Genomic DNA, 144,179 nt, shown 5'->3' with positions numbered 1-144,179 from the left:
ATTGGCCATTCTATAACATACTAAAGTTTAACTTAAAGGTGAACCACCCCTTTACACATATTGTGGCCAACGTCAACTTTCACTCTGGGCTAAAAATAATCATCAATGAACCGTCAATAAAAATGGCCCCTTTATTAGGGCTCCCTGCCCGTGTTTCAAATGAGGGGTGGGTGTGTCCTAATTAGGGATGCACCAAATCCTGGATTCAGTTTGGGATTCCGCCAGGATTTGGACTTTTTCAGCAAGATTCGGATTTGGCCAAATCCTTCTGCCTGGTTGGACCGAATCCTAATCTGCATATGCAAATTAGGGGCGGAAGGGAAATTGTGTGACTTTTTGTCACAAAACAAGGAAGTAAAAAGTGTTTTTCCCTTCCCACCCTTAATTTGCATATGCAAATTAGGAGTTGGATCGGTAATCAGCCGAATCTTTCACAAAGGAATCGGGGGTTCGGCCGAATCCAAAATAGTGGATTTGGTGCATCCCTAGTCCTGATGCCAGAAGCACAGTAGGAGGGGGACAGCCAATCACAGACCTGGTCAAATTGGAACCGCTGCTGTGAGGTAACGTGAGCCCACACGGGAGATCCGCCATGTCGGTGTGTCCGAAGAAACCACTCTGGCCGCGGCAAGCAAACAATCCCAGACAAATACGGACTCCACCAGAAAGATGTAACTCCACGTAGGAACCAATATGATAAAACTTCAAACGCTTTATTAAATGTTACATTAAAAATTGCAACAATAGCGCGCAGGGGGATGTGCGCTCGACGCGTTTCATGACCCCTGGTCACTTCATCAAACCTTGGTCAAATTGGTCACTTGGCCGCTCCTGATTGGCCACATGTTACATGGGACTATTCTCTCTCTCTGATGGGCCCTCGCTGTACTGTTGGAGGAAGGCTTAACCACACTGTATCTCACCACAAAACAGATTTTATAAATAAAAGGGGCTCTTTAAAAACAAATGACAGTCTTTATTGATACTGATTGACATGGTTCAAAATCACAGATCGTTAAATGTTCAATTACTGGATCACGTCAGTCTCTATTCACACAAATACAAATACAACACCCAGAGGTAGTACTCACTGCCTTGGTGAAACATTCCCCAGCACTAGACAAAACTCATAGTCGGATATTACTGCAGGAATCTATTCATTCATAGTGACTTGAATCCCTATACGAGTGGCATTAACCTAACTGGCCCCCTTGTTGGAGCCTCTGGCTGCTCTGATAACTACCATGATTCTCTCTCACTCCTACACTGACTATTACGTTACTGCCACTTCATCTATTCCTACGTCCACCCCAAGCCCTTCAGCACATCAACCCCTCCAGCAAATGTGCTCCAAAAGACACTCAGTTTATATTTGTTTCCCTTTTTATAAATAAGGGAATCCTGACACTCTCTGGCCACTTACTGTACTGCCAGGAAAACACTAACCCAGGCACTGGAAACATCCCCCCCCAATTTGGCGTAGTTGTCCAAAACCCTTGCAAAGACTAATGGTTGGCAAAACCTTTACCCTTCTTCAGGGGTGCTGTTCCAATGAGGTGAATTGAGAAACCGCCTCATGCACCAAAAGTGGCAAAAAAGCCTCTCCTTATAACTTTAAAAGAGACATATAGGATAAATGAAACCCACCTAAATTTGTAGGCAATTATGTCTACTCTATGGTGCTGGTTTTACTTTTGGCCAAAAATTTATTTTGCCTTCAAAATTACCCCCTTTATTTGAGATCCCCATAGAGGGGATCTCTGCTCCCTGTCCCTGTTTAAAATGAGGGGTGGGCGTATCCTAGTGGTCACTGTCAGAAGCACAGTAGGGGGGGGGGACAGCCAATCACAGCCCTGCAGTCACACAAGCACAGACAGGCTTCAGTTCCCTATCAGGTCCTGCTAGCTGCTGATTGGTTCCTGTCCTACAGTGCAGTGAGCTGAGGGTTTGAGATAAAGACCATGAATCATTTATTTAGAAACACACATACACAATATAATGCTTGCAGATAATTCTCTAGCTAGCCAGTTGCAAAATGAAATAAATACATATTAATGAAATGAATAAATGAGTTCCATCATTAATTAGGAGTTAATAAACAGCGGCTCCCTTTGTATAAATAGACACGAAGCTGAGGTTTCAGTTTCAGTTTCCTGTAAAGAACAAACAAGTGTGATATATACAACATATAATTACATATCAGTGGGAGGGACAGAACCACAGAAAAACAGGTAGGGTGAGTATAGAGGAAAGAAGTGAACACTGAGCTGATATACAACTGTGTGTAACTGACACCAGCAGAAAACCCCTGACACTCAGAGAAGACTGAGGACCCTGCGAAAGCTTTGGGAAGTAAGTGACGCTCATCCAGTGTCTGACTAATGTTACACACAGTGGTTTTATCCCTAGAGCTTTGTTTATGGGGTGCAAATTGGGGTAACCATGCCAGGGACTATTCTTTGCAGGGACACACAGAACAACAATTTCATGAACAGGAAAAGTCACCTCCACTATATTTACAGTTTTATTTCTTTTTCATTGAAACGTCTGAGAGGCAGAGTGTATAGTAAGGCAATAAATGCCAATAGAAGGGGTGTAACTTTTGGATATTGTGTCTATAGTAAGGCAATATTGTGTAAAAAGAAGGGGTGTCACTGTTGGATATTGTATCTATAGTAAGGCAATATTGTGTAAAAAGAAGGGGTGTAAATGTTGGATATTGTGTCTATAGTAAGGCAATATTGTGTAAAAAGAAGGGGTGTAAATGTTGGATATTGTGTCTATAGTAAGGCAATATTGTGTAAAAAGAAGGGGTGTAAATGTTGGATATTGTGTCTAAAGTAAGGCAATATTGTGTAAAAAGAAGGGGTGTAAATGTTGGATATTGTGTCTATAGTAAGGCAATATTGTGTAAAAAGAAGGGGTGTAACTGTTGGATATTGTGTCTATAGAAAGTCAAGATAATGGGGAGCAGGCAGCAGCCAACGGCTGAGATTTGGGAGTAATAGTTCAAATATTAATAGGTGAACTACGTTATAGTTAGCAGTGTATATTTTCTAGAATACTATTATAATAAGTATCTAATAGTGTAAGTTTACATTAGGGATGCACCGAATCCAGGATTCGGTTCGGGATTCGGCCAAGATTCGGCCGTTTTCAGCAGGATTCGGATTCGGCCGAATCCTTCTGCCCGGCCGAACCGAATCCGAATCCTAATTTGCATATGCAAATTAGGGATGGGGAGGGAAATCACGTGACTTTTCCGCACAAAACAAGGAAGTCAATTTTTTTCCCCCTTCCGACCCCTAATTTGCATATGCATATGCAAATTAGGGTTCGGATTCGGTATTCGGCCGAATCTTTCACAAAGGATTCGGGGGTTCGGCCGAATCCAAAATAGTGGATTGGGTGCATCCCTAGTTTACATGTACCATGATACATAAAACACCAAGTTCACTATTCCCAGTGATAGTAGTAATTTGTTTAGTGTCATTTATGAGCCTTCCTCCAGGACACATTTTTTTATGTATCCTAAAAATTCATTATACAGTAAATACAACATAATCTACCAATAAGAATTCTGATTCCCAGACCTGTTATCCATCTTGCTGTTATGTTACATATAGAGATAATTATGTTATTTTATTCTTCATTATATGACACTGGAATCAGACATGGGGATAAAGGACAGACTTGTTCAGTGCTGGGAAACTGGGCTTAAAGCTTCCAACTCCAGTTGCAGGAACAGAGAACATGGAGCCACATTGATACAGATCAGCTGGGATTCTCATTGGAGGATTATTTGCATCTTAAAGCAATTGCTGACTGTGGAGACTTGGGGAATATTTTATTGAATAGTAAGTGTAACATATAATGAAGGTTGAAGCATGCTGGGAGCTGTAGTCCAGCAACATCAGGGTTATATTCTTTAAGCAAAATTGCACAATAAAACTTTTCCTAAACTTTTCCCCAAATCTCCAGCAACTGCTTTAAAATGCAAAAAAACAACCTCCAATGAGAATCGCAGCTGATCTGCATGTTGTATGTCTGACCTTTATCCTCATGTCTGATTCCAGTGTCTCTGTATGTAAGATAACAAGATGCCTGACATAGTGCTGGGGATCAGCATTCTCATTGGTCACTTCTTTTGCATTTATAATGATGTTTTTGATCAGTAGAATTCACATTGTGAATGTTCTTGTATCTATCCCCTATCAGCCATGCTGCATTAGCGTCTATAGCAGATGTTACATACATTTCTTAGGGGACCCCAGCAGTGTTGGACTGGGGGCCCACTGGGACCACTACTACAGGGGTCCCCACACCCCTCAGCCACAGACCCCATGGGCCCTTGCCATAACTCCCACAGCTGGGACAGTCCCGCTTTTGACAGCTCAACCCGCTGTCACAGATTTATACTGATAAGTCCCGGGTTTCTCTTTGATCTACTGCACTGAACAGCCAGAAACAGATACAAAGTATCTTACTTAGGGTAAGGCCACACTGGGTCGTTTTGGGGAGATTTGGTCACCTGGCAAACGCCTTCCCTCACTCTGCGGCCTCCTTGTGAGGCAACTTCGGGCGACTTCGGAAAACGAACATGGTAATTAGGGGGTGTGGCCACAAAATGGGTGTGGCCAAAAATTTGGGTGCGCCAAATCTCTTTGTCCCTCATTCTGTTTCCTAAATGTTGGGAGATATGCCTTGCCTGAAGCACAAGCACCACCCCCAGCCCCCCACTACAACTTCCCTCCACCCCCTGGGGTGTACCTTTCTAATCAGGCCTGTACCACACAAATCTTCAGGCAAGGAGCAGATCTGGGCCGGCAGGGCCCACAAGGGTACGGGATCCACTATTTTTTTCCCAGTGTCCCATCACCCCAGTCCAACCCTCGACCCCAGTTAATTCTAAAATTCCACTTTAAGAATTGGACAAGGCTTAGTCATGGACAGCATAGTTTTTTACTATTGTTTACTACTAGTGTGGAAAGATATTTTAATGTATAAAAGGGAATCATGGGAGCCCCACAGAAAACATCATGTTGGTTTCTATTAATAATTAATTAATGATAATTTCTCCTTCCCTCCCAGAGATGGCCTTTGTTGATCAGCACCGTGTAGCTCTGATTACCAGGGTGTCCAACATTGATCCAGTTCTGGATGATCTCCTGGATAATGGGATCCTGACCCAGGAACAGTACGACAAAGTGAGAAGCAACAGAACCTCCCAGGAGAAGATGAGACAACTCTATGATTATGTCAGGTCCTGGGGGAGGGATGAGAAGGAGAGTTTCTACCAGTACTTGTTGGAGCACAATGAGCCTCTCATAAGGGACCTTAACTATAACTAAAAGTTCCTCCCAGAATGCTCTGTATTGTTCAACGTTGAAAAAATGTCTGCCAGCTGTTCCAGTTTCCCAGTGCCCTAAATTTCTCAAGTTCTACACTCCATATAGTGATGCCTTTGATCCAATATGTGAGACAATGGCATCATATTACACTGTCTATGTTACTTCGATAGGATCAAACTTTTTGTTGTATCCCAATAAAATAAAACTGCATTTCAATGATATTATTTTTTCTTTTTTTTGTCATAAATAAAAGTTCTCCCATTTCCCAGCAGCCATAAAATATAAATATGGTCAGTACAAAACTGTCTGTACAAATCTAAGGATAATGGCATTCGGGTCAAATTTTTCACTTATAAACATCAATAGAGAAAAGGAGATCTGGTCTCTGCCTCTCCCTGATTGGGTGTGAGATGACATGTATGGGATCAGCCCAACAGCACCCTACTCACAGTGAATTTTGTCATGGGATTAGGAACCCTAACGTTGCAGCAGATTATGTTCCAGCAGAGAAAGGCAACCCATGTGCCATGAGTAAAATGTTCATGTTCTTCAGTGGATCAGCCCTTTCTCTGTTCATGTTTCTATCCAGATAGAGGAAATTCCTAATGTGCACAATGAAGTCAAGGTTGCTGGAAATAACTGTAAATCTAATTAAGAAGAATAATATGATGGGTAAGGTATGTTGGGTCTTTTACCAACCCCAAGTATAGAACTTGCCAGTATGTGCCAGTGGCTACTGTTTTCCCATAAGGTTCATTTCTGTCCAAATTTCACCTGAACAAGGTGCTACCCCTCAAACTAAACTTGGCCAATCAAGCCATCAATTTAGATGTTATTTTTTTTAACTGGTCGCTCCCAGCTTTCAAAAAGCAGAGTTTACAGAATGTTCAGTGACAGGCCAAGTTCTATTGGTGCCAAAAACCTGGAGTCGGCCATGTCCACAACCTCACATCCCCCCCACCACCACTAACACCTCCCCTGCCGCCAATCACTTACTCAGTCACAGCCCCTGTGCTACTGTCATTCCTTTTAAACACTTTCATTTTTTGGTGCTATTGTTTATTTAAGGGGCAGTACAACCCTTTGAATGGTGCAGAAAGAGGCTCAATCACACTATATCCAGATTTCCCAAATCTATTAGTTACATTACTTACATAGTTACATAGTTACATAGTTAAGTTGGGTTGAAAAAAGACAAAGTCCATCAAGTTCAACCCCTCCAAATGAAAACCCAACATCAATACACACACCCCTCCCTACTGTCACATAAATGATATATACCCATATCTATACTAACTATAGAGTTTAGTATCACAATAGCCTTTGATATTATGTCTGTCCAAGAAATCATCCAAGTCCCTCTTATAGTCATTAACTGAATCATCACCCGGCAGTGCATTCCCCAACCTCACTGTCCTCACTGTGATGAACCCCCTACTCTGTTCCTTTAAATGAAACTTCTTTTCTTCTAGTCTGAAGGGGAGGCCTCCAGACATATTACTCTGGAATAGAAGGACTGTAGTATATACTGCAATGATGGAACCTCTTAATCTGAAACTGGTACAGACATTTCAAGAGACCTTTGAGAAGGATTTGGTTATTGGAGGGGCCCAGAGCAGTTTTGGCAGAGGAGGGAACCTCATTGACTCAGGGTGTGAGATAATGGTTAATAATTAATAGGACACAAACTACCCAGTTGTTATGTTATGGATACATTGAAGACTTCTCTTGGTGATTATTTCAGTTAACAATTAATATGGCATCATGTTCATAAATCTCTATGGCATTTACACCAAAGAAATTGTGGTGTGAGTTACTGAAAGATGTCTATGACCAGGCCCTACAGCTTCTATCCATGAGTGTCAGTTAACTCTTGTACTGTCTAGAGCAGGAGTCCCCAACCTTATGAACTCGTGAGCAACATTCAGAAGAAAAAGGATTTGGGGAGCAACACAGTCTTCACAAATGTTCTTGGGGTGCCAAATAAGTGCTGTGATTGGCCATATTGTAGCCCCTATGTGGATTGTCAATCTACATCCAGGTTCTGTTTGGCAGTACACCTGGTTTTTATACAACTAAAATTTGCCTTCAAGCCTGGAATTCAAAAATAATCACCTGCTTTGAGGCCACTGAGAGCAACATCCAAGGGGTTGGGGAGCAACATGTTCCTCACGAGCCACTGGTTGGGGATCACTGGTCTAGAGAAAAGGAAACGGCAGTTTCCTGTAAAGCAAAAACCAGTCTGAACCACCATGAAGTGAGATGTATAAGTGGGAGGGGGACAGAATCATAGAGAAACGGTCCGGGGTGGGTATTGAGCTGGTAAATAACCGTGTGTAACTGACCTGAACACTGGCAGACACTCAATGGAACAGACCAACTGGGATAAACTGGTTTTTGCCCTGGAGAACCTGCCCCAAGAAAAGTTAAAGAGGTTTAAGGAAAAACGGAATAAATGGGAAATTGATGGTGTAAATAATGCCCCCACAGACATATTGTTCAATATCCTCACAGGGTTGAGTGGGAGAGCTCAGGGGCTGGAGATTTGCCAGGGAATGAGAAACTTCTGTAGCATCACCTCTAGGGCTGCACCAAATACACTATTATAGATTCGGCCGAATACCGAACTGAATCCGAATCCTAATTTGCATATACAAATAAGGGGTGGGAAAGGGAAAAGATTTTTTTACTTGTTTTGTGACAAAAAGTCACAAGATTTCCCTCTCCGCCCCTAATTTGCATATGCCGGATTCGGTGCATCCCTAATCACCTCTGCCGGGGATTGGATCACTAAGGTGGGCCGTACTACCTCTGGATAGGATGAGACGCTATAGGTATTCAACTGTATGTGCAACGACCCAATGGAAAGGTATTTGAATTGTTACTGGTTTTGAATTTGTAGTTTATGACCCAAGAACCATTGTATCCAGGCAGCTCATGCGTCTGTTCAATAAAGAAGTTTATCTGTTTAGAAGAAATACCTGGGCTGCAGTTATTTCCAAGGTCTGTCAGTTGCTGGTGGCCGATAAAAGGTGGCAGTTTATTGGCCCGTGTGTGGGACCCTACGACGGGCTTCCCTGATGGATATCTGGCCAAGAGTCTTCCAGATGCCGATTGGGCAAGGGGTACAAATCCTGTCAGATCACAGACTGTAGCTGTTCATTGGCCGCCCATATACCTTTCATTATGATTGGCTCGTTGGGCTCTAGAACAGATGATTGGATCAGCCTGATATCAAATACCTCAAGCTGAGCCTATCGGGGAGACTTCCGCTCATTGGGCAACATCGCCAAACAAGCAGGTTTCTCTGTGTATGGCCACCTTAAGTTGGTCCTTTATTTAATGAGAATCCACCTGCGGGAGATAAGCCTCCAGTAATATTACATCTTGCTGGGAGTTGCAGGGAGTTGTCCACAGCTCGAGGGAACCCCTTGTTACATTGCCGACAGATCACACTACGACACACCCACAGGTGCATTACACACATTCTACACTGAACTTTACAATGATTATTACATTTATTGTTATTGTGGTGGTGGACTTTCATGAACTCCACTACAAGGTGTAAAGTAACAGTAGGATGTTTGAAACATTCAGGTTTCTGCCTCTGTTCAGCTTCCAATTTATTACGCCATCCAGTTGTTGGGTCACCGAGCTCCACTGAAATTCCACACTGGTGAACAAAAAGATAAATAACGGCAAAATAATTCCAGATTGTCTGAGACTATTACTGTCTACATGAAACTGAAGGATAAAATTGGGGATTAATAATGTGTATATAATGGATTACAGTAATTGGAACGGTATCTTAACGTTACTGCCAGACGAGGATGTTTCTCCGCCTGCATAGAAACAGCAAAAGATGTGCGTTGAGAGCAAACAACTTGGAGTTGGAGTTGGGGATTAAGAAGAACAAACAATAAATGAAGTTTCAAGGAGAAGGAAAGGTTAATATTAAGTCAGCTTTATCAGAAAGGTCTATATAAATACACCAGTAAACCCTCAAAGTAATGTTGCTCTGAGTCCTCTGTCAAAAGAAACAGCACATTTCTTTCCTTCTATTGTGTACTCATGGGCTTCTGTATCAGACAAACTGTTTTCAGCTTTAACCTCCAGGGCTAGGGCTTGAGCATGCTCAGTTTGCTCCTCTCTCCCTCCCTCCTCCCATCCCTGCTGTAATCTGAGCCCAGAGCTATGAGTGAGCAGGGAGAGACTCAGGCAGGAAGTGATGTCACACCAAGCTAATATGGCAGCTGCTATCCTAAACAAACAGAGACAGAGTCTAGAGCTGTATATTCAGGTATAGTAAAGCATTCTGCAGAATAAATATAGCGTTCTATCTTGAACTAGTGTGGCTAATCTGTTGGCAATAAACTGTCTTGGAGCTTTCCTTCTGATTCAAAAGCTGAAGGGTGATGGAACAGGGAAGATGAACGAGGAAGCAAGTTTAACAGCTTAAGGGAGAGACTGCAGGGAGGATGAATGAGACATTAGAGGCTGGTAAAAGGAGAACTAAACCCCCCAATAAAAAAAGCCCCTACATACTACCCTAGATAGTACCCTCTCCCCCCCGACATAGTTGATTACCCCTGAAAGTGCCCCCTAACACAATACTCACGTATCAGTGCAGAGCGATCTTCCAGCTCTTCGATATTCTTCAGGTCCTCTTCCCTTTGGAAATTTGCAGCACTTTTGGCGCATGTTTGAAAGCAGGAAAGGACTTGATTCCGCACACTTTTGGTGCATGCACAGTTGCTACGAGCTGGAAGATGGCTCCAACTGTGCATGCACCAATACAGCGTTCACTTCCCAAGAATTTCGAAGAGCCGGAAGATGTCGCCCATGAGCTCCGTTGCGCTTACTCTGCACCAATACCAGAGTACTGTGTTATGGGAACTTTCAGGGGCAATCAACTATGTGGGGGGGAGGGGGACTATCTAGGGTAGTAGGTAGGGGCTTTTTCTTATTGGGGGGTTTAGTTCTTGTTTAAGTCTGCACTTGCGGTTCACCAAATTTCCCCACAGTCAGTTGCACATAATACCCCATTACTTAAAGGAACATCCATGAAAATGTGCTTTTTGCACTTCTGTATAGTTGCGCTCAGTGCTGCTCCTGCCCTGAATCAAATGCTGCTCCCCCTATAGACGCAGAGCAACCCCGGAACTACCTCCACCTCCAGACAAAGCAGTAGCTCCAGGGTTCAGGAGTCAATAGGCGCAGTGCACTGGTGTCTATAGAATCGGGCGCAAGTGTCGCTTTGAAAACTTGCAATGATGCCCCCGGATTTGAACTCTTTCTGCACCATTGCATTAGATTTATGGCACGGCAGATTTGCATCTGACACAATTGCAGCTGACGAGTTAATATGAATATATTGGACATAATTATATCAGGCACAAAGCTCCCTTGCAACAATACTGGAATTCTGGGAAAATGCTGCACAATGGAAGAAACCCATGGCGATTCCACTTGAAATTGCACTTTGCTCAATTCACTCAAAGGTAAATGAACCCTATAAAGTCAGACAACTGAAGGTGGATTGAACCTGTCAGCAAAGCCAGGCGCCAATTTCAAAGTCAAAATGAAAGTGAAACGGGTCACTTGTTTTTTTAGATCACTTTGCTGAATGAGATACATATATATATATATATGTGTGTGTATTTGTCTGAGAGGCAGTAGACAGACAGGTTGCCATACTGATTCCCCATAAAGAAACTTGCTGAGACCTTTCCACCTGCCCAGCACAGACCCCAGGAGCCAACTGCTGAGATCAGGTAAATAGAAATACTCTACTGTAGAAATACAGAGGATTAGAGGAATGCTGAGAAGTAACTATGTAACTATGTAACTGGACTTGCTGCGTTTTCCCTTGAAGACGTTTCACCAGTCATCCGACTGACTTTCTCTATTCACAATCTAGTTGGATGACTGGTGAAACATCTTCAAGGGAAAACGAAGCAAGTCCAGTTGACTTATTTCTACAGATAAACCATCACCTGGATTAATGGGAAACAAACAAATTGTTTTCGTAGTTCCCAGGCTGCTCAGGATCCCCAGACTTCATATCAAGACATTATGTTTTAATTCAATCTTGAATCTATAATGTTACAAGATTACGCTCTGCTTAAACCTCCAGGGCTAGGGCTTGAGCATGCTCAGTTTGCTCCTCTCTCCCTCCTCCCCTCCCTGCTGTAATCTGAGCCCAGAGCTATGAATGAGCAGGGAGAGACTCAGGCAGGAAGTGATGTCACACCAAGCTAATATGGCAGCTGCTATCCTAAACAAACAGAGAGAGTTTTACAGCTGTATGGTAAAGCATTCTGCAGAATAAATATAGTCTTATAGCTTGCACTATTGGCAATAAACTGACTCGTTAGCTTTCCTTCTCCATTAAAGGCACCCTTTCTGTTGATCTAAGAATTGTCTACATGTTAGATTAGGGCCCATGTATTTTTTCCACACAATTGAGACCAATTTGAAATGAAATGCACATGTGTTAACTTTGTTTAGCAGTGCAGCACAATTGCATCGGGCGCATCACCCCCTTGCAACCTCAATGAAACCGGAATTCTGCAGAAAACAGCATTGTGGGGGGGGGGGAAACATGGTGATTGCTATTGAAATTGCACTTTGCTCACTTCACTTGCAGACATATCTGAGTGCTATTATGTATAACACAAGAATGTGCCAGTCTATCACATACCTCCCACCTGTCTGGTTTTTCGAGGGACAGTCTCGTTTTTCAGGGCCGGATTTACATAACGGGCGCCCCTAGGCCCACTGCCATTCGTCACCCCTGTCCCCACCCCTTCATTTGTGCAATGGGATTTGTGCTTGGGAAATTAAAACAATTATTGTATCTCCTGCGCATCCCCAGTGTTTCTGAACTAATGTGGGTGTGGCTGGGCAGCATGCCGCCCCCTAACCTAACCCTAAAACGCCCACAAATATGTTCAAAATTCCCTTAACCTGCCAAATTTTGTAAAATGGATGTGGTATTTAGGGGGTGTGGCCATACAATAGGTCAAAAAAATTTCCCTGCTCTCCTCCCGGCAAATATTTTTGTCACTCTTTCTATTTTCCAAATGTTGGGAGGTGTTCATTATATTCCACTAGGTATGGAAGAAATGTGCTGAAAAAAGTTGAAATTCCTGCAAAATCCCTACTAGTCCCGCCCATCTGTTCCACTTACTGCTGCCTCCTTTCCCAGGCTGTGCAGGGGAGCTGGCAGCTTTCAGCTCACTGCACTGTAGGAACCAATCAGCAACTAACAGGGCTGTAAGATGAGCCTGACGGAGAAGGAAAAGAAAACTGAAAGCAGAATATGGAACAACATGGTGGAAACATTCGAGAACCTGGACAGCAGGAGCTTTACAAAATTAAAGCACAAACTCATATACAAGTCGCCTGCAGGAATGAAACCCATCACATGGAGACAAGTAGAAGAAGCCAGAGAACACGAGTTGGTCAATATCATCATCAGACACTACACAATAAAACATGGTCCACAAATGACTGTAGAGATACTGGAAGAGATCAATGAGAGACAGGCCAGTGAGGAACTACAAGCTGCACTAATGACAAGTGAGTAAATATCATATGAGAAGATACTCAATGCACTTTTCCTTGAGATTATGTTCTTAGCCTCAGCTTTTTGTGTAGTTTGCCTGTCTCATACCCCCCCCCAACTGACCCTGTTTTCATGGGACATTCTCACAGCCCAGCCATTGTCCTGGATGTGTATTGTATTGTCCCACATTGCAAGCTGAACCTCCAGAAAAAGTGATCAGTTAATATTGCTTCTCCAGCAGAATTCTGCACTGAAATCCATTTTTAAATTTAATTTTTAAATTTGGCATGGAGCTAGACATATTGTCAGTTTCCCAGGTGCCCTCAGGTCATGTGACTTGTGCTCTGATAAACTTCAGTCACTCTTTACTGCTGCACTGCAAGTTGGACTGATATCACCCCCTCCCTTTTTTTTGCTTGGGTGCTATTCTCGTGTTTACCACTAGGTGGGATTAGGGAGCAAGACCTAGGTTGTGGTAAAATACAATGGGGAGTAAGGGGAGGAACAATAGCTGTCTCAAAGCAATTCCATCCTAAAGTGTTGGCTCCTTCTCAAAGCTCATAATCAGGCACAATGCACTGAGATGTCACCTCCACATCAATATTACAGCCAAAAAAATAAATTTGTTGATTTACGAATACATTATTTATTTGCTGTATCAACAGCATAATTCAGAAATAGAAAGTAAACCATAAAAATCCTGACACAATCCCTTTAACCAATAAGATCAGCAGGTCTCTTGGGGAAATGAGTCTCGTAGCTTAAAGGGGAATTATAAAACGCTGAAGGGAGTCTCACTAAACACTGAGTCACTGTTGAATGTCAAAGAATGTTGATGGGAATTTTTTCTTTCTTTCAATAGTTGGTAATTTTAACCAGGATAGTTGTGGAACTATGGAGAGGGTTCCTGTCCTACAGTGCAGTGAGCTGAGTGCACAGCCTGGGAATTCAGGGAGCAGCAAGTGGAAGAGAAGGGAGGGATTATTAGGGGTTTTTGCAGAAATATTCAATAAATCAGCCTGAAACACTACTTTTTTAAGCACAATTCTTATATATCTACATGAGTATAATGTACTGGTACATTCTTATTTTTTACACAAAATGTCTCCATTAAAAAGAAAAGTATTGTGTTTATCTGAATGGAACAATTTCAAATTCAATCTTGACCGATAACACTACCTTTTCGGAGCTCAAATTCTTTACCCATAAAGTTGTAAATAAATTGCTTTTTTGTCCCTTCCAATGTTTCTAAATAGATAGACCATTTCATTTTAAATAGTTTCCTTATCAGATAATCTCCTACTTTATATCCAACTGCTTCCTGTAAACAAAGATTAGAAATGAAGAATAATTTCCAAGGAACAACCAGTGTTGAACTTAATCTCAGGTGCCTGGACCATCACTAATACAAGTAGAACAAAATGGCTGCACAATGGTTCTGGGACAATAAGGGCAGAGACACACGTGGAGATTGGGGGAGATTAGTTGCCCGAAGAAGAGGCAACAAATTGCCTCTTCTTCGGGCGATTAATCTCCACGAACTGCCTTCTCAAAGTTTTCCACCGCTGATTTCGTCTCTAGCCAGCGGGAAGGCAGTTCGAGGAGATTAGTCACCCGAACAAGAGGCGATTTTCCATGAATCTCCACGTGAGTCTCTGCCCTAAGGATTGTGAACTTTTACTGAACTGTAGCCTCAACTTTGTTGGTTGTTCATCATGAACATTAGATTTATCGAACATCCAAATAAAGGGGACTAGGCACACAATGATGTGACACATAGATGTAAGGTAGTCATACAGTTGGGGTAGAGGATAGAGAGGGAAGATATTTGGGGTCCCCCGAATTGTGCATCCCTTATCTAACAAGCACTTGGGGCTTATCACAAGCATTTGGGGAATGGTGCACTCTGTTCCTAAATCCAACACAAGGAATGCAGCGCAGGGTCTCCCCACCACCACCAAAAGTATCAGGACCATCTTTTATACTTCAGGACAATGGCACATGAGTAGACTGTATTGTGGGAATCATCTTCTTCCTCCAAGATTAAGCTGGATCACTACGTGCAACGTCTTTTACATGATCTGAGTGTTAGTGAAGGGAAAATATTGAGAGATTCTAGATGATCGCTGGTTATACAAGTGATACCCCATAAGGGACCTTGTTTGGCAAATTGGAGAGGCAGAGAGAAGGGAATCAGCTCTTGTGCTCAGGTAATATCTAATGAGCAGAGTACTGTCTCTACTACTCACAGCAATCCCTCACAGTCAAGTGTACCCAAACATTGATCTAATTGTGACATATTTACCCTGTCGAGAGAACATCACCCTGTCACCATGGGAACAGTGTTCCTCTGATAGACCCAACCAGCAGTCACATGGGAGCAGAGAAGTCAAGCACAGGAAGGCTATGGAGGCTTTTGGATTCTACATTTGTCTTTATGTATCCGTGTCATATTTAAAAAACTTTTCCTCATTCAATGATTGATCCGAAGAACCCAGGAGGTGGGATCAAGTTCAAACTTAAAGTGAATTTCAATGTCCTTGGAAAACAGCCCAGACTGATATGGGAGGGACTGGGGAGAGAGATAAAGTCTTGGCTTGTAGGTGGGGGCCTCTGTATGGGACATGGCAGTTGAGCGGAGCATCTAATACAAGTACAATTGTGGATTAACACTGAGAGGAGCACAGTCCCAAGGGCTTCAGGCACAATGGGGATCCATAAAACCAAAATGTTGTCAAACAGAACTGCAGACGATGTTGTCAACAACCTGCCGAGACCCGTATTGAAGGAAACTATGGTGAAGAGCCTGGAGATGTTGGGTGGGGGGAAGTTTAAGGAATTTAAGGAAAGACTGAGTGGCTGGGATGTCTCTGCTGGGTATCAAAGGATCCCTATGGGGTCTCTGCAGGGAGCAAATGCGGGGCAAGTTGCCGACCTTATCATCGACTATTACAAACAGTCCTATGGGGTGAAAGTGACTCTTGGAGTGTTGGGTGCAATTGGCGCTGGGGCTGCTGCCAACAACCTTGAGAAAATAAAGGTGAGTGACTGTCTAGTGAGGGTTACATTAATCCAGAGATCACAGTAGGTGGTTCATGGCGTGGGTCATTTATCAGTAGGGATGGGCGAATTTTACCCGTTTCGCTTCAGCAAAAATTTGCCGCCGGCGAAATGTCGCAGACGCCCATTAAAGTCTATGGGCGTCAAAAAATTTTTGTCGTGCGGCGAAATTTTTTTGACGTGCGTCTTTTTATTTTGCCACACAAAGCCATACAAGTCTATGGGCGTAATTTTTTCGGCGAAACAAGGCGAAAAAATTCGCCCATCCCTGTTTATCAGCCTATTATAGGAGAACAACTATAGTTACACTGTAACAGGGGATTACTCTATAATTTCCCTTTATCGCATCACATGAATTTTAGGACAATGAGTCTTAGTTGCCCTTTGCATTAGGAAAGCTATCAGTTTTCTTCAGTTGGGGGAAAGCGTTAAACCTAGAAACAGAGTTCTCCAAAGAACTTGCCCCCTGTGAGGCCACATTTTATTGTTATTATATTTTATATTGTTCAGAATTCTGTCGAGGCCAATGACTCATGTTTACGCGGAGCAAAGAGTAAACATGGGGATGAGAGACATAAAACACAGATGGTCATATCTGATATCATATACTGTGCGCTCCCATAACAGATAAGCACTAATGCTGCATGGCTTTGATAATGGGGGGGGGGGTTACATGTAAATAATATGATCACATGTCACAGTAGCCTCATCCACTCACTGATACTCCTGCTGGCTGTGCCCACCACTATCACTTTACTAAGTCTCACCCTCATCAACGCTGGCCTCCCAGAACCTCTAGTAGACCAATTTGCCATTCTCTCTTAATGTAAATGGAACTACATAAAGGGGAGGAATTACTACTGTTACTTACTCTGTTTCTATGGTGCTTTATTCACTTTACACATTGAGGGGTCTCCTACATTTTCTATTTGTATAGAACAATTTAAGAATTAGATCCTAGTGGGCCTCTAGTTGGCCAAACCTTAGTGGTCCTACCAGGACAAGAGAACAATAGAAATGTGCTTCTTGGAAGGTGTAAATATGAGAATTAAATGGGTGCAGGAACATCTCTTTGGGTCCCAGTCCTGATGGACTCACCTGCCACTCACTTGGTTTTCTTGGTGTTGGTAGGGGCAATGGCCAGGGTAGTGCAGGACTATGGGTGTTGGAGGTATTGGGGGAGGGAGGACTTGCCAGTCAAGGTGGTTGGCTTTGGCAAATCATTTCCTCGGATGCATAGAAACTTGACAAGCTCCCAAAATATACCTGGACCTTCAGGTCTATAAAAGCCCTTTATTTGAGCTTTTCTAGGGCTGAAGGTCCAGGCCTATAAGATAACTATTTAAAAAAAGCTTTTAAGTGGTACCCAAGATTTGTCTTTCTTTCTTTCTGCTATAGGAGTTGTGATTTTAAGAGAATCCCATTCTGTCCTTTATCCGCTTCCTGCTGCCAATGCGCCAAGACCCCAACATGGACCCCCATGAACTCAGAAGAACAAGAAGACATTTGTGCATCACTAACTGGCAACCTCCTATCATTAAACTGCTTGAACCCTGAAAACTCAGCTCCCCGTGGCTTGAATACAGATCATGACTTGAACACAATGTTTAGATCAAATGTTAAAGTTGTGTTATTATTTCACAGTGTGTGGCATTTGCACCATTCCCCAAATCTACACGCCGGCTCCTGCCCGTCCACTGCTGTTTATTGCCCCCCAGTAACTCATTTACCCTTTGTTTTCCTTCAACAAACAGGCTGAACCCCGATCCACTGGAGTATTTCCTTCAATGGATTTGATCATTATTCATGGATTTTGAGCTTATTACTGCTAGACGCCAGATTGGAAGAGACAAAAAATATTTTCCCCTTCTTATCTCTATAAGACTTTTTATACTCATTAGGTTTTTTTCTGTTCAGGGTGAATCACAATAATTTGGTTACTATTTTATAATATTTCTGAGATTTTGGTAAAAATGTTATCTACCTATATAGACATCTTATTATCAGCAAAATACATTCTTAAAGGGGTACTAACAAATAAATGCCAGAGCTGCTTTAATAAACCGCAGTCAATGAAATCTCACTACGTTGATTTACTAAAGAGACCTCTGACTATAATGTAGAAGGAGATAAACACCTCAGTGGTGGAGACTGAAGAGACTGTTCATACAAAGGTGCTTTTTGGGAGAGGGACACTGATAAATAAAACTTACATGAAGATATCATCTACAGTTTGCCGGGAGGAACATGGAGACTTTGTAGGCATCTGGGAGAAGCTTCGATGGTCCATTGAGAGTAAAATTCAGCTTGTGTACATGGAAGGTTTGAGTGAATACAGTAACAAACAGGGAAATCCTGGAGAAAGATCTGCAGCAGTCTATCAGAGCCCCAATCGGCCACAGGGGGGATTGTTGTCAGGGTCCCGGTCAAATTTGAATGCTGAGTTTGTTCCACAGTAGCTGTGACATCCATTAACTTTAACCGTTTGCCCTTCCAAAAACTTACCTACCCGCTAGTTGACCGTTTGTCTAGCACACACAAGGGGCGTGGCCAAAAATCTTGGTACCACCCCAAAATTGTTGGGAGGGGCAAGATTTCTAATGGCGGCCTTGTGTACTCGTATATTAAACTTGAACGTTCCACTAATAATAAATTCGCTCCACCAAAGTGGGTACTAATATAACCACACAAAACCCATATGATTATACAGTAGCTAATGAGCTGTTTCTTTATCTAGAGCTGGATCTACCAGTAGCGGCATAGACAGGCCCGGACTGGCAATCTGTAGACAGTATTTAGTGGGTTGGTTTGGGCCTCTGTGTGAGCTGATTGGGCCTCTTTGTACCTGAAATGCCAGGGCCAGGCCCGGATTTGCGGCAAGGCTGCATAGGCCCGGGCCTAGGGCGGCAAAAAGTAGGGGCAGCCGCATTATGGGGACGTGTGCGCCCCCATTCAATTACACCAGCTGCGCCGGCGTTTTTTCGCCGGTGCGCTGGGAAGGGGAAGTGTAGGTGGGCGCTAGGACCGCGCGGCCTAGGGGCGGCCGGCAATGAAATCCGGCGCTGGCCAGGGCCTGTTTTTATTCTCAGTCCGGACCTGGGCATAGGACTGTTAAGGGGGCAGAAAAATCTTAATTCATGAGCCAATTTAATAAACTGGTCAACTTACCAATGTTTTGGAGTCTTTGAGTTAACTGAATTTGCTGTGGGGCTCTGTAAAATCCCATAGAACAGATTTGTCTCCCACCCTGCCGGCGACATCACCCGCATGTCCCCTGCCCAAAGGCGACAACTCTAAATACAATCTCTATTTATAACAGCGAATTATTCCACTGTCTACAATGCACTCCAGGTTGCACCCACAGACTCCCCTCCCTACTTGGTCTCTTCCACTGTAAGGATGCTGACGGGGCTGCCCAAAATTGAATGCAGTGCCCCCTGTACTAATTACTTATAAAAACCTCCCATTGCCAATCCCTACCAATTCTTAGCCCTCCCCTAACTACAGCCAGTGTTGCCCCCTTTTCTAGAAAAAACATCAGCCTTCCTGTACTTTTATCTGTCTGAGTCTCGACCTGCAGAAAACTCTAGGGGCAATAGATTTAGTGGAATGGCCCTCGGGTGTCTATACATTTAGTCTTGTGCCTGTGCCGCTCTGTGTCACATATAATGACAATGTTCTGTTCCATGAATTAAAGGTCAGGCTTCATTTGCAACAGCTCTTTCCCCCTGGCCGGTGGCTCCGTATACAACACCAGCTTGAGGCCGGTGAATAAAGCAGCGCCGTGCCACCATATTACTTGCCTTTCTGAGGCGGCTCAGTGCCAACAGACTCGTATTTATACAAAATAGAGAAGCAAAACGGGAAAATGAAAGTGTCAGAGAGACGGAAGAGTAAAACACAAGAGTGGTAGGTCAAAAAAAAACTTGAATATGAGATAAAAATGTTAAAATAAACAACAAGTTTCTATTCAGTTATAAAAACAGAGCAGTAATTATGTGAATATATGAAAAATAATAAAATAAAAATAAATGATACAACAAAAGATAATAAAACAAAATATAATCCAGTGGATGAAAAATAAAAAACTTCCCAAATTGGCATATGTACTAAGAAACTTGAATAAAAGGGGGGGCTCCTTGTACTATTTCCCTTATTACTCACAAACACAATCAACCCCCCATGTGTCTCTTCTTTACTGTTACAGAGAGAGCAATAGCCACAGAGAGCTGCTGAAAGAGCGACATGTACAGGTGCAGCGCTGCATTGTAGGAAGAGCCGGGCCCCCCTTACGAGCGCCTGAGACGTGCGGCCATTTCGCAGGTTGCCGAATTCGGAGGTGCCGAAAAGCCGAACAGCCGAAAAGCCCCAAAGCGGCGAAAAGACCCGAAGTCTCGAAAGAAGGCGAAGTTGAAGTCCTGAAGCCACGAGTTCAATTCTACTGAACACCAATTTGTGGGTTTTTTTTAATCCCCTGGCCACCAATGTATTATTTTAATTTATTATTTATTATTATTTTAAATTTTTTTTTAATTTAAATTTTTTTTAAAATTTTTTGTTTAGGGCCCCAATTTTTTTTAACTTATAAGGGGGCCCTGACCATCAATAGCTTTTTATAACTTGTGTGTGGGGGGTAACTTTTTTAGCGCTGATGTCTGTGTGGTCTTTTAACTGTGATGTGGAGTGGGCGGGATATGGGGTGGGGCTTGGGTATGAGTGCGGGCGGGGCCCAGGGGGCCCCAAAAATGTTGTTGTACAGGGCCCTGTGATTTCTAATGGCGACCCTGCAGGGACATGCCCACCTAACATGGTGCAACCCCTTAATAAAGTCCCCCTTGCTGGCTTACAGACTTTTGGAAATGGCTATGGCTGGCAGAGCATGATGGGAGTTGTAGTTCAAGTAAGAGTCAGAGAACATTAAGGATAAGGAGTGGGGCAGAAGCAGGACAATAGACAGGAGGTTGGGGCAGGGGGATAGGGCTAAGTGCAAAAGAGCTGAGCTGTGGAGGCAGAATGTGGGAGAGACTATTTGGATGAGGGGGGTGCTGGATGACAGTGTAGGGAGGGGGTTTAGGGATGAAATGGACCATTCCTTGATCATTGAGTTTCTGTAGTTTTCTATAGACTGAGTTGCTCAGACCTCCAAACTGAGTCAGTGAGGAAGATTCAGTCATTGGAGGAAAGATAGAGGCCTGGGATTGTGTCCTATCCTGGGGAAAGACTTAGGAGCTTGCACTCTACCAGCAACACACTGGCCCATTCCCCCAATAACCAACAAAACGTCTTTATTTCCATAGAACTTTCCATTCTCACCCCCCTCTCCAGTGCATCTGATTGTTAGCTCTTCAGGCGAGTTTCCTGCATCTGATGCCCCTGTTCCTCACGGGAGGGACCCGCTCCTGTTGCACCCATTGTTTCATATTGACTGTTTTGTAAGAAAAAAAAATCTATTTCTGTAACAAATAAAAAAATAAAGACAGAAATGAACCTGGTGTGTTTTATTTGCTCCCAGTTTAACCTTGCGCTGCCCAGAGCTGCTCTGGACTATTGGGTCTGGTTTTGTCTCCAAGTCGCAGTGATTGGACAATGTGGGTTGCACTGCAGCTGCACAGACCAATCACATGACAGCTTCATGAGCCAATCCTGTGCAGAGCTGCAGCTCCTATTGATCTTGTCTCCATATATGTAGGGAAATAGGAATAAATGTAGTCGGCACAGAGACCATTAATAATCAGTTTAAATGCAGGAGTCATGGCTGTTTGGAAATCATTATCATCTGCAATGTGCTCAGCACTGGGGCAGCTGTCTCTATAGGTCTATTGGGTATTTTACATATTATGAGAATTGATATTAAAAAAACTCTACATTATGAAAATGCAGCAAAAATGCAAATAATACAGTTAAAAGAAAGTCTTTCTTCTGTAATTCCACTTTCATCCAGAAGATGGCACTGCCATACACAAGTTGCTCTGCAGCGACATCTCCTGGTTGGATTGGGAAGTGCAAGAGAACGGATTCCCTTTATAAAACATACAAAATAAGTCTGTATATAAGGACAATATTCAATATATTCAGAGAATAAGAAGACTGGTAGCAGAAGAATTAAATGTATTGGTGTCAGTATATATTTCAGCAGATCCTGTCAGCGCGACATAGAATAATATAATATATAATACTGATTATACTTATTACAGAAAGGCAGATGTGAGGATTATCTTCCCATCATGACTTGGTCTGTACAGAATCTCTTTAGCGCCGGCGCATCCAAACTCTCCTCCTCAGACAGACGTGGGCAGATGGCGGCACCGCTGGGCACCTGGGAAGATGGGAGATTTTAGATTTATGGCTCCTCCATTTAATCCCTGCGTGGCTCCAAGTGGGTCACTAACTGTCACATAACAATGAACCCTACCCCGATGGCCCATTATGAACCTGACCAAGTGTTATTAGCACCCAGGCCCAGCCCCCTGCCTGAATGTCCCCTCCACTCTCCCCTCTAATCCCCACCCAGTCCTCACACCACAAACCAACCCCTCTGCTCGCCTCTCTACTGCTCCAAGTGGACCCCAACTGCCCCCAGGCACCTGCCTCTGCTGCCCAAAAGTAACTATCCCATTGCAGCATCAGTATCAGCTCCAGTCCTGGTTCTCTTCTTACATCACCAATGTTCCTTCAGTGTCTCCTACAATGGAGTATCATCTTCTCCCCTACCTCTTTCTGTTGGGGTTCCTCAAGGATCTGTCCTGGGACCATTACTATTCTCCCTCTGTACTTCCTCCCTCAGTAATCGAATCAACTCGTATGGTTTCCACTACCACCTCTATACTGACGATACTCAGATCTATCTCTCATCTTCTGATCTCAACCCAGAACTCCTAACTCGCGTCTCCTCCTGCCTGTCCGCTATCTCTTCCTGGATGTCGCAACGCTACCTTAAATTAAACCTCTCTAAAACTGAAATGGTTCTCTTTCCTCCAACTAACATCAGTAACATCCCGGAAGTATCCATCATAGTTAACAATTCCACTATCACCCCCTCTCCCCAGGCCCGGTGCCTTAGGGTTATCCTAGATTCTGCCCTGTCATTCACTCCTCATATCCAGTCACTTATTAAATCATGTCACTTCCACCTAAGGAACATATCCAAAATACCATCATTTATCACCCAAGATGCTGCCAAAATTCTTATTCACTCTCTCATCATATCACGTCTAGACTACTGTAACTCTCTTTTAATTGGCCTTCCCCTCCAGAGACTGTCACCTCTCCAGTCCATAATGAACACTGCTGCGAGGCTCATACACCTCAGCAACCGCTCCTCCTCTGCCTCGCCATTCTGTCAATCCCTGCACTGGCTTCCACTACCTTTCAGAATCAAATTCAAATTAATGACCCTGACATTCAAAGCACTTCATAACTCTGCCCCACCCTACATCTCTGAACTCATCTCTATATACTCACCCAACCGCTTACTACGCTCCTAAATCTCTTAAAACGCACTTCTTTCGAGAAGCCTCCCCTCACTCTGCTTAACTACCAAACACAACACCACATACAGTACCACATTTCTCACCCACTTAATTCGATCTTGCCCACTCCCACACCTTGTGTATTACTCCCTTCCCTTTAGAGTGTAAGCTCTTTTGCATAGGGCCTTCCTCACCTTTTGTACCGGTATTGATTGTGATGTATGTAACTCCATATGTTCTATGTATGTAATTCATGTGATGTAGTTGTATAATCACATTTACTTTACAGTGCTACGCAATATGTTGGCGCTATATAAATACATGTTAATAATAATAATAATAACAGTCTGAGAATGGAGAATAAAAATGGCTCCCTCTACTGTCCACAGACATAAAGTACATGATCCCACTATTATGTAACAACATGGCAGCTCCATGAATGTAAGTGCAGCCAGTTTGATATAAAAACATTTTACAGATAAATAAGTATCACAGCAAGGACTCAGGTCTTTCCCTTATTCCTACAGAAGTGTGAGGGCTGCAGTCCTGCCCATGGATGAGCCAGTCTGGGTAACAACAATATTCAGTGTTAACATACGTTATAATGAAAGGCTTTGGCCCTTATTTAGAAAAGGAAGTAGGTACCACAGCCAAACTACAACAATCTGCCCAATAACCATTGTCTTTTCCTGCACTGTATTCTGGCTGGGGGATTAAATGCTTAGTATACCCCCTCCAGCCCCTCTACTGATAATACAGGATGAATCTCCTGTACTATATACCAACTGGGGGATAACACATACTGCTCAGACAATATCTCCTGTACTATATACCAACTGGGGGATAACACATACTGCTCAGACGATATCTCCTGTACTATATACCAACTGGGGGATAACACATACTGCTCAGACAATATCTCCTGTACTATATACCAGTCGGGGGATAACACATATTGCTCAGACAATATCTCCTGTACTATATACCAGTCAAGGGATAACACATATTGCTCAGACAATATCTCCTGTACTATATACCAGTCGGGGGATAACACATACTGCTCAGACAATATCTCCTGTACTATATACCAACTGGGGGGATAACACATACTGCTCAGACAATATCTCCTGTACTATATACCAACTGGGGGATAACACATACTGCTCAGACAATATCTCCTGTACTATATACCAACCGGGGAATAACACATACTGCTCAGACAATATCTCCTGTACTATATACCAACTGGGGGATAACACATACTGCTCAGACAATATCTCCTGTACTATATACCAGTCGGGGGATAACACATACTGCTCAGACAATATCTCCTGTACTCTATACCAACTGGGGGATAACACATACTGCTCAGACAATATCTCCTGTACTATATACCAACTGGGGGATAACACATACTGCTCAGACAATATCTCCTGTACTATATACCAGTCGGGGGGATAACACATACTGCTCAGACAATGTCTCCTGTACTATATACCAGTCGGGGGATAACACATACTGCTCAGACAATATCTCCTGTACTATATACCAACTGGGGGATAACACATACTGCTCAGACAATATCTCCTGTACTATATACCAACTGGGGGATAACACATACTGCTCAGACAATGTCTCCTGTACTATATACCAACTGGAAGACCCCAAATAACATAACTCCTAGAGCAACTTCCGTACTTTATATCAGACAGGGGTAACAAATACAGCTCAGGGAATATCTCCAGTATCAGTTTTTCCTGTAGATCCTGTTCTATAATTTTTTTTTAATTTGTGGAATTCCCAGAAATTGCCCTAAAATGCACTTGCTGATTTTGGTGACCTTGGGAGGCACATTGTCCCTGTGTTGAATTTCAGGATCTTCCCGGCATCTCACTTACCTGGGCTCCAGGTGTTTCAGCCACTGGCTCCTCTTTAGTTAACATTGGGGGTTCATCTGCTCTGATGGGGGGCAGGAGGGCTCCATCTGAACATACAAATCCACCAGTCAGTCCCAATTCTGCCCTCCGTCCCACACAGAAATCCCCTGTACACTGTCTACACTTCTTACCCCCTTCATGGCCCAATTCTGGGGGCTGGAAATCTTCAGTCTTTGGTCTGGTTGAGGGGCAGGGGCTGACATTCCGGCTGAGTTCTGGGGTCTGACTTGGGCTGTCGCTCCCCTCGCCCCTCGCTCCAGAGGCATCAGACAGGGAACTGTTATTGCTGTCATCTGTATGGGGCAAATATAATGCACATTTATATACTTGTATATAATAATAATAATAAACGACATCCTTATAAATTGTCCTTAGTGATGTCATTGCTTATAACTGCTGATTGATGATGTCACATGTTTTCCTGAATTACTAACAGAAATGTAAGACTGCAGTAATCCATGATCACTAATTAGCAACTAGTTATTCAACATGGCGGAGGAGATGATATTGGAGCCCACATGGTGGAGGCATAAAACACACATAACATTAGAAATAAGTATAAATTGTGGATGAAGCCTCTGGCTCAGATGACATTTAGCCATTTTGCTGAGGGGGTTCAGTTACTTGATATTTCCAGTCTATTTGAACTGCCCAGTCCCACCAGTTGTCTCACCATTGATCTCCATCATTAGCAGAGCATGGCTCTTCCTGCGCTGCTGTGCTCTGCGCTTCTCTCTTGCCTTCTGTTGCTCTGTGGGAGTCTGCGCCCCTGACTTCTCCTGCATCATAAATTGGGTGAGGCAGAGAAATCAGCTGAAGGGTTATAGTAGCGACAAAGGTGCGGTGTGTGTTTATAGCAGGGAATACGGGGTTCTCTAAGTTTATTGCAAGTAATGCAGGTTTATAGTGGGGATTGGGGAATGAGGTGTTCTGCAGGTTAATAGTGGAAACTGAGATGTTCCACAGGTTAATAGTGGGGACTGGAGGTTTAGAGCATGGACCAAGATGTTCTGGATGTAGAAGGGACTGAGATGTTCTGGGTGTAAATAGAAGGAACTGGGCTGTTCTGGAGGTGTATAGGAGGGACTGGGATGTTCTGGATGTAAATAGAAAGAACTGGGAGGTTCTGGAGGTTTAGAGAAGGAACCAGGAGGTTCTGGAGGTATATATATATTCTGGGCAATGTCATTCTGTGGCTACTAAAGCAAATAAAGTTCTGTCTTGTATAAAAAAGGGAATTAACTCAAGGGATGAAACATAATTCTGCCTCTTTATAGGTCCCTGGTGAGGCCTCATCTGGAGTATGGGGGCAGTTTTGGACTCCAGTCCTTAAGAGGGATATAAATGAGCTGGAGAGAGTGCAGAGACTAAGTGCAACTAAACTGGTTAGAGGGAGGGAAGAGTTAAATTATGAGGGGAGACTGTCAAGGTTGGGGTTGTTTTCTCTGGAAAAAAGGCGCTTGCGAGGGGACATGATTAGACTTTACAAGTACATTAGAGGACATTATAGACAAATAGCAGGGGACCTTTTTACCCATAAAGAGAATCACGTACCAGAGGCCTCCCCTTCAGACTAGAAGAAAAGAAGTTTCATTTAAAGGAACAGAGTAGGGGGTTCATCACAGTGAGGACAGTGAGGTTGGGGAATGCACTGCCGGGTGATGATTCAGTTAATGACTATAAGAGGGACTTGGAGGATTTCTTGGACAGACATAATACAAAGGCTATTGTGATACTAAACTCTATAGTTAGTATAGATATGGGTATATATCATTTATGTGAAAGTAGGGAGGGGTGTGTGTATGGGGCTGGGTTTTCATTTGGAGGGGTTGGACTTGATGGACTTTGTCTTTTTTCAACCCAATTTAACTATGTAACTATGTAACTATGTAAGAAGGGACTGATAAGTTTTGGATGTAAATAGAAGGAACTGAGATGTTCTGTAGGTGTATAGAAGGGACTGATAAGTTCTGGGGGTGTAGAGATATACAGAAGGTTTATAACAGGTGGTTTATATGATGGACACCTGAAGGTTTATAGCAGATGGTTTATATGATGGACACCTGAAGGTTGAAAAAGGGAAATGAGATGTTTGGCAGGTTGGAAGTGGACAGGAAGATGCTCTGCAGATTCAAATCAGTAAGTCTTGGTTTGAAGGCTGATAGGGAGTGAGATGTTGTGCAGGTTGGAAATGAAAGTAAGATGTGCAGTAGCTGCCTGGCATGGCATAGTAGAGTGGCACAGGTGATAAGTTGAACCCAATGTGAAGGTGGAAGTGATTCCCTCACCCAATACTCAAAGCAATGCAAACGTAATGACTCACCTCGTCTCTGGGATCCACAATAGGCACCCACTTAAATATCCGGAGTGAGGTGTCTCCCACTGTCACCCAACGCTTCTCCCTGTGGGACAGGCACCTGTCATTCTAAGCACTTACATTATCAAGCTTACCTGTCACTGGCTCCACCTACAAGACCCTCATATCTACACAGTGATGCTCCTCCACCTTCAGACGGCTCCACCCTAATCAAGACCACTCTTTGCACCTGTGATATTAGCCCTCCAACCAAATTGCTCCATCCAATCTAACGCACGTAGCTACAATATGATGGGCACCTGCCCCATCTCCACTCCCTGTGTCTCCACAATTACTCCACTGCTCTCCTGCACTCAGCGCACGGCTGTATACGGAAGTGCATTCATCTCCTATTTGCACACTAACTCCTCTCCTCACTGACCGACCCCACATGCACGTGACCCAGGGCACAGCTGTATCACTAACAAACAGGACCTGTGGTTGCCTAGAGATTAGTAGTCCCACCCACCCTACACCTCACATAGAACTGGGTGCTGCCATACCACCGTCTCACGTGCTCTATGACTGCCATGACTCTCTTGATGTCATCTCTTGCCCGGCTCCTGGTCTCTGCTCGGCCTGTCCTGTTAGCCATGTCTGAGGCCCAGGTGTCTGTCTCTCTCTGGGCTGTAATATCCTCAGCTCTCTTTCATTTCTTCTTTGTCTCCTTTCTCTCAGGGGGTCCACTCCTCAGCTTGCTGTGCAGTCTCTGACTCTCCTGTGTCTGTCTCTGTCTCCCTCTCACTGTTGTGCCTGTCACTTCTCTGAGAGTTCCTGTCTCCGGATGTGCAACTGTCACGCAGCTCATGTCTCTTGGAGCTCTCTGCTGCCCCCTGGTGTGCCAGAAAAACTTGTGTATCTCACACCCCCTCCAGGAAATTCTCCCCCCCTCCTTTATAACCGAATTGTAAACACACCCTCCCACCCCTGCTCCAGCACCCACATGGCGTGTTCCACAGGGAGAAACCACACGATTTCCTACAGGAGACAAACCATGTGCCCTGCTCTTGTTTCTCTCAGTCTGCCGTACACACCACTTATATACCACATATGCTCAAAGGGCCTCCGGGAGTTACTGAACTACAACTCCCAGAACCCCTGATAGAAACTCTTGGAGTTGTAGTTCGGAAACAGCTGTAGAAATGCCCAGGTCGGTCTTGCCATCCAGTTTAAAGGGGAAGTTCACAACATGATACATTTAATAATTAAGGGGAAAGTAAACCCTGCTGCACTGCACTGCTCAACCAAACTTCACTATTGCTGGCCTACAAATCCCAGAATAATATAACATAGAATAAAGGTTGAGGCATGCTGGGAGGTGTAGTCCAGCAACATCAGGGTTGTATTCTTAAAGCAATATTGCACAATAAAACTTTTCCCCAAATCTCCACAGCCAGTGACTGCTTTAAAATGCAAAAAAAAATCCTTCAATGTGAATCCCAGCTGATCTGTATCAATCTGACTCCATGTTCCTTATTCCTGCAACTGGAGTTGGAAGCTTTTTTCAAAATGAATCAGTTAATAGTGCTGATCCAGCAGAATTCTGCACTGAAATCCATTTCTCAAAAGAGCAAACAGATTTTTTTATATTCAATTTTGAAATCTGACATGGGGCTAGACATATTGTCAATTTCCCAGCTGCCCCCAGTCATGTGACTTGTGCCTGCTCTTTAGGAGAGAAATGCTTTCTGGCAGGCTGCTGTTTTTCCTTCTCAATGTAACTGAATGTGTCTCAGTGGGACCTGGATTTTACTATTGAGTGTTGTTCTTAGATCTACCAGGCAGCTGTTATCTTGTGTTAGGGAGCTGTTATCTGGTTACCTTCCCATTGTTCTTTTGTTTGGCTGCTGGGGGGGAAAGGGAGGGGGTGATATCACTCCAACTTGCAGTACAGCAGTAAAGAGTGATTGAAGTTTATCAGAGCACAAGTCACATGACTTGGGGCAGCTGGGAAATTGACAATATGTCTAGCCCCATGTCAGATTTCAAAATTGAATATAAAAAAATCAGTTTGCAGTGGCATCGCTAGTAGTAATTATTATTGTTATTATTATTATTATTATTATTAATAATAATAATAATAAAAAAAACACTTTCTGTACAATGCAGGCAGTGGCATCACTAGTAGTTATTATTATTATTATTAATAATAATAATAAAAATAATAATAATAATAAAAACACTTTCTGTACAATGCAGGCAGTGGCATCACTAGTAGTTATTATTATTATTATTATTATTAATAATAATAAACATAATAATAATAATAAAAACACTTTCTGCACAATGCAGGCAGTGGCATCAATAGTAGTTATTATTATTGATATTATTATTATTAATAATAATAATAATAATCATATTTATAGAGGGCCAACATTACACATGAACATATATATAAATTATATAAAGTGTTTATCAGTCAGTGTCCCACTGGGTCCCTGTTACCCCCAAGCACAGGCCCAGTCATTTGGACTTTATAGGGGGGTGATATACAATAGGTAATGTTACACTGGGCCCAAATACACCCAAACTCCTCAGTGTCACATTATCAGCCATTACTCACAGGGGATACAAAGAGGCTCCCAGAGGGAGTAGAAGGGCCCATTGGTGCAGAATCAGAAGTGACACCCGTGGGGAGAGTTCCAGGCTACACCCCTTACTGTTCTGCCTTTGGGCAACAACATGGGAACTGACCAAACAGCCACTAAACTGGTCATTGAGCCAAAGCTTTGAGGGTCCTTGTTGGCACAACCTACAAGCCTTAAAGGAGACATTTTATGTAAAAAACAAGAATGTGCCAATCAGCAGCTAGCAGGACCTGATAGGGAACTGAAGCCTGTCTGTGCTTGTGTGACTGCAGGGCTGTGATTGGCTGTCCCCCTCCTACTGTGCTTCTGGCAGGGACCGTTTGGACACGCCCACCCCTCATTTGAAACACAGACAGGGACCAGAGAACATCTATAGGGAGCTCCAATAAAGGGACGTTTTTTACAGACAATAAACATTTTTGGCCAAAAGTAAAAAAAGCACCACATATTATACATTATTTCCTACAAAATGAGGTGCTGCCCAGTATAAACTGTAGGACAATGCCCCAATGCCAGTTCATGTCTGATTTTACACTGGAAATCTCCCTCCCCTCCAATAAAGGGATGTGGTTGGGCTGCAGGCAAGTTGCAGGGAGTTGCAGGGAGTTGCATGATCCGTTGCATCAGATTCCAGTGTCTGTTTCACTTGGTCACCAGGCGGGATTCTTCTTCTTATTATTATTCTTCTTATTATTATTCTTATGTGACACAGGGAATAAAGTCTATTGTGAGGGAGCTGTAGGGCAGATATGTGATAGCCCAGGTGACTCGGGATCCGATGAAAAGCGGCAACCCAATACTGATCTGCAGTTTCTGTAACAAAGAACTGGCCCAGCCGTCTTAATCCCCTTCTGCAACAAATAGTCCGGTGTGTTGTGTTTCCAGCAGAGCTGATTCTCAGAGGTGCAAGAAGGGGCCACAGTATTGGCTTGGGGCTCACACAGCAGCAGAATGTGCAGCAGATAAATAAAGAAACCTCAGGCTTATGGGGCTGTGACTATTGGCTAGTGTGTGTGGAGTAAGGCAAGTGATGCAGCCTCTTGTGACTGTTATAATTCCCAGATAAAGGCTTTCAGAGCATGCTGGGAATTGTAGTTCCCTCCTGAGTAAGAAGTCAAGATATGTCTGCAGTTTAAATGACAAATGGGCAGTGAAAGGGTTAAAGAAGAGCAGAACCAGTTGAGAGAGTGATAAGGGCCAAAGCCAGATGTATCCGCACATTTGTGGTTAGTAGCCAACCCTCCCAATCATCTGCCCACTCTGATATTCACCTCACCCCTTGCACAGTCTCATCTTGCAGAGCTAATTAGAAGCTCATTTGAATGCAGGCTGCACTGGATTCTCTTTTGCCATGCACTTTACTTTAATGACAAATAGAATCCATTTGCCTTTCAGTGGCTGGTTGTTATTTGGGTGAGGGTTCAAGGTGATGATCCAGGTGAGCAACTCCATACAGCTGACTTGATGATTTCATGTATGCAAATGTGATCATTGCATTGGAAACTGTGTGCAGCAGAACTACAACTCACTGACTATAATAAACTGTATTTGATCTATTTCTCTTGTATTGGCTGCAAATAACCTTCGCAAACTGGGGATGCACTGACATGGGCTAGAGTGCCAGCTCTTGGGGTCAGCAGAGCTACAGGTGCTGGGAGTGAGAGGCCGCCTTGTGTGGAGCTTGGCAGGGGGCAGTGAGGGGGGAGGGGATGGGAAGGTATTTAGCTCTGACGTCAGAGAGAAGGAACTTCCAGGGAATTTGTGTGTGTGGGCCAAGCTCCTGGGGGAGGAGAGCGAGGGGAGGAGAGCAGCACAAGGAGAGAGCGGAGTTTGTTACAAGTGCTCGGAGACCATGGAAGTGCTCAGAGGTAAGAGGAGCCCAAACACTTGCTGGGATAGGGGACTGCCAAGCCTGGGGCCACACTTTGCTTCTCTCTGTAGCTGCAGCCACTGGTTCCAGGCCAATAGGGAGCTGACTCTACAGGTGCTTGTTAAACTGTTACATGACTCCTTGCGCTGGGAGCCTAGTGCTAGAGATTCCCAGGCTCAGCGCAGGGAGACGTGGGCAACAGCAAGTGTGGGGATCAGCGGTGGGCAAGGTTACCCCAGACTGGCATTTAATCAAATGATACTCAATGCCAATGTTATTTATTCTTATTTACAGTAAGTTCTCTGGGCAGTGCCAGTGGCTGAGCCAGGGATACAGGGTCCTTGTTTGGTTATAAATACACCCACCACCTGTCCCTCATTTCCACATGTTGCCTCCACGCCTGAGAATCCTGATCAAAAGGAATAAAGTAGCTTTGTAAAGTTGGCCAACTGCATAGCTGCCTCTCAGCACCACGTGAAGTGAAAGCAGGTGCCGGTGTCCACTGTGGTGCTTTTATAGCTCTGTAATCATCACTTCTAATCTTATTAACGGGCACCATGCCACCAGCACGACTGGGAGGGGAGGTGGGATGTTTGGGGAAATAGAGAGAGGAGACCGGAAACTTGATGTAACACAAGTGCATGACTCCTATACACACTAGTGTCCTATCATAACAAGAATTTGGGGCGAGGATCATTATTGGGACATTAGGAGATATTTAGGATTGTTACTGGAGAAGGTGGGTGTGATGGAAGGGTCAGGGAGAGAGATAGAGAGATGTGCGTGCAGTGATCATTTCTGGTATTCAGCAAGGGAATGCACCATCATCATGTTGATAAGAGAGAACTGGGTTGGGATTGTGATGGAACAAGTAGGAAGGGATGCTCTTTACTGGAAGATGAGGCAGTGGGTGAGGAACAAGAGAGACTTTTTTTGGATCAGACGCCACAAACCCACAGAACTGTCTGAGACCAACCCTTGAGATAAAGGAACAGTCGTGGGAAGTCACAAGGGACATTATAAGGGATGTTTGGTTTCCGTGTGTTGTCTTCATGCCTTCAACTTCCAAGCAACAAGCTCAAACATTGTGCTCATTCCTAAGCAAGAGGCAAGGTTCCAGAACTGTAGTCATTCCCAGGCAGAGGGTAAGGAACCATGACTGTCTGAGTTCCAAATCAATGGGTCGGGTTTCACGATTGTAAGAGTTCCAGTTAAGCTATGAGTTGGTACCATAACTATTTGGGGTTCCAAAGCAATGGGTTGGGTATCATGATTGTAAGAGTTCCAGTTAAGCTATGAGTTGGTACCATAACTATTTGGGGTTCCATAGCAATGGGTTGGGTATCATGATTGTAAAAGTTCCAGTTAAACTGAGTTGGTACCATGACTGATTTCCAAAGCAATGGGTTGGATTACAACAGTTTCACAGAAGACACCTGTTACTATGGGGCATATTTATTAAAAACGGAGAAAAACATCACCGGTGATGTTGTCCGTAGCATAACTTTTTTGTTTTCTAACTTGTAAGTTGACTGTTCAAATCTAATTGCTGATCGGCTGCTATGGGGTCTCCATTGTTAATTAAAACACCCCTAAGAGTACAAATGCCCTTCAGCTATCCATGCAATACTAGGCATTGTTGTTCAGATTGGCCACCCCTGACTTGGATCATACCATTGTGTGCATTACATAGTTTATGGGCATTCCCCTAAGTCCTTTCTCTCTCTCTCTCACACAGCCATTGTGGAGGCATCACCAGACATTCTGTCCATGCAGCAGGAGCAAGAAACCTTGGCGGCCAAAGAGCAAAAAGAGCAAGTCCTGAACCTGGTCACCAGTATCCAAAAACAGTCGGATGCCCTAGTGAAAGAATATGTACGTGAGACAAAACCCTCACCCCCCCCCCCAGTTTGGTTATTACAGGGCAAGCGAAAGGGGCAATTCCAAGGAAGAACTGTCACACATCTCTTCACATGAACTGAACTGGGGTGAAATATTCTTGATGAGTTATGTGATCTTTACTTCCCCTTTTATTCATTCTTATAAATAGAAGTTGGAATTAAGCGGTTTGCTGTGGGCCTTTATTTTCCATTTGTGATGGCTTTTGAGTAATATCATCTTTTATGCTCCTGTGGTTCTTCAGTTGCCCCCAGGAACCAGGCAGTGGTTTAAATGAGTCTGGAGCAAAAATTGGGGAGGTTCTAAAATCAAAGACAAAAGACATAGATAATTAGACTGAGATCGAATCTGCTTTTAGCCCCACCAAAACCCTGACTGCAGCTACTGGTAGATGTTCCATGTTCAGAATGTCCCATCTCCTGGGCTTGTCTCTGCACAGAACTAGTAAATAAAGCAGGAGGCTGTGCAAGAAAAGCCGTTAGTACTATGTAGATATGTAGAGCCCACTTGCTGCCCATATACAGAATGATCCACTCGTCTGATGACACCAAATGGGCAGATCTTTGCCAGAAATGACTGCCAAGGTAGCGCCCTAAATAAAGGTTGAAGTACTAATTTGGCAGAACTATTGGATGTAGACCTGCTTGATCAATATCTGCATTAAATGATTGTTTTATCTCAATCTTCTTTGTTCTCTTCTCCTACAGCTCAGTCACCAAGGTGCCCCCTTCAGTAGCAATGGCTTCTCCTACCCGTTACATCAGCTTAAAGATCTGCCGTGGTTGGACATCAACCTGCTCCCTTCATCCCCATGGAAAAGCTTGGTGTTCAGCCTCTCGGCCTACTCCACTCTGATTGGATGGTTCGAATCCACCCTCAAGTGGCAAAGAAAACTAAATTCAAGAGCTCAGAAGCTCATTGATCATCTAGAGGCTTCCTACCAACACGTGAGGGCCTTGAGCTCCAGCTTGTCCTCACTCCTACAGGAGCCTATACCAACCTCCCAAGCCATGCCGGAGATCAAGGAGGTCTTCACACAAAAGGTCACTGGTTATGGTGTGTGCCAGTGTTTCTGTGATTGGATGGCACAAACCAAACGAGATATGGAGAACCTGGTGGCGGAGACGTCGGTGTAGATATGGCAAATTGAGTCTGACTCCTTCTTCGTGCTCTTTTAATATTTCCCAACATCCAGCGACAACTAACCTACCTCAAAGAGGACTTTGTTTTTACCAATGACTTTTAGCTGCATCAACACTGGACACCATTGGATAGAAGGGGCAAGCAAGCCTGGAAGGAACCCCATGATATTGCCAACTACAAAGTTCTTTAAACCACCTTCTCAAATATATCCATGTTGGCTTCATATTCTAATTATCCAACAGACACAGGCATGTTTGCAGCTCCCCCGAACTTTTCACATATATCTGCTTCCATAAACGGGAATGTTCACTTAAAGGAGAAGTAAATGCTATTTTACACAAAAGGAACCAATTACACTGATCCCTTTCCACCACTGCTCCACCGTGAAGATGTCAGCCGAATGATGAAATCTCCTTTTAGCAACTTTTAGACTAATACAGTGACTTTCTAACATCATTTGCAACTCCAGTCTGGGGGTGCTCGGGGTGCTCGTCTGAGCATTTTTTGGCAATTTTCATTCATTTTTTGTTTTTATGATATAAGCAGTTTTATATAATAAATGCTGATGGGACTGACCCCTGCTGTTCTGTCCAGGTAGAGGCAGGACAGGAACAGCTTAATGTTTTGATGTAGGAAGCATCTCCGGATGCTCCTCTGCTCCGTTCCATCAGTTTGGTGTAGAAACTGCTAATATCAGAATTTTTTTTTTTAAAAAAAGTGGCCAGTATATTGCAAAAGTGCTCAGAAAAGCACATTGAGCAATTTTATCTATCTATCTATATATATCTATCTATCTATCTATCTATATATATATATATATATATCTATCCTTTAAAATGAAGGCTATAGGAAACTCATCTATACAAATGAAGCTCAGATGCAAATAAGGATTATAGTATCACCGCCAGTGGCTGTGAGGGGATTTTGGGAATTGTAGTCCAGATTACCTATAACACTAAAGGAGAGGTATTCGGCAGACCTGCTGTTTCTTAGACTACATCTCCCAGCATCCCCTACCAGAAACGGGTCGTTCATACAAATTTCTTTACACTCCTTTATCCATGTACTTAATATTATTTTTAGATTTTTTTTTCCTGAAATAAAAAATATTTTCTATTAAAGTGGGATTTAAGTTTGTTCTCTGTCATCATAAACCCGATATGCAAATAGCGAGACATCCGGGCAAAACAATCTGTGCCAGCGAGTGCGGCTGAACATTTACAGATAAAGTCCACCTAAAAATTGGCTCTAAATTAGTTATTCATTTTCCTTTGATCGGTTCCAGTTTGAACAAATGCAATAAAATGCCCCGCGTCTTTCCACCGCCCCCATTGTGCCACCTGCAAAGAGTATCCAGGAAACCGTTTATCATCTCCGCTCCCTACTGCCCTCTGGAGGATGCTGGGAATTGTAGTGACTAGTAATCGTTACATAGGAATTATTTCTGAACTTGATGGAAGTTTTCTTTTTTTTTTTTTTCAACCTCATCTACTATTTACCATTCTGGGACTGCCTGAAACGGTGTAATTTAGCCCACCATCTGCAGTCAGGGTTGGACGCCTCCTGCCTCTATCCTATGCATAATAGATTGCCCACCCTGGGAGGCAGCTCCATGTACGTACTACTTCTTTGATAGAACAGAATTGCTTGGATGCTGCAATGGGCTTAGTTACGGAGTGGCTGTACAGGGTGATACACAAACACACAGCAATATATAATTAAGGAGAGAGAGAAGTATTTACTAAGGAATGTGGCTAAGTACAAAGGCAGCGGCTGTGTTGGAACAAGCACAAGTGGGGATCTCCCTTCCTTTATGGATGAAAGTGAATTACAAAGCAGATTCCAGGTTCATGGTGTTCCCAGCACAGACACATCAGAGAACACAGGATTCCACATAGTTTGTTCTTTGGTTGCTGAGAGGGATGCACAGAATTCGGCCTTTTTCAGCAGGATTTGGCATCCTTGAGCCTGGCCAATCCGAATCCTAATATGCATATGCAAATTAGTCAGAAAAGGAGAAGATGGAAGAAATTCTTCTTTTGTGACGAAAAGTTACATGATTTCCCTACCCACCCCTAATGTACATATGCAAATTAGGATTTGGATTCGGTTCGGCACAAGGATCCGGCCGAATACGTATCCTGCTGAAAAAGGCCGAATCCTGAATTCGGTGCATCCCTAATAAATATATATATATACACTCTAATGCTGTGAATATCTTGTAATTTATATCCTTATAAACTGACTAGTGATGTCATTAGTTATAACCGGTGAGTAGTGATGTCATTTTTGTCACATGACAAACGTGTGTATTATAATAAATAAAGTGCCCCTTTTTGGAAAATACGTGGATATTAGAAGTCACCTCTGAGTTCCATGACCTGTATAAAAACATTCATCCTTCGTCCTCATGCTTTTATATTGCCATGGAACTCCGAGGTAACTTATAATATCCTTATATTTTACAACGGAGTTACTTTATTCACTATATACAGTAGAACCCTTATTTAAGTTTTCAGGGGATCAAAAATAAATGGTGTAAAGTCCAGGAGAATGTAAAATCAGGGAAATGATATATTATGCATGTGGGACCACAAAACAACAATGTAAAACGAGATGGTGTCGTTTCTGAAGAAACCACAAGATGTTGGCTTTGAAACGCAAGAGGTGTTGGGGCCAGTCGCCCCTGGTGCATAGAGAGTACACAAAGTTGGTAGAATCTGGTTTAAAACGGTGAAAATTGAAGCAGATCAAATTGTACCATTAACAATCAAAAAACCTGATTGGCTGTTTTTGGCTCCACCCACTTTTAAAATTTGAACCCCAGTCCCCCTGTGACCGACTGTGCCAAGTTTGATGTCCCTGCCATTAACTGTGAAAGAATGGCAGCAACTTATATATTGACATTGATTAGCAATAGGTAACATTTGATTGGCTGTTTTAAGCTCCACCCAGTTTTCCGAATTTTAACCCCAGTCACCCAGTCATGGTCTGTACCAAGTTTGGGGCCTCTGGCTTTAAAACTGTGAGAATGGTAGTATTTGAAACTTTTACATTGAAGTCAATAGGTAAAATCTGATTGGCTGTTATTGGCTCCGCCCACTTTTCCTAAATTTTGACCACAGTCACCCAGTGAGTAATTGTGCAGATTTTGGGACACTTGGCATGGACGCCATAATAATAGCAGCAATTTGGCGTTTTTCATTAAGGTCAATGGCTGAAATCTGATTGGCTGTTGTTGCCCCGCCCCCTTTTTCCCCTAATTCTGAACCAGAGTCACCAAGTGACTAACACTTTAAGGTTTCGGAATCATGACATTTAACATGTAAAAATGGCAGCAATTTTATGTTTTTCTATTGAAAATCAATGAATGACATTTGATTGGTTGTTGGTGGCTCCACCCACTTTTCCTAACTTTGAAGTGCAAACACCCAGTGACCACATTTGTGATATTCGAGGTCCATGACATCAATAACGTGCAAATGGCAGCAATTTTAATTTTTCCCATTGAAATCATCAAAGAAATCTGATTGGTTGTTTTTGGCTCCACCCACTTTAACTGATTTTGATCCCGGTCCTCCAGTGACCAACTGTGCCAAGTTTGAGGACCCTCCCATGAACAATCTAAGAGCGGCGACAGTTTTAACTTTTCCCATTGAAACAAATGGCTAATATTTGATTGGCTGTGGTAGACTCTGCCCACTTTCAAAATTTTAACCCCAGTGACCCATGGTGCCAAGTTTTGGGTCTCTGGCTTTAACACTGTGGGAATGACAGTGTTTGACATTTTCTCATTGAAGTCAATAGGGAAAATCTGATTGGCTGTTTGTTGCTCCGCCCACTTTTTGGAGTCCCCAAAATGTGACAGAACTTTTCAGGTTGACCCCATGACTAAGTGACCCAAGTTTGGTGAGTGTAACTTTATTGCTGTACGAGTGGCAAAAGTTTCACATTTTCCAATGAAAGTCTATGGGAAAAAATGGGGTCTTTGGGGGGCCGCCACAGGGCCACGGAGGGTGGGATTTCTTAACAGAGCACAAGCAACCTATTCGGGTATGAGCCAAACAAGTGTGCAAAGTTTCATAATTGTACTCCTAAACCTCTGGGAGGAGTAGCGTTTAGAAAATTGCTAACATTCCATTGGCTGTTGGTAGCTCCGCCCACTTTGGGGTGCCCCCCCAAAATACATATTTTTATTCGGGGTGGCACCAACAATATGTGGTCCGAGTTTGGGGAGTGTAGCTTCAAAACTGTACGAGCGGCAGCGATTTGAAAATTTTCCCCGTCAAAGTCAATACGAAAAAAGGCGTCTTCAGTGGTCCGCCGCACGGGCGCAGTGGGTGGGATCGCTTATTAAGCACAAGCAACGTACTTTGCTATAAGGCGAATAGGTGTGGAAAGTTTGGCGCTTGTACCCCTAAAACTGTAGGAGGAATAGCATTTAGATAATGGGGGGGCGCTAATAATAATAAGAACGAGCTGAACTAGTAGATCAAGATGTTGGTTCTTCAAAGCCAACATAATAATAATAATAAGAATGAGCTGAACTAGTAGATCAAGATGTTGGTTCTTCAAAGCCAACATAATAATAATAAGAAGAAGGATAAGAACGAGCTGAACTAGTAGATCACTGATCAAAGCCAACATAATGGGGTAAAACATAAAATCAGGGGATGTAAAATTGAGGTTCCATTGCATATAGTGATTAAAATACCCCCTCTTGTAACATATAATGAGATTATAAATTACAGAGGAGTTCCATAATTGTATAAAAATAAGGTTTTTATACAGGTCACGGGACTCCTCATATTTTGCAACAGGGGTAGTTTATTATAATGCACAAGTTTCAGTGAGTCGTGTGAAATGACATCATTAAGCTCCGATTATAACCAATGACATCACTGCTTATATGGATATAATTTACAGGATATTCATGTCTCTTATGATATATATAATAGACAAAAGCCATGAATATATTGTAAATTAAATCCTTAAACGATGAGTAGTGATGTCATCAGTTATAAATGGTGAGTATTGATGTTATTTCTGTCACATGACTCACTGAAACTTGTGTATTATAATAAATAAAGTGCAAAATATGAGGATATTAGAAGTTACCTCGGAGTTCCATGACCTGTATAAAAACACTGGGCCTTCTGCCTCGTACTTTTATATGGTCATGAAACTCCTTTGTGACTTATAATATCCTTATAATTTACAAGAGGGGGTACTTTATTCACTATATTATATACTGCACAGCTAATCACATCTATTCAGTCATCACAAGTCCATATTGACAGATAGGAACGGGCAGATTGTGTTCTAGTGGAACCACATGTTCACCATTAAAGGGATACTGTCATGGGAAAAAAAATTTTTTTCAAAATGAATCAGTTAATAGTGCTGCTCCAGCAGAATTCTGCACTGAAATCCATTTCTCAAAAGAGCAAACCGATTTTTTTATATTCAATTTTGAAATCTGACATGGGGCTAGACATTTTGTCAATTTCCCAGCTGCCCCTGGTCATGTGACTTGTGCCTGCACTTTAGGAGAGAAATGCTTTCTGGCAGGCTGCTGTTTTTCCTTCTCAATGTAACTGAATGTGTCTCAGTGGGACATGGGTTTTTACTATTGAGTGTTGTTCTTAGATCTACCAGGCAGCCGTTATCTTGTGTTAGGGAGCTGCTATCTGGTTACCTTCCCATTGTTCTTTTGTTTGGCTGCTGGGGGGAAAGGGAGGGGGGGTGATATCACTCTAACTTGCAGTACAGCAGTAAAGAGTGATTGAAGTTTATCAGAGCACAAGTCACATGACATGGGGCAGCTGGGAAATTGACAATATGTTTAGCCCCATGTCAGATTTCAAAATTGAATATAAAAAAATCTGTTTGTTCTTTTGAGAAATGGATTTCAGTGCAGAATTCTGCTGGAGCAGCACTATTAACTGATTCATTTTGAAAATTTTTTTTTTTCCCATGACAGTATCCCTTTAACCTCTATAGAATAGGCTGAGGGCTATAGGAACAGAGCTGTAGGAAAGAACCATACATGATATATGTACCCCAACTGTCTGCTCTCTGTCATTACCCCATTACCCCCTGCCAACCTTTCTATAATCCCTTTGAGTTAATAGGGCACCAGCATCCCATGCCTAAACCAAAAAGCTCAGCTTCCTGCATTGGGTTTAACTAGAAGGAACCATCACCCAGGAGACACACAAGACACAGTCTCTCATTCCTCAGGGTATGAATTCCTGTGGGCAGAGATAAGGAATAAGATTATCAATACAGAGTGAGGGCCTCTCCTATGAGCATTACTGGCAGTGACAGAGCACGGCCTGAGTATTTCGTGGCAGTTGCGGATTTTCGTCAAAGGCACCAAAAAAAACATTCTTTTTCATTCCAGCCAATTCTAAGAAGGGTCCCTTCTGTAGGATGTCGGCTCCAAGTATCGACTACCCACTCCCAACATGACTTGAGATGGCCATACATGCAGAGATCCACTCCTTTGGTGACCTTGCCCTACAAGCGGACCTCTCTCTGACATGCCAACCTTGAAGTGGGTGATATTGTGCTGAACCGAACATAGACCCTAGAGCCCAACAATTGGATCAAAGAGGTCGGACAAGGGACAGCATCAATGAAGTGATCCGATGGGATTTTTAAACCTGGCCAGATATTGACTGGAGAAAGCAAGTTGGAGGGCCCCAAACACCGCCCAATAAGCTGCCATCTTAGTCTATAGGCAACTTATATAGGCCAATACATGGCCACCTTTATGGACGAAACATTTCAGCACCACCATTACTCTCGTCTTAGTGTCCAGGAATGTCATGGATACTGAAACAAGGAGCATTTTGGTTCCTCTCGCTGCTCTCAGCTCTCATTCCTCAGGACTAAATATTTCCAACAGTGGAAAGCCATTTGGGCTGTAGAAACAGAACCATTCTTAATTGTCTTAAAGGAGAACTAAAGCTTAACTGAAGAAGTAGTGAGGAATGTTGTACATGATGTTTTGTGCTTCTGTACCAGCCCAAGGCAACCACAGCCCTTTAGCAGTAAAGATCTGTGTCTCCAAAGATGCCCCAGTAGCTCCACATCTTCTTTTCTGCTGATTCACTGCACATGCTCTGTGCTGCTGTCACTTACTGAGCTTAGGGAGCCACTCACAATATACAGTACACATAGAATAGAAATGTCACAATATAAGGCTGATTAGTAATTAATACACATAATTACTACATGGCAGCACAGAAACCAGTGCAATTAGCATCAGAATTGAATAATCAGCAAACCTGTAGCATCAGCTTATATTACAGCCAGGGAAGCTCATTTTCTGCTGGATAATTAGTGACGAGCCCTAAGCTTAGCTTCTCAACAGCCAATCAGAGCCCACTGAGCATGTGAGTGTCACAGACACTTTCCAAGATGGTGACCCCCTGTGACAAGTTTGAAGTCCTGGATCATTGCTGCTATTGACAAGCTCAAACTTTAGCCTCGTGCAATAAGTTCACTATAGAAAATAGGACATTTTTAGCCACATTCATTTTTATGCTTTAGTTCTCCTTTAAGCTTCTTACAAAGCCGTGATCAATTTTCCCATTTCTGTATAAAACGGATAAATTTGTATTTAGAGAACACTTTCACTACTAGCACAACGTATGGTCTGGTTGTGCTACACATAGGCCCAGTTGCAGCACATAAAGCAAATTACGGCCTATAGGGCTTTCCACACGGTCAGTCACCCCACTTTGCCCGATTTATTAATAACCCAACAAACCTAAGGCAAACCTGACATATTTATATATATTTATATATCTCAACTGGGTTTATTGTAGTAACTGCCCACTGCTCATTGGAAGAGCATAATAATGACATATTAAAACAAATCGAGGATAATAATCCCCCTTTCACATTCCGTGGCAGACTTTGTTCCACGTGGCGTGAGAATAAGGAGCTGAAACCTAAGATACAGCTGGAATGTACCATAATGGAAGGGAACAACTCATATTTACTCTCCCTTCCAGGACAAGGAGGGATGAACACTGAATGAATCCAAGAACCCTATTCTTCTTCTTCTGCTACTTTGATCCAAACCCCGCATTGCCCATGAAAAGGGAGGAGACAAATTTAGCAATAGCCCCGCCCATGAGTTCCCAGGGGAGAGCAGAGATTGAGAAGGTTGTTGGCCATGCAATCCCATATCCCAGAGCTTGTTCACTCCTTTAAACGAGAAAGAAGAAGACCGTGCACACAGGTAGACTTTCCATATTAATTTATGTGTATCATCCCCATCCCTCACTGTGAGTATACAGGTTCCCAGAACTCTGTACAATATAAATTAACCCCATGGCTGCACAGTGCTTCGGGCTGAGACCGCCCCCTAGAATGAGTTCCAACAACAGCCTTATAGGTGGGCAGTGTAACCCTTTTCGAGCTAATGTGCTGCCCCTAACGTATACTCCCCGCCCACCTGAATGTTTATAATACTAATAACAGGGGCAGTGATCCTCTAACTAGGGATAGGGCTGATGTGTTACATCTTATCTCTATAAGAGACACTCAGAACAGTGTCCAAAATCCAGTTAAAGCACCATTATATTTCACAGAAGTGCATCTGCTAAAAGGGTTATTTTCTTTGGGGGGGGGTTTTTTTCCCCCCCTCTTTTTTGCAGTTTTTATAAAAAACAGAAATGTAAAAGAAAAGCAGTAAAGTTAAGGAATAAAGAAAACCTGTACCACTTTTTGTTTAAAATTTAGAAAGTGTTGGGGTCTGTTCATTGCTAAGCTTTCTTATTTACAGGCGGACTTTAAAGTATTTATGGCACACAGATAAACGTGAAAAAAAAAAAAAAAAAGCATTAAAAGCAACCTCAGTCTTTAATTCAGGAGGTGGTGCACTCATATGAGTGACTGGGTAGTGCCCTGACCAACTTCAGTCGCCTTCATGTGACTTCCACCATCAAGTTGCCGAGGGGTTGAGGCTCTAGCAGGTCAGTTTCTTGGGTGCTGTGTTGGCAGGTGAAAGGTCCTCCTTGCTCATGGATCTTACGATGAGTAGCTAAGTGGCTGGCAATACGAAAAGCTTTACCACAGTCCGGACATGGGTATCGGTGGATACGTAGGTGGTTCTTCAGGGCAAGGAGGTTGAAGAACTCTTTGTGGCAGTCTGGGCATTGGTAGACCCCAGTGCTGTGAGTTTTACGATGGTTGAGCAAACTACCTGCGTGCCGGTAAGATCGATCACATTGGTTGCACTTGAACCTACGTTCCTCTTGGGCATTTGAAGAATCGTGGTGAGATGCACCTTCAGCAGAAGCTGAGGGATCCTCCGCGCAGTCCTTCGTACCTTCAACTGGTACATCTTGCGAGGAAGAAACAGTCTGAGTAGTAAGTGAAGGTAATTGCGTGTGGCTCCGTTGGTGATGCCGAAGAGTTAGCTTGCTGCTAAATCCACGATTGCAGGTCAGGCAATGGAAAGGCCTTTCACCAGTGTGGACTCTCTGATGACAAATCAGCTCTCGGGAAGAGCGAAATGCTTTGCCACACTCAAGGCACTGGAAGCGTTTCTCTGCCGTGTGAGTACGGAAATGGTTCTTCATCGCCATGGGATTAAAGAACTGCTTAAGGCAGACCGAGCATTTGTACAGCCCAGTCTTATGAGTGTTCTTGTGGTTGAGCAGACTTCCGGCGTGACGATACGTACGGCCACACAAGTTGCACCGGTAAGGCCGTTCCTCTGCCTGATACCCCTGTGATGGATCTAGAGTTCTGTCCGCTTCATTTTGCCAGTTTTCCACTTTGACTGGGCCTTCAGTAACACGGCTTTCTTTGCACATGTGACTTTCCAGGTCATCGTAACTGAGGAATAATATTCCACAATGGGTACATTTAGGCTGTAATGTGGCTTTCTTTAGAGCTTTGGATGGACTGCCATCAAGTTCCTGGGTAAATGATGCTATGGCTCCTGGAAGATCTGTGCTCACAGCAGAAGGCTCTAATGCTGAAGTGTCATTTTCTTGTTTAATCTGCTTTTTGACGTGGACGCGCTGATGTCTAATCAGCTGCCGCTTCCACTTAAAAGTCTTACCACACTCTCCACAAGTGTGCCTCTTTGCTTCATAGTGAGTTCGCTGATGGTTTTTCATGGCCATGAGGTTTGGGTAGGTTTTGCTACATATGGAGCAGCAGTAGTGTCCCATGGTATGGCTTTTCTTGTGGTTAAAAAGACTCCCTGCATGCCGATAAGAACGTCCACATTCCTTACACTGGTAAGGCCGGGAGTCAGGATCGCTCTTCACTGAAGCACCAAGACTGATTTGGCCTCTTCCTTCCTTGTCTTTAACAGAAGAATCTTTACTCACATTGGAAGCGGGGACATCATCACACAGTGACTTTCGCTTTTGTAAAGCAGAGCCTCTACGAGATCGGGCAACTCGACGTTTACGTCGGCCAGGCCTTTTAGCCGACACTTTTTCCCGGTGTATTCTTTGGTGTGTTTCCAGCTGTTTGCGTAGGCGAAAAGCTTTGCTGCAGTCCAGACACTTGTGTCTCTTCAGCTCAAAGTGGATGCGGTTGTGATTCTTCATAGCCATAAGGTTAAAGAAGGGCTTCTGACAAATTGCACAACGGAAAATGCCAGTTTTGTGGGTCTGTTTGTGGTTAATTAGACTCCCAGCATGCCTATAGCTCCTACCACACACTTCACAGCGGAACGGACGTTGCAGAGATGCTTCTTCTGTCTCCCTATTCTGACCAACTCTGGAGAGAGACAGGGGAGGTCTTTCTCGAATGTCCACTTGGTTTACAGTATTTGTAGACCCGTTTTCTTTATTGCACTTGGAGCTATCACAGCTCTCAGAAAGATGTTTCAAGAGCTCATCAACAAAAAGGAACACTTTACCACAGAACTGACATATTTGAAAAGGTCTGTCTGAAGTCTCTGATGCATTTGGAGAATCCCTTTTTGAGGCGTTCTGAGCTGATTCATCTAAGCTGCGAGCTGCAACTAGTCTCCTCCTTCTGCCAGATATTCTTGCAGATCTGACTCCACCATGCCTACTTAAAGACTTGTAACGGGTTTTGTGGGTTTGGGAAGGAAGGTGGACTGAGCTTCGGTTTTGTAAACTTGTATTAATATTATTATAAAGTGGGTTTGAGTATTCATTAGTGTTTTCCTGGGAAGCATAAGGATCTGGTAGAGGGACACTAGAAGCAGAGGAACTGATCAGAAGCTCTCCAGTATCCCCAGAAGGTACGCCATTATGTGGGCTTTGAGCTTGCAGCTCCTGAATATTGCTGTATGATGTCTCCTTTTTACACTTGGGATGGTGGCGCAGGTGGTTTCTAAAAGCCGCCAGGTTGGGGTACTGTCTGGAACATACAAAGCACTTAAAGTTGCCTACTAAGTGAGTCTTTTTATGATTTACTAAGCTCCCTCCATGGCGATAAGACTTTCCACACTTGTCACAGGTAAAAGGACGTTCTTGAGGTTCATCATTTTTGGAAGGCTCAGCAGGATTGATTTCTTCTTCTTCTTCTTGCTTTGTATCTATGTCTGCTTGCACATTTGTATCCTCTAAATCCTCTTTGGCACAAACAGTGCTTTTATCTGCGGGAGGTTCTTCATCCGCATGACTTAAACTGTGCGCCTCTAAACTTCCCAAATCATCATAGGTTTTGCCACAGAAGCCACATATATGGGATAGGTGAGGGCCTCCATCAGACTCTTCACTGGACTCACCACCTTCCATCTCATTATTTATGCTGCTTAAGAGCTCTTGCTCTGATGTGTGCATAGGTAATGAAAACTCTCGCAACTGATCATCTTCAATAGAATTACCATGGATAACCTGCTTTTCGTGTGCAACCTGGTGCTGATGGAAATCTGCTTCATTTGAGAAATCCATTCCACAGTGACCACAGTCATAACGATTATCAAATGATGGAAGGCCGTCTACAAGTTCCTGATCCTCTGACCCATCCGAGGCTTCTCGATTACCATTCCTGAGAACCTGGAACTTTGTGTGGGACACAAAGTGATTCCTTAAGGATAACAAGTCAGGATACTCTTTGGGGCAGAATGAGCACTGGTATATACTTGTCTGATGAGTATGTTTGTGACTTGTTAATTGTACAGCACTTGTAAACTGCTCTCCACACTCTTCGCAGGAGTAACTGTTTTCCTTTATCTTTTCTGTAGAATCGATGTCTTCATTTTCAGGATCATGATCTTTCCCCTTAAGTTCTGAGACCTTTAAACCTTCGCAGTCATTATAGTCCTCAATAACCATAAAACTGGATTCTTTTTCTTCTGTACTCGTCACATTCAATTCCATCATGCCTGAATCCTGCCTCTGATCCAAACTATCCCCCAGCAGAAGGTGCACCTCCTGATGAGACACAAGGTCTTGTTCACTTTGGAACATTTCATCACAATTCCCACAGCTGAAAATGTCCTGGTTTCCCTGGGAGTAATACATATCAGGAAAGAGAAACCCAGAATGGTCACTTCTTTCTCCTGGTCTTCTTTTAATTTTGTGGTGAATTCGGAGGTGATTTTTTAAGGCAGCCAAGTTATGTACATGCTTGGAGCAAACAGAACACACATAGTCTCCTGTCTGATGTGTCCGCTTATGGTTAATTAAGCTACCTGAATGTCTATAGGACTTTTCACAAAGGTTGCATTCATACAGCCTTTTTCCTGTTTGTTGTTCTTGTGCTTCTGGAATGTTTCCATGAGCCTCTGTTGCCTCTTTTGTGTCACAAACAACGCCTTCAGAATGCAAAAATGTTTCACTTTTTAATACTGTTGAGATCGCTGTAGGGTCAGCTACTGCTTTCACACACAACTGACTGTGAGTCTGAAAGCTTTTCGCACAATTAAAGAACTTCCCACAGGAACAAAGCAGCTCATCTGGTGTTTGCTCAGTGCTGGCAACATCAGCTTCATTCATTGGAGTTGTGTAGGTCTCCTCTTCATTTAAACTAAATTGTAAAGCTGGCACATGGGTAGGACTTCCCATATTCTGAGGTTCGTCTAACTGGTTATGAGGAAACTGATGACTTTGTAGGGAAGTGCTACTTTGTCTTCCAGAAGGACGTCTAGAATGGAAGCGGAGGTGGTTTCTCAGTGCCATTAGATTGGAGTATTGCTTGGGGCAAACGGAGCACTGATAAACTCCCGTCTGGTGAGTTAATTTATGATTCAATAAACTACTTTTGTGTCTATAAGACTTTCCACAGGCTTCACATTTATAAGGCCGATCATCCGATGTTGGGTCATGTACTTCCACCCCAGAAAAGTCTGTTTCTTTTAAAATAATCTGATCTTCTGAAGAGCATGCTAAAGTATCCTGGATCGCTTCACCTATGCTGTCTTTCCTACAGTCCTCACCACGCTTTTCTGTTGTGCCCTGATGGGAACTCTGCTCTAGCGGTTGCTGAGAAGATAGATTTTCGACCTCCCTCTTGATCGCATCTAGAATGACAGGGCCACTTGAGTAAGCAGAGTCCTCACTGCTGCCTTGAGAACCCTGGAGATTTTCACCCCAACTGTCCTCCATGGTAGTGTCAACTTCTGCCTTAGGGGCATCATTATAGGCCTCTTTTACATAATCTTGTTGATGAAACACTTGATGCTGCAAAAAGTCTTTCTCGCTCAGTAATAGTTCATTGCAAACTTCACATTTGTAAGATTCCTCTGCACTGTTAAAAAGTTCATCAGAAAAGCTAGCGGGTTCAAAATAGTGGTCTCCCAACCGCCTTCCTGCTCTGGACTTGAAGTGAGCTCGGAGATGGTTTTTTAAGGCCGCCATGTTAAAAAGCTGCTTAGAGCACACATTGCAACTATACACTCCGGTTTCATGAGTTTTTTTGTGGTTAATAAGGCTTCCTGCGTGCCTATAAGTCTTTTCACACAATTGGCACTTAAAAGGTCGGTGTTCCAAGTTCTCCCCTGGCTTAGCTTCTTCATCATCTGTACCTTCTAGTCCAAGTTGCTCTGACTGGCTTTGGCCAGCTTTATCCTCTGGTCTAAAAGAATGTAAAAGAGCTGCTGCACTTATATTGAAAACTGTGCTATCTTTGCATGAATCCTGAAGGCCAATGTCTATACTTGTGTCTATACCAGTCTGTTGCCCAATGGACTTTCCAGAAGGACTTGAGAACTTTGGAGGACTATCTTGCAAACTGCAACGTTTGTCAAGAGGTGCGTTTAGTGTCTCTTCTTCTGACATGCTGAGTTCTGAACCATCTAACATTGCCAGCTGTTCGTCACACTTTTCTTGCACATCTCTAGAATTAAATATGGCTGGTTGTGGCTTTATAAGTGCTGTATCGTTTACTGTAGTGTGGTCGAGTAGAATCGCAGTGGAATAGGGGGATTTAAAAAGCCATGAATTTCTGGAGTCAGAGTGCAGACGGCAATGATTTTTCATTGCCATAAGGTTTGGGAACTCCTTGAAGCAGATGCCACACTGATAGACTCCAACTTTATGGGTCTGCTTGTGATTGGCCAGGCTACCTGCATGTTTATAGGCCTTCCCACACTGTTTGCATTTGTACCGGCGTTCCTCGGAGCCGTTGTCAGTGACATTCTCATCCATTAGCTCTGTGGCCGTTTCCAGTTTTTCATTGCGGCTTTCTTCATGCTCTGCTTCCCCATTGACATCTGGGTAATACTTTGAAATAAGTTGTGAGAAATCTCCCGGCACCATGGACTCCACAATGTAATTCTCTATGTTACTAATCAAGCTGTTGTTTTCGGCCAGTACAGGTGCAGTGGAGTCCATGCATTCTTGGCTGCCTGGAGCATTTTCTCCATTGGACGCACAGTAAAAGGCATGGGCTTCTTTGCTATGACTGGAAAGTTCCCGTGCCATACGAAAACACTCTCCGCATTCAGCACATCTGAAGCGTTTTTCCTCTGAATGAATACGCAGGTGATTTTTCAATCCCATCGGGTTGGAGTATTCTTTCTGACAGATGAGGCACGAGTAGAGTCCTATCTGATGGGTCTTTTTATGATTTACCAAACTTCCTGCATGGCGGTAAGTCTTGTCACACTGGTTGCATTTGTAAGGTCTCTCTTCCTTGGGAGATTGCAGGGGGCTCCCTAGCTTCGGCATGCCGGAGAAGTTCATTGGATTGTCAGATGCCTCATCCAATTGGTCCGACCCAAAATGTCCTTCATCCATACTGAGGATGGAATAGATTAGATGTTTAACATGAACTCTCCCCAGTCACCAAAGGTGGTCGCTCAGCCCTGAGGACATAGAAGTCATCAACTTCAGCTACGACGAGATTGAGGTAGAAAAAGAGCATTTTCAACAGGTTTTCAAGAGGATACTTGCAACTCTCTTGGATTTGCATCTCTGGTGACCTGAAAAAAAAAAAAAAATAAGAGTGACATGTTAGGGACATTTAAAAAAAAAGAATAAACAAACAGTATTTTTTTTTTTTTCATTTTAATAGTACTACTTTTAATAATTATTTTAAGGATGGGCGAGAATGCTAAAATGATAAAGTTCTTGCATACCTCGCTATGCATTCTAGTCAAATTTCACTTTTAAAATAAACAGTGAAGCAATTTGCTGCTGGTTTGTCAATGCCGATGCAACAATAGCGTAAAGCAAGCACATAGATGAGTTTTAGGGTATGCGGTGTAAATATCCTGCAAACTGCCAGTCTGTAAATATACTGCAACTGTCAGAGGGGCTGCTGTAAAATGCCGTAGGCTTGTGGGGAGGCTAATTGTGCCTCTGTGTATGTGGAATTGCAGTGCTTGACTACCCTGGGGATGAGCACTAGTTCTGTGAGTAGGTAAGGCAGTCTCAGTCATATGACTGCTATGAGGCCAGTTAGATCAATTGAAGGCAGCTAACATTGGTTCCAATAAAGTGTGTTTATTAAAGGAGACATATAGGATAAATGAAAAACCCTAATTGTGTAGGCAATTATAAGTAATATATGGTGGTGCTTTTACGTGGTGCTAAACATTAATATTATCTTTAAAAATAGCCCCTTTATTGGAGCTCCCTATAGATGTTCTCTGGTCCCTGTCTGTGTTTCAAATGAGGGGTGGGCGTGTCCTAACGGTCCCTGCCAGAAGCACAGTAGGAGGGGGACAGCCAATCACAGCCCTGCAGTCACACAAGCATAGACAGGCTTCAGTTCCCTATCAGGTCCTGCTAGCTGCTGATTGGTTCATGTCCTACAGTGCAGTGAGCTGAGTGCACAGCCTGGGAATTCAGGGAGCAGCAAGTGGAAGAGAAGGGAGGGATTATTAGGGGTTTTGCAGAAATATTCAATAAATCATCCCGAAACACTACTTTTTTAAGCACAATTCTTCAATATCTAAATGAGTATAATGCACTGGTATATTCTTATTTTGGATACGCTGGCATGCAATATTACCTGAGCACCAAAGCAGCATGTCTGATTCCTCTTGTACTAGATACATTTGTTATGAAGTCAGTCTCACAGTGCTTTCCCTAAATATAGAGAAAAAAAAAGCACATTTTTACTGATCATCACAAAGAAACTATAATTAGGGTTAGTAATGCATATACAGATACAGAAACTTATTCATCCATGGTTCAATTTAGGGCAATGGGATATTCCTGGGAATAGAGTTTCTTACAGCTCAGAAGCTGGGCTGAAATGCCCAAAAATTGTCTTATTAAAAGGGCTGTTCCCCTTTAAATTAGGGATGCACCGAATCCACCATTTTGGATTTGGGCCGAACCCTTTGCAAAAGATTCGGCCTAATATCAAACCAATTAGCATTTGCATATGCAAATTAGGGGTGGGAAGGGGAAAACATTTTTTACTTCCTTGTTTTGTGACAAAAAGTCACTTCATTTCCCTACCGACCCTAAATTGCATATGCTAATTAGGATTTGGTTCGGCCTGGGCAGAATGATTAGGCCAAATCTAAATCCTGCTCAAAAAGGCCAAATCCTGGTTGAATCCCAAACCGAATCCTGGATTCGGAGCATCCTTACTTTAAATTAACTTTTAGTATGATGTAGAGAGGGATATTATGAGTCAATTTGCAATTGGTTTTCATTTATTTCATTGAGTTATTTGGCAGCTCTCCAGTTTGCAGTTTCAGCAGTCTGGTTGCTAGGGTCCAAATTAGCCTAGCAACCACACACAGATATGAATAAGAGACTGGAATATGAATAGGGGAGGCCTGAATAGAAAGATCAGTAATAAAAAGTAGCAATAACAATACATTTGTAGCCTTACAGAGCATTTGTTTTTTAGATGGGGGTCAGTGACCCCCATTTAAACGCTGGAAAGACTCAGAAGAAGGCAAATAATTTAAAAAAAACGAAGGCCTTTTGAAAATTAGCCATCTATAACATACTAAAAGTAAACTTAAAGGTGAATCCCTAAATGCCATTTTTCTAGGCAAAAATCGAAACTATATGGTACTAGTTTTACTTTTGGCTGTAAATCAATATTATCTTTAAAAATAGCCCCTTTATTGGAGCTCCCTATAGATGTTCTCTGGTCCCTGTCTGTGTTTCACATGAGGGGTGGGCGTGTCCTAACGGTCCCTGCCAGAAGCACAGTAGGAGGGGGACAGCCAATCACAGCCCTGCAGTCACACAAGCACAGACAGGCTTCAGTTCCCTATCAGGTCCTGCTAGCTGCTGATTGGTTCCTGTCCTATAGTGCAGTGAGCTGAGTGCACAGCCTGGGAAAGGAGGCAGCAGCAAGTGGAAGAGATGGGAGGGACTAGTAGGGATTTTGATTATCAATAAATCAACCTGAAACACAAATTTAAAACACACATTCCTTCTATATCTAATACAGTTTAATGCACTGGCACATTTGTTTTTTTACACAAAATGTCTCCTTTAAAAACCACACAGCAGTCAAGGCACCCAAAATAGACCTCTGTGAACCAGCTCTAGTGCGGTGGGCCCTCCTCCATATCCACAGACAATACAGTAAATACAACCACTTGAATGTAAATTCCCAATCAGATTCAAGGCCACATACAGCCAATACGTGTAGCAATTAGCAAACACACACACAAACACACAACATGGGGCCTGAAGAGTAATCAGAAGACAAACAGACCAAGTGTGAGTGTCACACAGCCCCACTCATGAGCTTGGCACAGAAGGGGGCAGGTCGAGCAAACTTCAGTTAATGGAGGAAAAGCTACAAAGCGTGAGGGTGATATGTGTGAGGAGCCTGGAAGTTTCCTGGCTGACACTTTGCAGAGCACAATGGCACCGGCGTATAGTTGTATAGGCAGTTAGTAGGGACCACTGGCAGGAGCAGAGGGGGTAAAATAAATAGCATATACTACAGATAATAGGCCTTAAAGGAGAAGGAAAGCTACCAAAGTAGTTTATTGCCAATAGATTAGCTGCAAAGCAAGCTAGAATGCTATATTTATTCTGTAGAATGTTTTACCTTAGTAAAAAGCTCTAGAAGCTCTGTTTGTTTAGGATAGCAGCTGCCATATTAGCTTGGTGTGACATCACTTCCTGCCTGAGTCTCTCCCTGCTCATTCATAGCTCAGGGCTCAGATTACAGCAGGGAGGAACAAACTGAGCATGCTCAAGCCCAAGCCCTGGAGGTTTAAGCTGAAAACAGTTAGTCTGATACAGAAGCCCATGAGTACACAATAGAAGGAAAGAAATGTGATGTTTCTTTTGACAGAGGACTCAGAGCAACATTACTTTGAGGGTTTACTGGTGTATTTATATAGACCTCTCTGATAAAGCTTACTTTGTTTTAACCTTTACTTCTCCGTTAAAGGAGAAGGAAAGCTCCAAGAGATTAGCCACAATTGTGCAAGCTAGAACGCTATATTTATTCTGCAGAATGCTTTACCATACCTGAGTAACAGCTCTAGACACTATCTCTGTTTGTTTAGGATAGAAGCTGCCATATTAGCTTGGCGTGACATCACTTCCTGCCTGAGTCTCTCCCTGCTCACTTACAGCTCTGAGCTCAGATTACAGCAGGGATGGGAGGAGAGAGGAGCAAACTGAGCATGCTCAAGCCCAAGCCCTGGAGGTTTAAGCTGAAAACAGGAAGTCTGATACAGAAGCCCATGAGTACACAATAGAAGGAAAGAAATGTTGTGTTTCTTTTGACAGGGGACTCAGAGCAACATTACTTTGAGGGTTTACTGGTATATTTATATAGACCTCTCCGATAAAGCCTACTTAGTTTTAACCTTTCCTTCTCCTTTAAGTGTATGAGTGCAGAAGACACAGTGTAAAGTGATGGCAGCTCAAGAGCAGCTGGCGGCCAATCTGTGTCAGCTAAGGGTCAGCAAGGTGTCTCATGACAACTCAACCAAGCCTGGGGGTCTTTATAGGAAATGAAGGTGCCAATTGGTTAAATGAAGGAGCTGAATTCATACGTAGGAACATCATTGCATTCTACACCTCTTATCTGCCAGGTAATTATATCAGCTTGAGTGGCAGCTAATTCTAAAAACGACAGTTTAGTTATATTTCCATTCCTACCAATCCTTTCAGTTTGTAGCTGAAGTTCACACGGGCCGGGAATATTCTGCACTACTGATCCACATCTGCTCTGTCTGTGAAATACCACACGCTCCGTCCGTCTGTCCCACACAGCAGTGTTACATATACAGGCTGACCGTAAATATCATTTAGAATAGATTTAACCTTTTTATAAAACAGCTCATTCTTCGTTATTACTACAAAATACCCTCTCTTTAAAGGGGTAGTTCATCTTTAAGTTAACTTTTAGTGTGTTTAAAGCAACTTTTTACTTTTTTATAGTTTGAATGATTTGTCTTCTTCTTCTGACACTTTCCAGCTTTCAAATGGGGGTCACTGACCCCATCTAAACAACAAATGCTCTGTAAGGCTACAAATGTATTGTTATTGCTACTTTTTATTCCTCATCTTTCTATTCAGGCCTCTCCTATTCATATTCCAGTCTCTTATTTAAATCATTGTATCGTTGTTAGGGTAATTTGGACCCTAGCAACCAGATGACTGAAACTGCCAACTGGAGAGCTGCTGAATAAAAAGCTAAATAACTCAAAAAACACAAATAATAAAAAAATAAAACCAATTGCAAATTGTCTTAATCCCTCATCAAAATATCCCTCTTATTAAGATTAAAATGGAAAATTCAAATTTTTCTTTTGTATAAAAACTCACAAATTCTAGTTTACAATCACCAACTCGAATGTAAATTCAAACGTGAGATTTATCACACCTCGTCCATAGAAACAATTCAAATTTGAATATTCTTCACATAAAACCTGATGAGTTCATGTACAAGTCAATGGCAGAGGTCAGTTGACCCATTTGGAGATGTTAATTTCCTTCCTGACATTTCATTCGAATCCGGGTCACTAACAATCATTTAAATTTGACGAGTTTTTTCTTAAAGGGATACTGTCATGGGAAAAAAAATTTTTTTCAAAATGAATCAGTTAATAGTGCTGCTCCAGCAGAATTCTGCACTGAAATCCATTTCTCAAAAGAGCAAACAGATTTTTTTATATTCAGTTTTGAAATCTGACATGGGGCTAGACATATTGTCAATTTCCCAGCTGCCCCAAGTCATGTGACTTGTGCTCTGATAAACTTCAATCACTCTTTACTGCAAGTTGGAGTGATATCACCCCCCTCCCTAACACAAGATAACAGCTGCCACAACACTCAATAGTAAAATCCAGGTCCCACTGAGACACAGTTACATTGAGAAGGAAAAACAGCAGCCTGCCAGAAAGCATTTCTCTCCTAAAGTGCAGGCACAAGTCACATGACCAGGGGCAGCTGGGAAATTGACAAAATGTCTAGCCCCATGTCAGATTTCAATATTGAATATAAAAAAATCTGTTTGCTCTTTTGAGAAATGGATTTCAGTGCAGAATTCTGCTGGAGCAGCACTATTAACCGATTCATTTGTAAAAAAAAAATTTTCCCATGACAGTATCCCTTTAAATAAGATAACATTTGAGTTGTGAGTACATTCGAATTTATTAGAGTAAGAAAGAAAAATTAGCAAATTAGAAATTCGACCTTTGATAAATCTGCCCCTAAAAGTTAACTCAAAGGTAAACAACCCCTTTTATGGAATCTACTGAAAGAAGGCAATGCTGCATGAGTATAGAAGGTAAATGCAAGGCGTGCAAATAAAACAGCTACACTTTCCCTTTACATAAACATACAACACAGGGGACTGTGCCTAAAGGAGAGGTGTTTGTTTCACAGATCCGTTTGTTGGTCAGAAAACAAAATCATGTGGTTACAGTTCCCCTTTAACCTTGCTTAGTACTACTGCACGTGGGGAGCACCGGCCACTACGGTTTTTCAGCTGATGTAAAAGTGCCCCAAATAAAGTACCCGAAGAGACCATTGTTGCTTCCCATTCAATTAAAGGAGACATTCTGTGTAAAAAATAAGAATGTACCAGTGTGTTATACTCATTTAGATATAGAAGAATTGTGCTTAAAGTGGAGCTTACAATCTAAGGTCCCTATCACATTCCCATCAGTCCCTGCCCCAGTGAGCTTACACTCTAAGGTCCCTAGCACATTCCCATCAGTCCCTGCCCCAGTGATGTTACAATCTAACGTCCCCATCCCATTCCCATCAGTCCCTGCCCCAGTGAGCTTACACTCTAAGGTCCCTATCACATTCCCATCAGTCCCTGCCCCAGTGATGTTACAATCTAACGTCCCCATCCCATTCCCATCAGTCCCTGACCAGTGAGCTTACAATCTAAGGTCCCTATCACATTCCCATCAGTCCCTGCCCCAGTGAGCTTACAATCTAAGGTCCCTATCACATTCCCATCAGTCCCTGACCAGTGAGCTTACAATCTAAGGACCCTATAACATTCCCATCAGTCCCTGCCCCAGTGATGTTACAATCTAACGTCCCCATCACATTCCCATCAGTCCCTGTCCCAGTGAGCTTACAATCTAAGGTCCCATCACATTCCCATCAGTCCCTGCCCCAGTGAGCTTACAATCTAAGGTCCCATCACATTCCCATAAGTGCTTTCCCCAGTGATCTTACAATCTAAGGTTCTTATAACATTCCCATCAGTCCCTGCCCCAGTGAGCTTACAATCTAAGGTCCCTATCACATTCCCATCAGTCCTTTCCCCAGAAATCTTACAATCTAAGGTCCCTATCACATTCCCATCAGCCCCTGCCCCTATGAGCTTACAATCTAAGGCCCCTATCACATTCCCATCAGTCCCTGCCCCAGTGATCTTACAATCTAAGGTCCCTATCACATTCCCATCAGTCCCTGCCCCAGTGAGCTTACAATCTAAGGTCCTCATCACATTCCCATCAGCCCCTGTCCCAGTGAGCTTACAATCTAAGGTCCTCATCACATTCCCATCAGTCCCTACACAAGTAGAGTTTACAATCTAGGTTTTACACACACACAGGGGCAGTTTTATCAGGAGTCAATGAACCTGTGTGTGTGGGTTTATAGTGTGGAAGGAAACTCACACAAGCTCTGGGGGAACATACAATCTCCTTTTAGATGCAAAGACTCCAATGCAGCAATGCTATCCACTAGGCTACCCGCTGCATTAGAGCATATGCGTTATTAGCCTAATAACTATTTATTAAAGGAGACATACAGGATAAATGAAAAAACACTAACTTTGTTGGCAGTTATGAGTAAACATTTATATTATCTTTAAAAATAGCCCCTTTATTGGAGCTCCCTATAGATGTTCTCTGGTCCCTGTCTGTGTTTCAAATGAGGGGTGGGCGTGTCCTAACGGTCCCTGCCAGAAGCACAGTAGGAGGGGGACAGCCAATCACAGCCCTGCAGTCACACAAGCACAGACAGGCTTCAGTTCCCTATCAGGTCCTGCTAGCTGCTGATTGGTTCCTGTCCTACAGTGCAGTGAGCTGAGTGCACAGCCTGGGAATTCAGGGAGCAGCAAGTGGAAGAGAAGGGAGGGATTATTAGGGGTTTTGCAGAAATATTCAATAAATCAGCCTGAAACACTACTTTTTTAAGCACAATTCTTCTATATCTAAATGAGTATAACACACTGGTACATTCTTATTTTTTACACAATATGTTTCCTTTAAACTACTGATGTCTTTGGAGCTGGGGCCGTTTTTTTCTGGCTGCACCGGGAATCACAACATTTATCTGTTTTATTCACAGACACTTATAAATAAATTGCTATCCTGGTAATGTCTGTAAAGCGACACACACCCCGGCGCTACTATATAAACCAATAGATAGAATAATAAATAGCCAGCGCTGCATATAAATAGTATCAGTGCTAACCAGCAGGTACACAAGTGGTTATTTAAAATACAATCCTGAGCTCATTTTCATTTTAATTAGTCCTTCACCCAAAGTCAGGCTTGTTTGCATAATGGAAGAAAATAAACAACTTCCCAATGTTCATTCATCACAATGTGATGTGTGTAAATGATGATCCGTGTGTCCCTTTCTGTTCTCTGCTTCTGGAACTCCTGCAACAATGTAGCAGAGCTCAGTTCTCCGACTTTCTGTTTCAGGAGTCATGACCAGCAGTGCAGAGAAAAGAAACAGCCAGACAGACAGTGCCTTTAATTATAAAGCAAGTGAGAATGAAGGGTGGATGTATATTTCTTTCTTTATTGGATGAGATCCCTGTTGATTTATCCCAGAAGAGTCAAACCTGTCAGATTATAAAGTCATTACAGAGAGAAATAAAAGAAGACAACAGTGAAATAAAGAGGGGACACCTGGGGACTTTGTGGATGTTGCTGAACTACAAGTGCAGGTGGGATTGTGGGTATTGTAGTTCAGGGGAGGTGCCCATAGCTGTAGTATTATTATTATTATTATAATACTCACCCATTCCTATGGCAGGAGACAGTGAGGGCAGGAGAATCGTGTCAGTGGAATAACCCAGGTGTGGCCAGGGCTCCAGTCAGTCCCAGGGAAGAGCTTGAGGGGATGGAGGGAAAGAAATGAAGGCAAATGTAGTTGTTGAAGTTGCTATGGGCGCCTGGCAGTGCAGAGAGAGGAGCCCAATCCTCAGGCCCGGGCGGCTATGAATGGTTTATTGAGGGGCAGAGGGAGGCACAGGCCTGGGAGGGAGGAGGGACCCACTGGCGGTCAGAACAGCCCCCACAGCAGGGATCCTCCGCCCCGCAGGGGAACTTCATCCTCACACACAGACTCCCAGACCCACTCACAGGGCCGAAAGGTCAGAAACTGAATCTTAAAGCATCTCTCTCAGCATAACAAAACACTTCCTTTTGTTGCTAGGAAGCAGGAAATGTGCACCGCATAATCCCTTCCTCCCCTGCTGCAACCTGCCGTACACGTTCCAGGCTCGGTATACTCCCCAATGACTAAGGTTGCCCGCTTCCAATATGGCGCCCGCGCTTCGGAGAAAGACAGACTCGCCAGCTTGCAAGATGGCGGAAGAAAGTTTGATTTCCCTTGCTGAGAAACTGCCAGTCTCAAGATGGCCGACAGGAAGATGGCTGCCACTCACAACATGGTGAGAAGGAGGATAGCAAAGGAGCGGTGTTAACATTTCGCGGCAACTCTGGTCTGCGCTCCTTTCCGTGGTCGGGTTCCTTTGTCCTGGGCACAGCGGGAAGCGCGAGTCACAGGTATCTGCACGCACGTTATGTAGCAGGAGAGCGCTTTATCCGGTGGCACCGCTCACTTCCTGTGTCGGCCACTCCTCCCACCCCCAGGGTCCTAGGTCCGGCCATGTTAGTATTGTCTCCTTCCTACACACAGGACTGGTCAGTGGCAGGAGCCAGGTATGTAGCAGGGATGTCTCAGACTCATCTACTACAGGGCTGGGAAATGTCTCCCTAAATTGTGCAGCTTGTGGTACAGTCTGGCCTATCCTAATGGAGAGGGACAGGGATGTGTGTGTGTGTGTTCCAGTGCTTTCCCATCACCTACAGCTGCACTTGCTCCCTAAAGTGTAAGCTCCTGGGGTAAACTGTGTTACTGTTATTGTGTTTATCTCATGGGTACAGCTGGGGCAGATCCAACTGGCTATCCCTATAGGCTGGGGAGAACTAATATCTCCTTAAACTGTAAGCTCCTGGGGTATCCCGCCGTGTTACATACTGTGCCACCTTCATGGGATGGACAGCGATGTACCAAGGGTTTCCCAGTCTAGGCCGGGGCAGATCCAGCTGCCTATCCCTGTACTCTAGGGAGACTAATATCTCCTTAAACTGTAAGCTCTTGGGGCAGCCTGTGTTACATCCTATTATAATATTCTATTGGGAAACCTTACTCTAGGTTTCTGGGTCACGGTAGGAAATGTTACTCTAGGTTTCTGGGTCGCTGGAGGTAAATGTTACTCTAGGTTTTTGGGTCGCTGGAGGGAAATGTTACTATAGGTTTCTGGGTCACTGGAGGGATATGTTACTCTAGATTTCTGGGTCGCTGGAGGGAAATGTTACTCTAGGTTTTTGGGTCGCTGGAGGGAAATGTTACTCTAGGTTTTTGGGTGTTACTATAGGTTTTCTGGGTCGCTGGGAGGGAAATGTTACTCTAGGTTTCTGGGTCGCTGGAGGAAATGTTACTCTAGGTTTCTGGAGGGAAATGGTTTCTCTAGGTTTTACTGGGTCGCTCTAGGAGGGAATTTGTTACTCTAGGTTCTGGGTCAGGCTGGAGCGGAAAATGTTACTCTAGGTTTTTGGGTCCGCTGGAGGGAAATGGTTACTCTAGGTTTTGGGTTCGCCTGGAGGGAAATGTTACTCTAGGTTTCTGGGTCTGAGGGAAATGTAGTTACTCTTAGGTTTTGGTTCGCTGGAGGGAGATGTTACTCTAGGTTTCTGGGTCGCTGGAGGGAAATGTTACTCTAGGTTTCTGGGTCGCTGGAGGGAGATGTTACTCTAGGTTCTGGGTCGCTGGAGGAAAATGTTACTCTAGGTTTCTGGGTCGCTGGAGGAAATGTTACTCTAGGTTTTGGGTCGCTGGAGGGAGATGTTACTTTAGGTTTCGGGTCGAGGTAGGGAGATGTTACCTCTAGGTTTTTGGGGTCACTGGAGCGGAGATGTTACTCTAGGTTTCTGGGTGCTGGAGGAAATGTTACTCTGAGTTTTCTGGGTCGCTGGAGGGATAATGTTACTCTAGGTTTCTGGAGTCGCTGGAGGGGAGATTGTTACTTTAGGTTTCTGGGTCGAGGGGTAGGGAGATGTTACTCTAGGTTTTTTGGGTCACTGGAGGGAGATCGTGACTCTAGGTTTCTGGGTCCGCTGGAGGGAAATGGTTACTCTAGGCTATTTGGGTCGGCTGGAGGGGAAGATGCCTTATCTACAATAGGTTTTCTGGGCGCTGGAGGGAAATGTTACTCTAGGTTTTGGGGTCGCTGGGGAGGAAAGTTAATTCACTCTAGGTTTCTGGGGTCGACGGTAGGGAGATGTTACTCTAGGTTTTTGGGTCACTGGAGGGAAATGTTACTCTAGGTTTTTGGGTCGCTGGAGGAATGTTACTCTAGGTTTTGGGTCGCTGGTGGGGAAATGTTACTCTAGGTTTTTGGGTCAATGGAGGGAGATATTACCACTAGGTTTCTGGGTCGCTGGAGGGAAATGTTACTCTAGGTTTCTGGGTCGCTGGAGGGAAATGTTACTCTAGGTTTCTGGGTCGCTGGAGGGAGATGTTACTTTAGGTTTCTGGGTCGAGGTAGGGAGATGTTACTCTAGGTTTTTGGGTCACTGGAGGGAGATGTTACTCTAGGCTTTTGGGTCGCTGGAGGGAAATGTTACTCTAGGCTTTTGGGTCGCTGGAGGGAAATGTTACTCTAGGTTTCTGGGTCGCTGGAGGGAAATGTTACTCTAGGTTTCTGGGTCGAGGTAGGGAGATGTTACTCTAGGTTTTTGGGTCACTGGAGGGGAAATGTTTACTCTAGGTTTTTGGGTCGCTGGAGGGAAATGTTACTCTAGGTTTTGGGTCGCTGGTGGGAAATGTTTACTCTAGGTTTTTGGGTCAATGGAGGGAGATGTTACACTAGGTTTCTGGGTCGCTGGAGGGAAATGTTACTCTAGGTTCTGGGTCGCTGGAGGGAATGTTACTCTAGGTTTCTGGGTCGCTGGAGGGAGATGTTACTTTAGGTTTCTGGGTCGAGGTAGGAGATGTTACTCTAGGTTTTTGGGTCACTGGAGGGAGATGTTACTCTAGGTTTCTGGGTCGCTGGAGGAAATGTTACTCTAGGCTTTTGGGTCGCTGGAGGGAATGTTACTCTAGGTTTCTGGGTCGCTGGAGGAAATGTTACTCTAGGGTTTTTGGGTCGCTGGAGGGAAATGTTACTCTAGGTTTCTGGGTCGAGGTAGGGAGATGTTACTCTAGGTTTTTGGGTCACTGGAGGGAAATGTTACTCTAGGTTTTTGGGTCGTTGGAGGGAAATGTTACTCTAGGTTTTTGGGTCGCTGGTGGGAAATGTTACTCTAGGTTTTTGGGTCAATGGAGGGAGATGTTACTCTAGGTTTCTGGGTCGCTGGAGGGAGATGTTACTCTAGGTTTCTGGTTCGCTGGAGAGAGATGTTATTTTAGGTTTCTGGTTCGCTGGAGGGAGATGTTACTTTAGGTTTCTGGTTCGCTGGAGGGAGATGTTACTCTAGGTTTCTGGGTCGCTGGAGGGAAATGTTACTCTAGGTTTCTGGGTCGCTGGAGGGAAATGTTACTCTAGGTTTTTGGGTCGCTGGAGGTAAATGTTACTCTAGGTTTTTGGGTCGCTGGAGGGAAATGTTACTCTAGGTTTCTGGGTCGCTGGAGGGAAATGTTACTATAGGTTTCTGGGTCGCTGGAGGAAATGTTACTCTAGGTTTCTGGGTCGCTGGACGGAAATGTTACTCTAGGTTTCTGGGTCGCTGGAGGGATATGTTACTCTAGGTTTCTGGGTCACTGGAGGGATATGTTACTCTAGATTTCTGGGTCGCTGGAGGGAAATGTTACTCTAGGTTTTTGGGTCGCTGGAGGGAAATGTTACTCTAGGTTTCTGGTTCGCTGGAGAGAGATGTTATTTTAGGTTTCTGGTTCGCTGGAGGGAGATGTTACTTTAGGTTTCTGGTTTGCTGGAGGGAGATGTTACTCTAGGTTTCTGGGTCGCTGGAGGGAAATGTTACTCTAGGTTTCTGGGTCGCTGGAGGGAGATGTTACACTAGGTTTCTGGGTCGCTGGAGGGAAATGTTACTCTAGGTTTCTGGGTCGCTGGAGGGAAATGTTACTCTAGGTCTCTGGGTCGCTGGAGGGAGATGTTACTTTAGGTTTCTGGGTCGAGGTAGGGAGATGTTACTCTAGGTTTTTGGGTCACTGGAGGGAGATGTTACTCTAGGTTTCTGGGTCGCTGGAGGGAAATGTTACTCTAGGTTTCTGGGTCGCTGGAGGGAAATGTTACTCTAGGTTTCTGGGTCGCTGGAGGGAGATGTTACTTTAGGTTTCTGGGTCGAGGTAGGGAGATGTTACTCTAGGTTTTTGGGTCACTGGAGGGAGATGTTACTCTAGGTTTCTGGGTCGCTGGAGGGAAATGTTACTCTAGGCTTTTGGGTCGCTGGAGGGAAATGTTACTCTAGGTTTCTGGGTCGCTGGAGGGAAATGTTACTGTAGGTTTTTGGGTCGCTGGAGGGAAATGTTACTCTAGGTTTCTGGGTCGAGGTAGGGAGATGTTACTCTAGGTTTTTGGGTCACTGGAGGGAAATGTTACTCTAGGTTTTTGGGTCGCTGGAGGGAAATGTTACTCTAGGTTTTTGGGTCGCTGGTGGGAAATGTTACTCTAGGTTTTTGGGTCAATGGAGGGAGATGTTACTCTAGGTTTCTGGGTCGCTGGAGGGAGATGTTACTCTAGGTTTCTGGTTCGCTGGAGAGAGATGTTATTTTAGGTTTCTGGTTCGCTGGAGGGAGATGTTACTTTAGGTTTCTGGTTCGCTGGAGGGAGATGTTACTCTAGGTTTCTGGGTCGCTGGAGGGAAATGTTACTCTAGGTTTTTGGGTCGCTGGAGGGAAATGTTACTCTAGGTTTTTTGGTCAATGGAGGGAGATGTTACTCTAGGTTTCTGGGTCGCTGGAGGGAGATGTTACTCTAGGTTTCTGGGTCGCTGGAGGGAGATGTTATTTTAGGTTTCTGGTTCGCTGGAGGGAGATGTTACTTTAGGTTTCTGGTTCGCTGGAGGGAGATGTTACTCTAGGTTTCTGGGTCGCTGGAGGGAAATGTTACTCTAGGTTTCTGGGTCGCTGGAGGGAAATGTTACTCTAGGTTTCTGGGTCGCTGGAGGGAAATGTTACTCTAGGTTTTTGGGTCGCTGGAGGGAAATGTTACTCTAGGTTTCTGGGTCGCTGGAGGGAAATGTTACTCTAGGTTTCTGGGTCGAGGTAGGGAGATGTTACTCTAGGTTTCTGGGTCGAGGTAGGGAGATGTTACTCTAGGTTTTTGGGTCACTGGAGGGAAATGTTACTCTAGGTTTCTGGGTCGCTGGAGGGAAATGTTACTCTAGGTTTCTGGGTCCCTGGAGGGAAATGTTACTCTAGGTTTCTGGGTCGAGGTAGGGAGATGTTACTCTAGGTTTTTGGGTCGCTGGAGGGAAATGTTACTCTAGGTTTCTGGGTCGCTGGAGGGAGATGTTACTCTAGGTTTTTGGGTCGCTGGAGGGAAATGTTACTCTAGGTTTTTTGGTCAATGGAGGGAGATGTTACTCTAGGTTTCTGGGTCGCTGGAGGGAGATGTTACACTAGGTTTCTGGGTCGCTGGAGGGAAATGTTACTCTAGGTTTCTGGGTCGCTGGAGGTAAATGTTACTCTAGGTTTTTGGGTCGCTGGAGGGAAATGTTACTATAGGTTTCTGGGTCGCTGGAGGAAATGTTACTCTAGGTTTCTGGGTCGCTGGACGGAAATGTTACTCTAGGTTTCTGGGTCGCTGGAGGGATATGTTACTCTAGGTTTCTGGGTCACTGGAGGGATATGTTACTCTAGATTTCTGGGTCGCTGGAGGGAAATGTTACTCTAGGTTTTTGGGTCGCTGGAGGGAAATGTTACTCTAGGTTTCTGGGTCGCTGGAGGGAAATGTTACTCTAGGTTTCTGGGTCGCTGGAGGGAGATGTTACACTAGGTTTCTGGGTCGCTGGAGGGAAATGTTACTCTAGGTTTCTGGGTCGCTGGAGGGAAATGTTACTCTAGGTTTCTGGGTCGCTGGAGGGAGATGTTACTTTAGGTTTCTGGGTCGAGGTAGGGAGATGTTACTCTAGGTTTTTGGGTCACTGGAGGGAGATGTTACTCTAGGTTTCTGGGTCGCTGGAGGGAAATGTTACTCTAGGCTTTTGGGTCGCTGGAGGGAAATGTTACTCTAGGTTTCTGGGTCGCTGGAGGGAAATGTTACTCTAGGTTTTTGGGTCGCTGGAGGGAAATGTTACTCTAGGTTTCTGGGTCGAGGTAGGGAGATGTTACTCTAGGTTTTTGGGTCACTGGAGGGAAATGTTACTCTAGGTTTTTGGGTCGCTGGAGGGAAATGTTACTCTAGGTTTTTGGGTCGCTGGTGGGAAATGTTACTCTAGGTTTTTGGGTCAATGGAGGGAGATGTTACACTAGGTTTCTGGGTCGCTGGAGGGAAATGTTACTCTAGGTTTCTGGGTCGCTGGAGGGAAATGTTACTCTAGGTTTCTGGGTCGCTGGAGGGAGATGTTACTTTAGGTTTCTGGGTCGAGGTAGGGAGATGTTACTCTAGGTTTTTGGGTCACTGGAGGGAGATGTTACTCTAGGTTTCTGGGTCGCTGGAGGGAAATGTTACTCTAGGTTTCTGGGTCGCTGGAGGGAAATGTTACTCTAGGTTTCTGGGTCGCTGGAGGGAGATGTTACTTTAGGTTTCTGGGTCGAGGTAGGGAGATGTTACTCTAGGTTTTTGGGTCACTGGAGGGAGATGTTACTCTAGGTTTCTGGGTCGCTGGAGGGAAATGTTACTCTAGGTTTCTGGGTCGCTGGAGGGAGATGTTACTTTAGGTTTCTGGGTCGAGGTAGGGAGATGTTACTCTAGGTTTTTGGGTCACTGGAGGGAAATGTTACTCTAGGTTTTTGGGTCGCTGGAGGGAAATGTTACTCTAGGTTTTTGGGTCGCTGGTGGGAAATGTTACTCTAGGTTTTTGGGTCAATGGAGGGAGATGTTACTCTAGGTTTCTGGGTCGCTGGAGGGAGATGTTACTCTAGGTTTCTGGTTCGCTGGAGAGAGATGTTATTTTAGGTTTCTGGTTCGCTGGAGAGAGATGTTACTTTAGGTTTCTGGTTCGCTGGAGGGAGATGTTACTCTAGGTTTCTGGGTCGCTGGAGGGAAATGTTACTCTAGGTTTTTGGGTCGCTGGAGGGAAATGTTACTCTAGGTTTTTTGGTCAATGGAGGGAGATGTTACTCTAGGTTTCTGGGTCGCTGGAGGGAGATGTTACTCTAGGTTTCTGGGTCGCTGGAGGGAGATGTTATTTTAGGTTTCTGGTTCGCTGGAGGGAGATGTTACTTTAGGTTTCTGGTTCGCTGGAGGGAGATGTTACTCTAGGTTTCTGGGTCGCTGGAGGGAAATGTTACTCTAGGTTTCTGGGTCGCTGGAGGGAAATGTTACTCTAGGTTTCTGGGTCGCTGGAGGGAAATGTTACTCTAGGTTTTTGGGTCGCTGGAGGGAAATGTTACTCTAGGTTTCTGGGTCGCTGGAGGGAAATGTTACTCTAGGTTTCTGGGTCGAGGTAGGGGAGATGTTACTCTAGGTTTCTGGGTCGAGGTAGGGAGATGTTACTCTAGGTTTTTGGGTCACTGGAGGGAAATGTTACTCTAGGTTTCTGGGTCGCTGGAGGGAAATGTTACTCTAGGTTTCTGGGTCCCTGGAGGGAAATGTTACTCTAGGTTTCTGGGTCGAGGTAGGGAGATGTTACTCTAGGTTTTTGGGTCGCTGGAGGGAAATGTTACTCTAGGTTTCTGGGTCGCTGGAGGGAGATGTTACTCTAGGTTTCTGGGTCGCTGGAGGGAAATGTTACTCTAGGTTTTTGGGTCGCTGGAGGGAAATGTTACTCTAGGTTTCTGGGTCGCTGGAGGGAGATGTTACTCTAGGTTTCTGGTTCGCTGGAGGGAGATGTTACTTTAGGTTTCTGGGTCGCTGGAGGGAAATGTTACTCTAGGTTTCTGGGTCGCTGGAGGGAAATGTTACTCTAGGTTTCTGGGTCGCTGGAGGGAAATGTTACTCTAGGTTTTTTGGTCAATGGAGGGAGATGTTACTCTAGGTTTCTGGGTCGCTGGAGGGAGATGTTATTTTAGGTTTCTGGTTCGCTGGAGGGAGATGTTACTTTAGGTTTCTGGGTCGCTGGAGGGAGATGTTACTCTAGGTTTCTGGGTCGCTGGAGGGAAATGTTACTCTAGGTTTCTGGGTCGCTGGAGGGAAATGTTACTCTAGGTTTCTGGGTCGCTGGAGGGAAATGTTACTCTAGGTTTTTGGGTCGCTGGAGGGAAATGTTACTCTAGGTTTCTGGGTCGCTGGAGGGAAATGTTACTCTAGGTTTCTGGGTCGAGGTAGGGAGATGTTACTCTAGGTTTCTGGGTCGAGGTAGGGAGATGTTACTCTAGGTTTTTGGGTCACTGGAGGGAAATGTTACTCTAGGTTTTTGGGTCACTGGAGGGAAATGTTACTCTAGGTTTCTGGGTCGCTGGAGGGAAATGTTACTCTAGGCTTTTGGGTCGCTGGAGGGAAATGTTACTCTAGGTTTTTGGGTCGCTGGAGGGAGATGTTACTCTAGGTTTCTGGGTCGCTGGAGGGAAATGTTACTCTAGGTTTCTGGGTCGCTGGAGGGAGATGTTACTCTAGGTTTCTGGGTCGCTGGAGGGAAATGTTACTCTAGGTTTTTGGGTCACTGGAGGGAAATGTTACTCTAGGTTTCTGGGTCGCTGGAGGGAAATGTTACTCTAGGTTTTTGGGTCGCTGGAGGGAAATGTTACTCTAGGTTTTTGGGTCGCGGTAGGAAATGTTACTCAAGGTTTCTGGGTCACTGGAGGAAATGTTACTCTAGGTTTTTGGGTCGCAGTAGGGAAATGTTACTCTAGATTTCCTTTAGGGCTGCAATGGAGAATTTTCATGCAGTTGGTGGTAAGAAACAATGACTTGATGTTCTTTTGTCCTGCAGAGCTTTACACAATGATGTCCAATAAGAACACGGCCTTCCTTGAGGTGAAGGATGAGCCTGAAGCCCCCCAGTTTGTGTTGGCCGGTCGGCGTTACTGCTGCTTAAACTGCCACAAGACTTTCCCTAACCAGCCCCGTGCCCAGCGCCACTGTGAGGCCAACCATGCCGACGGAGACCCCAGCTCTCCCAATACAAAGAAACGGGCAACGAGGGGCGAGCAGAGGCACCAGTGTGTGCACTGCAACAAGTCCTACAAGTCGGCATCATTGTTGCGCAACCACGCCCGCAGCCACACGGGGGAGAAACCATTTGCTTGCAAGGAGTGTGGACATTCCTTTATGCAGCCAATCTGCCTGAAGGTGCACATGGCGACCCACAGTGGGCAACTCCCCTTCCCCTGTGAGCATTGTGAGAAAGCCTACGCTACGCCTTCCAAATTGCGCATTCACCAGAGACTCCATACAGGAGAGCGGCCCTTTTCTTGCCCAGACTGTGGTAAGGGCTTTGCTGACCCCTCGGTTTTACGCAAGCACATGCGCAGCCATGCCGGCTTGCGCCCATTTCAGTGCCAGCTGTGTGACAAGTCCTACAGTGAGCTGAAAGATCTGAAAAACCACGAGCGTAGCCACACTGGAGAGAAACCATTCTTGTGCTCGGACTGCGGCAAGGCCTTCTCACGGGCATGCTCGCTCACGTGCCACCTGCGCATCCACGCCGCAGAGAAACCTTACAAGTGTACCACATGTGGCAAAGACTTTACCCAGTTGTCTTCATACCAGAGCCACCAGCGCATACACTCCGGGGAGAAGCCCTACTTGTGTCCCCAGTGCGGCAGAATGTTCTCTGACCCCTCCAGTTTCCGCCGGCACCAACGAGCGCACCAGGGAGTCAAACCGTACCAGTGTGACAAATGCGGAAAACCCTTCCGGCAGCCGGCAGACTTGGCAATGCACCAGCGCATCCACACGGGCGAGAGGCCCTTCCGCTGCCCAGACTGTGATAAGAGCTTTGTGGCATCATGGGATCTGAAACGCCACCGGTTGTCGCACAGCAGCGAGAGACCTTTCCAGTGCCAAGAATGCGGCAAAGGCTTTGCAGAGCGATCCGGGCTTAGTAAACACCAACGATCTCATAGCGGAGAGCGACCTTATAAATGCACAGAGTGCGGGAAAAGCTTTGTGGTGTCCTCCAGCCTAAGGAAGCATGAGAGAACCCACCAGAAACCTGAGCAAGATGCCACCATGAAGAGAGAAGAGACCACCACTTGTGAGAAATGCTCCCTCAGCTTCCCCAGCATGATGGACCTGCGCAACCACCAGAAAACGCACCCGGAGCTGCGGCCCTTCCGCTGTGATCAGTGTGAGAAGGGATTCGTAGACAAGGCAGGACTCAAAAAACATCAGCGGATTCATAGTGATGTGCGCCCTTATGTTTGCTCCACTTGTAGGAAGGCCTTTCTGGTTCCCTCCGACCTGCGAAAGCACCAGCGGACGCACAGCAAAGAGGTGAAAGAAAAAGAGGAGGAAGGAATAACCACCCTGACTCTCCATCCAGCTGTGGAACCTCCTCCTCTCTATGATCCCTTGGTGTCCTTCCTGGAGAAGGTCGCAGAGGGAAATATGGAGGTCATCGACCCTTCTCCTTCCAACTGAATTCTGTGACTGGATGGGGGATGTTCTGGAAAACTGGCACCTGCTGTTCTCGTCTCACTTGACTGTAATATATTTAGCCAGTCTCAGATAAACTGGCCAACGGGCACAGACAGCAAATGAGAGATTAGGGGCAACCTCTCCACCACCTGAATTGGCTCCTCCTTGCCACATGCCGTGTGTCCTGTAGAATCACAATGTTACTTTTTTGCATCAACACCATGTAAATAAATGCAACCGTTCTGCTGCAAAACCCACGTCCAACTGCAACTTCTTTGTTCACGAGCCTCACATTGGCCCACGGCACAGCTGGGACTAAGGGCAATAGTTTCTACCACAATTCTGCCCTGGGCTAGTACATAGGAGGCTATTTCAGTTACTTTGCAAATGTCTCCCATTACGTGACCCAGTCAGGACATAAGGATATTAGAAGTCACTGAGGGGTTGTTCTGTGACCATATAAAGGCACAAGGCTGCAGGCTGAGTTATACAGGGAACTCTGAGTATCACTCATGTATTATAAGGGATAATGTACCCCCTACTGTAAATGATAAGGATATTAGAAGTCACTGAGGGGTTGTTCTGTGACCATATAAAGGCACAAGGCTGCAGGCTGAGTTATACAGGGAACTCTGAGTATCACTCATGTATTATAAGGGATAATGTACCCCTACTGCAAATGATAAGGATATTAGAAGTCACTGAGGGGTTGTTCTGTGACCATATAAAGGCACAAGGCTGCAGGCTGAGTTATACAGGGAACTCTGAGTATCACTCATGTATTATAAGGGATAATGTACCCCCTACTGTAAATGATAAGGATATTAGAAGTCACTGAGGGGTTGTTCTGTGACCATATAAAGGCACAAGGCTGCAGGCTGAGTTATACAGGGAACTCTGAGTATCACTCATGTATTATAAGGGATAATGTACCCCCTACTGCAAATGATAAGGATATTAGAAGTCACTGAGGGGTTGTTCTGTGACCATATAAAGGCACAAGGCTGCAGGCTGAGTTATACAGGGAACTCTGAGTATCACTCATGTATTATAAGGGATAATGTACCCCCTACTGTAAATGATAAGGATATTAGAAGTCACTGAGGGGTTGTTCTGTGTCCATATAAAGGCACAAGGCTGCAGGCTGAGTTATACAGGGAACTCTGAGTATCACTCATGTATTATAAGGGATAATGTACCCCTACTGTAAATGATAAGGATATTAGAAGTCACTGAGGGGTTGTTCTGTGACCATATAAAGGCACAAGATTGCAGGCTGAGTTATACAGGGAACTCTGAGTATCACTCATGTATTATAAGGGAGAATGTACCCCCTTCTGTAAATGATAAGGATATTAGAAGTTGACATTTTGGAGAACATGGAAATATTTAAAGGTAGCCTGAAGTTCATTTGGAGTCTCTTTGCTTCTATATACAGTATATAATTATTAATTTTAGAGACAAACATTGCCTCTGATTTTGTCCATAGCAACAAATCAGATCTGTGCTTTTGTTTTCTAACTTGTAGGAGACTGTTGAAGTCTATTTGCTGATTGGTTGCTAACCGCAACATCACTGATGTTTGATGTGTTAATAAATAAGCCCTGACGGGTATGTAGTGGCCCACCATTCCATATGAAAACAAAAAAGTTCCCAGACGAAACCCACTTAATTTAAGGGTGTGTGTCTCATTGGGTGTGTAATAAAGAACATTTCTGCTGAGCTGGGGGCACTGGCAGGGTAGAGGCTTAATGCACAGAAATCACTTTCCTTTCTCTTCAGGCTGGAGGGGGAAAATTTAAAGGAGACATTTTGTGTAAAAAATAAGAATGTACCAGTGCATTATACTCATTTAGATATAGAAGAATTGTGCTTAAAAAAGTAGTGTTTCAGGCTGATTTATTGAATATTTCTGCAAAAACCCTAATAATCCCTCCCTTCTCTTCCACTTGCTGCTCCCTGAATTCCCAGGCTGTGCACTCAGCTCACTGCACTGTAGGACAGGAACCAATCAGCAGCTAGCAGGACCTGATAGGGAACTGAAGCCTGTCTGTGCTTGTGTGACTGCAGGGCTGTGATTGGCTGTCCCCCTCCTACTGTGCTTCTGGCAGGGACCGTTAGGACACGCCCACCCCTCATTTGAAACACAGACAGGGACCAGAGAACATCTATAGGGAGCTCCAATAAAGGGGCTATTTTTAAAGATAATATTAATGTTTAGCCCCATGTAAAAGCAACACCATATATTACTTATAATTGCCTACACAATTAGGGTTTTTTCATTTATCCTATATGTCTCCTTTAATGAAGAAAGACAGAGTTTGTGCCTGTGGTAACTTGTCTTCTAACTGTCAGCTAGTGTTGGCAGTTGCGGCTGTAGGTAGCAGGACTTATTTAAGCCAAGCTGAGGGCAGGATCTGCTGTGCCAACAAAACTAACTGTCATCCCTCAAGTCTGTCTGGTCACACGGGAGCAGAGTAATAAGAACTCAACCAGATGTGTAAATTATTTTATTAGTTGAATATTTTGTCAAAATAAAAAATATGTATTGGACAGGATGAGATGCTCTACCCATGGAACAATTTGATTTATACCCTATAGAGTGCAACCAGGGGAACCCACCCAAATGCACCTTAATCTGTGCTCAGTGCCAGTTACTTGCACTCACTCACGGGCAGCACCAAAGCCTCACCCAATGCACTCGCATATAATAGAGGCGCAGAACCGTCCAATTAAAATACATTGTGACTCATGTACACAGTATAGACCCACGGGCAGCCTTCCCCTCACTCACCTTGTGTCCCATACAAACAGCACTGACACAGCCAACCCTCACCCTTGCACCCTATTATTTAAAGGGGAACTATCGCAATAATGACAATTTTATATAATCTTCATCATACTGAAACATACTCATTATAATCAATTAAATATTCTGCATGGTTTCTGAAATAATCACGTTTATGTAAACTATTCCTCTCTCCGTATCGGTTACTCCTCTTTCAGCGGTTGGGTGTCAGATGTTCATTGACAGTTAGATCCAATAGATCTTATAGGGGGGCTCCTTTTGCCTAGAAGATGTATTAGAGCTCACTCTATTAAACTCACCAGACATCATGTCTCTCTACATGCAGGATTTGTGCAAAAGGCAGTTATTTTGTTAGATTTTGTTTGTACTCGAATCAGTTGTTTAAGTGAGCTCTAATACATCTGCTAGGAGGTTGGGTGTTAGATATTAATTGACAGTTAAATCCAATATATCTTATATGGGGGCTCCTTTTGCCTAGAAGATGTATTAGAGCTTACTCTATTAAACTCACCAGACATCAGGTCTCTCTACATGCAGGATTTGTGCAAAAGGCAGTTATTTTGTTTGTACGGGAATCGGTTATTAAAATACATCTTCTAGGCCAAAGGAGCCCCCCTAGAAGATATATTGGCTCCAACTGTCAATGAATATCTGCTGAAAGAGGAGAAACAGATGCTGAGAGAGGGATAATGAAGATAAACTTGATTATTTCAGAAACAATGCAGAATATTTAATTGATTGTAATTAGAACGTTTCCTATTTCAGTATGAGGAAGCTTATATTCAATTTTAATTTTTGCAATATTTCTTCTAAAAGCCCATGATGAAATGTACAGACCAAGCGGCACTCGCTCTCACACACACACACACAATACTATAGGATTACCTATTTATATTACTTGTTATTATCCTCCATGATCATGGCACTTGGAAGACCGATACATCCATTCCCTTCATACATACACAATCATTCCAACAACCAGAACAGGCAGTACATGTGGCAAGCACTTGCCCACGAGCATGGCCAGTGTCCCCCAGCATAACAGTAGCCGTAAACATCCAGGGTCCGTTGATAACAGAGCAATAGACGGGCGTTGTATGGATTCCTATGAGCATTGTGGGAATGAGACCGTTAGTATTTATATTGCAGCTCCTGGAGAGAAGTGAGTGACAATGTACAGTCCATGTGGCTACACACAACTATGGAAGACTCACACACAAACCCCTCCCCTAGAAATATATTCATTTATAAAGCACTTTATGAACAGCAGGAATAAGGCATAACGTGCAAAAAAAAACAAACACAGAATAAAAGAAGTGAATTAAAGGCACCACAGCATTTCAGTCTGACCCCTGAGTGGATTGTGAGCTTCCAGGAGACACCGACCCTCTCTGGCAGGAGGAGAACAAGCTGGAAAGCGATTGGTGGTAGCAGAGGGTCCAAGAACCTCCCACATGAGTTAAGTCAGTATATATTGGTCTGAAGGGTGGGGAGGAACTCCCAGACACCCAATTCCCTTTAACTCATCACAGCCACAGTAATGATGATGATGAGGACGATGACAAGGATAAGGACGCAAATGGCAATGTACAATTTCTTCTGCAATAAGAAAAAGGAGGGGGTTTTACACACTGAGCTTTCCCCTTTGGTGCATGTCAGAGCCTCTATTTAAAGGAGAACTAAAGCCTAACTAAAGAACTAGATAGAAATATTGTACATTATGTATTGGGCTTCTGTACCAGCCCAAGGCAACCACAGCCCTTTAGCAGTAAAGATCTGTGTCTCCAAAGATGCCCCAGTAGCTCCCCATCTTCTTTTCTGCTGATTCACTGATTCACATGCTCTGTGCTGCTGTCACTTACTGAGCTTAGGGAGCCACTCACAATATACAGTACACATAGAATAGAAATGTCACAATATAAGGCTGATTAGTAATTAATACACATAATTACTACATGGCAGCACAGAAACCAGTGCAATTAGCATCAGAATTGAATAATCAGCAAACCAGTAGCATCAGCTTATATTACAGCCAGGGAAGCTCATTTTCTGCTGGATAATTAGTGACGAGCCCTAAGCTTAGCTTCTCAACAGCCAATCAGAGCCCACTGAGCATGTGAGTGTCACAGACACCCCCTGTGACAAGTTTGAAGTCCTGGATCATTGCTGCTATTGACAAGCTCAAACGTTAGCCTCATGCAATAAGTTCACTATATAAAATATGACATTTTTAGCCATATTCATTTTTAGGGCTTAGTTCTCCTTTAATACCCCCTTGTGTCATTTCTAATCCCTACTTATGTGATATATCAAGGCTCCCCATAACCCGACAGTGAGGCACTTACCTTTCTGGCCTTTTGTTTGTTCTCCACGGCTTGGCTTAGCTGCTCTCGGGCTTTCTCCACATAATCGTTAGACCGCATAATATTCTTCTCTATATTGTCTATTGTTTCACCCTAACACGTACACACAACCAAAACAACATGGTGAAATGCAGAGAATGGACTCGATTTTGGGATGGGAGAGTGGTTTTCAAGAGGAATCAGTAGACAGAGTGATGGAGGGAAATGGTAAAGGGGCTGTAAAGAGATCACTGATGGAGACAAGGGATGAAGAGGAAAAAGATGGCAGCCATAACCGTTTCTAGCAATGTTTCCCAACCTATAGCCGTTCACCTGCTGCCGAAGTTCAGCTAAACTGGGTGTGGTGGGGTCGGAGTTGGCCAATAGCTGAAGGATCACAGGTGGGTCAAACGCTATATAATTTAGGGGGAAAGCTTTGACTAGACATGGACCTGATCAAAGGATTGGGGAGACAATTAGAGTGAAGGACTCACCTGGGCTTCTACCTCCATGGCCAAATACATGAACATGTCGTGCAGCTCCACAATGCTCTTCTCCAGTTTCATAATCTCCTCATGGCGGGCTTCTATCTCATTCAGAGCCTGCTTAGTGAGCTGCGTGTCCTTAAGGATCTGGAAAGGAGGGTCACACACATTACCCAGAATTCTCAGCTATTCAATGAGGCAACGCCCTCACCCAGCATTCTCTGCTTATTGGCTATCATGCCCTACAATTTAGTGAGACGCTACATCTAGCATCTTCTGCTGATCAGACATGCCACCTCTCCGAACCAAAGAGATGCCTACCCTTGATCTTTTGGGAATGGACCATATTGTCCTCTAATGAACCTCAGTCTCTCCCAGGTAGTAAGATATTCCCCTTATCATTCACTCACCAAGCTAATCAATACAACCCCCCGTCCAGAACTCCATACTGTAATTATTCCCATAAGTCCATAAGCTTTACTAAGGCCCATGCACATGCGTGTGATCCTCCTTACATTGCACGTGAACACGTCAGTCTGCCCAGTCTCCAGCATCTCATCAAACTGCTCATCGGTGACATTGTGTCCGGCTGTGAGACAGGGAGATGAAGTTTAGCAGTTTCCATTCAAGGTTTCTTTCAATCGCCAACCCCAAGACTTCTCCATCAACCCCACACTGTCCCACATGAAATTCTGCTGCTCATGTTCTAGGAAAACTCACAATAGGTGAAGAGGCCCACCAATAGTAAATGCAGTAGCAAAAGTAGCCTATGAGTAATTGCCCATTTGGCATGAAACAAGTTTCATTTCTAATAAACATTTTTAAATTTTACAAACTCGTTTCATGCCAAATGGGCAATTACTCATAGGCTAATGGTCCCACCCCTGTACTGGCTTTTTATAAGGGTGATGACCAATCAGATAAGGATACATCATATAGAGCCTTGACCAATAAGAATAAGATACATCATACAAAACCTTATCCAGTAAGGCTTAAACATAAAAGAATGTTTGTATTGTTTCTACACAACAGGTTTCCATTGGTTGTTTTTTGCTCACATGACTCTTACTGGATAAGGCTTTGTACGATGTATTTTATTCTTATTGGACAAGGCTCTTCATGATGTATCCTTTTCTGATTGGTTATCACCCCTATAAAAAGCCAGTACAGGGGTGGGACCATTTGCTTATGAGTAAGTGCACATTTGGCACAAAATGCGTGAGTTTTCCAACTTTCAGCAACCCTTGGACTGGGTTGTTTTTTTTTTGGTGATGAGACTGCATGGTGAGATTTTTTTGCAACTTTATATGTATATTTACTCCTTAGGGGCAGACACACACGCCATTCTTTTTTTTTTTTTTTAAATTGAAACAGTCTTGCTCATGTCCTAGCTCTAATAATGTCCTATGGGAAGGTCTACCTGTAATGATCCCTACCTTATCCCATAGGGATCTCTGCACCTCCCACAGGAAACTCTGTTCTTCACTTACCAACACCATAGACATCCCACTGGAAAGTCTTAAACTATAGCATCTAGAGCTAAGATCTGTGCGAGGAACCCCAAAAAAACGGAAACTCTACTACTCACTTACCTTCTATTTGTGTCCTTTGCCTTTAAAAGAGGCATTTGACACTGTTCTTGTATAAAGCAGTATTACTGGCTTCCTTGTTGTACTCCCAATTCCCAACAGTACAATGAAATCTTTATATATTCTTACCCTGTTCCAGAGCTTGTGTTTTGCAATGAAGTGCCCTCTAAGTTGAAGGTAGAGGTGTTTTTCAGGGCATGGTCATGACCAGGCCTGGACTGAGAGTCAATATAGGCCCTGTCCAAGTACACAGAGGCCCAAACAGCCTCCTACCAGCCCACTATATGGTAACTTTCTATGGAGCCGTACAGCAGCCCCTCTGGCATTTGCCAGAACCCATAGATTGCCAGTCCGGGCCTGGTCATGACTCCATACAAAAGCCAATGTATACAAATGGAGCAGGCTTTATCAAACATATGTTACACACAACCACACCCTTTTTGATACTGTAAATCTTATCAGTTGTCTGAAGTCTCACCACAGCCCATCACACTTACTGATCTGCAGCTGCCGCTTGATCCTCTTCACATTGTTATCCCTGTACTGGGTCTGCAGACTGTTGCAGTGATTAATCAGCTCAATGAATTGCTGAGAGAGGACCCCGTGCTGTAGGACAGAGGCAGAGACTGTTACTCACAAACACAATGCCACACACAAGAGGCCAAGAAAATAAACAATGTGGTAATAAAGGAGAATGGGAATCATTACTATTCTGACTCCTGAAACAATGTAGCAAATGCCAGCTGATTGCAGAAATATTTAATAAATCAGCCTGAAACACTACTTTTTTTAAGCACAATTCTTCTATATCTAAAGGAGTATAATGCACTGGTACATTCTTATTTTTCACACAAAATATCTCCTTTAAAAAAGAAACGTTTTAGGCCGATTTATTTAATATTTCTGCAAAAACCCTAATAATCCCTCCCTTCTCTTCCACTTGCTGCTCCCTGAATTCCCAGGCTGTGCACTCAGCTCACTGCACTGTAGGACAGGAACCAATCAGCAGCTAGCAGGACCTGATAGGGAACTGAAGCCTGTCTGTGCTTGTGTGACTGCAGGGCTGTGATTGGCTGTCCCCCTCCTACTGTGCTTCTGGTAGGGACCTTTAGGACACGCCCACCCCTCAGGGACCAGAGAACAAAAAAAACAGCAGAGGCTGAAGTGTATCTAAACAGCTGAATACCCGTGGGCCAGATGTGACCGGTCAAGGTATTTCTACATGACATCATCAGCAACATGTCATCCTGCCACACAGGCGTGTATTATATCATGGGAAGAGTTGTAACTGAAGCGTGAGCTGTCAGACAGCCTTTCCCACTGTACAGGGACAGATAGTGCTCACTGGATACACTGAATAGAATGAGAGGAAATGGTCAGGGTATAAATAGCACAGGAGGGGTGAGGTGACAATGTTAGGAAGAACAAGTGGGTGAGTGTGCAGCTGAACTTACAGTTCACAGTACCATAAAGTGCATCATGTGAGCGCTCAATCTCCCACTCTATGGTATTGTGTTGAGTCACTTTAAGCATTTTAGGGCCACTTTCAGGGAAAAAAGTCTTCCAGGTTCTTTAGATGCGTGAAATATGTTTGTTGATCTCAATTTTCTAATATGGCCACAGATTTTCAGTTGGATTTAGATCATTGGCTTTGAGAACCCCTCAGTGACTTTTAATATCCTTATCATTTACAGTAGGGGGTACATTATACCTTATAATACATGAGTGATACTCAGAGTTTCCTGTATAACTCAGCCTGCAGCCTTGTGTCTTTATATGGTCACAGAACAAACCCTCAGTGACTTCTAATATCCTTATCATTTACAGTAGGGGGTACATTATCCCTTATAATACATGAGTGATACTCAGAGTTCCCTGTATAACTCAGCCTGCAGCCTTGTGCCTTTATATGGTCACAGAACAACCCCTCAGTGTATTCTAATATCCTTATCATTTACAGTAGGGGGTACATTATCCTTTATAATACATGAGTGATACTCAGAGTTCCCTGTATAACTCAGCCTGCAGCCTTGTGCCTTTATATGGTCACAGAACAACCCCTCAGTGACTTCTAATATCCTTATCATTTACAGTAGGGGGTACATTATCCCTATAATACATGAGTGATACTCAGAGTTCCCTGTATAACTCAGCCTGTAGCCTTGTGCCTTTATATGGTCACAGAACAACCCCTCAGTGACTTCTAATATCCTTATCATTTACAGTAGGGGGTACATTATCCCTTATAATACATGAGTGATACTCAGAGTTCCCTGTATAACTCAGCCTGCAGCCTTGTGCCTTTATATGGTCACAGAACAACCCCTCAGTGACTTCTAATATCCTTATCATTTACAGTAGGGGGTACATTAACCTTTATGTGATACAGACAATTCTCTGACCTGTATACTGTAGATTAGCCTGGTGAGTTTATATGCTCACAGAACTGCACAGACCTACCTGTGTTTTTCTCATGCGTGCATGCACAGAACTTCGGATATGCTCTTCATCCTCCTTCACTTCAATACCTGAGGCAAAGAATGGCACAAACAGGATAAAGCACTGAAGAGCAGGGCAGCCGGATAGACAGACACAAGTCTGGAGAGACGAGTCCCACACACACACACACAGGGATATATATAGGAGACACACACAGGGATATATAGGAGACACACACAGGGATATATAGGAGATACACTCAGGGATATATAGGAGACACACTCAGGGATATATAGGAGACACACACAGGGATATATAGGAGATACACACAGGGATATATAGGAGATACACTCAGGGATATATAGGAGATAGACTCAGGGATATATAGGAGATACACACAGGGATATATAGGAGATAGACTCAGGGATATATAGGAGATACACACAGGGATATATAGGAGATACACACAGGGATATATAGGAGATACACACAGGGATATATAGGAGATACACTCAGGGATATATAGGAGATACACACAGGGATATATAGGAGATAGACTCAGGGATATATAGGAGATACACACAGGGATATATAGGAGATAGACTCAGGGATATATAGGAGATACACACAGGGATATATAGGAGATAGACTCACTCTGGAGTTTGGCGCGGATATCTTTGGCCATGCGTTTAATGTCTTCCCGAATCTCCTGTAAATCCTTCTTCATATCTGGCAAATACAAAATAAATGATATTTTAATAGGTGACAAGTAGCATGTGTGTGGAATACGTGTGGAAGGCAGGATTATTGATCAGTCAATGGCTTTTTCCCATTCACTAGAACAGATAGCGGCTGCTGGGCCTCCTCAATACAATACCAATCAGATTATAAATACAGTCTCATTACATTCCTTATCTTTAATCACAGATCATTCATCACAGAGGCGCTGGTTGGCATCAGACTATGAATCATTGTGCCCCCTGCTTTATAAGCTTTAATATTATGCCTATGTCTGTAAATGAAATGCTGGCGCATTAATAAGCACCCGACCCTATGGTGCCCAATCAGGGATGTACCATCTGTCATTCTGTTTAATTCCTTCCTCCCCCTCGAACAGGAGCAGGTTCTCTATTCCATCTTCTGCACACAGGTACAGGGGGAATAAAGCTGTGTATTGCATGAGACGTTCCAGCTGTAACTACTATATCTGCTTATAGTGAGGTGCCCATTACCTCTCACTGCTCCCCAGCTTATATATCCACCATATAACCCCATGCACATCCTTAGCATACCTCCCAACATTTTGGAAACAAAAAGATGGAGAAAAAAGTTGGCGCGCGTAGCATGCGTATAACAATTTTGCTAATGAAGGTGACTTGCCCTTTAAGCTGTCAGTCTAACTTTTCCCAAGGGACCTGTTGTCTTATATTGTTACAATTACTTGTTTGCGTATCTCAAAATTGTTACAAAAGTATCTTATCTTCTGCTGTGGCTGTTCTGGGCTGTCTGCCAAAAGCCAATTAAGTTAGAAACTTTGTTTATTTTTCTGGCTGTTCAGTGCACAGAAAAACTGGACTTTCCAGTACAAATGAGGGACTGCGGGTTGAGCTGTCAAAAGTGGGACTGTCCATTTAAAAACGAGACAGTTGGGAGGTATGCCTTAGAAACAGAGAGTGCGGTTCCCTTATCTACCTTCAGGCAGTTGAATGTGTATAAATGGCCAAAGCAATGTGCTACAGAGAAATGAATGGCTAGTAGGAGGTGCACTAGTTAAAGAGGAGCTTCATCTTTAAGTTAAACACATCAGTTAATAGTGCTGCTCCAGCAGAATTCTGCACTGAAATCCATTTCTCAAAAGAGCAAACAGATATTTTTATTTAATTTTAAAATCTGACATGGGGCTAGACATATTGTCAGTTTCCCAGCTGCACCAAGTCATGTGACTTGTGCTCTGATAAACTTCAGTCACTCTTTACTGCTGTACTGCAAGTTGAAGTGATATCACCCCCTCCCTTTAGCACCAGCAGCCAAACAAAAGAACAATGGGAAGGTAACCAGATAGCAGCTCCCTAACACAAGATAACAGCTGCCTGGTAGATCTAAGGACAGCTCTCAATAGTAAAATCCAGGTCCCACTGAGACACATTCAGTTAGATTGAGTAGAAGAAACAACAGGCTGCCAGAAAGCAGTTCCATCCTAAAGTGCTGGCTCTTTCTGAAAGCACATGACCAGGCGAAATGACCTGAGATGCACCTACACACCAATATTACAACTAAATGCACTTGTTGGTTCAGGAATGACATTTTATATTGTAGAGCGAATTATTTGCAGTGTAAACAGTGTCATTTAGAAATAAGAAATACATCATAAAAATCATGACAGAATCCCTTTAACTTTTAGTATGTTATAGAATGGCCAACTTTTCTATAGTTTTTTAAATTATTTGCCTTCTTCTTCTTCTTCCTCTCTCCAGTGTTCAAATGGGGGTCACTGACCCCATCTAAAAACAAATTAAATACAAATACACGGGCAGATTGAAGCTGCCGATACCTGTCCTTTAGACCATTTCGGCAGCTGATCTGCCCGTGTTTGGCGGCTCTCGACGGGTCCTCCTGATTGATATCAGGCCAAAAATCGGCCAGATATCAAGTCTGATTTTTTTCCTGCGATCCAGAACCACATTGGCTAGTTGATTCGGTTCTACGACCCATCAGCACCCATTCACAGCATTTTAATCCGATAGTTCGGCCCCAGGGTCTGGATTCACCCGATATCACCCAGCCGTTAGTGGGCATATCGGGTTCAGGAGTGGATCTAATAGTGTATGGCCACCTTTAGGCTACACATGTATTGTTATTTCTACTTTTTATTACTTATTCAGGCCTCTCCTATTCATATTCCAGTCTCTTATTCAAATCAATGCATGGTTGCCAGGGTAATTTGGACCCTAGCAACTAGATTCCTGAAACTGCGAACTGGAGAGCTGCTGAATAAAAAACGAAATAACTCAAAAACCAAAAATAATAAAAAATGAAAACCAATTGCGAATTGTCTCAAGATATTACACTCTACATCCTACTAAAAGTTAATGTAAAGGTGAGCAACCCCTTTAAGGAGCTGACCAATGCTAGACAGAGGTTCATGAATAAATGAAATAGGCCTCTCTCTATGCTAGTGATCAACACTTGGCCATTTTCATGTTGATTACCTTATCAGCGTGTGCTACAGAGCGAGCAAAGTGCACCCATACCTGGCAGGAATAATGCATGGGACAGAATGAAATAAATATGGGAGACTGATGCTGCTTGCAGGCACCTCTCAGCCTGGATGGTGTTTCTGTCCAGTGAATACAGAAGCAACTGGGCACACACTTACTCTCCTCGGGGATGGGTGTAGTGAGGACTTTCATCTGACTTGCATCCAGCTCTTTGACTTTCTCCCGGAGAAGTTGCAGCGAGTCCCGTATCTGGCGGGTCTGTGGGGGCAAGAGAAAGGGTCACTTGTTAGGCCTTCCCTGAACACATCTCACATCCCCAGTCTGATTGGATACTGAATACAAATACATAGAGGGTACACCCTTCTGAGGAATCTTATTGGCCTTCCCATTTCCTATTAAAGGGGACAATGGGTCCTATAAATCACTGGAGGAGAGAAGAGAGAAAACATGAAACTTTTGCCTGATGTTCTCCAGGATCCTGGGATTATTATTTAAATTAAATAATAATAATAATGAAACTTTTGCCTGATGTTCTCCATGATGCTGGGATGAATAGAGGGTGGGCCCTGCTCTATGCGGGCAGCCCTATAGTTAAAGCAGTGTACAACCAATAGTAAGGATGCACCACATTCAGGATTCAGTTTGGGATTCAGACAGGATTCGGCCTTTTTGAGCAGGATTCGGCATATGCAAATTAGGGGCGGGGAGGAAAATCGTGTGACTGTCACAAAACAATTAAAGGGATCCTGTCATCAGAAAACATGTTTTTTTCAAAACACATCAGTTAATAGTGCTACTCCAGCAGAATTCTGCACTGAAATCCATTTCTCAAAAGAGCAAACAGATTTTTTTTTTTCAATTTTGAAATCTGACATGGGGCTAGACATTTTGTCAATTTCCCAGTTGCCCCCAGTCATGTGACTTGTGCCTGCACTTTAGGAGAGAAATGCTTTCTGGCTGGCTGCTGTTTTTCCTTCTCAATGTAACTGAATGTGTCTCAGTGGGACATGGGATTTTACTATTGAGTGTTGTTCTTAGATCTACCAGGCAGTTGTTATCTTGTGTTAGGGAGCTGCTATCTGGCTACCTTCCCATTGTTCTTTTGTTTGGCTGCTGGGGGGGAGGGAGGGGGTGATATCACTCCAACTTGCAGTACAGCAGTAAAGAGTGATTGAAGTTTATCAGAGCACAAGTCACATGACTGGGGGCAGCTGGGAAATTGACAATATGTCTAGCCCCATGTCAGATTTCAAAATTTAATATAAAAAAATCTGTTTGCTCTTTTGAGAAATGGATTTCAGTGCAGAGTTCTGCTGAAGCAGCACCATTAACTGATTCACTTTAAGTAAAAAAAATTTTTTCCCTTCCCACCCCTAATTTGAATATGCAAATTAGGATTTGGTTCGGTATTTGGTCGAATCTTTAGCAAGGATTCAGGGGTTCGGCCGAATCGCATCCCTAGTCCCAAGACTTGCTGGCAACAATACTGAAGATATTCATTTTATTGGAGCTCCCTATAGATCTGCTATGGATACTTTTCATATTTCCAATGAGAAGTGGGCGTGTTTTAATGGTCCCTGTCAGAAGCACAGCAGGAGGGGGACAGCCAATCACAGCCCTGCAGTCACACAAGCATAGACAGGCTTTTAGGTCCTGCTAGCTGCTGATTGGTTCCTGTCCTACAGTACAGTGTGCTGAGTGCCGCCGGCTCCCCTGCACAGCCTGGGAAAGGAGGCAGCAGGAAGTGGGATAGGAGGCAGCAGGAAGTGGAACAGATGGGAGGGACTAGTAGGGATTTTTTTTAGTCATTATCAATAAATAAAACCCAAAACAAAACGTAAAAAGATAGCTGGGTACAGTTGGGGCACAATGACAGGAGCTGCAAAGATGAAATGCTCCATTTGTTGTCATAGCATGTGGAATGGTGGCCAAGGGCAAGATGGAACTCAAGTGTGAAGCACCAAATAGAAGAACTACATCGAAACCTCCAGCTGCTTTACAGTATCTAGACATCTGTAGCCCTGTAGGTGTTGGCTATTTTATGGTTTTGTTTATAAGGCGGCCAGGTATTGGGTCTGGGTTTGACACCTGGTAGATGGGATTGTGATTTATGCATTAAACCAAGTAGCATTTATAACACAATGACAGTTGTATTGTCACATGGGCATTATCCATAGGTGTAAGAGGGGGAGGACAAATGGCGTCGCTGCCTATGTATTATGCCAGATTCCAGGTCTAGTAGGATAAAGGTTTGAAGCTCGTACCGTCTGTAAAAACTGCTCATTAATTTCCGTCTCATCTTTGCTCCCATTGGATACAGTCACAATGAAAACCTTGTGCTCATCAGCCTCCGAGTCGCTGTCATCCTGAGGAAGGGAAAAAGGAGAGAATAAGGTGGGTCACTCCATGGCAACGGATCTGACGAACACAAACAACAATATTAGCCTTACTTCAGCTGAGCTGCCTCTGCACGGGCCCATGTGCTAAATCATGATTGGTCAATTACCCTGAAATCAGCCAAACTGCCTCCACTAATTGCCTCCCCTATAGAAGAAGTGCATCTTTAAAGGAGACATATTGTGTAAAAAACAAGAATTTGCCAGTTCATTATACAGATATAGAAGGAATGTGCTGAGAAAAGTAGTGTTTTGGTCGGATTGTTGAAAATTTCTGCAAAATCCCTACTTGTTCCGCCCTTCTCTTCCACTTGCTGCTCCCTGAATTCCCAGGCTGTGCACTCAGCTCACTGCACTGTAGGACAGGAACCAATCAGCAGCTAGCAGGACCTGATAGGGAACTGAAGCCTGTCTGTGCTTGTGTGACTGCAGGGCTGTGATTGGCTGTCCCCCTCCTACTGTGCTTCTGGCAGGGACCGTTAGGACACGCCCACCCCTCATGTGAAACACAGACAGGGACCAGAGAACATCTATAGGGAGCTCCAATAAAGGGGCTATTTTTAAAGATAATATTAATTTACAGCCAAAAGTAAAAGCAGCACCATATAGTATACATCATTGCCTACAAAATTAGTTTTTATTTTATTCATACTATATGTCTCCTTTAAATGTACATTATGTTATGAATGGACTTATTTTTAAAATAATCCTTTAATTATTTCTGAACGAGACTCCTTCTCATCCTGCAGCCGTCCCTCTTGTGTTATCTGGCCCCAGCAAACCATACTCTCTGTGGATTCTATTGACAATATTTCAGGCTTTCCATCTAACAATGATAAATATGTATTGACAGTCACTCATGAGAAGTGTAAAAGGGACAGTAACACCTTTTCAACATGAGCAATATAAATAGAATGCATTCCTGTGTCTCTCCTGTAATTAGCTGAATTAGAGTAACTAGGGATACTGAGCTCTCTAGTAACACCCTCCTCTATTAACCCCTTTGCTCACAGACAAGCAGGAGTCCATTATACAGGAGGTATATCTGTGTATGGGTTAACCTGTCCAGCTACCTTGCAACAACTAGGAAGTGAGGAACTCGTTACAATTTCCCTGTTTTGCTCTAGAAATAACCCACCCAAACCAGAATGTACTCCCAACCCATTGATCAAGAAACGCTCCTATATTACCAACATGTTAAACGTCAATTTTACAGCAGAGCTTGCAATCTGATTGCCCTGATTGCTCACCCACACACTGAACAATTCCATCTGAAGCCAATTAACCCAACCACAATGTTTTTACTCTGTAGGAGGAAGCCTGAGCAAAAAGAGAAAATATCCATTAAAGGGGAACTATTGCGAAAATTAAAATTGAACACAAGCTTCCTCATACTGAAATAAGAAACTTTCTAAATACAATCAATTAAATATTCTGCATTGTTTCTGAAATAATCAAGGTTATCTTTACTATTCCTCTCTCGGCATCTGTTTCTCTTCATTCTCTCTTCATGCAGCAGTTGGGTGTCAGATATTCATTGACAGTTAGATCCAATATATCTTATAGGGGGGCTCCTTTTCTAGCAGATGTATTAGAGGTCACTCAAATAACTGATTCCAGTACAAACAAAATGTAACAAAATAACTGCCTTTTGCACAAATTCTGCATGTAGAGAGACATGATGTCTGGTGAGTTTAATAGAGTGAGCTCTAATACATCTTCTAGGCAAAAGGAGCCCCCCTATAAGATATATTGGATCTAACTGTCAATGAATATCTGACACCCAACTGCTGCATGAAGAGAGAATGAAGAGAAACAGATGCTGAGAGAGGAATAGTGAAGATAAACTTGATTATTTTAGAAACAATGCAGAATATTTATTTTTGATTGCATTTAGAAAGTTTATTTCAGTATGATGAAGCTTATTTTAAAGGGATACTGTCATGGGAAAAAAAATTTTTTTTTCAAAACACATCAGTTAATAGTGCTGCTCCAGCAGAATTCTGCACTGAAATCCATTTCTCAAAAGAGCAAACAGATTTTTTTATATTCAATTTTGAAATCTGACATGGGGCTAGACATTTTGTCAATTTCCCAGCTGCCCGTGGTCATGTGACAAATAGGATAAATGAAAAACCCTAATTTTGTAGGTAATTATAAGTTATTGTAAATATTATAAAAATATAGTGTTGCTTTTACATGGTGCTAAAAATTAATATTATCTTTAAAAATAGCCCCTTTATTGGAGCTCCCTATAGATGTTCTCTGGTCCCTGTCTGTGTTTCACATGAGGGGTGGGCGTGTCCCTGCCAGAAGCACAGTAGGAGGGGGACAGCCAATCACAGCCCTGCAGTCACACAAGCACAGACAGGCTTCAGTTCCCTATCAGGTCCTGCTAGCTGCTGATTGGTTCCTGTCCTACAGTGCAGTGAGCTGAGTGCACAGCCTGGGAATTCAGGGAACAGCAAGTGGAAGAGAAGGGAGGGATTATTAGGGGTTTTGCAGAAATATTCAACAAATCAGCCTGAAACACTACTTTTTTAAGCACAATTCTTCTATATCTACATGAGTATAATGCACTGGTACATTCTTATTTTTTACACAATATGTCTCCTTTAAAATTTCCCAATCACTAATCTTAAGTGTTTTGGACCTGAAGAAGGAAATTCATGCAACTGCCCGTGTCAAGAGAAGGAGGATGGTGGGGGAGACGAGCAGGGATGGGCCTAGGGGCGCCCAATGAGGATACAATGAGAGGGAGAGATGAAAACATGTCCAGTGTCAGACTTCTAGGGCCCTCCAGGGAAACTGGCACCCAGGGGCCACTCAATTTCATATGGGTCCCATGGCTCAGTGCTGGAAATAAGGGAGTTGATGGGAAATGTCCTACTCTGGGGCTAGGGCTGCCAACTGACTGGTATTTTACAGGCCTGGCTGGTAAAAATTATGGTTGATCCCAATGTTATTAATAGGGAATAAAGATAAATATATAGGAAGGTCAGTGATCCCAATGTTATTAATAGGGAATAAAGATAAATATATAGGAAGGCCAGTGATCCCAATGTTATTAATAGGGAATAAAGATAAATATATAGGAAGGTCAGTGATCCCAATGTTATTAATAGGGAATAAAGATAAATATATAGGAAGGCCAGTGATCCCAATGTTATTAATAGGGAATAAAGAGAAATATATAGGAAGGCCAGTGATCCCAATGTTATTAATAGGGAATAAAGATAAATATATAGGAAGGTCAGTGATATGATCCCAATGTTATTAATAGGGAATAAAGATAAATATATAGGAAGGTCAGTGATCCCAATGTTATTAATAGGGAATAAAGATAAATATATAGGAAGGTCAGTGATCCCAATGTTATTAATAGGGAATAAGATAAATATATAGGAAGGTCAGTGATATGATCCCAATGTTATTAATAGGGAATAAAGATAAATATATAGGAAGGTCAGTGATCCCAATGTTATTAATAGGGAATAAAGATAAATATATAGGAAGGTCAGTGATCCCAATGTTATTAATATGGAATAAAGATAAATATATAGGAAGGTCAGTGATCCCAATGTTATTAATAGGAATAAAGATAAATATATAGGAAGGCCAGTGATCCCAATGTTATTAATAGAGAATAAAGATAAAATATAGGAAGGCCAGTGATCCCAATGTTATTAATAGAGAAATAAAGATAAATATATAGGGAAGGCCAGTGATCCAATGTTTATTAATGAAAAAAGATAAATATATAGGAAGGCCAGTGATCCCAATGTTATTAATAGGAATAAAGATAAATATATAGGAAGGTCAGTGATCCCAGTGTTATTAATAGGGAATAAAGATAAATATATAGGAAGGTCAGTGATATGATCCAATGTTATTAATAGGGAATAAAGATAAATATATAGGAAGGTCAGTGATCCCAATGTTATTAATAGGGAATAAAGATAAATACATAGGAAGGTCAGTGATCACAATGTTATTAATAGGGAATAAAGATAAATATATAGGAAGGTCAGTGATCCCAATGTTATTAATAGGGAATAAAGATAAATATATAGGAAGGTCAGTGATCCCAATGTTATTAATAGGGAATAAGATAAATACATAGGAAGGTCAGTGATCACAATGTTATTAATAGGGAATAAAGATAAATATATAGGAAGGTCAGTGATCCCAATGTTATTAATAGGGAATAAAGATAAATATATAGGAAGGTCAGTGATCCCAATGTTATTAATAGGGAATAAAGATAAATATATAGGAAGGTCAGTGATCCCAATGTTATTAATAGGGAATAAAGATAAATATATAGGAAGGTCAGTGATCCCAATGTTATTAATAGGGAATAAAGATAAATATATAGGAAGGTTAGTGATATAATCCCAATGTTATTAATAGGGAATAAAGATAAATATATAGGAAGGCCAGTGATCCCAATGTTATTAATAGGGAATAAAGATAAATATATAGGAAGGTCAGTGATCCCAATGTTATTAATAGGGAATAAAGATAAATATATAGGAAGGCCAGTGATCCCAATGTTATTAATAGGGAATAAAGATAAATATATAGGAAGGTCAATGATCCCAATGTTATTAATAGGGAATAAAGATAAATATATAGGAAGTATTTTGGCAGAACAGGGGCAACTCTATGTGGGGCCCATAGGGACATTCCCAGGACACTCAGAGTTAGGATTACAGACATTTGAGAATAAATAATAATAAATCTCTCAGATGAGTTGGGGCTCAGGGACACAAGTAGAACAACAATACTAATAATAATACTAATAATAATAATAAAGACTGATGTTGAGACAAAACAGTGACTTACCTGCCTGAGCTCCTTGGTCCGGTCCCTCATCCTGTGCCAATACAAGTTCTCACTGGCAGCAGCAGATACAATGGGGATCTCTATGCTGTACCCACTGCACTATTTCCCCACACTCCCTAGATAGTGACTGAGACTTTCCCACACTCCCTAAATAGTGACAGGAGGTTACAGGAGCTACAATGTATCCCTCCCGCTCCCACAGTCAATAACACAGACAATAGCAGATGCCCAGTGCGGCAGTACAATGTATCACTCCGCAGCGCGCACACCCACTCCTCACAGGAATCCAGGAGATATTTCCCCACGCTCCCTCAGCCACTTCCCTGCACTTCAAACACTTCCCTGCAACTTCTTCTGCTTCACACCGCCGCGCATGCGCACTCCTCTAGCCTTAAGAGGAAGCATAGAGGGGAATAGGTGCGGGGCATGCTGGGATACTGGAGGAATGACGTGCTGGCTGATAGACACTAGGGAGGCTCAGGCTAGATATGTATAATGTTGCTATTTATACACAGGCCAGGGGCTGATAGAAATCGCTGCTGCACTGAGTTATGCGCACATACATGTATATATACGTTACATGTGAGCTGCAACTGTGCCGTATGTACTGGAATATGAGCGCTGTATCAGTCTGTGGGCACAATCAGTGCCGGAACTGCATGTTGTCACTTCCCAGATGTGCGATTTTACTGCTTATAGTTTCCTCTGCTTCATCCTCTTTATCATCTGGAGAAATAAACATCTTTCCTTTTTCTTCTATTCTACCCCTCTTATTTCCTTCTGACCTTTTCTCCTCTCTGCCCATATCATGGTTCTTCTGACCTCTCCTCCCTTCTCCTCCTTTCATGGTTCTTCAATATCTGCTACTTTCTCCTCTTCTCATGGTGCATCTGCCCTCCCTTCCTTCTATTCCTCTCATGGTTCTTCTGATCTCTCCTCCCTTCCTTCTATTCCTCTCATGGTTCTTCTGATCTCTCCTCCCTTCCTTCTATTCCTCTCTTGGTTCTTCTGATCTCTCCTCCCTTTCTTCTACCTCTCTCATGGTTCTTCCGATCTCTCCTCCCTTCCTTCTCCTCCTCTCATGGTTCTTCTGATCTCTCCTCCCTTCCTTCTCCTCCTCTCATGGTTCTTCCGATCTCTCCTCCCTTCCTTCTCCTCCTCTCATGGTTCTTCTGATCTCTCCTCCCTTCCTTCTATTCCTCTCATGGTTCTTCTGATCTCTCCTCCCTTCCTTCTATTCCTCTCATGGTTCTTCTGATCTCTCCTCCCTTCCTTCTATTCCTCTCATGGTTCTTCTGATCTCTCCTCCCTTCCTTCTATTCCTCTCATGGTTCTTCTGATCTCTCCTCCCTTTCTTCTATTCCTCATGGTTCTTCTGATTCTCTCCCTCCTTTCTTCTACCTCTCTCCTCTCTTCTCTTCATGGTTCTTCTGATCTCTCCTCCCTTTTTCTTTCTCCCTGTTCTTTGATCTTCTCCTTTCTTCTATTCTCATGGATCTTCCTCCTCCTCTCTACTCTCTCTGGCTTCTTTCTGATCTTCCTCCTTCCTTCTCTCTCTCATGGTTCTTCTGATCTCTCCTCCCTTTACCTCTCTCATGGTTTCTTCTGATCTCTCCTCCCTTCCTTCTATCTCTCATGGTTCTTCTGATCTCTCTCCCTTCCTTCTATTCCTCTCTGGTTTATTTCGATCTCTCTCCCTTCCTTCTTCCTTTCATGGTTCTTCTGATCTCTCCCTTCTTCTATTTCCTCTCATTCTATCCTCTCTCTTCATGGTTCTTCTGATCTCTCCTCCCTTCTTCTCCTCCTCTCATGGTTCTTCTGATCTCTCTCCTCCTTCTATCCTCTCATGGTTTTTGATTCTCCTCCTTCCTTCTATTCCTCTCATGGTTTTCTATCTCTCCTCCCTTCCTTCTATTCCTCTCATGGTTCTTCTGATCTCTCCTCCCTTCCTTCTATTCCTCTCATGGTTCTTCTGATCTCTCCTCCCTTTCTTCTATTCCTCTCATGGTTCTTCTGATCTCTCCTCCCTTCCTTCTACCTCTCTCATGGTTCTTCTGATCTCTCCTCCCTTCCTTCTACCTCTCTCATGGTTCTTCTGATCTCTCCTCCCTTCCTTCTACCTCTCTCATGGTTCTTCTGATCTCTCCTCCCTTCCTTCTCCTCCTCTCATGGTTCTTCCGATCTCTCCTCCCTTCCTTCTACCTCTCTCATGGTTCTTCTGATCTCTCCTCCCTTCCTTCTATTCCTCTCATGGTTCTTCTGATCTCTCCTCCCTTCCTTCTATTCCTCTCATGGTTCTTCTGATCTCTCCTCCCTTCCTTCTATTCCTCTCATGGTTCTTCTGATCTCTCCTCCCTTCCTTCTATTCCTCTCATGGTTCTTCTGATCTCTCCTCCCTTCCTTCTACCTCTCTCATGGTTCTTCTGATCTCTCCTCCCTTACTTCTACCTCTCTCATGGTTCTTCTGATCTCTCCTCCCTTCCTTCTACCTCTATCATGGTTCTGATTCTCCTCCCTTCTTTCTCCTCTCATGTTCTTCCTCTTCTCCCTTCTTCTAGATTCTCCGCTATCTCTCTCCCTTCCTTCTATTCCTCTCTATGGTTCTTCTGATCTCTCCTCCCTTCTTCTATTCTCTATGTTTTCTGATCTCTCCTCCCTTCCTTCTACTCTCTCATGGTTTCTGATCTCTCTCCTTCCTTCTACCTCCTTCTCTCTCCATGGTTCTTCTGAATCTCTCCTCCCTTCCTTCTACCTCTCTCATGTTCTTCTGATTTCCTCCTTCTTCTATCTCTCTGGTTTCTGTCTCCCTCCTTCCTTCTACCTCTCTCATGTTCTTCTGATCTCTCTCCTTCCTTCTACCTCTCTATGGTTCTTCTGATTCTTCTCCTCCTTCTTCTATCTCTCATTTCTTCTGATCTCTCCTCCTTCTTCTTCTCTCATGTTCTTCTATCTTCTCTTCCTCCTATCAGGTTTTCTGATCTCTCCTCCCTTTTTCTTTCTCTCATGTTCTTTCTGATTCTCTCCTTTCCTCCTTATGGTTCTTCTCTCTCGTTACTTTACCTCTCTCATGGTTTTCTGATCTCGCTCCTTCTGCTACCTCTTCATTTCTTCTTTCTCCTCTTCCTTTCCCTCTCATGGTTCTTCTGATCTTCTCCTCCCTTCCTTCTACCTCTCTCATGGTTCCTTCTGATCTCTCCTCCCTTCCTTCTATTCCTCTCATAGTTCTTCTATCTCTCGCTCCTTCATTCTCTCATGGTTCTTTGATATCTTTCTCATGGTTCTTTGATCTCTCCTCCCTTCTTCTACCTTCTCATGGTTCTTGATATTCTCTGTTCTTCTTCTCTCTCCTCTCATGGTTCTTCTGAGGGGTTCTTCTGATCTTCCCTTTTCTCCTCCTCTCATGTTTCTTCTGCTCTCTCCTCCCTTCCTTCTACCTCTCTCATGGTTCTTCTGACCTCTCCTCCCTTCTACCCCTTTTATGATTTTTAGGGATGCACTGAATCCAGGATTCAACCTTTTTCAGCAGGATTCGGATTCGCCCGTAACCTTCTGCCTGGTTGAACCGGATCCTAATTTACATATGCAAATTAAGGGCAGGGGGAAATCACGTGACTTTTTGTCACAAAATAAAAAATGTTTCCGCTTCCCACCCATAATTTGCATATGCTAATTAGGGTTTGGATTCAGTTCAGTATTCTGGGGTTCAGCTGAATCCAAAATAGTGGATTTGGTGCATCCCTAATGATTTTTCTGACCTCTCTTTTCTTCTACCACCCTCACAGTTCTTCTGACATCTTTTTTGTTCTACCACCCTCATGGTTCTTTTGACCTATACTTCTTGCTACTCATCTCATGAGTCTTCTGCCTATCCTCCTTTCTACCCTTCTTATAGTTCCCATGATCTTCCCTCCCATCAACCTCATTTTTGTTTTGATGCTCCCTCCTTTCAACCCCCCATCATAGTTATTCTGCCTCTCCCCTTCTACCTTCTCATGGTTCTTCTGTATCTCCATACAGTGTTGGACTTGGACACCAGGGGCCCACCAAAAAACCTTTAGACCAGGGGCCCACTCTAAGTATTATTTTCTTCATCTCCTCACTCAACCTCTATTCGTCTAGTCTCTTTTCTTTACATACTATAACCTATTATTCCATCTATTTAGTCTCTTTGTTCTCATAGAAATAGGGAATGGCCATGAAATAAGCCAAATGTTTAGCAGCATGAGGGGCCACTGACACCTGGGCCCACTGGGAGTTTTCCTGGTATCCTGGTGGGCCAGTCCAACACTGTCTCCATACTTGTACCCTCTCATGATTTTTCTGACCTCTTCTTCCTTCTACCTCAATCTCATCTAATCTAATGTACATAGAATAATCTTCTGTGTGTCCCTGCATAAAGAGTTGAGTGAAGCCCTGTATAATTTAATGGAAAAAAAATACACTTTTCTGCTTCTTTGTCAGTCTGTCCCTGGAGTAATGTCAATTCCAGGCTAGCGTGACACCATTTCCATAGGTGTGCAGTGCATAACTCCATGTGGATTGGCTTGAGTGCGGCTCATATCATGGTCCAGGTTGGGCATGGATGTGACCCATGTGGGTCTCTAGTTCATACGGTATAAGGGAAACCATATTAGAGAACCACCCAAATTTATAAATATTAATATACAGAAACATAATGCTCTGGTCACACAATAAACTATACCTTCATACTGTACTGTCTGAAAAAAACCATATGGCAGCTCCCAGCCGTATGTATATATATGAATATGCATATAAACATTGTTCTGTTCTTATACTTAGATGTATATAGGACTGTCCTTTGAGAGTTACAGAGATAACTGCACCCAATTATAAGTTTATCCTTTCCTCCGGGTGATACAATTATTCAGCCAAAGCTCAGACCCATCAGCACTGGGAACCTCAAGTGCAGAAATGTGCGCAGCTAATTAACCTTTCCTTCGATGGGGACAAATCACTTAGCTGGCTCCTTAGAAGAGAGACAAATCTCCATAAGGCTGTCACTTGTCCTGAGTATTAAGCCCAAATCAGACACTAATCTCCCTTCTGTGGGTCTCGATAAATAGCTGGGAATATGGCCTGACCCCCATCTCATATGTGTGTGACTTGGGGGGGCAGTGTGTATAGTAAGGTAAGATGGTGTAAGAGGCAGTAATAGTGGTACCGTGTGTATAGTAAGCTAAAATGGTGTAAGGGGCAGTAATAATGTGACAGTGTGTATAGTAAGGTAAGATGGTGTTAGGGGCAGTAATAGTGGGACAGTGTGAATAGTAAGGCAATATGGGATCATGGGGTGTTACAACTGTTGAACAGTGTTTGTGTATAGTAAGGTAAGATGGTGTCAGAGGAAGAGGTGTAATTGTGGGACAGTGCAGACTAATTGAAGATAAGGTTTAATTCATTTAGGAATTTCTCTTGGTATTAAGAGTGGAATTGCTATGCCCTGAAAAAATCTCCACCGCACTCCCAGCCTCACCTGCAAAACAAACACTTCCTTGGAAAGTGCAATTAGTTACTTGTGTTTCCCTATTTTGAAATCCACTACTGATAATAGGAGTAGTCACACATTGTCCCTTCTGTCTGCCCTAATATTCCCCTTGTCCTGTCTGTGTGAGTGCCACACCTTCTGACCCACAGACTGTCCTAATATTCCCCTTCCCCCACTTGGCTGTGTGAGTGCCACACCTTCTGACCCACAGCCTGTCCTAATATTCCCCTCCCCCCACTTGGCTGTGTGAGTGCCACACCTTCTGACCCACAGCCTGTCCTAATATTCCCCTTCCCCCACTTGGCTGTGTGAGTGCCACACCTTCTGACCCACAGCCTGTCCTAATATTCCCCTCCCCCCACTTGGCTGTGTGAGTGCCACACCTTCTGACCCACAGCCTGTCCTAATATTCCCCTCCCCCCACTTGGCTGTGTGAGTGCCACACCTTCTGACCCACAGCCTGTCCTAATATTCCCCTCCCCCCACTTGGCTGTGTGAGTGCCACACCTTCTGACCCACAGCCTGTCCTAATATTCCCCTTCCCCCACTTGGCTGTGTGAGTGCCACACCTTCTGACCCACAGACTGTCCTAATATTCCCCTCCCCCCACTTGTCTGTGTAAGTGCCTCACCTTCTGACCCACAGCCTGTCCTAATATTCCCCTCCCCCCACTTGTCTGTGTAAGTGCCTCACATTCTGACCCACAACCTGTCCTAATATTCCCCTCACCCCACTTGTCTGTGTAAGTGCCTCACATTCTGACCCACAGCCTGTCCTAATATTCCCCTCCCCCCACTTGTTTGTGTGAGTGCCTCACCTTCTGACCCACAACCTGCCCCATTATCCCTCTTCCCCACATATAAGTGCCACTTTTTCCTTCCCCTACACACCTCTGTGACTGCCCCTGCATCCTGTAATATTATTCCTTTGTTCTAATGCACAGAGAACAGGCTCTAGACTTGCCAGTAGGGTTCATTTATGAACACAGATGCTAAATTGCACTAGTGCAGTTAGTTACCCATAGCAACCAATCAGCAAGTCGTTTTATTTAATAGGCTTCAAGCGAAAGCAAAAAGTCTGAATGGTTGCTATTGGCAACTGCACTGGTGCAGTGGAGCACCTATGTTTGGAAGTCATCTCCAATGTCTGGCTAAGGATGATGGGAGCTCTAAATGAGTCACTCATTAGTCACGATACCTTGTACGTGTTTCCAATGCCTTTAATTTCCCCCCTCTACCCCCATAAAGGAAGGGCTACACTATATTACACTTTAGTGACATTCAAGGAACCTAGAATTATTAGCAGTCGTGGGTTAATAATTAGTATCCCATATTTATATAGTGGCAATACATGTACACACCATTCTTCTGTCCCAGTGGAGCTTACACTCTATCTGCCATATTCATGCCTCCCACTAGTATCATTTTCATCAGACACAGGAAGGACATACAGATCAGGCCATGGAGAACAAACATGGCAGTTTGCCAGAATCTCCCAAAACCCTAAGCTGCCAGTGTGTCCCTGTTCCCCTAGGAGCTTACAGTTACAGGACTTTGGATTCAAATCTTAAAGGGCCACAGAGCTCCCAAGGGGCACTGCTTGTGTGAGTCAGAGATTTGCCCAGACACTTCCTGGCTGCTTCTTGTTTTATTAAAAGGCATCAAGGTGTTTTGGTTTTGGGGATGTGGTTTTACAGAATATACACAAACACTGGTTTATATGTTGGGACACAGTCACCAGGCAACTTCCCTGTTTCATAAAAAAAAAAACATTTATTGCTTTTGCACTACCTTATTTTATTTTATTTTTTTGTTGATCCTGGGGTCATTTAAAAGAGACAAATTGTGTGAAAAAAACAAGAATTTGCCAGTGCATTATACTGTGCATTATCCCCTGTGCAGGGGAGCCGGCAGCACTTACCTGCACTGTAGGACAGGAACCAATCAGCAGCTAGCAGGACCTGATAGGGAACTGAAGCCTGTCTGTGCTTGTGTGACTGCAGGGCTGTGATTGGCTGTCCCCCTCCTACTGTGCTTCTGGCATGGACCGTTAGGACACGCCCACCCCTCATTTGAAACACAGCACCAATAAAGGGGTCAGTAAAACCAGTGTTATATATTATTCATTATTGTCTTCAATATTAGTGGGGAATTTTCCCTTATCCTATGTGTTGCCTTTAACACCTGGGTATAGAGCTGTCTCATGACTGTGCCTCCTTGTGCACCAGGGCCTGGGTCTCTAATTATGCCCCTATTGATCTTTTACTAATATAATTAGTATCCCAGTCAAAAGGCAAGAGAGAACTGATGTTTCTGATTGGATGGAGACACAGTGACAGGGGCCCCATCAAACTGCAGGCTGAAAATGTGCCCATGGGAGGCGTTGAATGAAAGTTTGAAGAGTCTAAAGCTTCCAAAACCACCAATACCTTTCTACAACAAGCAGGTTGGAGATATTGTATATGAAACTGGCACCCCATTTATACTGCATACCTCCCAACAAAGTTTCTCACTTAATTAGTTTTAGCAGAGAGCACAGAACAGCCAACAGGTGCAAGTATGATACTTTGTAACAATTTTGAGACAAAAAAACAGTTTAGATAAGGAGAAATATTTTCAAACTTTCATAACCTGCCAAATTTTGTAAAATGAACATGGTAATTACGGGGTGTGGCCACCGAAAGGGGCGTGGTAAAAAATCCGCTGTTCTACGTGCGAAAACATTTTTTGTCCCTCTTTTTACTTCCAAAATGTTGGGAGGTATGAGCTGTGTGCTCAGAGTTATTATATATGGAATTAAACATTGGATACTGTGTACAAAGCCTCTTTAAAGGAGAAGGAAAGGCTTAAATTAAGCTTTATCAGAAAGGTCTATATAAATACACCAGTAAACCCCCAAAGTAATGCTGCTCTGAGTCCTCTGTCAAAAGAAACACCACATTTCTTTCCTTCTATTGTGTACTCATGGGCTTCTGTATCAGACTTCCTGTTTTCAGCTTAAACCTCCAGGCTTGGGCTTGAGCATGCTCAGTTTGCTCCTCTGCCTCCTCCCTGCTGTAATCTGAGCTCAGAGCAGGGAGAGACTCAGGCAGGAAGTGATGTCACACCAAGCTAATATGGCAGCTTCTATCCTAAACAAACAGAGACAGTGTCTAGAGCTGTTTACTCAGGTATGGTAAAGCATTCCACAGAATAAATATAGCGTTCTAGCTTGCACTATTGTGGCTAATCTGTTGGCAATAAACTGTCTTGTAGCTTTCCTTCTCCTTTAATTAGCCTCCCCAAACACCCTCTGTCTATGAAGTCAGGATCCTGTTATAGGAAAGAGCATGGGCCTGTGCAGCTGTATATGTGTTTGTGGTGCCAGGACTGTTAATAATCTGCCAGTTCACACGTTGTGGAGATGTTCCTGCTGCTCCGGTGATTAATTTCCCTTATTACTGCCTTGGAAAGAAGCCCCTATTGCATTTGCTGCTTCACAGGTTGGAACATGCCGGGATCACTAAGGAACGGCGCAGGACTAGCCAAGCACTGGTCTCTGGAGTCCATCGGAATAACAGAAGCCCGTGCAGTAGAAAGACAAGGGATTCATACAGAAATCAGGCCTAGGAGAATAGACGCCTCGCTGGGAGTGGGCCATATATCTGTCACTGAAATAACCACAGCTGGAAGCTGCCCTACAAGCCACCTATGTAGAATACATGTTTGTGTCACCAGGGGACCAGGGGGAAAAATGTGGTGTAAGCTGCAAAAAAAAAAAAAAAAAAGACAAGGAAAACCTTAAAGGAGATATTTTGTGTAAAAAATAAGAACGTACCAGTGCATTATACTCATTTAGATATAGAAGAATTGTGCTTAAAAAAGTAGTGTTTCAGGCTGATTTATTGAATATTTCTGCAAAACCCCTAATAATCCCTCCCTTCTCTTCCACTTGCTGCTCCCTGAATTCCCAGGCTGTGCACTCAGCTCACTGCACTGTAGGACAGGAACCAATCAGCAGCTAGCAGGACCTGATAGGGAACTGAAGCCTGTCTGTGCTTGTGTGACTGCAGGGCTGTGATTGGCTGTCCCCCTCCTACTGTGCTTCTGGCAGGGACCGTTAGGACACGCCCACCCCTCATTTGAAACACAGACAGGGACCAGAGAACATCTATAGGGAGCTCCAATAAAGGGGCTATTTTTAAAGATAATATTAATGTTTAGCCCCATGTAAAAGCAACACCATATATTACTCATAACTGCCTACAAAGTTAGGGTTTTTTCATTTATCCTATATGTCTCCTTTAAGGGGGTTATTTATTAAACTCCGAATCCCAAAAACCTGAAAAATTTGTGGTTTTTTTACTCTAAAATCCAAACTCTTTGTTCATTTTTCTGGATTTATTATACCCCGAGGATGGAAAAGGTCTGAATCTGAAAATCCGGCATCTCAGAACTGCCGAGGTTGCATATAAATCAATGGGAGAAGTCACGAATATATATCTTGATCAACTCTGGGTTTCATGCAATAATCTGAAGATTTCGTGGCTTTCAGGCAAAAATCTGAAAAAAAATTAATTTTCAGGTGGAAAAGCCAAAAAAAAAACCCAAAGTTTTCTCAGGGTTTTTTCCCCACACAGGAAATTTTCTGCAAAATGTATTGACATATAAGGGGAAAAAACTCATGCAGAGTATTTTTCAGAAAACAATGAGATAAATTCAGACTTTGATAAATGGGCCTCCCCATTTTTCACAAAAAGTAACATTCACTGAATAAACAGGAAAATGGCACAAATTATGACGTAAACTGTTGTAAAAACTAGAAGTCCAGAAAATGCTCCTTATGGCTGTTGGTTGACTAGGTGTTTTAGTTCTGTAGGTCACGTCCTACTGACTGCAACAAGATGAGTCCTCTGCCAACAGTTACCAGAAAAAACACCACTGACAGTTTCACAGGCTTATAAAAATTAGATCTGAAAATCAGGGTTGGTGGGATGGTTCATCATGGTCATCAAGGCCTGCTAAGGTATCTAGAAGGTAAGTATTAGAGCAGAGAAGAAGTAGTAGGGCCTCTACTGAAGAAAAGACTTCAGTCACCCATGGAAGACTCAGAGAAAGAAGTTTAAGAAACAAGAGATGTAAATATGGCAAAGGATCTCCAGTGCAGGAGGGTCATGGGGATGTTTTCTCATGGCTGGGCATTTGGGAAAGATTAGACAGCCCCTTCTCTGCAAAGAACTCCTCATATACAAAGAACGTGTATATCAGGGTATTTTAAGATATCATATCATGGATTGAAGGAGTTTTGTTAGAACTTGGGAAGAACTTATAAGGAGGAGGATGAACCTTTCCTGATGGAGGGTCTGTAGTAGCCTGAACATTCTCACTGCAGCTCTCTACACCAGTGATCCCCAACCAGTAGCTCGTGAGCAACATGTTACTCCCCAACCCCTCAGATGTTGCTCCCAGTGGCCTCAGAGCAGGTGCTTATTTTTGAATTCCAGGTTTGGAGGCAAGTTTTGGTTGCATAAAAACCATGTGTACTGCCAAACAGAGTCTCCTGTAGGCTGCCAGTACACATAGGGGCTACCAATAGGCAATCACAACCCTTATTTGGCACCACCCAGGAACATTTTTGATGCTTGTGTTGCTCTCCAACTCTTTTTACATCTGAATGTTGCTCATGGGTGGAAAAGGTTGGGGACTCCTGCTCTAGATCGTCCATTGTTAATAGAGCCTGCTGTTCTAGGGAACCAGAACCACCGGACTTTCCAACTTCTTGACATCCCTTAAATAGCCCATTAAGCATAAAGGAGAACTAAACACTAAAAAATGACTATGGCTTAAAGGAGAAGGAAAGGATAAAACTAAGTAGGCTTTATCAGAAAGGTCTATATAAATACACCAGTAAACCCTCAAAGTAATGCTGCTCTGAATCCTCTGTCAAAAGAAACACCACATTTCTTAGGGCTTGAGCATGCTCAGTTTGCTCATCCCCTCCCTGCTGTATTCTGAGCCCAGAGCTATGAGAGATCAGGGAGAGACTCGGGCAGGAAGTGATGTCACATCAAGCTAATATGGCAGCTGCTATCCTAATCAAACAGAGACATTGTCTAGAGCTGTTTATTCAGGTATGGTAAAGCATTCTGTGTTTTAGTGTTATAGCATGCACTATTGTGACTAATCTATTGGCTATAAACTGCTTCGGTAGCTTTCCTTCTCCTTTAAAATGCCATACTTTATATAGTGAACTTATTGCACGAGGCTAAAGTTTGAGCTTGTCAATAGCAGCAATGATCCAGGACTTCAAACTTGTCACAGGGGGTCACCATCTTGGAAAGTGTCTGTGACACTCACATGCTCAGTGGGCTCTGATTGGCTGTTGAGAAGCTAAGCTTAGGGCTCGTCACTAATTATCCAGCAGAAAATGAGCTTCCCTGGCTGTAATATAAGCTGATGCTACAGGTTTGCTGATTATTCAATTCTGATGCTAATTGCACTGGTTTCTGTGCTGCCATGTAGTAATTATGTGTATTAATTACTAATCAGCCTTATATTGTGACATTTCTATTCTATGTGTACTGTATATTGTGAGCACAGACCCAGTGGACAATTCACAGAAGAACATACTGAATCCCAGAAATGGTGAATCAGAAATTGTGTAAAGCAATCCCTTGGGATGCCCTGGATCAGACGTGGCCCCAGTCTGCTTTAGGAATACCTAAGCTTTTGGCATAACCAGAGATCAGAGCAAGAAGGGTCCCCTCTCCCTGCTGTAATTGGCTGGAAGTGCAGGTCATTCCGGTGCATCTGTCCAATCACAATGCAGCATTTGAAATAAAAGGGAATATCACAATGATGAGCAAAGAAGGTGGTAAAGGTGAGCTGTTGGAGTGAGAATAGATTGCGGGTGATCATAGGCCAGAAATCATTATGGTCCATTTAGTCAGTTATATGTGGTCCTTTCCCCAGTGTAAAGTAAAGATGAATATCAGTACATATCAGATGATACCACTTGCACTGTATTATTTACACTGCCGCAGACAATGGCAGTTAATGAAAGCAGTTCGTTATATGAAGCAACTATGTCATATACAGGCCCGGCAGCACTTAGCATGGCCTGTCTATAAATAATGGCTTTCATTTAGTCCCCCTCGGGTGAATGGGAGCGTTTGCAGCAGTGGTGTAAGAAGAGGTTACAACTGATTGTAATTCTCTGTAATTAGTCGTGGCTCCTGGCGTCACCGCCTGCTCTGCTGGGACAACTTTATTTTACTAATCAGCCTTATATTGTGACATTTAGGCTCATAATAATAAATAATTAGGAAAATTCTTAATAACAGTAAATGCTACATATTATTATTACACTGTGCAATAACATAGGGTATTTTTCCTGATCTACCCATCCATTCCTAATTTCTCCTCTCAATCCCCCCCATGCACACCCAGTCTTAGGTAAGTCCAACCCTACTGTACTGGCAAATATGGTGCAATTACCATTATTACTATTCCATGCCTATTGTCTTTATGTCGGGGATGCTGCCCTCTAGCTGCTGTGGAACTGTACTGCGCAACATCTACAATCTAAACATATACAGATGAGAGGCCAATCCCCTCAATCTACCCAGACCACACCCCCTTAACAGCTGACCCCACTACAATGACCCTAACACCATCCACTTTATCAGTAATCTCCACTCATTTGTGCTTCAGTGATTCCAGCTCCAACTGTCAGTTACTGTGGGAGGGACACTCCTAATTTATTTATTAACGGGCCACAGTTACACCCTCTGCAGGATCAGTAATTGGCTCATCCAAGGCCTCATTTTTCAAATGCTTTTCCCTTTTTCCCAATATTCTATTTCTTTATGATGTAGAATATCTATTTTTTTTATAGTTTTTGACCCCATCTAAAAACAAATGCTCTGTAAGGCTGCAAATGTATTGTTATTGCTACTTTTTGTTATTCATCTCTCTATTCAGGCCTCTTCTATTCATATTCCAGTCTCTTATACTAATCAGTGAATGGTTGCTAGGGGGAATTTGGACCCTAGCAACCAGACTGCTGAAATTGCAAACTGAAGAGCTGCTGAATAAAAAGCTAAATAAGTCAGAAACCACAAATAATACAAAATTAAAACCAATTGCGAATTGTCTCAGAATATTATTCTCTACTTCTTAGTAAAAGTTGTTAATTAAAGGTGAACAACTTATTTAAGGGAGTTTTTTTTGTCCTGCCGAAAGCTGTTACATTACATTAAAGGGATACTGTCATGGGAAAAACATTTTTTTTTTCAAAATGAATCAGTTAATAGTGCTGCTCCAGCAGAATTCTGCACTGAAATCCATTTCTCAAAAGAGCAAACAGATTTTTTTATATTCAATTTTAAAATCTGACATGGGGCTAGACATATTGTCAATTTCCCAGCTTCCCCAAGACATGCGACTTGTGCTCTGATAAACTTCAATCACTTTTTACTGTTGTTCTGCAAGTTGGAGTGATATCACCCCCTCCCTTTTCCCCCCAGCAGCCTTATAACAGAACAATGATTCAAGATAACAACAGAACAAGATAACAGCTGCCTGGTAGATCTAAGAACGACACTCAATAGTAAAAACCCATGTCCCCCTGAGACACATTCAGTTACATTGAGAAGGAAAAACAACAGCCTGCCAGAAAGCATTTCTCTCCTAAAGTGCAGGCACAAGTCACATGACTTGGGGCAGCTGGGAAATTGGACAAAATGTCTAGCCCCATGTCAGATTTCAAAATTGAATATAAAAAATCTGTTTGCTCTTTTGAGAAATGGATTTCAGTGCAGAATTTTGCTGGAGCAGCACTATTAACTGATTCATTTTGAAAAAAACATGTTTTCCGGTGACAGGATCCCTTTAAGTAAAATTGTTTTTAGAGTTAACAACAACCTATATAAAACTTTCAGAAAAGTCATTAAAAAATGCACATTGGCATAAAAAATATGATAGAGTTGTAGTCAATCTTGCCAAAAAAAATGTTTAATTTTGAAAAACGTAGAAAACCATGATTTTGTTAAGTCATGGTAACAAAATTGAATGAATTGAGAATTGCATTTTTCCCATTCAATTTTACAATGTGATAACACACCTCCTATTGACTTGCACCTTCCCCAAAAGGAAAGAGACAGTGACTACAACGGGATGCACAGAATCCAGGATTTGGTTCAGGATTCAGCCAAGGTTCTGACTTTTTCAGCAGGATTCAGATTCGTCTGAATCCAAGTGCCTGACCAAACCGAATCCAAAAAATCACATGGCTCTTGTTTGTTAGACAAACAAGAAAGTCAAAAAATGTTTAGCCCCGTCCTGCATGCACAGATCTCTTCCTCTTCATTTCCCTAATTTACATATGCAAATTAAGGTTCAGATATGGTTCCGTTTTCGGCTAAATCTTTCGCAAAAGATTCGGGAGTCGTCAGAATCCTAAAATAGTGGATTTGGTGCATCCCTAGTAACTACAGAGTATTTAGGCAAAAACAGGTTTTTAAAGTGCCAGCAGAGCTTACAATCTAACTTCTCTACCCCAGGTGCAGATTGTTAGAAGACACAAACATCGGAAACACTGGGGATATGGGGTACAGAAGTGAGGCAAATGCAGCCACAGTATGAGCCCCAAATAGACAAGTTTGAAAATGTATTTGGACAAGGAGTGCTTCAGAGCATTGATGAATTCCTCGTCCTGTAGGCTTCAGCGTATGATCTAAGTATCAAAAATGTTCACTGATTTGTAAATCTAACTGCTATTAAAGGCAGTGTTTGCTTATCCTTTAGTTCTGACTCTCAAACTCAAAGTGCAGCTCTGTGCCAGTGAAGACTCGGTTTCTCACAATACCCTACAGGCTGCTTCACAGTTCTGTTAATCAGTTGCCTTCTGCTACATTGTTCAGGAGTCAGAACCAGCAGTGCAGAGATAAGCACGGGACAGGCTGATACGGCTGTCAATTGACAAAAAAGTGATATGAATAAAGATACAGAGGGCCTAGTAGAAAGGAGCGCTTGTTATTGGGGTGTGTTTCGCGTGACACATCCGGAAAGGACAGACACCCAGGTAGATTCTAATTGGCTTTATTTACAAATGGCTTCACTTCTTATTAAAGGACAGATGGTAGAAGGGTCCCCCTCCAATAAGCCAACACGTTCTGTGCCAAGTCAGTGGGTTGTTAGAGCTGCTCTTGGTTGAAACGTCGCTCATGTATGGCCAGGAATCTTGTGTGCCCGTGCAACTGTCATTCTGTGGTAGCAACTAGGAAGGGATCATTTCCCCCTATGAGATGGAACTGGCAGCTGGACTGCCGGGAGTTTGTTTGCCTTCTTCTCTAGCTGCTGCCTGGGTGTGCTGCAAGCGTATGTGCTGACTTAGTATTCGCCTAACTTTGTGTTTTAGAAAAGGCATTGTATTTTTAAACAAGAACATCCAATCTGCTAAACTTCAACCATCCTTTGACAGTTGATGATTGTTGAGAAGTGATGGTTTTAGGTCAACTGAAGCTGCAGGTGGAATATCGCTTATTCATGAGACTGACAGAATCCTGTGACTGAGACTGTGGGCCAACTGCTTCCCTATTGCAAATACTGGCTCTTATCAGCAATACATATTACTCAGTGACTTCTAATATCCTTATCATTTACAGTAGGGGGTACATTATCCCTTATAATACATGAGTGATACTCAGAGTTCCCTGTATAACTCAGCCTGCAGCCTTGTGTCTTTATATGGTCACAGAACAACCCTCAGTGACTTCTAATATCCTATCATTTACAGTAGGGGTACATTATCCCTATAAATACATGAGTGATACTCAGAGTTCCCTGTATAACTCAGCCTGCAGCCTTGTGCCTTTATATGGTCACAGAACAACCACTTAGTGACTTCTAATATCCTTATCATTTACAGTAGGGGTACATTATCCTTATAATACATGAGTGATACCAATTTTTTCCCTTTTATAACTCAGCCGCACCCCTTTTGTTTTATATGGTCACAGAAAACCCCTCAGTGACTTTAATTATCCTTATCATTTACAGTAGGGGGTACATTATCCTTATAATACATAGTGAACTCAGAGTTCCTGTTAACTCAGCCTGCAGCCTTTTGCCTTATATGGTCACAGAAAACCCCAGTGACTTCTAATACCTTTTTCAATGGGGTACATTATCCTATAATACCAGATGATACCAGAGTTCCCTGTATAACGCGCCTGAGCCTTGTGCCTTTTATGGGTCAGAAAAACCCCTCATGACTTTAATTTCTTATCATTTAAAAGGGGGTAATTTCCCTTATAATAATGAGGAATAACCCTTTTAATCACCTGGCCCTTTGCTTTATAGGTCAAGAAAACCCCTCATGATTTTTAATATAATTATCATTTACAGTAGGGGTACATTATCCCTTATAATACATGAGTGATACTCAGAGTTCCCTGTATAACTCAGCCTGCAGCCTTGCGTCTTTATATGGTCACAGAACCCCTCAAGTGACTTCTAATATCCTTATCATTTACAGTAGGGGGTACATTATCCCTTATAATACATGAGTGATACTCAGAGTTCCCTGTATAACTTAGCCTCAGCCTTGTGCCTTTATATGGTCACAGAACCCCTCAGTGACTTCTAATATCCTTATCATTTACATAGGGGGTACATATCCCTTATAAATACATGAGTGATACTCAGAGTTCCCTGTATAACTCAGCCTGCAGCCTTTGCCTTTATATGGTCACAGAACAACCCTCATGACTTCTAATATCCTTATTCATTTACAGTAGGGGGTACATTATTCCCTTATAATACATGAGTGATATCAGAGTTCCCTGTATAACTCAGCCTGCAGCCTTGTGTCTTATTATGGTCACAGAACAACCCTCAGTGACTTCTAATATCCTTATCATTTACAGTAGGGGGTACATTATCCTTATAATACATGAGTGATACTCAGAGTTCCCTGTATAACTCAGCCTGCACCCTTGTGTCTTTATATGGTCACAGAACAACCCCTCAGTGACTTCTAATATCCTTATCATTTACAGTAGGGGTACATTATCCCTTATAATACAATGAGTGATACCAGAGTTCCTGTATAACTTAGCCTGCAGCCTTGTGCCTTTATATGGTCACAGAACCCCTCAGTGACTTCTATATCCTTATCATTTACAGTAGGGGGTACATTATCCCTTATAATACATGAGTGATACTCAGAGTTCCTGTATAACTCAGCCTGCAGCCTTGTGCCTTTATATGGTACAGAAACAACCCCTCAGTGACTTCTAATATCCTATATTTACAGTAAGTGGGGGTAACATTATCCCTTATAATACATGAGTGATACTCAGATTCCTGTATAACTCAGCCTGCAGCCTTGCGTCTTTTATATGGTCACAGAACCCCTCAGTGACTTCTAATATCCTTTATCATTTACAGTAGGGGGTACATTATCCCTTATAATACATGAGTGATACTCAGAGTTCCCTGTATAACTTAGCCTGCAGCCTTGTGCCTTTATAGGTCACAGAAACCCCTCAGTGACTCTTCTTAAACCTTATCATTTAAGTAGGGTAATGGTAGAAAGCAGCATTCTATGCACACCTCATTCCTGAATAGTCATTAATATAGATTTTTACTGTAGTCGCTATACTAGGAAGCAGAAGTGTAAGATATATATGATCCAGTCTCATAAATACACTTATTGCTTTTCTGTCCCGGCACAGAGAATTGAACACATTTCCCAATAGTAGCAAATCTCTCTTTCCTACACAATGATGGTTTGACTCCCAGATTGATTCCCAAAGGGTAATTTCTGGGTGGGTGAGGAGCAGGGAACGGTCTCTTTTCTTTTCTTTGTTTCTCTAAATGAATCCATCCCCTCTCTCCCCCCAGGCCTGTGAATCTCCAGCAATAAATCTGCCAGGGGAAGGCAATGTAAAGCCATAAACTGTGCAACCAAGGCCAATCTACCCTATATATATATATATTTACTGTTGGTATTCCCAGGGTTATCAGTAGAAAGGGGATCAGTAGTGTGACACATGGTGGGGAGTATCCAACATCTCTACCTTCCATTGGGCATATTTTGTTACTCCTGATCCATTAGCTGCTGTGTCACTCCTGTTAATTGCTTATTTATTCACATTAGTCCTCCCTGGGACCCACAATGACTCCTTCCACCGCTCAATTCATTAACATCTGCCCTGCGCCTACACTTCATGTGTATATATATATATTTATTTATTTACATGTGCTGATTTTAACCAAGATTCATTCAATCAGTCCTTTCCTTCCATTTAATTTATTTCATCTGTGTTAGACATGATGCTAATTATGTGACATTATTATATTTGATGACAAATAAATGTGAAATAAATATAAGCTGATGTCATGTTTTGTCATTCGTGCAAATCCTAACGTATATGATCTGCGCCTCTATCCCTGATGTTGAAATGAGATCATTCCGACGTGTGTTTCTATATTGTACAATATCATATATATATATATACTGTTTATTTATAATATTAATATTAGATGCAGAGTATTTTACTATACCCTGTCTCACATGAATATACAATATACAGATAGTTGATCATATATATATATTATAATTGCTATAGAGACAGGGTAGGTAGATAAAATGAATATTAAAGGCACATGCATTGATTGCTGTATATAATAGATACATTTATTTATATAGATATGCACCAGTGTATGGAAACAGATATAGATACAGATATATATGTGCTATTTCTGCTGAGCTATATTTGTCATAGTGTTACACCCCTGTATATACATAGTATCAAGAGATCTATTCTTGTACATATGCTTTGCAGAAGCCGGTCCTGGAGAGACTACAAGTCCCATGATCCCTCGGGCTTTCTCTGCACTCTGCGCATGCGCCTTTCCCCCTCCTGTCCGCTCCCCGTCCCCTCTGTCTTTTTCTCCCGCATCCTCCTCTGCTGCATCAGCACCAGCAGCACCAGAGCATCTCTGAGCGTCTCTGAGCGTCTCTCAGCTGCAGCTCCTCCGTGCGTCCCGTGTCTCTGCCTGTGCCTCCTGCTTCTTGTTGCCTCTCCCTCCTGCTCCCCTCAGCCACTGACTGGCAGCCTCAGCCCTGGGGCAATAAGAGAGAGCAGCATCCCCTCCATCCCTCCATCAGTCCATGCGCCTCTCCCCTCCTCCCTCCCCCGGACTCTGCAGCAATAGGGGGAGTCTCCTGGAGGGAAGGAGAGAGTAAGGGGAGCTGAGAGAAGAAGGACAAGAACAGGGGGCTCAGCCAGGGAAAGGCTGATAGAAAAAGGACAAGGAAAGAGGAGGAGGAGGAGGAGGAGGGAGAAGAAGGGCAAGTTGGAGGATTGGAAGAGGAGGGCAGCGTGATTTTTCCTGGAGGGTGGGGGGAGAGGGTCCCTGCAAGAGGAGCCAGCAGAAGGTGAGGAGCTGCTGTGAGACTGAGTGAGGTGCAATTTCCACGCAGGAAGCATGAGGGATCGGACCCAGGAGCTGAGGAGCGTAAGGACACCAACGTTTTTATCTTTTCTCCCCCTAAACCCATTGCTTCCCCCCCCCACACACTATTCTTCCCTTTCCCTGTGGAGTGGGGGGAGGGGAGGGTTGTGTGAGTGGGGGAATGGGAAGGGTGCATTGCAGGTCTGTATGTGACTGATTTATCACTGCCCCTGTGTGTTGTACTGGGGGCTGCTCCTCACTGCCGCCGCTTCTCTCTCTTCTCTATATCTCTGTGTGTCATTCATTCCTAGTGGGGATTGTGTATTTCATTGCCGCTGTGTGTGTGTCTTGTGTCATTCATTCCTAGTGGGGATTGTGTATTTCATTGCCGCTGTGTGTGTGTCTTGTGTCATTCATTCCTAGTGGGGATTGTGTATTTCATTGCTGCTGTGTGTGTCTTGTGTCATTCATTCCTAATGGGGATTATGTATTTCATTGCCGCTGTGTGTGTGTCTTGTGTCATTCATTCCTAGTGGAGATTGTGTATTTCATTGCTGCTGTGGGTGTCTTGTGTCATTCATTCATTCCTAGTGGGGATTGTGTATTTCATTGCCGCTGTGTGTGTGTCTTGTGTCATTCATTCCTAGTGGGGATTGTGTATTTCATTGCCGCTGTGTGTGTGTCTTGTGTCATTCATTCCTAGTGGGGATTGTGTATTTCATTGCCGCTGTGTGTGTGTCTTGTGTCATTCATTCATTCCTAGTGGGGATTGTGTATTTCATTGCCGCTGTGTGTGTGTCTTGTGTCATTCATTCATTCCTAGTGGGGATTGTGTATTTCATTGCTGCGTTGGTGGTCTTGTTCATTCATTCATTCCTAGTGGGTATTGTGTATTTCATTGCCGCTGTGTGTGTGTCTTGTGTCATTCATTCATTCCTAGTGGGGATTGTGTATTTCATTGCCGCTGTGTGTGTGTCTTGTGTCATTCATTCCTAGTGGGGATTGTGTATTTTATTGCCGCTGTTTGTGTCTTGTGTCATTCATTCATTCCAAGTGGAGATTGTGTATTTTATTGCCGCTGTGTGTGTCTTGTGTCATTCATTCATTCCAAGTGGGGATTGTGTATTCCATTGCTGCTGTGTGTATATATGTGTGTGTCTTCATTCATTGCCGCTGTGTGTGTGAGCATTGCCTATAGATGAGTGCTGCTGTGTGTCAGTGCCTCATTGCATTGCTTTGTGTATTCCCTATAGATGGCTGCCTGCTGTGTGTGTCCATCTTGTCTCATTCATTAATGCTGTGTGTGTGTTGTGTATTCCCTATAGATGGCTGCTACTGTGTGCCTGTGGCTTGTGTCATTCTTTGTTGCGGCTGTGTGTATCTGCGGCACTGTGCATTTCATGCCCATATGTGAGAGTGCTGCGTTTGTGCTGGTGCGTCGGAGCGTGGCTAGAATTTGCATGAGTGCATACGTTTGTGCAGCCGTCACTCCATTCATCCCATTCATTTGCCTGCGCTCCTGCTGCATGTGTGTGTGTGAGTGTGAGTGTGTGTGTGTGTGAGTGTGAGTGTGTGTGTGTATAGATATATGGGGGTTGCCAGTAGATTAGTAGAGTAACAGTCAGTGGGTTCCAGGCTATGGGTAAATACATTAGTATTCTGTGCAGCATTTTCCTCGCTGTGTTTATTAGCAATGGCAATAAGGGGGAGGGGTTGGGTGCAGCTTTTTGGGGGTTCCAGGGCCCCCTACATCATAACAACATTATACATTGTCATATTGTCTTCCAATAGAATCATAGAAAGCAAATGAGTATCCCCATTATTACCTTGATCTGAGGTTTAACACATTCACTGCATTGGGCCTTCCAGGAGGGGGCAGGGTCACGGCTCAGTAAAAAAAGGATCATGTGCACCCCCCCACCATGTCATATTCATGTTACCCACATGTGTGTCGCCTCTCTCCCCCTGTAGCCATGTTCTGTCTGTGTCATGCCCAGCTGCTCATTATATTCCTTGCAAGTTGTAGGGGGCAGATAGGAATGGGGTGATGCATGACCGAGGGGAGGGTTCCTGGGAAGAGGTGATAATAATGCAATACATTTGGATATTTTGGGAGAAGGGAAGCTTGTTTTAGGCTGTGCCATTGGTTAGTTCATGGAGTTCCCCGTGGGATTTCCAGAGGTCAGGCCGGAGATGTGTAGGGGCCACAGTATTTGGTTTAGGGAAGTTGGTGTGATTCTGAATGTATTTCATCTGTTGTGAAGCCAATGCAATGGGATTGGTTCCATGCCACCTAAATGTGGATTGTAGAGAGGTACCATGGGATTGGTTCCATGCCATCTGAGAGTGGATTGTAGAGAGGTACCATGGGATTGGTTCTATGCCACCTAAATGTGGATTGTAGAGAGGTTCCATGGGATTGGTTCCATGCCATCTGAGAGTGGATTGTAGAGAGGTACCATGGGATTGGTTCTATGCCACTTAAATGTGGATTGTAGAGAGGTACCATGGGATTGGTTCCATGCCACCTAAATGTGGATTGTAGAGAGGTTCCATGGGATTGGTTCCATGCCATCTGAGAGTGGATTGTAGAGAGGTACCATGGGATTGGTTCTATGCCACCTAAATGTGGATTGTAGAGAGGTTCCATGGGATTGGTTCCATGCCATCTGAGAGTGGATTGTAGAGAGGTACATGGGATTGGTTCTATCCACTTAAATGTGGATTTGTAGAGACGGTACCATGGGATTGGTTCCATGCCACCTAAATGTGGATTGTAGAGAGGTTCCATGGGATTGGTTCCATGCCATCTGAGAGTGGATTGTAGAGAGGTACCATGGGATTGGTTCCATGCCACCTAAATGTGGATTGTAGAGAGGTTCCATGGGATTGGTTCCATGCCATCTGAGAGTGGATTGTAGAGAGGTACCATGGGATTGGTTCTATGCCACCTAAATGTGGATTGTAGAGAGGTTCCATGGGATTGGTTCCATGCCACCTTAGTGTGGATTGTAGAGAGGTACCATGGGACTTGTTTTGTGCCACCTGAGTGTGGCTAGCAGAGAGGTACCATGGGACTTGTTTTGTGCCACCTGAGAGTGGATTGTAGAGAGGCTCATTTTAGTTGGTTCTGTGCATCTGAGAGTGGATTGCAAATAGGTACCATGGGATTGGTTTCATGCCACCTGAGTGTGGAGTGTAGAGAGGTTCCATGGGACTTGTTTTGTGCCTCCTGAGTGTGGATTTTAGAGAGGTTAATTTTGAGTTGGTTCCATGCCACCTGAGTGTGGAGTGTAGAGAGGTACCATGGGACTTGTTTTGTGCCACCTGAATGTGGATTGCAGAGAGGTACCATGGAGTGGGTTCTGCCAACTGAGTCTAGATTGCAGAGAGGCATTATGGGATTGCTTCTGTGCAGGGTGAGTGTGAATTGCAGAGTGATACAGTGGGATTGGTTCTGTGCCATATGTGTGTGTGTGTATATATATAGAGAGGGAGAGAGAGAGAGAGAGAGAGAGAGAGAGACAGAGAGAGAGAGACAGAGAGAGAGAGAGAGAGAGAGAGAGATATGCTTGGGTGTCCTCACTCTGTCTTTGTCGCACGATCAATTAAAATGATACAAGCGATGCAGGCTTGATAAAGGTCCACAGGTGGGACCGAAACGTTGGACAATGCTGTGTTAAAAAACACTTTCATTCATCTTCACAAGAGTGTGCTGATCCTGCATCGTTTATATATAGTGAATAAAGTACCCCCTCTTGTAAATTATAAGGATATTATAAGTTACCGAGGAGTTTCATGACCATATAAAAGTACGAGGCCGAAGGCCGAGTGTTTTTATACAGGTCATGGAACTCCGAGGTAACTTCTAATATCCTCATATTTTACAACTGGGGGTACTTTATTTATTATAATACACAAGTTTCGGTGAGTCATGTGACAGAAATGACATCAGAACTCACCGTTTATAACTGATGACATCACTACTCACCGTTTATAAGGATATAATTTACAGGATATTCATGGGTTTTGTGTATTATATATATATATGTGCCACCTGAGAGTGGATTGCAGAGAGGTAACATGTCATTGGTTCCATGTAGACTGAGAGTGGATTGCAGAGTGGTATCATGGGATTGGTTCTGGATTGTACAGGCAGCGTGGGATTGGCTATCTCAGTTGAGTGATGTGATGGGGGAGGGGATAGGGATGGAGGATACGGGTTCCTGTGCAGTGAGGTGTGAATGTGGCAGATAATGGGATTTGCAGAATAGAAATGGGACTGATTGAATCACAATGTCATTCTATATGTGAGCGTGGGAATTATCAGCAGCAGCATTTGTACAGACCAGCCAGTGTCCAGTGTAAAGCCTACTGATATGTACTGATACATATACCCACCCATGTGTCTCTCTATCATTCATACAGACCAGCCAGTGTCCCATGTAATCTCAACTGATAAGTACTGACAGTGTCAGTAACATTCATACGGACCTGAGAGTGTCAGTAATATTCATATGGACCTGAGAGTGTCAGTAACATTCATACGGACCTCATAGTGTCATAAAAATTCAATTTTGGGGCCTCATAGTGTCAGTAACAATTCATACGGACCTCATAGTGTCAGTTAAAATTCATATGGGGCCTCATAGTGTCAGTAACATTCCCTACGGACCCCGAGAGTGTCAGTAACATTCTACGGACCTGACAGTGTCAGTAAAATTAATACGGACAGAAGGGGTGTCAGTAAAATTCATAAAGGACCTCATTTGTTCAGTAACATTCATACGGACCTCATAGTGTCAGTAACCCTTCATATGGACCTCATAGTGTCAGTAACATTCATACGGACCTATAGTGTCAGTAACATTCAAACGGACCTCATAGTGTCAGTAACAAATTTATATGGACCTCACAGGTCAAATAACCCTTAATACGGAAAAAGAGAGTTTTCAGTAACATTCATACGGACCTCATAGTGTCAGTAACATTCATACGGACCTCATAGTGTCAGTAACATTCATATGGACCTCATAGTGTCAGTAACATTCATACGGACCTCATAGTGTCAGTAACATTCATACGGACCTCATAGTGTCAGTAACATTCATATGGGCCTCATAGTGTCAGTAACATTCATACAGACCTGAGAGTGTCAGTAACATTCATATGGACCTCATAGTGTCAGTAACATTCATACGGACCTGAGAGTGTCAGTAACATTCATATGGACCTCATAGTGTCAGTAACATTCATATGGACCTCATAGTGTCAGTAACATTCATACGGACCTCATAGTGTCAGTAACATTCATATGGACCTCACAGTGTCAGTAACATTCATACGGACCTGAGAGTGTCAGTAACATTCATATGGACCTCATAGTGTCAGTAACATTCATACGGACCTCACAGTGTCAGTAAATTCATTGGACCTCATAGTGTCATAACTACATTCATATGGACCTCATAGTTTCAGTAACATTCATATGGACCTCATAGTGTCAGTAACATTCACATGGACCTCATAGTGTCAGTAACATTCATATGGACCTCATAGTGTCAGTAACATTCATATGGACCTCATAGTGTCAGTAACATTCATATGGACCTCATAGTGTCAGTAACATTCATATGGACCTCATAGTGTCAGTAACATTCATATGGACCTCATAGTGTCAGTAACATTCATATGGACCTCATAGTGTCAGTAACATTCATATGGACCTCATAGTGTCAGTAACATTCATATGGACCTCACAGTGTCAGTAACATTCATACGGACCTGAGAGTGTCAGTAACATTCATATGGACCTCATAGTGTCAGTAACATTCATACGGACCTGAGAGTGTCAGTAACATTCATATGGACCTCATAGTGTCAGTAACATTCATATGGACCTGAGAGTGTCAGTAACATTCATACGGACCTGAGAGTGTCAGTAACATTCATATGGACCTCACAGTGTCAGTAACATTCATATGGACCTCATAGTGTCAGTAACATTCATATGGACCTCATAGTTTCAGTAACATTCATATGGACCTCATAGTGTCAGTAACATTCATATGGACCTCATAGTGTCAGTAACATTCATATGGACCTCATAGTGTCAGTAACATTCATATGGACCTCATAGTGTCAGTAACATTCATACGGACCTCATAGTTTCAGTAACATTCATATGGACCTGAGAGTGTCAGTAACATTCATATGGACCTCATAGTGTCAGTAACATTCATATGGACCTCATAGTGTCAGTAACATTCATACGGACCTCATAGTTTCAGTAACATTCATATGGACCTGAGAGTGTCAGTAACATTCACATGGACCTCATAGTGTCAGTAACATTCATAATGGACCTGAGAGTGTCAGTAACATTCATATGGACCTCATAGTGTCAGTAACATTCATACGGACCTCATAGTTTCAGTAACATTCATATGGACCTCATAGTGTCAGTAACATTCATATGGACCTCATAGTGTCAGTAACATTCACATGGACCTCATAGTTTCAGTAACATTCATACGGACCTCATAGTTTCAGTAACATTCATATGGACCTCATAGTGTCAGTAACATTCATACGGACCTGAGAGTGTCAGTAACATTCATATGGACCTCATAGTTTCAGTAACATTCATACGGACCTCATAGTTTCAGTAACATTCATATGGACCTCATAGTGTCAGTAACATTCATATGGACCTGAGAGTGTCAGTAACATTCACATGGACCTCATAGTTTCAGTAACATTCATACGGACCTCATAGTTTTCAGTAACATTCAGTCATGGACTCGATAGTTTCAGTAACATTCATATGGACCTCATAGTGGTCAGTAACATTCATATGGACCTCATAGTGTCAGTAACATTCATATGGACCTCATAGTGTCAGTAACAATCATATGGACCTCATAGTGTCAGTAACATTCATATGGACCTCATAGTGTCAGTAACATTCATACAGACCTGAGAGTGTCAGTAATATTCATACAGACCTGAGAGTGTCAGTAACATTCATATGGACCTGAGAGTGTCAGTAACATTCACATGGACCTCATAGTTTCAGTAACATTCATACGGACCTCATAGTTTCAGTAACATTCATATGGACCTCATAGTGTCAGTAACATTCATACGGACCTCATAGTGTCAGTAACATTCACATGGACCTCATAGTGTCAGTAACATTCATATGGACCTCATAGTTTCAGTAACATTCACATGGACCTCATAGTGTCAGTAACATTCATATGGACCTGACAGTTTCAGTAACATTCATACAGACCTGAGAGTGTCAGTAACATTCATACCGGCCAGAGAGTGTCAGTAACATTCATGCAGACCTAAGTGTGTCAGTAAAGTTCATATGGATCTAAAAGTTTCAGTAATATTCCTATGGAGATGAGAGTGTCAGTAACATTCATACAGACCAGTGAGTTACTTTATAGCCAGAGGCAATGGGACAGTGCATGTGTCCTTATCATACCCATACACACTAGTAGTAGTATGCTCATCCAACCTAACTTGGTGGTTGCTAGTGAAAGTAACTGAGTAACTGAGCCCCGCTGACACTCATACAGACCAAAACAGAACTATAGGCTGATCCATCTAGAGATCTGCAGTGCTGAACTAGTTCTCCTTGGGCCCATGAGAGAACCATCAGCCCTTCAGAGTCCAATCTTGTGGAAACTGAATACAGATACTGCTATGAGGGAGATCACTGCACCAGCTTACTATGGATCCAAATAGAAGAATGAGTCAGGTGCAAGAGCTGACACTTAGAGAGACTGAAGTTTATGTTAAATTGGATAAAAAAGCAACTATTTTGTCTTCAGTTTCCTGTCTGCCTTAATGGGCCGCCAGAAAGCCGTCTTTATACAGTTGTGTCATTTACTGTGCTGTGGGCATTTCTAAGCGGCTGTCGGATGACAGTTGGTTCATTCTCTAGTGAATAGCAGCAAGGTGGAGGTTTGGTTCTAATGAAGGAGGAGGCATTTAGGAAATGTTCAGTTTGTACCAGTTGGGAGTCCAGCCTGAGGAACCATAGTTTCTATGGTTTCATTGATTCATTGGTTTCAGATTAAGCTTTGCTACTCCATAGCCCTAGTGAATTGAAATGCTCAACACTTGTTGGCTGAGGGGATTGTGCATGAGCTGACCATTGGTAGACACGTGTTTAATGAATATTTTATGGGTGCCTCCATGACAAGCATTGTACAATATGGCCGTGTGTCCGGCATAGGGAGGTACAGCTTTCTGTACATTGTTTGAGGCACGAGGGCACTTGTAAAGATTGGCAGTCAGCTGTGACTGATAGCCGTTTGCATTTGCCAGTTGGTTAACCTTGTAAGTGCCAGTTTTCCTTTCAGGGGGGGATAGTGACGTGATTTATTGAGCTCTTACAAGATTAATAGAATTGTTGGTCGGCTGCTATCAGTGAGACTTGCCTCATAAGCCTGCCCAACCCTAGGTGCCTGCAGGTGTCATGGAAGCAGCGATATCCAGCAAACATGCAGTAAAATAAACACACGTGGCGAGTGTTACTGTTATTAAAATACATTTAATTAAGGGTAATCAGTGATGGGTATACAATATTTATTCATAATCAGTGAAGGAGCCATCATATTTTGCTGCTGATGTTCTGCATATGAGATAAGCTTAAATGTCTATAAATGTGATGAAGGCTGTGTATAAAGGGCAAGTACTTCTGCTGCACTTGGTTCCGGAGACCTAGAATCTGATAGCAAAACCGTCAGTCAGCGTTACCCACTGAGTCTGAGCCCAGAATGGAATGGAGCACGCGCCATCCCCATATTCTCTCCCGTATAACCCAGTTACTTGTATAGATCTCATGTATTAATGATGAGATACACCTTGCAAGCCTACATAAGCAAGTCATGTTCCCATGGTGCCTCTCTCACCCACCCTGCCTCCAACGTCACTCGGGATGAAAGCAATGCTAAACTGAAACTACCAGTTGATCAGGTGTGGGGGTGTGCAATTTATTTTTATTTCATTTATTGATAAAACGTGATCTTTGAGAACCTTTGAATGACCTCTGTATTGCATTGTGGGACATTGGTTAACCTTGCCCTTATCAACCATGGTTGCATTTTATTGCTGTCCCCATGTTTTATCATCTCTCATCATAACCCTGCCTGTTTCTTATTGGTTCGAAGAGCATATTCTGAGGGGGCATTTATTTCCAGGGGCCGTTATTTCCAGGAACCCCCTATTCCTTTCTGTATAGGCAATTGCTGATCCTGAAACATCAGATTACCCTCACTGTGCCATCAGCATTTGATCAGCTCTGGATTAGGTCATCGACAGAAGCTGATGACATCATCTGTGATGCAGCACAACATGGCTGCAGTATTGACTTGGATTTCAGCCGTCCAAGGTTGAATATCAGTGCTTCAGCTGCTTTATGTTCATTTATATATTTATTACAAGCCGGCTGTCACTACAGCAAGGAAAGATCATTCTTTATCTGGCCTATTATTAGCCCATAGGATGGAGTCATTGGTGCAAGATATAAATAGTGGAACCTCCATCTAACTTTCAGTTGTTTAGCTCTTTGCAGTTAACTGTTTAGAAATATGTATCGGGATGTTCTGCTAGTGATATATGAGGGTGCAAGGGACTGTTAGAATGTAAGTAGCAGCCAATCAATATTATTACTGATATAATACAGTAGTATGCAGTGTCAGACTAGGCTTACTAAGGGCCAACACGGAGCCTGACTTCCAGGGCCCATTCTAAAAACCATCTGAATTCAAATGCAAACAATGTTATTAGTGGAACATGGTTCTGTGATGGAAAGAGAAGTTGATGGGAATTGGCCTACAACTGGGCCCACTGGGATATTCCATGGTATTCCATCAGACCAATCTGACCCTGGTTATGTATATTTATTATAGGGGGCAAGATAGATACATGGGTGATTATGTCTAAAGGGAATAATGTCCCGTTGACTTCTCTTGGGTGCCTGAGCCTGCCATTTCATAGTTTTCTACTCCAGTCCCAATCACAATCTGTGGGCATTTCCAACTACTGGTATACTACAACTAGTAATACCCCTTTATCAACTACACTAATCAAAGGACAACTGCACCTTCCTAGGTTTTATGTTTCTGTTTTTGGGCTACCTTATTCTTTATAAAGAATGCGTTAAGATGAACATAAAGTGTATTTAAAAATCTTTGCCCGTCCAGACGGTCAAATTGTGCTGGACATTTAGTTTGGGCCCTATAGGTATGCCTTGGTTGAGGACAACATCAATGGGCCAATGCATTCCTCAGCCAATGGGAATTTTAAACCTGCATGATAGATATCAGGCCTATTTTTGTAGGCCTTCCTGAAAGCCCATATACAGGCAAATTAAAAGAAAATTCGGTCAGGAGGGGCAGTTGGCAGTTTTAAGTGTATGATAAGTTTTAAGACAAAGTCAAATAATCTCACGTTTTTCATTAGACATATTGATGGACATTGTCTAACAGGAGGTCTTAAGATGGCCATAGATGTTGAGATTTTTAAAAGATCAGACCCTCATCGTGAGACCACGATTTTCTTGGAACGATCGTACGATCGAATTTACCATCAACTAAAAAGACCAATTTGGCAGGAAAACAAAGGGGAGCTGCCTGCTTGGACCTGCAAACATAGATACATTGCACTGGGACCCACAAAGATTTTTTGACCTGGCCGATCAATTTCCTGACAGATGTCGGCCGTAAAATCGTAAGATGTACGATCGTTTGAATCCCACTAACCGCACGATAATTTCGAAGGATTGTCGGACTTCCCTAAAATCGGTCGTTCGGCAAGAAGAATCGTCACGTCAATGGGGAGCTTTAGTCAAGCCTGTAGCTGTACAACTATTTTTTTTTTTATACCCGTACCCCTATCGCACTTTGTTAGGGAAGGGAAATACACACAGTAAAGGATAGTTCCTTATAATATATAAGTCATGGCTTTGGATATCAGAGAATGTTGGTGGATTGGTGGTTGGTGTCAGAAACAGTTTGGAGGTTCATCTTGGTGCCTTGTGAGAAGTCAGATGTAGGTGACAAATATGGTGCCTTAGAAGCTTCTCTCGAGGTTAAATGTGATAGCTATTGACAAGGCAGCTGCTGCAGATACTCTTTAGGGACCACAGGGACTGCTTCATATAAAGTCGTCAGAGCTTGACCTCTTGACTTCTCCTGTCAACCAGTGTCAGGCTTTTATAAATATGCAATAGCTTTAATCTGTGCTCTTGATATAACATGTCCCTTCAGTATAGCCAATAAATGGGGCATCATGAAACCATCTATGTGCCAGAAATGAAAGCAATGTTTATTGACCGTTGGTCACGTAAGGAGTTAATCATAATGAGAGGTCACATGGGTGCCCAAGTGTTTGCAGTGCACATAGTGTCATTCCATTGATTATTGATCGGCTGTGGTTTATAGTGATCAGAATATTAAATTCACCAGCTGCCAATGGCGGAAGACAGGCACTTGGATATTGATCAGTACTTGGTGTGGGGGTTCTGGTTATTAACACTGCATTAGTCAAGGCTTTAGTGGCTTCTCAACCTCTTGCTATTGATTAAAAAACATTGGGTGGGGCACTTGGTTCTCCTTTTGATGGGATTACAAAGAGGAGCCGTAAAGTGGCTGAGATAGAGGCAGCTCCCTGTTCTTACAGTAACAATGTACCCTTGTCATCTACCCCAGCAGCCGGGTCCTTCTTTTATGTTCAGTTTCTACTTAGCTAGTATTGATATTATACTATCCCTCTCCTCCTCTACCTCTTTCTATTTTCCCTACCCATTATTAACTTCTCGTCACTTCCATACTTACTTTATTCCCTACTCCTTCCCTTGTTTCCATTCAATATTTTGGGTCTTGTGTCTTCTCTACCTTCCATCTCACATAGGACCTTGTCTCTTTCCTTATACCCATTCATTCCTTCTTCCAATAAAGCCCTACTCATTCTCTTAATCCATTGTTCTACCCTACATTTTTTCCTGCTTTCACCTTTTTCTTCTCCTTACCATTATTCCTTCTTTTCTTCTATTATACTTTGATGAATACATCTTACTTCCTTCAATGCTGCCACTCCAATACTTCTTTTTATTTCTTCTTTCCCTTCACCAGCTCTTCCTTTGTTCTTAATATTTATATTTTTTTCTTCTCGTCCTCTTCCTTACATCTGATCTTCCTTCATCATTTTCTACCTCCTTATTTCCTTTCTTCCTTGCCTCTACCTGCCATTCTTGCTTCATTCCTACCTCTCTTTCACACTCGTTTCCCTTCTTCCCTTTCTGCCACCCTCCATGATTTTTACATTCATTTCATTGCCAGTTTTCTTGCACTTGCCCCTTCATTCCACCCTTGATTCTCTGATTTCCTTCTCTCGTCTAACCCCTTCTAACCCTTTTTTCCACCTCATTCCAGTCCTTCTTTCCTTGCACTATACCTCCTGTAATTCTTTTCTGCTTCCTTAATTTATTTATTCTTCCCCCTTTTATGGTTCCCATTTCAAGTTTAATAAGTATAATCACTATTGTTTCTCAGAATCAAATGCTTTAGTCCTAACTGAGCATACTCTCTGACTCAAAGCTTTCCAGCAGATAATATATTGTAGGAGTATAGGTGGCCAGGTTACTGACTGTCATCCCTGACCTGTAGCTTTCCAGCAGCTATTGTATCATACTCTAACTCCTTGTCTGCAACAGACTATAATAGTGCAGAAAAGAAATCGGTGACCAGACGTACTGAGCATGCTCCCTGGTATCAGTGACCAGACGTACTGAGCATGCTCCCTGGTATCGGTGACCAGACGTACTGAGCATGCTCCCTGGTATCGGTGACCAGACGTACTGAGCATGCTCCCTGGTATCAGTGACCAGACGTACTGAGCATGCTCCCTGGTATCAGTGACCAGACGTACTGAGCATGCTCCCTGGTATCGGTGACCAGATGTACTGAACATGCTCCCTGGTATCGGTGACCAGATGTACTGAGCATGCTCCCTGGCTTGAAGCTTTCCAGCAACTAATCTATTAAATCATAGGAGCTGATCTGTAACTGATTAGAATTAATCGTAAGAGAAATGCCAGCAATTAATCTATTTAATTCTAAGAGTTTAGTCAGTGACTAGGCTGACTCAGCTGCTACTGGGAAACAGGAGAAATTGAACAAAACGATGTGTGGTGTTCTGTTTGAAGGCAGTGCACCTTTACTTTTATTCCTTTCTAATTTTATTCCCCCACTCTTCTGTTTCTATTTCTTTTTCTTTCCATTCTGCCCTTTAACAAATTTATAATAATTTTGATTAATTCGGTGCAAGTTCAGCCTCATTATATTACCACCCTCCTGGCATGTGTTATCAGGCAGGGGAGATACCAATGAGCACTTTATCCTGAGTAGTCAGGCCTTTAACGTTTGCAGAAGCCTGAAATATGACTTTAATATTAATAAATTAATTGACAAAAGGGATAGAAGGGTCTGCTGGGACTTGAAATAAGATCATTTGCATAATCAGGTAGACTTCTTATACGTCACATGATCTGGTTCAGCCACAAAAGGTGAGTTGCTAGGGATTGGCTATTATAGTGATACTGCAGGACAGGTGCATGCTGGGATTTGTAGCTTGATTGCTGTTGAAGTGCTGCTGGTATGCAAATGTCAGCTCTGTAATAAGACATTCATCCATAATTGGTGGCCCTGAGCTTGTGGCTACCATTAGGATTGTGTTGTAGTTCAGCTCCAGCTGATGATGAATTAGTAACCCCCTTCCAGTGTTCCAGCGCTGGCTGTGAGCTGAAGATCAGCCTTGCCGAGACGTATAGCTTGCTGCAGTGCTGTAACAGAATGCAGATAGATGGGACACAGGCATAGGGTAGAGAAAAGCAATGCAAAGGATGAAGATGATAGCGTTGAAGTGATAGCTCTAAAAGCTTCCGAAGATTCATTGGGAAGCTGTGCATTGACTGTGCAATTGGTCACGGTGCTGTGCATGTAACTGCTATGGCTTATCATTTTAATGGCTCTTTGTTCTGCTGCCTGGGAGTTTTGTACAGAAGCAGGTGGGTTTAGATTAGCAAGAAGCAGACTCTATTCCCAGGAGATCTCCCCAGGTCTCTTTGTTGTGGTGCAGCCACATCCAGGGATGGATTTTATGTAATTAAAGGCAATCTCCTAATGTCACTTAATTAGGGACACGCTTTTTTACCTTTTCAGCCGGCATATTTTGGCGCCCACTCCCATAAACGGAATAAGCACAACATCTTTTCACCCTATGCACAACGCTATAAACACTACACCCGGTAACAGGCATTCCTGGAATAACCATTGTGACATCATCACGGATATTGAGGGGCTAGTGAATATATCCAACCGGTTATGTATTTGATGTATAAGTTCCATATTTCACTTCTTGCCATTCTAATACGATCGTATATGACTTAATCCTAGCTGATGATGTCACTGCGGGTGCCTTAGCGATGCCTGCTCATGGTGGGTATCAAGGCAAAATTGTATGTACTTGACAGTAAGGAGTATCTCCCACCACTTACATGTAAGAGTGCATATTATTAGGGGGGCAAGCTGATTTATATGCACTGGGCCATATCTGCATTCTGGGTTTAGCAGTGATTCCTGTGCTGTTGTGTTATATAGAGCTGAAACAGAGTTTCAAGCAACATAATCTTCATGCATGATGCATGCCATTATTTGCAGGACGAGCTCTCCATTAATGTAGCCCCATTAGGGAGGGGGCTGTGGAGGTATATGAAATATTAAATACGTCCGGATGTGCCTAGTAAACGATGGAAACATTAAGTGTCACAGGACTAGAAGCCGGTATAGAATTGCATTGTGCCCTGATCTCTGTGGTTATAATTCCTAGCATGCCTGTGATGTCACTAGCACCAATGACATCACTCCCTTTCTGAAATATAGATCAGGGCGGGGCAAAGATGGCAGAAAAAGAGCTAACAATGCAGAAGGAGCTAAATAATTTATTGGGTTCTGAGATTGCTCTCTTTCCAATTACATTAAACCCTTGGCTCTGGTGTTTTAGTCATTCTCAGTTGTGATATATATATATATATATATGTGTGACAGCCGCACTTTTCCGTTTCACTAGCCGGCGAGAGCTTGGCACCATGTAGCATTAAGAATCAAAATGCTAATTTCAGCAAAAGCTCTCAGGATTTTAATAGACGAGCGACCACGTTAATATTTGCTGTACAAGCTCAGGCCGGACGCCTTCCAGCCAAGGTTTCTTCGTCAGCCAGTTTGCACACGTTGCGTTGGTTTTCAGCGGATATTCCAGATGGGGGGCGGGGGGTGATTTCTTCATTTGGCAAGGTCATACAGTGTCCTTCTGTCGTCAGCCTGGGTCAGAACTTCACCGCAAATGGGTTATTTTTCCCATAGATTCAGCAGTGTGGAACGTAACCAGATTAGCCTGGAGCAGTCATATTAGTCAGGTCAAATAACTGTAATAGAAAGAAAGCCCAGAGCAGCATTAAATGTATCTTTTTATTACTGTTTAAACTCACCCTTTCATTACGCAAGCTTCTAATCCGTATAAAACAGGTCAATCAGGTGCTCAAGTCAGCAAGATGTGGGCTCAATGGTACCCTGTACTTTCACTTACCCTATGGCGGACATTAAGGACAGGACTGGAATGCCCCCACCGACATTGCACCCTGTGCTTCATGCCAAATTGTTTATTCAGTGAGTGGTGCTGAGCACAGCCAGACAGAAGTGCTCCCGAAGGAGCCCTATTGGGGTGTGCTTTTGCACTTCTGTCTTAGTAAATGGCCCTTTAAGCCTTTAAAAGGATCCTGTCATTGGAAAACATGTTTTTTTCAAAACGCATCAGTTAATAGTGCTGCTCCAGCAGAAATCTGCACTGAAATCCATTTCTCAAAAGAGCAAACTGATTTTTTTATATTCAATTTTGAAATCTGACATGGGGCTAGACATTTTGTCAATTTCCCAGCTGCCCCCAGTCATGTGACTTGTGCCTGCACTTTAGGAGAGAAATGCTTTCTGGCAGGCTGCTGTTTTTCCTTCTCAATGTAACTGAATGTGTCTCAGTGGGACATGGGTTTTTACTATTGAATGTTGTTCTTAGATCTGCCAGACAGCTGTTATCTTGTGTTAGGGAGCTGCTATCTGGTTACCTTCCCATTGTTCTTTTGTTTGGCTGCTGGGGAGGGGAAAAGAGAGGGGGTGATATCACTCCAACTTGCAGTACAGCAGTAAAGAGTGATTGAAGTTTATCAGAGCACAAGTCACATGACCAGGGGCAGCTGGGAAATTGACAATATGTCTAGTCCCATGTCAGATTTCAAAATTGAATATAAAAAAAATCTGTTTACTCTTTTGAGAAATGGATTTCAGTGCAGAATTCTGCTGGAGCAGCACTATTAACTGATTCATTTTGAAACATTTTTTTTTTCCCATGACAGTATCCCTTTAAGTAAACCACTTATATCTGCTCATGCCTTGTTGCTGCTCCTATTAGAGTTGCCACTTAGCATTCTAGTTCTTTTTTGGCAACAGGTTAGTTCCTCTAAGCTGGTTACACCAAAGGAAAAGGCATCACGATAGGCATTTATACCCTACTGATGTGTTATATAGCTAATGTACAGATATTGCTGAGGATGTCCAAAATCCAATATCAGAATCAATAAAAGTCAGTCATACGGATTATAGCGTTTCACTGAATTTGCTGAGCGGTAGCCTCTCCATACAGTGGTGTCTCGCAGTTTCGTTCCCATTGCTCCACTGATTTGGCCTCCTACATCCAGATTTTTAGTGCACCTCTTCAGATTGTGCCTTTACCTAGATATCCACTGGTTCCATAATCCTTTTTATCTCTTGCCAAAGCCTGCCTTTAATCAGGTCTGATAATCCAGTAACAAATAAAATAGGTCTGGGGCATAGCCTTGCAGGTTGGCCTCACTAATTGGATGTCTTCTTCGTGTAGAAGCCAAAGTCCCTTCCACAAGACTTGTTGCGATGGACCATTTAAGGAATGAGTGATGAGTCAAGTTTACTGAATCCGACCTCTGCTCTTTTGAAATGGATCCATAGTTGCAAATCAAAAGAGATTTGGATGTTAGTAACTCTAGAAATAACCCAGTGCAGTGGGTCAATGTTGGAATTACTGTGGGAGACCAACGTCAATGCAATTGTAAATGAAGTCCACGTTAATGGGATGATTGGGGATGCATTTAAAAAAAGAGCAGCGTGTATTATGGATCACTGGTGGCTTGCGTGCCGTATTAGTGTTGTATATGTAATAACCTGGTCATTTTAGAAAACTCTACCAGCATGGAATGACATGTCTCTGGGTCTTATTTCATACAAACAGTAGAAAGTTTTGGGTAAATGTTCCCATAAAATAGAAGAATTTATTGACATTCGATTACCTATTTGGTGATTGCATCTTAAATTTTTAGATTGATCAGAATTGGCCGAACCTGTATAACATTAGATAACGGTATAGCTTTATAAAAGCCCCATCTTATGCTCTGGGGGTTGAGCCCCATCGAGTTTTTTGCTTCCTAGCATAGTGTTTCCAGATGTGTCGTATCTAAATAACATTCTGCATAGTAGAGAGAGGTGACCATGCCCTCTATGATTCATGTTTAATGGGATTAATAAGGTGTCAGTGAGTCATGTGCATTGGCGTGAGTGAAGCCATTGATGGTAGGAATGAATCGGACTGATTCTGCACATACACAGAGATATTATCGTGGCAGGGGCTCCTGCAGTGAAAGCGGACGTTGCCTTTGTTCCACCCCCCAGTGACTGCCTCCTGCCTACCCTTCTGATTATAGCTTATACAAGCCGATGCATATTAAATGCCTACTTACTGTACTCTTACAGCATTTTTCCTCCCTCATCTAGAATGGCTCATCAAGACCCCTCCCTTACTCTGTAGAACCTGTTTTCATTATGTCGATCGTCCTGTGGCACCCTAATCACCTGGAAACTAAATGCCGCTAGACCCCATCTCTCTTGACAGTTGACCCTTAAGATGGCCGTAGAGGCAAAGATCTGATCGTACAAATCAAGGATTCGTATGATTTTCGGAACGTGTGTGGAGAGTGCCGTCATTTTTCGTCCGGCGGAGATCGGTCGTTTGGTCCATCGGACAGGTTAAAAAATTTCTGTCGGCTGGCGATAATATCTCTGCGTGTATTGCCGATCGTACGATTTTCAGTCGCTAGCTTTTGTCGGACATAACTTTAGTGCGATTGCTGTCAGGGGCAGAACATCGGCTGATCTGTTCTTTTTCTACTTTATTTGATCTAAATGGTTAGTGGCGGGTCGGGAGATGGGGAAGTCCGATCGTTCGAGGATTTGAACGATCGGATCTTTGCATCTATGGCCAGCTTTAGGGGCACAGTGTTAAAAAACAGAGTTCAGATTCACCACAAGGTATCATTGCATAAAGACATCAATTTAATGGATTACGTGAGCAGGGTAAAATAACAACGTCATATCGGGACTTCAGACGGCATAAAACCTTCATAAATTTGCCAGTTAAGCAGCTTTGTACACTGTTTTTTCCCAGCAATATTTGATACACAACATAATAAACGGGCCCTTAATGTGTTAAGGTGGCCGTACATAAGATCCACTCATTTGGCAACATTGATCTTCCCCCCCCCCCCATATGCCACCTAAAATGGGTGATATCGGGCTAATGTAATTGTTTGGCCCTAGGGTCAAATGTGTGGATTACAACAACAGTACAACAAAATGAGCTGTTGGATCGGGGGCCATATCAATGAGCCAATGATGTCCTTGATCTGATGTGAATATAAAACCTGCCCTATGGATATTTGGACGATTTTCGGGCCAGGTATTGTTTGGGTGGGCCCATCGGAGGGCCCCATACAGAAGCAGATAAACTGTAGGGCCTGAATTGGGAGCTTAAATCTGCATGTGTATGGCCACCTTTAGATATTTCCAAGGGCGTGTGTAGGCCTGGCGGCATTTATGGTGATCAAGCCCTGGCTGTTGGATAACTAGTCTGTATGAGGGCCAACAAGCAATGGCTAATGTGCATTGTCATTATGTGTTTGTGAAAAAGCTCAGCAACCGAGAGTTTATGGGGCCTAATAAGTTTTTGCTGTGGGGTTAAGTAAAGTTCTAGATATATTATTGTATTGCAGCTGTAGATTTGGCCCCATGTAAGCATGCTTCATCTCTATGTTTTTCATGGGGCTGCTAGCCTCAGAGGAGAAGTCGTGGCCCACAAATGGTCGGCTAGCATAAATTGCATTGGAATAGTGACGTCAGGGATGGCCTTGGTCGTCTTGATATTGCTGATCTACAGCAGAAGTGGGAGTTGTAATTCTGCGACAGCCCAAGGGTAGCAAGCTGACACATCTCCATTTCAAGTGCTTTATAACTTGACTTCTGTTCTAGTGAACCCTGAGCGGGATCTTGGTTTGGCCCTGTTTGATACAGACTGTTTCAGACCGACTGTTTGGGCTGAGCCCTTTCTATTGCCATAACCTTTCCCCTCATGCCTCCTTGCACAGATCTGCTGTAAATTTGCCTTCTGTAATTCCCTAGTGTTGTCTGTTATCTGCCATCTCCCTTGTCTGCCAGTGGGGAGGTTTGTGTTACACACTCACTGTTTCTCTGTGACCTTGTGGGTCTGCCTGTGGCCTGTGTCCTGTGCTGTGTCAGCAGGTCTGGATTCTATCGAAATCTCCCTGGGTGTCTTTGTGCCATTAGATTTAACCCATTCTGCACCGCTGGTACCTTTGTGTGTTCCTGGCAGTAAGCTTGATATGTTGAGAAGATACATGTGGAGAACAGAGCTTATTAAATATATTCATATACCCTCCCTGTTTATCTCCAACCACAGTATTGGGAACCAATCAGCAGGTAGCATTTACCGGTCACCTGTTTAAAATGTAAAATTCTTGTTGGTTGCTACTCTTGGGCTATAGATTACTCCACTGGTGGCTAGTACGGACACCCAGCTGCCTTCTGCTTCCTGGTCATGACTTTGCTACCCGTATGTTATAACCTATAGTACAGAACCTCCCTTCCACATTGTGTGTTTGCCCTCACTCTGCCTGTACCGTGTCTCTTCTTCTCTCTGTGATCTTATTCACTCTCCAATTCAATCTCTCTGCTGTTACTGACTCTCACCCTCCCTCCCCAGGCTAAAGACAGCGACGATGATGAGGAGATTGTGCAGGTGGACCGGGACCATTTTATGGACGAATTCTTTGAGCAGGTGAGATATGCTCAGCCCATTTAATGAAAGGAGGGAATTTACTATTGTGTCCCTTTTACTCTTCCTGACTGAATGAACACTGACCCAGAGTTATAGACAACCAAACAATTCAACTGCTTCCGTTTTTTTAAATGTAGAATTATATTGAGATAAAAATGACTCCCTTTATGGATAAATGCTAAAGCAAACTGTATTGGTTGAGGTTGTTGGGTCTGACCACGGTCACTGACATCTTTAAACAGTTCACCAACCCAACAGCAATGAAAATACCTCTCCCCCTCCACTTATAAACGAGTCCAGGCAAACGGACTCAGACATCCAGACATTTCCATGGCTGAAGAAGCAGGATAACAAGGGGGATTAAATCATGGAAAATAAAAGATCAAGATGAGTAAATCCAGAAATCATGATGATAACTGAAAAGAACATCACAAACAATAGCGAGGGCTTCTCCGTCCACTCATTAGGCAATCTTGAGTCCTATGTCCCATGGGTGAAGCTGATCCTATCAATTGTGGGGCCCAATTGGGACCATGTTGGTGGGGCCCCTAGACAAAGTGTTGCTGGCTACTGACACACCAAGTATTTAGGAAAATGAGGACATACAGGCACAAAATAGAAAGGAAAGGGGCAGACAAGGTAAGAGAGTGAGAGGGATGAAATAGGGGCACATAATAGGGGCACACAGGGTAAGAGAGAGAGGGAGGAAATAGGAGAGTGGACTGGGCCAATTAGTTTGGGGCAGGCTGGGCTGATTCAGCTTGGGAGCAGGCTTGGTTGGATTGGGGGCAGGCAGGGCCTATCAAAGTTGGAGGAAAGCTGGGCCTATGAGAGTTGGGGGCAGGCTAGACCTATGGAGTTGGGGGATAGGCTGGCTTATCAGAGTTGGGGGTGGGCTGGACTCTCAAAGTTGGGGGCAGGCCAGGCAGCATCATGTGCTGAGGGAAATATTATCTGTGCTGCCCTGTGGTGCGGGGCCCCCAGAGGTGCGGGCCCAATTGGTCCAATAGGCCTAAGGCCGGCCCTGGGTGAAGGCCGAAATCAGTGGGGGACACCATAGATGTTTGCATGCAAACCCCATCTTTGCAGCAATACCTAGCTTGCCAAATATGATAAGGGAATGACGTCTGCAAAAACAGCTTGGTCCTCTCGTATTTCTCTCTCATTGCTCTCTGTTTCGAATGACATCCAAAGCAGTTGCAATAGAGCGTGTGATAAGAGCATTGCAGCAACCAGATCACTGTTTTGTTTTTACCAGAACTACCTAGCCTTCCCTCCCTTGTAATACGAAGATTATGCTTATTTATATAAACTAAACTTACCGGTGCAGGGCAACAGTACATTATGTTTTGATTACTTTAAACCATTTAATTTTTTTGTTTTTACCATTAAATAGAGATAGTGAGTTCTGTGTAAACAAACCACACTTCCCTTGTCCAGCTGCTTCCTGTATTTCAGGCTTAAATGTTAAGAGGAGAAGGGTTTACAGGGGATTCAATTGTAGGGCGTAATTTTATTGACTGCCTTGTCCTCCACCAGCAATTCGTATGAACACCCAGAAAGTCGGAAAATAAATACTTTCCATTCCACTGGTTGCCCTGTTTAGCGCAAGAAATTAAAAAAAAAGATATCTTTTAATTACAGTAATTAGCAATAAGTATAAGCCCAATAAATTGAACTTATGTTGAACAAGGAGGTGTATTGCCCTATTATGCCATGTGTTAAGTGAACTAATGGAGTAGAGCTTTTTTGAGCTTTTATCTTTTATTTTGGGGAGACGTTTCCATCATTGAAGGTAGCTGTGATAGTTCATTTGATGCTGTACCGCTGCTCACCTCTTTTAGCCAATGGCCATGTCCCCTCTAGGGCGACAGTTACCAAATCTGAGTTGTGCTTCAAATCCTCTGAAGAGTAATATCTATTTCCACAGGTGGAAGAGATCCGGGGCTGTATTGAGAAGCTGTCAGAAGATGTGGAGCAGGTGAAGAAGCAGCACAGTGCTATCCTAGCTGCACCAAACCCTGATGAGAGTGAGTGGGGAACACTGTTAAAGCATGGGGAAGACAGGAGAGAGATGGGAATGTAAAGTAGAGATTGTGCATGGAGGTCCAAATGAGAGACTGCAGTCTATATAGTGTGAACGACAAGGAGATGTACCGTATATACTTGAGTATAAGCCGAGTTTTTCAGCCCCCAAAATATGCTGAAAAACTCTACCTCGTCTTATACTCGGGTTAAGCGCAAAAACAGTCGCCCGCGTCTAAGAATAGTCGCTGGCACCTAAGAATAGTCGCTGGCGTCCAAGAATAGTCTCCAAGAATATTCACCGGCGTCCAAGAATGGTCGCCGGCATCCAAAAACGAGACGCCGGCACCTCCAATGGGAGCAGAAACCCTCAATTTTTTGATTGAAACTTACCAGAAGCTGCTGCATTTCTCACCCTAGGCTTATACTCAAGTCAATAAGCTTTCCCAGTTTTTGGAGGTAAAATTAGGTACCTTGGCTTATACTCGGGACGGCTTATACTCGAGTATATACGGTAGGTGGGAAGAGATTTGTTTGTAATTGGGTGACATTATGGGGACATTTTAACCATGGGTTTGGCTTATCTTTAGTCCATTTGCTTGGTCTTACTTTATTTTTTCTAGAATATCTGGTGACGTCCATGGGTGCCTACATGGGGTCATTCAATACAAGCCATAATCATCTGGCATAGGTTGAACATAGATACGTTTCTTTTCTAAAGCTCACCTTGCTATCAGCATTTAACCTGCCACTTCTTATAATCTCCCTCTCAGTCCCTTCTTTTCCACTACATGATCTCCTTTTTTGTATTCTATTCCATTTGTCCCTCCTTTGATCCTGTAGAAACCAAGCAGGAGCTGGAGGATCTTACTGCCGACATCAAGAAAACGGCCAACAAAGTTCGCTCCAAGTTGAAAGGTCAGTTCCATTAAGATCAAAATGGGGTGGGGCTGAATGGTGAGCTGTGTTTATTTATTCTGGCTTTTAGGATCTCCTCGGGCCACAGTAAATGTAAATGTAGGGTATATGCTAGTAATGCTATTAAACATTTATTCCTCCTTCAGCAATTGAACAAAGCATTGAGCAGGAGGAGGGATTGAATCGTTCTTCAGCTGATCTGCGTATCCGAAAAACCCAGGTAAGTGGCACCCAGGCTCTTTAGTATCTCCACTCTCATGCCTTCATAAATATCATATCTCTATGTTGTGCCCGTATCCCAAATTCCCACCAGAACATAACAATCTTTGCTTCTCACACATTGGGCCAGATTCAATTCAGTGAGAAAATTTATCTCATTGTTAATCACGTGAAAAGTCATGGACGAGATTCAGTTTTCAGGTTCCAATTTTTTCTCATAGACTTCAATAGAGATTTCACTTGAAAAACCATGAGATAACTTTTTCTAAAATGAATGGCATCTCTAATTGGATCTCGTTCAAGAGTTTTCTCGAGATAAACCTTTTTCTCACTGAATTGAATCTGGCCCATCATCTCCTGCATTTACCTCCTATTGCATTGATAATCTCTAGGGATTGGCGAATTTTTTCGACCTTGTTTCACCAAAAAAATTATGCCCATAGACTTGTATGGCAGCCTGCGTCAAAAAAAAAGATGCGCAACAAAAAATTTTTGCCGCCCATAGACTTTAATGGGCGTCTGCGACATTTTGCCAGCGGCGAATTTTTGGCAAAATAAAACGGGTCAAATTCGCCCATCCCTAATAATCTCTTCTATAATGTAAGCTTTTCAGAGAAGCCACCTTCTCCCAGCTATTACTTGGATCTGTCATTACTATTTTGAACATGCTTGATCCTTATTTTACAACTCTGCAAAATGTCTCCACTAGGGATGCACCGAATCCACTATTTTGGAACCCCCGAATCAAGATTTGGCCGAATACCGAACCGAATCCGACTCCTAATTTGTATATGCAAATTAGGATTCGGTTCAGCCGGGCAGAAGGATTCATCCGAATCCTGCTAAAAAAGGCCGAATCCTGGCCAAATCCCAAACCGAATCCTTGATTCGGTGCAACCCTAGTCTCCACCTTCACTATGTCCACTGCATCATTTTCCTCACTTTTAATCACTCTCTGAGAGTCTCCAATTATTTTTTTCCCTTCTCTACCAAAACTCTATTGCTCACACTGTTCCTTACTAAAGGTAGCCATAAACGCACTAATTTTCGTACAATATTCGGTGCATGTATGGCAAGAGACAAGCTAACCGATATCGGCAGAAGACTTGCATATATAGACTTTCGATTGGCCCAGGCAGAAAATTTTGATTGGGTGCCTTTGAAGGCATCACTCACTGTTATTGCTGAATCATCAGATACAGGTAGAATTCTGTTGTTTCTACCTGTATATCTGACAATTCAGCTCTACACGCGTGTATTAAACGAACAATCTTTTACAAGAAAGATCGTAATTGTTACGTCTATGGTCACCTTTACCTTAACCATCACCTACCGTTGCTAAGTAATCCCTTATAACTTCTACTCTCTTTTTTACCACTCTCGTCTCACTGGTATGTCCTTTCCTAGCTTGCCAAATTGCTCCCTTCTCAGTCATACCATCATCATTCCTACTTATCTACCACTCCATGATAACCAGTAGCCTTTTCTCTCAATCAGTTCTTGAGTATGTCTACCCTACAGTCATTGCTCATTATTCTCTCATTATTCCTTCCGATAACTATCTAATATGCATTGTGCAATCATATTTAATGATCTATTCTGATTGGCTACAGTTATACTTTCCTAATATGCTTAAATAATTCTAATTGATTTTCACTCCTTCAATCTACTGCAACTACTATTTGATCCCTATCCTTTTCATGCAATATCCTTTTAATCTGTATTCATAATTCCTTGTTACTTGTTCTTCATTTTGAAACTGGTTTCTTTCACTTCCCAGCATTCTACTCTGTCCCGCAAGTTTGTGGAGGTGATGACAGAATACAATGCAACGCAATCCAAGTACAGGGATCGCTGCAAGGACCGCATCCAGAGACAGCTGGAGATCAGTAAGTTCACCATAGTTGTCCTAGTCTGGGGGAATTGGGATAAGATCAACGAGATCCCGCCAGTGTCAATCTGAAGGCCCAATGTAGAATTTTAGGCAACTATACTAGGCTTATCACCAAGCTTAAAAGTTTCAACACTGACATATCTCCTTTTGCATCACACAGCTGGAAGAACAACAACCAATGAAGAACTTGAGGACATGTTGGAGAGTGGAAAGCTGGCAATATTCACAGATGATGTGTGTAATGGGGTGATGGAGTTGGCGGTTGCTTCTTAGGGGGGTTTAGAGCTCTGAATTGCCATTTGTTTGTCATCTCTAGTCCTCCAAAACATACTACAGTCCACTGTGAAGAGCACTGCGTTTCTGTAACCCAATCACAAAGCATCTCACATTTCCCACCTGCACTTCTACCCCAAGCCTATGTGCAACCCTTGCCACATAGAGCCCTACATTGTCAGCCAACCACAGATGGTTTCACCTTCCTCATCCTACAACACAGATGCTTTCTCCCTCAACCTTCCATAAAAGCCTGTGTATTGCCATGCCGAAACAGCAAGCAAGGAACACATATATTTATATCATGTTTGTGTTCTGTGCCACTTGCAGATCAAGATGGATTCCCAGATGACCAAACAAGCTCTAAATGAGATAGAGACAAGACACAATGAGATCATTAAACTGGAGAACAGTATCCGGGAACTGCACGACATGTTTGTAGATATGGCCATGCTGGTGGAAAGCCAGGTGAGTAACTGATGTTGTGCACATAGTAGACCTGTGGGGGGCTATTAGTTTAGATTCCCTTCTCAAACCCATTTTTCTCTATTCTCTTCCAGGGGGAGATGATCGACCGAATTGAGTACAACGTGGAACACTCTGTGGATTATGTGGAAAGAGCAGTGTCTGATACGAAGAAAGCTGTTAAATATCAGAGCAAAGCGCGAAGGGTGAGTATCTGCACCTCACATCTTATAGGCCACATAACAGGCAGACAGTGAGAGAGATGCAAGCAATATGAACAGAAAGTGCAATATACCCTTTACACTTATGGTGCTTGCTGGCAAGAGAGCACATTAGCAAGTTGTTGATAAGTTAAGGGTGCTGGGTGTTGTAGATGATCAACTACTGGTTATTTGTCTGGGCAAGACCTACTAATTGATAACCCAACCAGCAAAAAAGTCCATTAGGAACAACACCATTAAAATCTTTAGAACTAGACCCATTGTGGATGTCCACATTAAATGCACTAGCTGTGTGTGTGTCTTCTGGGGCTTTTACTAGAGATGTCGCGAACTGTTCGCCGGCGAACTTGTTCGCTCGAACATCGGGTGTTCGCGCTCGCCGGAAGTTCGCGAACGTCGCGCGACGTTCGCCATTTTGGGTTCGCCATTGTTGGCGCTTTTTTTTGCCCTCTCACCCCAGACCAGCAGGTACATGGCAGCCAATCAGGAAGCTCTCCCCTGGACCACTCCCCTTCCCTATAAAAACCGAAGCCCTGCAGCGTTTTTTCACTCTGCCTGTGTGTGCTGAAGAGATAGTGTAGGGAGAGAGCTGCTGCCTGTTAGTGATTTCAGGGACAGTTGAAAGTTTGCTGGCTAGTAATCGTTTTGATACTGCTCTGTTATTGGAGGGACAGAAGTCTGCAGGGGTTTGAGGACATTTAAGCTTAGGTAGCTTTGCTGGCTAGTAATCTACCTTCTACTGCAGTGCTCTGTATGTAGCTGCAGTGGGCAGCTGTCCTGCTTCTGATCTCATCTGCTGACTGCTGCAATAACAGTAGTCCTTGTAAGGACTGCTTTTATTTATTTTTTTGTTGTTTTACTACTACTACTACTACTGCTACTATAAGAGCCCAGTGCTATTAGTCTAGCAGTGTTGGGGAGTGGGACTGGTGTGCTAATCTGCTGCTCCTAGAAGTTCAGCAGCACCAACTTTAATTTTTTTTTTTTAATATTCATTTTTTTTTTATTTTACTACCGCTGTAGTAGTGTATAAGTTGACCTTTTAGGCATTATTTGCCCTGTAGGCATTATTTGCACACTGTTTTCTTCAACCCGCCATCTAGCTGTGTGACCTTGTTCACATTCTGTCTAAATATCCATAATATTACCGTCTCCAGAAAAAACACCGGAGTGACTTTTTTCAAGCAGCCATAATATATTTTACGTAATCCGTATCCACCGCTGTAGTAGTGTATACGTTGACCTTGTAGGCATTATTTGCACAGTGTTTTCTTCAACCCGCCATCTAGCTGTGTGAGCTTGTTCACATTTTGTCTAAATATTGATAATATTATCGTCTCTAGAAAAACCACTTGAGTTACTTTTTTTCAAGCAGCATTCATATATTTTACGTAATCCGTATCCACCGCTGTAGTAGTGTATACGTTGACCTTGTAGGCATTATTTGCACACTGTTTTCTTCAACCCGCCATCTAGCTGTGTGACCTTGTTCACATTCTGTCTAAATATCCATAATATTACCGTCTCCAGAAAAAACACCGGAGTGACTTTTTTCAAGCAGCCATAATATATTTTACGTAATCCGTATCCACCGCTGTAGTAGTGTATACGTTGACCTTGTAGGCATTGTTTGCCCAGTTTTTTTGGCCGCAGCCACTGAAGCACAGAGGCCAGAAAAAATATGCCATATAAATGCTGAAAATAGTCATTTTTTGCCATACGTTGACTCAACGTATATGGCAAAAAATTACTATTTTCAGCATTTATATGGCATATTTTTTCTGGCAACTGTGCTTCAGTGGCTGCGACCAAAAAAACTGGGCAAACAATGCCTACAAGGTCAACGTATGGCAAAAAATGACTATTTTCAGCATTTATATGGCATATTTTTTCTGGCAACTGTGCTTCAGTGGCTGCAACCAAAAAAACTGGGCAAACAATGTCTACAAGGTCAACGTATGGCGAAAAATTACTATTTTCAGCATTTATATGGCATATTTTTTATGGCAACTGTGCTTCAGTGGCTGCGTCCAAAAAAACTGGGCAAACAATGCCTACAAGGTCAACGTATGGCAGTTGTTTAAAGAGAACAGTAGATTACTAGCCAGCAAAGCTACCTAAGCTAAAATGTCCCTCAAATCCCTGCAGACTTCTGTCCCTCCAATACAGAGCAGTATCAAGCAGATTACTAGCCAGCAAACTTACTATCATCTGTCCCTGAAATCACTAACAGCTCTCCCCCTACACTATCTCTTCCAAGCACACACAGGCAGATTTTTCAGATACATTTTTGCCCTTGATCCCCCTCTGGCATGCCACTGTCCAGGTCGTTGCACCCTTTAAACAACTTTAAAATCATTTTTCTGGCCAGAAATGTCTTTTCTAGATGTTAAAGTTCGCCTTCCCATTGAAGTCTATGGGGTTCGCGAACCGTTCGCGAACCGCTCGCATTTTTGCGCAAGTTCGCGAATATGTTCGCGAACTTTTTTTCCGACGTTCGCTACATCCCTAGCTTTTACTGGCTTAACCTAAAACATTTTATTACAGCTGATGTCTACTATATATATAGCCCTTTGGTTTTAGCACATGGACCCTATAACTCTGGTTCATTCTCTTTTCATATGACAATAGAACATTTGTGGGTCCAGCATGTCCTACATCTATTCCATGTAAAAGAAAATCTAGTCATTAAATTCCCTGTGATGAGCAGGAACAGAGTGATGTCTCATATCCATCTATTGCTAGAGAGTTACTGTGGATATGAAAGGATTAATATCTGCAAACACCATGTCTAGAATGTGGTGGAAGTTCTTCATTGGCTAACCAGATTTGTAACTAGAAGTATATCCCTGAAAATGGACATCATAACCAACAACAGGATAGTGTATCTTTTCTATTGGATGACTAGTGAGAGATAAGTCCTTTAGTTGCTTTGTAGAACATGGCATCTATTTTAGCTCACCCTATTATTAGGAACAGTATGGTATTTCATGTTTATTAGCTAACTAACTTTCTGTCTATATCAATATCAGTTCACTATGGACTCAAAACCTACGGTCTACAAGAGTTTGGTGTCATGTCTCCATTAGCTAACTAGACAGAGAAATGATCATTTGTTAGTTTATAAATCACATCATCAATATACCTATGGATTCAATATGTTATATCAGTTATGTATATGATTAAGTATTTGTATATTGTTGACATTTCTTTATAACGCTTGTTCTTCTTTCTTTTTTTTCCTCTCTCCTTGATTCCTGCCCTTTCATCTTTCTCTCTGGCATTCCCTCCTGCACATACATTTTCCTTTTTCTCTTCTCCCAACATTCTTCCCTCACCTGTTTCCCGTCTCTTCTTTTTTTCTTGTCTCCCCTGCTTCGCTGACGATGCTTTTGGGGTATGTAGAAGAAGATTATGATAATAATCTGTTGTGTAGTACTCGGTGTAGTCTTGGCTTCCTCTATCGGAGGGACCCTGGGACTCTGAAAGAATCAAATGCACAGATTCAGATAAAGGAAAGAAAGGAAAACAAGAAAATATTCAATTAAAAATACAAAAAAATTAAATAAAAAAAGAAATCACAAAATTTACATGGCAAGTATTGGAAGCACAGCTTGGAAAGGCTTTCAGTGTGTCAGCCCATTTCGCCTCTGCGGTTTTCACGCAGGAATTAGGTTACCATCAGCTAATTCAAGCCCAGGGGGTGTTCTTTGCCCTGATGGAGTGAATTAAACCCACTGCTGCTTCGCAAAAGCGGGTTACCTGACGTGAACCTAAAGCCAAAGCTTCATCTGTCACCCACAGCTCCTGGGGCGAAAAAGGGTGCAAAATTCCCAAATCCTTGTTTTATTTCTGTGTCTGTTTTCTTTTTACAAATTTGTTTTTCATTTGTTAAGGTTAAAAAAAAAGAAAACAAAAAAGTGTATTTGACGTTGCTGGACGTTTTCCACAGGGACCCCCGGACTGATGGTGGTGGCGGAGGGTCCGGCCTGGCGCTTTACTTTGTCTTTTATCTTGACTGGTGGCTGAGTGTGTTTCTGTTACCTGCCAAAGTCTTGTGTGTGTGTGTTTTCTCGCTTGAATTCCTCCGGTTTCAGTCAGGGGATTAAGGTTGGGGGAGAGAAGCTGGCGTGTGTGCTCATTCTATGTCAGAGGAAGAATGTGCAGAGCAAATGGATGCTAGAGAAGAAGGGCACTGAACAAAAAAGCATCTGTTGGCTATCCCTGTTGTGTCCTTGAACTGTGTCATGGCTGCTGTGTATCTGGTGGGGCAGGGAAATGACTACATGCTCATCAACGTCTTTCTTCAGTTTCTTCTCTGAAATAATATCAGCATTTACCATTTTTCTTTATCTCTTTCAGAAAAACCATAGTCCTAACCTAATAACTTCACCCTTCTATTGATCCTTGTAATCTCACCCTATAAAACCCCTCCCTACCACAACTTCATCTGATGCCTTGAGTCTTCCCCATAACTCTTCAAATTGCTGCTGATAAACCTACCAACTCTGCCTATTACTCTAAATAACCCAACCTTAAGAAGTTCTGGTGGTTCATAAAACCTACACCCTACTGCTCCTCTATTTTCCTTAGAAGTCAAAATAATAACCCTTCCATTCCAATCTCCCATTGGTCCATATAACCTATTGTTCCTACTCTTTTTCCATCATCCTCTACTATATATTACATTTTCAGCTTTCCTTCTAAATCATGAATCTTTTTTTTAACTAAAGTTTAGATTGTGATACCAAAGTTTTCACTCATTTACTTCCTCCATCATGACTCTTCTGTGCCCACCTTATGAATGATAAGATGTGAGCCTTTTAAAAGACTATGAAATATAAGGAGGAAATAGAAGAGTTAGCACTTGACTGTGGGATGATGTTTAACTTGCAGAACATTCCGTCGGTGCAGAGCCAGCACCATTTATAGGTGTGGTCTCTACTCATACAGCAATAAAGCACTCCGACCAGACTGTTGAGCATGGGCCATAAAGCCAGATGGGGTGGGAGAGCTGGCCATATGTTATTCTATTTTGTTTACAATTTTTAGTTAGACCCAAGGTGAGAGTGTGTGGAATATGTAGGATTAATATGCAAAATGAAGGATGATGGTACCCGTGCTGCGTGAAGGGAAGGTATGGTAGTGGTATACCATGAATGCAGAGTAGATGAGGAGGAGTTGATAGTTGTAGTTTAACTGGTATGTATGCAGGTGCATGGTTTCATTTACTGAATGTATGCTAGGTATGTATGGTAACATAGGTATAAAGATGAAGGTAAGTTCATTGTAAGATATTGGTGTGTAGATAGAAATGAGTGGGAGATATAATACTAGAAGTGTAGCTGGCATTAAGTGGCTGATAAAATGTTGAGTGAGCAGATACAGTTTAATGTTGTATATAATTATGGATGAGTAGATAGCGCTGAGTGGTTGATAAAATGTTGGGTGAGCAGACACAGTTGACTGCGGATATAATTTTGGATTTTGGGTGAGCAGAATGAGTTGACTTGAGTGTATCGACAAGGCTCAGTGGTATACAGAAAGTAAAATATTGGGATGAATAGATGAGTTTAATGGTCTCCAGAAGGTTGGCTTGGCACAAAGAGTCAGTGGTGTATATAATATTGGTCCGTGGTATAGTCAAGGAAATGGGGTCCCGAGTGACGGTGTATATAATATTGGCTGTATCAAATGGAGATGAGGACTATATACAGTATGAGTATGGATATCAGGATTGTGTACAGAGCTGAGTGGTATAATTCTGATGTCAAGAGTGTGTGTGTGCAGATGTAAATGAGTGGTGCAGGAACTATCTGGTAGGCATATGGCAGAATGTTGTGTGTCTAGACTGAGATTAAAGATTAACTGTGCATAGAAATGCTAATTATTTCAAATGTTATTTATAAAATGAAGATGATATTTATATAGAAGTCCATATTAAAACAATCCAGGATTGACACAGAATGAATATATACTAAGGGTGCATGGCAGCAAAAGACAACGGTGTTTGGTTTGTGTGTTTGTGTGACTGCATGGAGGTAGGCAATAGAATAAGCACAGAATTGTGTGTGAAGTACAAAGGTGGGGTCGGTGAAGAGTTTATTAACCTCATTTCCTGCCTAACAGGAACTCACTCCGTATGCAAGTAAAAGTGGAAAGCACACGTTGGCACCTCCACCTTTCCCTGACTTAGTCTGTCCACTCGTCTCTCTCTGTCGCCTCTTGCATGATTATGAACTGTCTCTGTGGATATTTCTAGTCTCTGTTGTCCTGAAAAGTTAACATTTTTCACCTGGGGCAGGGGGAGGAAGGGACAGGCAGTTGTTTGCGTGCATGCAAAAACAAGAACTCTGGCCAAAAAGATACTTGTCAAAGGGCGGCCATTTTGAATTGAACCTGTCGAAAGAAAAGCCTATGTCAATAAAGCCTCAGTGTGTTGTACATATTAAGTGACATGTCGAATAATCAAGTGTTTTTTTCCTTTGGAAGTCATTCCGCAGCCTCGTTGAATGTGTTATGTCAGACGTAGAATAGTCGATTATGTCATAAAATCAAAATGGCTGCTTCATCAAAGAATGAAGAGGTGTTTCACTGTAACTATGCAGACTCCATTGTTTAACTCAAGGATACATTTGAGAAGTGGCTTAATCTGCCTTCACCTTTAAGAATGTACCTCTGAATTTCACGTATGAATTACTTTAAAGAAATAAAACAAGTTATTGACTGAATAGTGTCATACGTTTAGTAGAACCAAGCCTGTCGTGGAATGTGAACTCTACTTTGGACGCCAACAGCCCCACTGAGTCAAGTCTTCTTGTGTTCCCCAGAGGCAAATTCATATTCTGTATTTATTTCTATGTATTTATTCGTGGAATTAGATGGATTCTAGAACTTTAATTCGTGTAGCCTTTAGTTTTTGCTTGTGGTTGTTAAGGTATCGGAGCCTGAAATAGAGTTTACAAATTAAGACCAATGTACTAGGACGGGGCACGGGACTTTTCCAAAGATTCCTACAATGCAACTGAGTTCCTTTCTCAATCAAGGAGCTAAAGGTGCTTACCTGGGGACTTCTAAGAGATCATAAAAGCCTTTACAAGGAAGTTGCCTGTAGAAGACAGGTTTCAAAATGGTCGCCCTCACCAGCCATATTGTGTGAATGTCCCTGATTCCATTGTGCGTGTGTGTGTGTGTTGTGCCTCAGGTTCCCCAGTGTCTTAACTGGCTTCCACGTCTTTGGATTTTGCTGTAATGTTTTCTCTGTTAGCGGCCTTGAAATTTGCATGTTTGTTTAATTCGAGTGTCTCCGGTTGTGAGGATTGTTCAATACGAAACAAGTTTTAAAGGGGGGGGGGTCATAGAGAGAGGGAGCGACAGAACTGGGTACAGAACAAAATGTTGGAGTTGATATTATGGAAATTACCTAGAGCCAATGAGCAAATTTTGACCAATGCGGGGGAGGGGGATAGATAGAGATATCAGGGAAACATATCTGGGGATTTATATAAATATATATTCAATATTAGGGTTTATAATTTATTTTTTCTTGCTCAAATACACAACAGCATAGTAAAATAGTTTAAAGGGATTCCTTCTCTGCATATTTTCTTGGTCACGTGACCAGGAGCTGCTATGTCCTCAGTAGAATAGGTCATGTTTTTAGATCCACTAGGTGGCAGTATTCCATGGAGGACACTGTTCAAGTGAAAAACCTATGACACCTATGTATTAATAATGATATTTAGAGAAGGATTGATCAGCGCTCACAGTATTATACACAATTAAACGTATG

At 43.1% G+C, this 144,179-nt stretch overlaps 7 protein-coding genes across 10 annotated transcripts; 4 read left to right on the top strand and 3 right to left on the bottom strand.

Annotated features, from left to right (window-relative positions):
- Positions 1–15,536: 15,536 nt before the first annotated feature.
- On the top strand, positions 15,537–18,064 carry XB994846.L (provisional ortholog of PYD and CARD domain containing L homeolog). Its single transcript, XM_018240265.2, has 2 exons — positions 15,537–15,961; positions 17,380–18,064. The coding sequence occupies exons 1-2, from the start codon at positions 15,629–15,631 to the stop codon at positions 17,386–17,388; spliced, it is 342 nt and encodes a 113-aa protein (XP_018095754.1). The 5' UTR covers positions 15,537–15,628; the 3' UTR covers positions 17,389–18,064.
- A 4,008-nt stretch (positions 18,065–22,072) lies between these two features.
- On the bottom strand, positions 22,073–28,476 carry bcl7c.L (BCL7C, BAF complex component L homeolog). Its single transcript, NM_001096881.1, has 6 exons — positions 28,247–28,476; positions 27,711–27,789; positions 26,061–26,166; positions 25,519–25,680; positions 25,349–25,434; positions 22,073–22,297 (listed from the first exon to the last, which is right to left on the bottom strand). The coding sequence occupies exons 1-6, from the start codon at positions 28,336–28,338 to the stop codon at positions 22,193–22,195; spliced, it is 630 nt and encodes a 209-aa protein (NP_001090350.1). The 5' UTR covers positions 28,339–28,476; the 3' UTR covers positions 22,073–22,192.
- A 3,576-nt stretch (positions 28,477–32,052) lies between these two features.
- On the top strand, positions 32,053–36,364 carry LOC108703951 (cardiotrophin-2). The gene is made up of 3 exons (XM_018240263.2): positions 32,053–32,199; positions 33,940–34,076; positions 34,808–36,364. Exons 1-3 carry the CDS (start codon positions 32,184–32,186, stop codon positions 35,234–35,236), a joined length of 582 nt encoding a protein of 193 aa, XP_018095752.1. The 5' UTR covers positions 32,053–32,183; the 3' UTR covers positions 35,237–36,364.
- Positions 36,365–43,503: 7,139 nt separating this feature from the next.
- On the bottom strand, positions 43,504–59,237 carry LOC108703943 (zinc finger protein 646). The gene is made up of 3 exons (XM_018240248.2): positions 59,096–59,237; positions 51,660–51,736; positions 43,504–50,625 (listed from the first exon to the last, which is right to left on the bottom strand). Exon 3 carries the CDS (start codon positions 50,438–50,440, stop codon positions 44,189–44,191), a length of 6,252 nt encoding a protein of 2,083 aa, XP_018095737.1. The 5' UTR covers positions 50,441–50,625; positions 51,660–51,736; positions 59,096–59,237; the 3' UTR covers positions 43,504–44,188.
- Positions 59,238–59,621: 384 nt separating this feature from the next.
- MGC82378 (uncharacterized protein) lies at positions 59,622–70,260 on the top strand. Of its 4 annotated transcripts, none has more exons than XM_018239999.2 (2): positions 59,622–59,750; positions 68,359–70,260. In XM_018239999.2, exon 2 carries the CDS (start codon positions 68,370–68,372, stop codon positions 70,008–70,010), a length of 1,641 nt encoding a protein of 546 aa, XP_018095488.1. In that variant the 5' UTR covers positions 59,622–59,750; positions 68,359–68,369; the 3' UTR covers positions 70,011–70,260.
- Positions 70,261–74,056: 3,796 nt separating this feature from the next.
- stx4.L (syntaxin 4 L homeolog) lies at positions 74,057–90,520 on the bottom strand. The gene is given in 10 exon segments (NM_001096380.1): positions 74,057–74,415; positions 75,162–75,272; positions 75,653–75,790; positions 76,159–76,232; positions 77,730–77,838; positions 79,693–79,760; positions 80,326–80,400; positions 83,048–83,147; positions 85,154–85,255; positions 90,134–90,520. Coding segments are annotated over 10 exon segments (888 nt in total). The 5' UTR covers positions 90,164–90,520; the 3' UTR covers positions 74,057–74,334.
- Positions 90,521–109,558: 19,038 nt separating this feature from the next.
- On the top strand, positions 109,559–143,954 carry LOC108703950 (syntaxin-1B). Its single transcript, XM_018240262.2, has 10 exons — positions 109,559–110,146; positions 130,298–130,372; positions 132,303–132,402; positions 133,241–133,315; positions 133,462–133,535; positions 135,315–135,423; positions 135,589–135,662; positions 136,032–136,169; positions 136,262–136,372; positions 139,793–143,954. The coding sequence occupies exons 1-10, from the start codon at positions 110,117–110,119 to the stop codon at positions 139,871–139,873; spliced, it is 867 nt and encodes a 288-aa protein (XP_018095751.1). The 5' UTR covers positions 109,559–110,116; the 3' UTR covers positions 139,874–143,954.
- Positions 143,955–144,179: the final 225 nt, after the last annotated feature.

The sequence above is a fragment of the Xenopus laevis genome, chromosome 9_10L (genome assembly GCF_017654675.1).
Source record: "Xenopus laevis strain J_2021 chromosome 9_10L, Xenopus_laevis_v10.1, whole genome shotgun sequence".
Taxonomy (NCBI): Eukaryota; Metazoa; Chordata; class Amphibia; order Anura; family Pipidae; genus Xenopus; species Xenopus laevis.
The sequence above is the reverse complement of the archived record's forward strand: the minus strand, read 5'-3'. Positions and strand labels throughout refer to the sequence as shown.

Excerpts from the sequence above, each read along its gene's own strand:
- XB994846.L (XM_018240265.2), top strand. The coding sequence starts at position 15,629 with ATGGGGATCCATAAAACCAAAATGTTGTCAAACAGAACTGCAGACGAT.
- bcl7c.L (NM_001096881.1), bottom strand. The coding sequence starts at position 28,338 with ATGGCTAACAGGACAGGCCGAGCAGAGACCAGGAGCCGGGCAAGAGAT. Across the intron at positions 27,790-28,246 it reads ATAGAGCACGTGAGACGGTG|GGAGAAGCGTTGGGTGACAG; the intron begins GTATGGCAGCAC and ends CCTGTCCCACAG. Across the intron at positions 25,435-25,518 it reads AGAATTGGGCCATGAAGGGG|ATGGAGCCCTCCTGCCCCCC; the intron begins GTAAGAAGTGTA and ends TTGTATGTTCAG.
- LOC108703951 (XM_018240263.2), top strand. Across the intron at positions 34,077-34,807 it reads ATGCCCTAGTGAAAGAATAT|CTCAGTCACCAAGGTGCCCC; the intron begins GTACGTGAGACA and ends CTTCTCCTACAG.
- LOC108703943 (XM_018240248.2), bottom strand. The coding sequence starts at position 50,440 with ATGGATGAAGGACATTTTGGGTCGGACCAATTGGATGAGGCATCTGAC.
- MGC82378 (XM_018239999.2), top strand. The coding sequence starts at position 68,370 with ATGATGTCCAATAAGAACACGGCCTTCCTTGAGGTGAAGGATGAGCCT.
- LOC108703950 (XM_018240262.2), top strand. The coding sequence starts at position 110,117 with ATGAGGGATCGGACCCAGGAGCTGAGGAGC. Across the intron at positions 110,147-130,297 it reads GGACCCAGGAGCTGAGGAGC|GCTAAAGACAGCGACGATGA; the intron begins GTAAGGACACCA and ends CTCCCTCCCCAG. Across the intron at positions 135,424-135,588 it reads CCAGAGACAGCTGGAGATCA|CTGGAAGAACAACAACCAAT; the intron begins GTAAGTTCACCA and ends TGCATCACACAG.